At 48.6% G+C, this 138,702-nt stretch overlaps 4 protein-coding genes across 8 annotated transcripts in view; 1 reads left to right on the top strand and 3 right to left on the bottom strand.

The window, feature by feature from the left end:
* Positions 1–13,828, top strand: part of NANS (N-acetylneuraminate synthase) — a 47,537-nt gene extending 33,709 nt beyond the window's left edge. Inside the window, exons 4-7 of the mRNA XM_025359048.1 lie at positions 7,684–7,783; positions 8,957–9,111; positions 11,566–11,832; positions 13,598–13,828. Coding sequence (XP_025214833.1) covers positions 7,684–7,783; positions 8,957–9,111; positions 11,566–11,832; positions 13,598–13,807 — 732 coding nt within the window. The 3' untranslated portion in view covers positions 13,808–13,828. The remainder of the gene's footprint in view (positions 1–7,683; positions 7,784–8,956; positions 9,112–11,565; positions 11,833–13,597) is intronic.
* A 1,091-nt stretch (positions 13,829–14,919) lies between these two features.
* On the bottom strand, positions 14,920–50,510 carry TRIM14 (tripartite motif containing 14). 2 transcript variants are annotated; one of them, XM_025359047.1, is made up of 7 exons: positions 50,097–50,510; positions 40,820–40,915; positions 32,681–32,914; positions 27,688–27,850; positions 24,663–24,755; positions 18,300–18,863; positions 14,920–15,033 (listed from the first exon to the last, which is right to left on the bottom strand). In XM_025359047.1, exons 1-6 carry the CDS (start codon positions 50,301–50,303, stop codon positions 18,328–18,330), a joined length of 1,329 nt encoding a protein of 442 aa, XP_025214832.1. In that variant the 5' UTR covers positions 50,304–50,510; the 3' UTR covers positions 14,920–15,033; positions 18,300–18,327. The 2 variants fall into 2 exon arrangements, with proteins under 2 accessions (XP_025214832.1, XP_025214831.1); XM_025359046.1 differs by lacking the exon at positions 14,920–15,033 and having other exon boundaries at positions 17,679–18,863.
* A 4,353-nt stretch (positions 50,511–54,863) lies between these two features.
* On the bottom strand, positions 54,864–122,461 carry CORO2A (coronin 2A). The gene is made up of 12 exons (XM_025359045.1): positions 122,253–122,461; positions 87,284–87,484; positions 67,989–68,105; positions 65,247–65,396; positions 63,491–63,670; positions 62,635–62,751; positions 61,411–61,515; positions 60,248–60,344; positions 59,061–59,173; positions 58,625–58,715; positions 57,021–57,295; positions 54,864–55,307 (listed from the first exon to the last, which is right to left on the bottom strand). Exons 2-12 carry the CDS (start codon positions 87,482–87,484, stop codon positions 55,176–55,178), a joined length of 1,578 nt encoding a protein of 525 aa, XP_025214830.1. The 5' UTR covers positions 122,253–122,461; the 3' UTR covers positions 54,864–55,175.
* Positions 122,462–128,144: 5,683 nt separating this feature from the next.
* TBC1D2 (TBC1 domain family member 2) overlaps positions 128,145–138,702 on the bottom strand; it is a 62,853-nt gene continuing 52,295 nt past the window's right edge. For 2 of the 4 annotated variants that reach the window (XM_025360375.1, XM_025360371.1), the window contains 5 exons: positions 137,830–138,306; positions 132,445–132,565; positions 130,622–130,807; positions 129,406–129,527; positions 128,145–128,718 (listed from right to left, as the gene is read on the bottom strand). In XM_025360375.1, the coding sequence (XP_025216160.1) occupies positions 128,511–128,718; positions 129,406–129,527; positions 130,622–130,807; positions 132,445–132,565; positions 137,830–138,306 (1,114 nt within the window). In that variant the 3' untranslated portion in view covers positions 128,145–128,510. The remainder of the gene's footprint in view (positions 128,719–129,405; positions 129,528–130,621; positions 130,808–132,444; positions 132,566–137,829; positions 138,307–138,702) is intronic. The other 2 variants (XM_025360373.1, XM_025360374.1) reach the window with 2 other exon arrangements.

The following is a 138,702-nucleotide window of genomic DNA, read 5'->3' as shown; positions in this document are numbered from 1 at the left end:
AAAAAAAAAAAAAAAAAAAAAAGAAATGAAATGAAAACTTAACATTCATACAAAAACCTGTATGTGAGTGTCATTACAACTTTTATTCTTAGTAGCTCAAAACTAGAACAAGCAAAATGTTCTTCAGCGGGCGAATGGTGAAACAAACTGTAGTACATGCGTACCATAGAGTATTACTCAGCAATCAAAAGGAATGAACTATTTTTTCTTTTTTTTTGAGACAGAGTCTCACTCTGTCGCCCAGGCTGGAGTGCAGTGGCACAATCTCGGCTCACTGCAACCTCCGCTGCCCAGGTTCAAGGGATTGTCCTTCCTCAGCCTCCTGAGTAGCAGGGATTACAGGCACACACCACTGCGCCCAGCTAATTTTTGTATTTTTTGTAGAGATGGGGTTTCACCATCTTGGCCAGGCTGGTCTCAAACTCCTGACCCACATCGGCCTCCCAAAGTGCTGGGATTACAGGCGTGAGCCACCATGCCCAGCCAGGAATGAACTATTGATGCGTGCAGCAGCCTGGATGCATCTCAAGGATATGATGCTGAGTGAGAAAGCAGCATACACAGAAGGGTGCATACTGTACGATTCTGCTTCCATAACATTCTGGAAATAACAGAATTATGAGAATGGAGAACAGATGGGGAAGGGGATGTGGTTATAAAGGGGTGACGTGAAGGATCCTTGTAGCAGTGGCATCATGGTACCTTCTGTATGGTGACCGTGGCAGTGGTCACATGAGTCTGTGCATGGGGTAAAATTGCATAGAATTAAATATAGGCATACATAAATGAATACATGTAGAAATGGTGAAATCTGAATAAGATTGGTGGACTTTGTCAACGTCATTCACCCAGTCATGATATTATACTATAGTTTTACAAGACATTACCATTGGGGGAAGAGTATATAGGATCTCTCTGTATTCTTTCTTACAGCTGCAAGTGAATCTACCATTATCTCAAAATTCAGTGTTTAAAATTAAGAAAAGATTCCGCAATTTTATTTTATTTTATTTTATTTTATTTTATTTTATTTTATTTTTTGAGATGGAGTCTCGCTGTCACCCAGGCTGGAGTGCAGTGGCACAATTGTGGCTCACTGTAACCTTCGCCTCCCAGGCTCAAGCAGTTCTCCTGCTTCAGCCTCCCAAGTTGCTGGGACTTCAGGCATGTGCCACCATGCCCAGCTAATTTTTGCATTTTTAGTAGAGACAGGGTTTCACCATGTTGATCAGGCTGGTCTTGAACTCCTGACCTCAGGTGATCTGCCCGCCTCGGCCTCCCAAAGTGCTGGGATTGTAGGTGTGAGCCACCATGCCCAGCTTTAATTTAAAATGTTTATTTATTTCACTCTGTTGGCCAGGCTGGAGCGCAATGGCACGATCTTGGCTCACTGCAACTTCTGCCTCCTGGGTTTAAGAGATTCTTGTGCCTCAGCCTCCTGAGTAGCTGGGATTATAGGTGCCCGCCACCACACCCAACTAATTTTTGTATTTTTAGTAGAGATGGGGTTTTACCATTTGGTCAGGCTGGTCTCAAACTCCCGACCTCAGGTGATCCACCCACCTTGTCCTCCCAAAGTACTGGGATTACAGGCATGAGCCACAATTTTAATTTTTTAAATTTTTAATTCAGTAAATATGAATAAGTAAACCCACATCAAAAAGAAAAAAAGATCTGTAGACTCTTTAGTAACTTTTTTTCATTTTTTGAGACAGAGTCTTGCTCTGTTGCCCAGGCTGGAGAGTAGTGGCACAGTCATAACTCATGGCTCACTGCAGCCTAGACGGCCCAGGCTCAAGCGATCCTCCCACCTCAGTCTCCTTAGTAGCTGGGACTACAGGTCCACACTACCACGACCAGCTGATTTCTACATTTTTTGTAGAGACAGGGTCTCCCTATGTTGCCCAGGTTGGTCTTAAACTCCAGGCCTCAAACAGTCTCCTACCTCGGCCTCCCAAAGTGCTAGGATTACAGGTGTAAGCCACTGCTTCTGGCCTCCTCAGTAATTTTTAAGAATCTAAAGATGAAAACATTTGGGATCCCATGCTGAATGCTGTTTACACATACCCCAGGTGTGTGGTGTGTACCCTGGCTCTATGATGATGGCACGGCTATATGGTACACACCTCAGCTGTATGGTACATACCCCTGACTGTATGATGCACACCCCAGCTCTATGGTACACACCTCTGCTATGTGGCCCATATGTGGGCTATATGGCCCTGTGGCCAAGTGAATGGACCTAGGGTCAGATTTTTAAGTTTGAATATGGCTCTGCCTATCATTTCTGGTATATCCATGTGGAGGTTATTTAACCTCTTTGTGCCTGTTTTCTTCAGTTGTAAAGCGGGCTTCGTAGCAGAACCCATCTGGGAGGGAAAGTGAAGATTAAATGTGATGGTTAATATAAAGCATAGTACACAATCAGTATTGAGTGTTAGTCACAATTAAGGAATGCAACCCGGGCTAAGGGCTGGGACATCTGGGTGCTTGCCCTGACTTTGCCCTTAACTCTCAGTGTGACCTTGGGGAGCCCCTTCCCTGCCTGGGCCTCCATTTCCTTTTCTGTGTGTGACCCAGCTGCCATCCAGCGACTCTCCCTATTCTGATGTCCTGAGTCCGCACAGAACCAGGGAAGATGTCATCAAGGTGACTGGCACCTGGAATGGGGACTTTTCGGCTTCTGTCCACGTTTCCCGGAAACGCAAGCTCCCTGAGCTCCTGGATCCGACCTAGGGGAAAGGTGCCTCCTTGCCCTGTGAGGCTGCCGAGGCGGAGTCACTTATTTAGGCCGTGCCCTGCAGGTGGCATCAGTTGAGAACCTGGAGTGGTTGGGTGATAGGGAGGAGTCAGTCTGGTGTTTGTAGCGGGGCTTCCCTCTTGGTTTTCCTTCCCTCTGCTCCCCAGGCAGCCCATTTGCTTGGTGTCTGGGATGTGTGTTTTAGAGCGAGGCTCTCTGAGCTCAGCTCCTGGTGCTCACACTCTGTGTGGCTTGGGCTCCTCATGTAACCTTGGAGCCACAGTGGCCCCCCATCTGTAAAAACAGGATTGTTAAGATGCTCCTGGGGCTATCTGCAGAATTCAGGGAGTTAAGCCCGTGGGGTGTCAGCACAGGGCCAGGTCTGCACTCACCCAGGGATGGCTGTTCTGTTGCTTAGAACCCTTTGGAGTTTTTCAGCTTCAGCCTATTTGAGCAGGTAGGTTTCTCTGGATGAGGAATGCCATTTGTCCCCAGCTAGTCCCCTGCCTGACCTAGGGCACAGGCAGTGAGGGGAAAGTGCTTTTTTTTTTTTTTTTTTTTTGAGACGGAGTCTCGCTCTGTTGCCCAAGCTGGAGTGCAGTGGCATAATCTCTGCTCACTGTAACCTCCGCTTCCCAGGTTCAAGCAGTTCTCTGCCTCAGCCTCCTGAGTAGCTGGGACTACAGGCGCCCGCCACCACTCCCAGCTAATTTTTGTATTTTTAGTAGAGATGGAGTTTCACCATGTTGGCCAGGGTGGTCTTGAACTCCTGACCTCATGATCCACCCACCTCAGCCTCCCAAAGTGCTGGGATTATAGGCATGAGCCACCGTGCCCCGCAGGAAAGTGCGTTAAGAGCCTTTACAAGAGTTAATTTACCTTGCCGTCTGTCAAACTGTTGGAGGTAGAATGGTTCCTTGTTCTGCATTTACGTAACAAGTGGCTCCCAGTGTTTACCTACCCTAACTTCCTTATAGAAACAGGCATTTATTGAGTGCGTATTTTCTCCACACTGTATGCTGTTCTAGGGCGTTCTCTGTGTGCTGAGGAAAGGTTAAGGTGTGACAGAATTTTATTAAGGCCAAGAAAACTGTCAGGGCTTCTGGTTGAAAGTGGCACCAAGCCTGTGGAACTCAGGTGAAACAGCAGAATGTCTTTAGTCTAAAAGGAAAGTTCTTTTGAGAAGGCAAATGGAAGTCATGACCAAAGAGGTGACTCCTGAGGGACATGCTCCCCTCACACACAGTGGCCATCCCAGCAGAGCCGCCCTTCCCTCCAGCACCTGCCTGTGTCCCAGGCACAGTGCCCTCTGACAGGCCGCTGCCCTGAGGCCAGCCCAGCCTATTTGTGGCTACACCCTTCCCCTGACTCCCTGTTCTCCCCAGCTCATCACCGTGGGCTTTTTTTTTTTTTTTTTAAGACGGAGTCTTACTCTGTCACCCAGGCTGGACTGCAATGGTGTGATCTTGGCTCACTGCAGCCTCCACCTCCCAGGTTCAAGCAATTGTCCTGCCTTAGCCTCCTGAGTAGCTGGGATTACAGACACATGCCATCATGCCGGCCTAATTTTTGTATTTTTAGTAGAAGTGGGGTTTCATCATGTTGGCCAGGCTGGTCTCAAACTCCTGACCTCGTGATCTGCCCGCCACGGCCTCCCAAAGTGCTGGGATTACAGGCATGAGCTACTGTGCCTTGCCTGGGCTTCTTTTTTATCCTGCAGGGTCCAAAAACTGATGGGAAATTGGGGGGACTTTAGAAAAATCTCAGCTCTACTCCTCTCTTTCCTTACCCCTGACTCAGATCAGCGGTTCCCAGAGTGTCCCACAGGACACAGTACAGAAAGGGGGTTCTGTGGGCTCGTGTTGTCCACCCTCATTCATTAATTTAGAATCAATAAAGGGTTTTTTTGGTTTGTTTTTTGTTTTGTCACCCAGGCTGGAGTGCAGTGACACGACCTCAGCTCAGTGCAGCCTCGATCTCCTGGGTTCAAGCAATCCTCCCACTTCAGCCTCCCAAGTAGCTGGGACTGCAGGCACATGCCACACGCCTGGCTAATTTTTATATTTTTTGTAGAAACGGGATTTTGCCATGTTGCCCAGGCTGGTGTCAAACTCCTGGGCTAAAATGATCCTCCTGCCTTGGCCTCCCACAGTGCTGGGATTACAGGCATGAGCCACCGTGCCTGGCCAGAATTTTAAAAGTTCTGAGTCGAGTAAGTTTGGGAAACACTGGGTTTGGAACTCAGCTAAGTTGATTTTCTGGGACCCTCAGAAGGCATTAAGGCAGGGTAGTGTTTCTCCCAAATGAGGCGATCCATGGGATCCATTTCTGCATGTTGAACTCAGCTGGGAGCCAGAGGAGAGTTGTACATGGCTGAGCTCCCTTCAGACTCCCACAGACTTTGTGCTATGGGGCAGGAGGGAGAGAGGAGTGCTGAGGCTGCCGGGCTGCATGGAACCCCAGATAGAGAGGGAACCCGATAGCAGGGTGGGAAGGCTAGGGGAAGTCAAGGAGTCCCTGGAGAGAAAGGGGTCACCAGTTGCTGACCTAGGCACAGCGATACTGTCTTAGGGCTGAAAGAATCTTCCAGAGTTCTCAGATTCCCTTTGCAGGATGGCTCTGAGTGGCAGTTTTCTAAATGGCCACTGGGTGGCGCTGGCTTCCCAAGAGGTGGCAAAAGGAGGCGCCCCTTCCCTTTCCAGCAGGAATTGGCCTTTTTCCTTACCTGAAAATTATAGAATTCCATGCAGATTTTACAGCCTCTGTAGTAAGCTTCTGCAAAGTTTTTTTTTTCTGCACTTGTCCCCTCTCCTTGCCCCTGGTCGCTCTGCCCCTCTCTTAAGGGGGTTCCTGCATCTGTTTATGCCCTGGAGGGCCACACCACACTCCCACAAGGTGAATATTATACAAAAGAAAACTCAGTGGAAGATTCCTTCTTTAAACAGAAAGCAATCTCTTCATCTGCCAAATGGAGTGAGAAGGGTAGGAAAATTAGACTTTATTCAAAAAATATATTTAAAACTGATGTTTTTTCAGTTCTGTCTTAGGGCTAGTTAGCAGTGTTAGGAGACACAAACAGGAAAGAGTGAGGTAGAAAGGTATGGAAGGTACTGGGCATGGTGGCTGAAGCTTATAATCCCAGTGCTGTGGGAGGCCAGCGTGGGACAACTGCTTGAGGCCAGGAGTTTGAGAACAGCCTGGCAACATAGCAAGACCCCATCTCTACAGCGAATTAAAAAAAAAAAAAATTAGGCACATGTGGTGGCACATGCCTGCGGTCCCAGCTACTTGGGAGACGAAGGCAGGAGGATTGCTTGACCCCAGGAGTTTGAGACCAGTTTGGGCAACATAGCAAGACCCTGTCTCTACCAGAAAAGAAAAGAAAAAGATGGAAGGGGAAAGGAGAAGAGTTAAAAATAAAGCAGAGAGGAAGAGTAGTAAGAACAGTGAAGGAAGGGAGGAAAGGGAGGGAGGGAGGAAGGAAGGGAAGGAGGAAGGGGAGGTAGGTCGGTTGGTCGGTCCTAGACCAATCAGAGTTTGCATTTCATTTTAGCAACATCCCTGGGAGAAGGAAAGATTTGTGTGCACGTGATCAAGTGTGAGAAAGTCATTAAGCCCTAATTTATTTCTGAGTCACAGGCATCATTTTAGAACTAAGATATTTGGAACCATTCAGACACTGATTTTTTCGACTTTTGATTTCCAACTTCAATTCAAAACAGAAGGACTCAAGAAAATTTTTGAAGGTGATGCGTATGTTTATTACTCTGTGGTGATGGCAGCAGTAGTATATACTTAAGTCCAAACTCACCAAATTACATACATTATGTGCAGCTTTTAGTATATCAATTATACCTTATTGAAGCTGGAAAGAAATAATAAAAGGTTTTTGAGTTCTTATAATTTGACAGCAACCTGAGATTTTACTCTTATAACTTATGATCCACTGATTCCTTCAGCAAGCATTTGCTGACATTTACCAGTTTCCTGAGTCTTGTTGATGAATACTAGAGAAGGATGTTGAAGAGCCCTAAATAGGTAACCTCAGGCAGTGACGTTATATCTGAAAACGTGACTGAGGTTCACTTTTCTGTGGGCAGCGTGCTTTGAGGCCTGAAAGGGCTCGGGCTGAATGGGCCCTGCCAGCCATGGATCCTTGTATAAAGGCTGGGTGAAAAAATGCTCCATTTTCCCCCTTTCGCCAAGGATTGAAATAGCCCCTTTTCCCACATGTTTGGCCGAGTAGAGGGGAAAGCCTTTGAGGCTATTCACGTTTTCACTGCCTGGTTTTCTGGGTCAGGATTAGGTCATGACTGTTTCTTATTTGTTCATTTGCCCTTGGGCCCCTGGGGCAGGTAGGGTTTGGCCAGGTGAAAGATTCTTTTCCACATTTTTTTTTTTTTTTTTTTGAGACGGAGTCTTGCTCTGTTGCCCAGGCTGGAGTGCAGTGACACGATCTCAGCTCACTGCAACCTCTGCCTCCCAGGTTCAAGCCATTCTCCTGCCTCAGCCTCCTGAGTAGCTGGGATCATAGGCACCCGCCACCACACCCAGCTAATTTTTGTATTTTTAGTAGACACGGGGTTTCACCATGTTGGTCAGGCTAGTCTCAAACTCCTGACCTCAGATGATCCATCCACCTCTACCTCCCAAAGTGCTGGAATTACAGGCGTGAGCCACTGCACTCGGCCCTTTTCCAGATTCTTGTCACCAGCAAAGACCAGCACCAAATGTTGTTTGTTGGACTAATGGATGGGTGGATGAGAATGAATGTTTGCATTTGAATGAAATGACTGAGAACAAATCTTTGCCCGCTTTCAAGTTGTTGAGAGTCCCTCTGCTGCATAAGAGGAGTTTTTCTATTTGCATGTTATTCCTCGCCTGTCATGACAACAGTGTTTTTGAACAATGGTGAAAAGGAGCTCCCTCTTTGATTTTTGTAGATGGCAGTTGAATTCCTGCATGAACTGAATGTTCCATTTTTCAAAGTTGGATCTGGAGACACTAATAATTTTCCTTATCTGGAAAAGACAGCCAAAAAAGGTAAGTGTCTAATTTTTGACATAAAATCCAAGGGAGTCCAAACCTTCATATGTTTACTCCCCTCATGGTGGCCCACTTTGAGGCAGATTTCATGAAGACAAATTTTAGAAGCCTCTTTTCATTTTTTTAAAATAGAGACAGGGTCTCGCTATGTTGGCCAGGTTGGTCTTGAACTCCTGGCCTGAAGCAATCCTCCCATCATGGCCTCCCAAAGTGCGAGGATTACAGGCATGAGCCAGTGTGCCCTGCCAGAAACCTCTTTTCAATGAGCCTGTACTTCCACTTTTTGTATGCTAAGTTGAAAGAAAATAAATTAAGAATATGACAGTTTTTATAAGACATTTAAAAATTTTTTTAAGAATTTATTTATTATTATTATTTTTTTATAGAGACAAGGTCTATGTTGCCCAGGTTGGTCTTGAACTCCTGGATTCAAATGATCCTCCTACTTTGGCCTCCCAAAGAGTTGGGATTATAAGTGTGAGCCACTGCACCTGTCCTAGAAAATTTTTTAATGAAAATGTGTAAGAAGGATATGACAGTATATATAAAACCTAGTATGGTGATGCATACCTGTGGCCCCAGCTACTCTGGAGGCAGAGGTAGGAGGATTGCTTGAGTTTGAGACTGCAGTGGGCCATGATCATGTAAAGTCATTTTACAACATGAACAATGTCATTTGATCATCTTAACACCCCTAGGACTGAAACAGGTCTGATTATGATGCTTGATACTTATTTCATAGGGGAGGTTTTTGAGACTCAGAGACAGACAGTGCTCTGCCCAGGCACAGCTACAAGTGGCAGCTCTGCATCTCACACTCACTCACACTCTTGAATCAGCACTCATTGTACTGTACTGCCATGGTATACAACCTGTTAATCAGATGAGATACTCATTTTCCTCTTGAAAGTGTGAAATTCCTCTGCCTCTTTAATTCAGTTCGTTTTGCTCAAGAACACTGTCGGGGGGGCAGAGGGGAGCCCACCTTCCCTGTGGCCGAGGGCAGGAACCCAACAAGCTCCTCTCTGTTCCCCCACAGTGGCTGGCACAGTGTTTTAAGAGATGTCTGTGGAGTTCAGTTGAATGATGAGACCAGCAGTTGGGATGTGTTGGGGAGAGTCAGAACCTCTAAAGAGAAAGTGCTGATGGTATTGGTGCTGGATTACTCAGGTCGCCCAATGGTGATCTCCAGCGGGATGCAGTCGATGGACACCATGAAGCAAGTCTATCAGATTGTGAAGCCCCTCAACCCCAACTTCTGCTTCTTGCAGTGTACCAGCGCATACCCACTCCAGCCTGAGGACGTCAACCTGCGGGTCATCTCGGTGAGCAGGACGGGGGGGTTCCCTTCTTGGGCCACTTACTATGGGAAAGACGTAGTCTTTTTTATAACCAAAATTCTAACAAACCATGGCATACTTTATAATTTGAACATCCTTTGACAGTCTTGCTGTTACTAAATCAAATTAGAGCTAAACAGTTGAGGAAGCACATACATTCTAAAGAGGGTGACTATAAATGAAATTTTCTTGGCCAGGTGCGGTGGCTCATGCCTGTAATCCCAGCACTTTGGGAGGTTGAGGTGGGCAGATCACCTGAGGTCAGGAGTTCGAGACTAGCCTGGCCAACATGGTGAAACCCCTTCTTACTAAAAATACAAAAACTAGCCAGGCATGCTGGCGCCTGCCCATGGTCCCAGCTACTCAGAAGGCTGAGGCAGGAGAATGGCTTGAATTCAGGAGGCAGAGGTTGCAGTGAGCCAAGATCGCACCAGTGCACTCCAGCCTTGGTGACAAAGTGAGACTGTCTCAGGAAAAAAAAAAAAAAATCTGTCAACAGACATTTGGGATGGTTTTACCTTTTGGCTATTGTGAGTGATGCTGCTGTGAACACTAGCGTACAGATAAATATTCATCTTTTTTCATACTGAGTTATAGGAGGCCTTCTTGAAACTTACGACTTTTTCTGCTTTGTTATTTGCTGGCTCTCTTATTTTCTAATTCTTAGCATCCCTGAGGCTCAAACTAATTACAGTGACAGCCTTGAGGGAAATTACTCTCTCCCAGGATTTTGCCTACACAGTCATTTCCTAGATGGTGAAGTCCAGTCCCAAGTCGGGAAGCCTAAGATCCCACAGCAGCTTGGTGGCAAAGCTGGAACTAGAACCCGGGCATGTCCCCTTAGGCCTCTGTCTCTTACTGTCTCATGCCATCTCTCTCAGTTCCTCCTGTAGCACTGGAAATTTAACTTCATTCAAAAATATGTAATTATCATTAAAACCATTATAGTAACATTAATGGAATTCTGTCTATCCATCCATACATACTTAGAATCCTGATATTGCAGTTGTTTTCCTTTTATATTTTCCTTTCAGCATAGTATTTGATATTGCTTTTCCCATAATATAAGCTTTCTTACATGTTGCTATACAGCCATTAACTTTTAAAAAGTTAGCCTTTTTGAAAACTGACATTGCTCCTTTTAGCTAAACTTTCTTTTTTTACCTACACTTTTTTTCTGTTTCTGCTTCACATATACCTTATCTAAATCATGTTATTTTTAAAGCTTAAAAATGATTTCTGTGAAACATGTAATGTCAAAAGTAAACATCCCCTGCACTCCCATCCCACAGAGATTCCGATAATTAACAGTTTAGTAGACGTGACCCGTTATTTTCCCTTTCAGTGTATCTCTGTCCCCACTCAAGGTGCTGTCATGTCCTCTCTCTTGACACTACACATTGCAGGAGTTATTCTGCCAGCCTATCCCATCTTGGGCCTGCACATAGTACGGCCGTTTGAATTTCCAAACTTAGCAATCCGCACTCCATCACACACCCTTAAGCCTGTTTTTCAAGGCCTTTGCCACCTAACCCTCCTAATCTTTTGTTAAACCCCACCTGAGGCCAGATGATGTGGCTCACGCTGGTAGCACTTTGGGAGGCTGAGGCAGGTGGACTGCTTAAAGCCAGGAGTTCGAGACCAGCCTGGCTAACATGGCGAAACCCCTTCTCTACTAAAAAATACAAAAATTAGCTGGGCGTGGTGGTGGGCGCCTGTAGTCCCAGCTGCTCGGGAGGCTGAAGCAGGAGAATCGCTTGAACCCAGGAGGCAGAGGTTGCAGTGAGCCGAGATCACACCACTGCACTCCAGCCTTGGCAACAGAGCGAGACCCTGTTTCAAAAAGAAATAATAAATAACAATAAAATAATAATACACCCTACCTGAGTCTTTCTACTGTACTCAGCTTTCTGATCACCCTCACCAACAAGACTCACCCATCTTAAAGTGTCTTTTGTTGCATTCAGTGAATTATAGATAATGGATTATTTATCATTTCTGCCAAAGGATTGTTTTGAGATTGGGCTGTGTATATTATTGTTGATGATATTTGTGGCACACTTGCTTTCATCAGCTCAGGCTAATTAAATGTGACAGATGGTTTTTGAATGAGGTTAGACATTAATTTACAGTTCTGTTGTTATTCTCAGTGTATTGTGCAATGTGAAACATTCTTAAAATGCATTCTTTGTAGTAAGAGTAACTGTTGTTTTTAGAGCATTTACAATGTGCTGAGTGCTTCTCATGCATTTACAGCAACACTCAGCAGGTATTATCATCATCCCTAGGAAGGAGAGGCTCAGAGAACCTCAGTATCTTACCCCTGGCTGCACAACTAGTGAGTGGCTAAACCGGGACTCAACCAGATATACTTGACCCTAGAGAAAATGCATAAAGCACCATGATATTTAACGTTATTTTTCTTTTTTCATTTTAAAGGAATATCAGAAGCTCTTTCCTGATATTCCCATAGGTTATTCTGGGCATGAAACAGGCATAGCCATATCTGTGGCCGCAGTGGCTCTGGGGGCCAAGGTGTTGGAACGTCACATAACTTTGGACAAGACCTGGAAGGGGAGTGACCACTCAGCCTCACTGGAGCCTGGAGAACTGGCCGAGCTGGTGCGGTCAGTGCGTCTTGTGGAGCGTGCCCTGGGCTCCCCAACCAAGCAGCTGCTGCCCTGTGAGATGGCCTGCAATGAGAAGGTATGTCCTGCTGGACTCCACTCGGCTCTGCTGCCGTGTGCGGAAACAGGATGGGCTGGCCCGAGAGGGATGGTCAGGGCCAGCACTCCCTGAGCCAGGCTAATTAAATGATGAAGGAATGGGCTGCCACCCCTGTCAGCTTCTTCAGGCTCTTCAGTAATGCGTGTCACTCTGGCTGGTAGCAGCAGCGGGAGAAACATGTTATCTAAAGGGAACTTTAGCGGTTTCTCTGGCCACCTAGGGTCACATTAGAGTCTTCCACTAATTATCTGAAGCCCATGGCCCCAGTAACTCCTAGACTCCAGAATATGTAACAGTGATGAGGCCCTGGAATAAGTCAAGTCTGGGCTCCCTTGGAGCAGGTAAACCCTGAGAAACATTTAGGCGAGGTGTTCCCTGAGGTACCAGAAGAGCCTGTGACATTTCCTAAGCCAGGGTGGCACTGGTGGAAAGGGCAGTGAGTTGTTGCAGAGGTGGGTGGGTGATGATGCAGTTGTTCCTTGTGCAGCACGGACCTTCAGACAGAGGGACTGGTGGGTCTAGAAGCACTGCCTGGCCTGCTGACTGTCACAGCTTCCTGGAAGCCGTGGCCTGGACCTTCTTGCCGTCTGAGTCATAGAGCCAGGCAGGCATCCTGGGACTGCAGGCACGCACACACACCTAACCTGCTGCAGGATGTTGGGGTCAAGGCAAAGACCAAACACCAGGCATGCCTGGTACTGCTGTCATCTTTTATTCTAGTGGGGCCTACCTGCTTCCCCAAATCAAAGATGCATCTATACCAGGAAATTAAAATAAAGTAAAAAGAAATAGTTTCTTTATAGAGGAAACAGGAGAGAATTAGACCAGAAACCAGAGTTAAGTTTTATAACAGCTGAGCACTTAATTTGGCTCTCTGAGCAGACAGTAAAACATAACAGGATGCATGATTATCACTTGACAGACATTTTTTCCTGGCACCACATTCCAAGCAGAATTGATTCCTTGCACTCTCTTGTGGAGGATATAGAGTAATAAAACACGTAATTTATTTGAAAGTATTTATGGAGAAGACAAACATTGGTCATGAGCTTCAGGTAACCTTCATTTCCTCACCTGCCTGTCCTATCTGCCCCTTCCTCGGGGACTCCTTTTCTTGCCATCTGCATAACAGCCACATTCACCATCTTATGAGTCCTTCATATTTCTATTTTACCAAACAAAGTGGCGGTAAGGTGTGCACCCTGAAGAACAGTGCGTCAGGAGTTGAGAATCTCATTCCTACGTTACATCTTGGCTGTCTGCAACCCTGGCCAAGTCACCCACCCTGTATGGGCCTCGGTTTCCCCATGTTTACAATGAGATATTGAGCTGGATGGTGACCAAAGGAATCAGCATTTGCATGTATTAAGAGCATTCTATGTTCCAGGCACATTCTATAATATCACCAATCCTTATAGTCATCTGACAGGATAGTTTCCATTTGACAGAGAAACTAAAACATGGCCTATATCCCACTGACTGGGATTTGAACCTGGCTCCACCTACACAGCCTGAGCCCTTTCCTTCGCACTTTATTGTAAAGGCCACTCCTCTGAGTCTCTGAATTCAATCTACACTGGTTGAATTCCTGCCATGTATGAGATATTCTGAGCAGCGTAGGTGGCAACAGAGTCCCTGCTCCCAAGGTACTGCCTGGGGAGGACTGATCAGGGACCTGGAATGTAAAGTAGTGTACACTAGTTACTTCTGTGAAGCTGGCACTGAATGTTCATTTTGTTCACAGCTGGGCAAGTCTGTGGTGGCCAAAGTGAAAATTCCGGAAGGCACCATTCTAACAATGGACATGCTCACCGTGAAGGTGGGTGAGCCCAAAGGCTATCCTCCTGAAGACATCTTTAATCTAGTAGGCAAGAAGGTCCTGGTCACTGTTGAAGAAGATGATACCATCATGGAAGAATCGGTAGATAATCATGGCAAAAAAATCAAGTCTTAAAATAAAGTGCCATTCTGTGAATTCTCAGTTCCCTTGCTGGTGCTGTCGGATGTGTCTGAGGCGGGGGCAGGAATGGCGGTCTCCAGGGACCTGGCCGTCATCCACCTCCACCCGCTCCTTAGACAGCAGACGTTTCTGGGCTAGGCCCTGTGTCAGCCCACTGGAGAGAGAAAAAGATCCAGTGATGCAGTCTCTGCTTCAAGTTGGCCAGCTTAGAAGAGGGGGTGGTTCCAAACCACGTCCATATCCTTCAGTTGCTGGGTGGCTGCAGAGAGGGGCGAGAGCTGGCTGCGCAGGTCCTTTCCTTTAAGCCTTCAATCTCACTTCCTTACAGCCCTTTACTTCTCCATTGCCTTTATCCCTTTCCTGTCCTTGGCCTCTGTGTCTAGTTGGCATTGTATAGTAGTCCCTCCACATCAGAGAAAGGATTGGTTAAAGGATCTTGTAGGCAGAAAAATGCTGAAGGTTCTCCTCTCAGAGCAGAGAGGGAAATGGCATGTGTTCCTTCTCTGAACAAATACTGAGGGCCATCTGTGTGCCAGGCACTGCTTTAGGCACAGAGGATATAGCCATGAACAGCCCCAATCCCTTCCTCAGGGAACTTTCATTCAGATGGGGGCAGATGCATAAAAATCAATACACTATGCATGTATTGAGAGCATTCTATGTTCTAGGTACATTCTATAATATCACCAATCCTTACAGTCATCTGACAGGATAGTTTCCATTTGACAGAGAAACTAAAACAAGGCCTATACCCCACAGTGATTCCATCACACAATATGTTAGAAGGTGGTATGTAAGCCAGGCATGCTGATGTGAGCCTGTAGTCCCAACTACTTAGGAGGCTGAGGCAGGAGGATCGCTTGAGACCAGGAGTTCAAGCTATAATACGATCTTGGATGGGAACAGGTGGGAGTTGTTTACACGTAAGTGAGAACTTTAGTGAGTTATCTTCAGAAGCAGTGAATGCCCCATCCCTGGAGATAGTTAATCAGGGAGCAGCTGACTACTACCAGAAGGCTGCCTAAGGAATAGGCTATTAGTGAAGGCCCGTCCGGGTCTGGGTGCTAGGGACTTGAAGCAACGTGAACTCCCAGTGAAGACCATGGTTAAAAGGGACATTATTCACATTTTATTAAACCAAATATTAGAAAATTGCTGTCATTTAAAAATATCTGCAAGCAATTTGCCAGATCAATAAAGAAATGTCTACAGATTCAAGTCTGAAAGAGAATAAGGTAAGTGATCAGTAACCCTTACCAACATGGAAACCAAGGAAGCCTCATTCCCATGCTGAGAATATTCTAGTAGCTCTTGCTACTGCCACATGGCAGCTGGGAATACCAGTAGTCTCAGCACTCAGTCGGTACAGCGCACGCTCCCTTGGGAATGCTGATAAATCCTGGCATGATACAGCACTATAGTTTTTTGTTTTGTTTTGTTTTGTTTTTTTGCGACAGAGTTTTGCTCTGTTCCCCCAGGCTGGAGTGCAGTGGCACATTCTCAGCTCACTGCAATCTCCGCCTCCTGGGTTCAAGCAATTCTCTTGCCTCAGCCTCCTGAGTAGCTGGGATTACAGGCACGCACCACCACACCCAGCTAATTTTTGTATAGGACTATAGTTTTTAAGGCAAGTTTATAACCTTTGGCTCATTTGAGCCTCACAGCACTGGTAGATAGTGCCATTATCCCCATTTTATAGATGGCACCGAGAAGTAAAAAGTGACTAGCCCTGGTCACACAATTGATTATGGACTGAAACTGCTGCTTTCTGGCTATCATGGGCCTTGACACAGCTAGTTTGTGACCTTTAAGGTCTAGCTCTGTCTCTGCTGCATGAATCCCAAACTTTTAAACAAGTTCCCCTCTGGGCCATAAGGCCTCATCTCAGACCCCAAGGAAGGCAGTCCAAAGGTAGACTCAAGTGTCGTAGAATCACCGGGCACAAGGAAAGCATCATGGGCAGTAGCTCCATGAGAGGGGCCAGAGCACTAGGCACTGGCCAGAGACCAGCTGCATTCAACCTGAGCAGTAGGGCCTGGTGGCCATGAGCACAGACCTGGAACTCACAGCCTGGGCCCAGACCCCAGCTCCACCACCAGCTGTGCGACCTTGGGCAAGTGACTCTGGGTCTCCATTTTGCCATGTGTAGAATTGGGATAACTTTCTACCCTCTAGGGGTGATGAAAGGATCAGATAAGTTTAGTTGTAAAGCATTAGAACAGTGCATTATAAGCTAGTAAGAGCTGTTATTACTTGGCCCCTGCAGCTGTGGGTCTGGGAAGAGGTCTTGATCCTCAGGGATGGACAGAGATGTTGGGGTCAAGTGTATTCATCTTCACTCTGTCAGGAATGCCTTCTGCCTGTCACAATTCAGTTTGGGCCATCTCCTAGTAGAATTAATTTCCCCTTTTTCTTTTTTTTTTTTTTTTTTTTTTTTTAATTCTTTTTTTTGAGACGGAGTCTCGCTCTGTCACCCAGGCTGGAGTGCAGTGGCCGGATCTCGGCTCACAGGAAGCTCCGCCTCCCGGGTTCACGCCATTCTCCTGCCTTAGCCTCCCGAGTAGCTGGGACTACAGGCGCCCGCCACCTCGCCCGGCTAGTTTTTTGTATTTTTTAGTAGAGACGGGGTTTCACGTGTTAGCCAGGATGGTCTCGATCTCCTGACCTCGTGATCCACCCGTCTCGGCCTCCCAAAGTGCTGGGATTACAGGCTTGAGCCACCGCGCCCGGCCAATTTCCCCTTTTTCTCACGATTCCTGCAGCATAGTGCTTTAAAACTCTGTCCAGCCAGAGTTTTAAAGTCTTTGGTTAGAAGTTAAGGCGTTTGCAAGGTTCTGTCTGCCTGGTGTTCTGCTACATTGTCTTATATCAAAAGTGCCATTTTTAACTCAAAAACTATTGAAAATTGTCAGTTTTATATCGTTCAAACTAATGCACTGAGAGTCTGTTTCAATTACGAGGATTCGGCGGCCTTAGCTTCCCACCAAGCACCTATGAAGATGCTTTAACAGAACATAACTTCAGAACCGTCTAGGGAATTGACAAAACAGGACGCGGAACCTTCAGAACAGAGACACAGGCCCTGGGAAGAGGCCTCCCCCTACCTGCTAGAGGAGCTGGCCTCCCTGTGAGAGCCTACCGTTCTCTATTTCTGTCACTTCGTTCCAGACAGCTGGGTGCTCTTCCCCTTTTTGTCCCAGGACAGTTGGGAAACACCACCCCCTTTGGTTGCTTAGCAACTGTCACCTGCTGATTCCTTCCCAGCATTCCCTGAGAAATGAATAAGTAGGTTGAAAGCTGGGCCTAAGGGCTGGGCCAGGGGACAGGTCAGATGCTTGCTTGGGGGCGGGTGGATGGGGCACACATCTGGCCCCCCCCATATCACCACGGGGTAACTTTACGCAGCTGCTTTCTTTCAGGACCTCAGAGACTCCCCAAATGTACAATGAGATCTGGCTGGGTGACCTGTGACTCAGGGATGGGAACTTGCTGGTTATTAATTCACTGCTTGGGAGGGAAGGGGCTTTCTGAACTTTTCAGGGTGGAGAGAGTATAGGACAAAGCTGCCCTTCCAAAGCCTCCAATTTAGTTGGAAAGATAGGGTCCCAGATTTGTGGCTCTGATAGTGAGATTCTTGTTCCTTGGTTAGACTTCCTGGCGCAGGTAAGCCTGGGGAAGACTAAGACAGGTGAAAAAACTTTTCTGCATGTATGTGCTGGCAGCAAAGAGGTGTGGAGGTGGAGCTATGCGGCATATTTCTGACTGGAGAGTCTCTAAGAAGAGTGGTAGGAGCTAGGTGAGGATAAGTAATTTGGGGCAGACTAGATAAGCCTTGAATGCTAAGGTGAGGCGCTTGTATTTTTTGTTTGTTTTTTCATGGTAACTCCTGGAAGCCTCTTCATAGCTGAGAGGTTAAGTGAAGTTTTAGGAAGATCACTCTAGTTTTAGGGTGGAAGATGAGGACTGGGAGAGGGTTCAGACCAGGAACTGCTAAGAAGCTCTTGCAGCTGTTCTGGAGGGAGCTGTGATGTGGACAAGCTGAAATCGGTGGGGAGGAAGTGGTAGATTCAAGGGACCTCAAGAGACAGAAGAGTCAGGGCTGGATGACTCTCATTCATTCACAAACATTTACTGTGTGCCTACTATGTGCGAGGTTCCTGTGTTGTAGGAGGGAGAAGGTTCCCAGGCTGCGGATGATGTATTCAGCATGCTGAGGGCTTACCTGTGGGGGTATCACTTTGAAGGAACTGGATTAAAGTAGTGTAAGTGATGGTGGGGTGGGGGTGCGGAGGTCTGATGAGAAGGCAGCGGCAGACTTGTTTAGGGCCTGTTTGAAACTAGCCTAGGAGAGGAAACCTTCAAAGCACTGTAGGCGTGATTGGTCGGGGAGAGGTGGGGCAGGGAGTGGGCCCTAAGAAGCAGGCAGTAAGGGGAGCAACCACGCTGATCTAGGTAGATTAGGCGAGAATGGGCAGCTGCGGCGTACCTGGAGGCTGTCACGCCGGTCCTGGCCCCTAGGGCAGCCGGGCGATGCTGATGGCCCCCTCCCAGAGCCGCAGAGCCGGGTAGACCGGCTCCTGGAAGGTGGTGCGGAAGGTGTGCAGGTGGCTCATGCTGCCCGTCACGTCGTAGAAGGCGAGAACGCCGGCCTCGTAGTCCAGGAAGACGCCGAGCCGGTCGAGGTCGTCCCGGGGCCGCAGGCGGCTGCGCTGACCGTCGTGGAAGGCCCAGTACTCGAGGTCGTAGCGCTTGAGGCACCAGGACTGGCGGTTGCAGCCCAGGCGGGCGGCGGCGGAGGCCCCGCGGCGCCGAAGGGAGGCGTAGGCCGCGCCCACCCACCAGCCGGCGCCCGCCTCCTGCACGTCTACCTCCCAGTAGTGGCGGCCGGCGGCGAAGCAGTCGCGAGCCAGCACCTGCCAGAGCGCGTCGAACCGCAGCGCGGGCACGGGCCCCAGGCTGCCCAGCAGGCCGCACCGCACAGTCAGCCGGTCTGCCGACAGGCGCAGGCGCGCGTGCATCGTGTCCGGATCCAGCGTGGGCGTGCGCGCGTCTGCAGAGGGCGAGATAAGGGCCGCACCTGGTGGGCGGGGCCAGAACGGCGCCCCGCCCCCTGGATCCCACCAAAGCACAAAATGCGAAGCGCGGAAATAGCCCGAGGGAGTGAAAGACCCCTTTAAACCGCGACTGCCTCTGGGGCGCGGGCTTGGGGAAAGGGGAGGCAGAGATCACTCCACTGCACATCCCTTATACTGTCTGTATTTTGTGCCGTGAAATTTGTTGCCAATTAATACAAATTTAATTTAAAATAATCCTATCACTGTTAACATTAGGGTGTGTGTACTTCCTATCTTTCCCCTCCCCTTGCTGCTTTATGGGTTTTCTTTCTTTTCTTTTTTTTTGAAACGGAGTCTCGCCCTGTAGCCCAGGCTGGAGTGCAGTGGAGTGATTTCGGCTCACTGCAAGCTCCGCCTCCCAGGTTCAGGCCATTCTCCTGCCTCAGCCTCCCGAGTAGCTGGGACTACAGGCGCCCGCCACCACGCCCAGCTAATTTTTATAGCTTTTCTTAATATTGGTGTCACACCATACATGCGTTAGGTAATCTGCTTTTTAAAATTGATTGATCTACTTGTGAGGCATTTTGACACATCAAATAACAGCCTTTCACAAGAGCATTTTAGTGGAGATTCTAAGATTTGGATGTTTGGACACATAACTTAGTCCTATATTTTTTGGAATAGTCTGTTTAAAAACCTTTTGAAACTACTAATACAATTACATTTTTGTGTATCTGATTGCTTCTGTAGAATATATTCCTAAAACAGGAATTGCTGGATCAATGGGTATGATTGTTTTTAAGGCCTTTGATACCTATTGCAAAACTATCCTCCCCAAAGTTTGTAGTGATTTAAACTCCTATTAACATTTCTCTTTGCATTACATTATGTATGCACACATGAAGTTGTTTTTTTTGGTCTGGATCACAGGGTATGTGGACGTTCAGCTTTCATAAACAATGCTAAACAGTTTTCCATGGACATTTGGGTTGTTTCGGTGTTGCCTATTGTGACTAATGTTGCTGTAACTGTAAATGTGTAACAGAAAGAGACTGAGTAGTTTTCTAAGAAAAAGAGCATTTTCCTTTCTTTTTTTTCTTCTTTTTTTTTGAGACGGAGTCTTGCTCTGTCTCCCAGGCTGGAGTGCAGTGGCGCGATCTCGGCTCACTGCAAGCTCCGCCTCCTGGGTTCACGCCATTCTCCTGCCTCAGCCTCCCACGTAGCTGGGACTACAGGCGCACACCACCACGCCCGGCTAATTTTTTGTATTTTTAGTAGAGACGGGGTTTCACCGTGTTAGCCAGGATGGTCTCAATCTCCTGACCTCGTGATCCACCCATCTCGGCCTCCCAAAGTGCTGGGATTACAGGCGTGAGCCACCGTGCCCAGCCGAAATAGAGCATTTTTCTAAGAGAAAGAAAATGAGTTGTTTTTAAGATTTTCCCCCTTTCTCTCCTGTCTCCCACTTCCTACTTAGCTATTTATTTATTTATTTTTTTTTTAAGACGGAGTTTCACTCTTGTTGCCCAGGCTGGAGTGCAGTGGTGCTATCTCGGCTCACTGTAACCTCCGCCTCCCGGGTTCAAGCGATTCTCCTGCCTCAGGCTCCCTAGTAGCTGGGATTTTAGGCACCTGCCACCATGCCTGGCTAATTTTTGTATTTTTAGTAGAGACGAGGTTTCATCATGTTGGCCAGGCTGGTCTCGATCTCCTGACCTCACGTGATCCGCCTGCCTCAGCCTCCCAAAGTGCTGGGATTACAGGTATGAGCCACTGTGCCCTGCCTCTACTTAGCTCTTTAGAAATGTAATTATAACCATTACCTTCCTTCCCTTCACCAGATACTCCCTACAGGGCAAACTTATCTACCTACTTAGAGGGTCCAGAACCAGAACTTTCTCCCACCAAGAGATTGCCTTAAGAGACAACAGTCAATTTACAACCTAAAGTATGCCTGCGACAGAACTCTTCCACCTGGACAGCATCTCAGGACAACAGCCACATTACAACCTAGTTCTGCCCTCAATGGCATCAGCTCAACCACCTGGTAGAAAAGGCACCAAAATGAGTCATGTAGACCCCCATCTGCTTGCTCCTCCCCTGCATGCCATTCATACAAAGTCCCCATTTAAAACTCTCTGCTTTCTGCCCTAAAAGCGAGGTGGTACCGTTAAGGGCAGGAGGAGCCTGTACCTCTTCCCCTAAGCTAAGCTTTGGAAAAAAACCACTTTCTTTATACCAGACCTCGCTCTTGTTAATTGAACTCTGCAAAGTGTTGAGCAACTGAACCTGTGTTTCGGTCACGTAACATTCTTGTGCAAGTCTTTTGATTCACATATGTATGCATTTCTGTTGGATGTATACCCACGGTGAGAGAAAATGCTGCTCATTATAACCATTTCTATTCGACAATGTTCTAAATGTAGTAGACAGTAACTCAAGGCACAAAAAAAGAAGTGAAAGGCAAGAATAAAGATTGGGGAAATGAAAGATTATTATTCATAGGTGACGTGCTTATTTACAGAAAATCCCAAATAATCTGTAGATAGCTTAGAAGTACTACGTGAATTTATAACAGCCACTCAATATGTCAGTATACAAAAATGGATAAATCTCATGTTGAGTGAAAGAAGCAAAACACAGAAGGGTATAGTCTGAATGATCTACTGAATGTTCAAAAACAGGTAAAACTAACCTATAGTCCTAGAAGTCTGGAGAGTGGATCCCCTTTGGGGATAGTAAACAGGAAGGCACATGAGGAAGACTTCTAGGGAGTGGAAATTTCCATTTCTTGATCTGAAGGTGGTTATAAAATGTTTCCTTTTTAAAAAATCATTGAGCTGCACATTTTTTATTTGTGCACTTTTCTTTATTCTCTTTGTTTTCTTTCTTTCTCTTTCTCTCTCTCTCTCTCTCTTTCTTTCTTTCTTTCTTTCTTTCTTTCTTTCTCTTTCCTTCCTTCCTTCCTTCCTCCCTCCCTCCCTCCCTTCCTTCCTTTGTGACGGAGTCTTGCTCTGTTGCCAGGCTGGAGTGCAGTAGTGCGATATTGGCTCACTACAACCTCCGCCTCCCAGGTTCAAACAATTATCCTGCCTCAGTCTCCTGAGTAGCTAGGACTACAGGTGCATGCCACCATGCCCAGCTAATTTTTGTATTTTTAGTAGAGACGGGGTTTCACCATGTTGGCCAGGATGGTCTTGATCTCAGGAGATCCACCCACCTCAGCCTCCCAAAGTGCTGGGATTACAGGCGTGAGCCACCGTGCCTGGCAGTTTGTGCACTTTTCTTTATGCATGTTATATTTCAACTAAAGTTTACTTGAAAAATTCATGTCCAGTGTAAAAAGAAAATAAAATTTCAGGACTTTCCTAATTTATTATGCCAAGGGGAAAAGGTAAGCCCTGGAAACTAAGTCACATAATGTGGCTGTTTTTCTTCTCTGGTGCATGACCATTACTTCCTGACTTTTGTGTGGAGATGTTATACATTAACCAGACTCCCTACTCTTCATTCAAACCTACACTAAATGGCATTGGAGATAGAGACCCTTTAGATTGTTACCTGTTTTCAATAGGATGTTAACCCGTTAGGGTGTAATCAATAGTAGAGAATCAAATCTTAAGTCAGTATGTTATTTATTTATTTATTTTTGAGACGGGGTCTCACTCTGTCACCCAGGCTGGAGTGCAGCGGTGTGATCTCAGCTCACTGCAACCTCCACCTCCAGGTTCAAGCGATTCTCCTGCCTCAGCCTCCTGAGCAGGTGTGATTATAGGCACCTGCCACCAAGCCCAGCTAATTTTTGTATTTTTAGTAGAAACAGGGTTTTGCCATGTTGTACAGGGTGGTCTGGAACTGCTGACATCAAGTGACCCACCTGCTTTGGGCTCCCAAAGTGCTGGGATTACAGGCGTGAGCCACAGTGCCTGGCCTTTAAATCAGTTTGTTAGCCTTTGTATGGAAAATGTAAATCTACTCAGTGCCTCCGTTTTGATATTCACTGTCCCCCTCCCAACGCCAGGAGCACTGATCAGCATTCCTTGGTTTCCCTCTGGCTCCTGATGGTTACTTTGCACTTGAATAAACTCTGCTAACTGGATACTGAACCTTCTTTAGATTGAGTCTTCTTTAGGTTGATACCCAGTAATTCCACTTTGAGAAATTACTCCTAAAAAAAAATCTAAAAATGAGGTGTGGTCTGTTCATTCTCTCATTCATTAATTCAACAAATGTGTACAAGAATGGATGTTTATTACAGCATTGTTTTAGAAATGAAAATGTAAACATCCAACATTATGAGATTGGCTAAATATGACACATCCATTCAATGCAATGGTCATGCAACCTCTAAAAATAATGATAAAAATTAAAAATTAGCTGGGCATGGTGGCACATGGTGCTCCCACATAGTACCAGCTATGAGGGAGGCTGAGGTGGGAAAATCACTTAAGCCCAAGAGGTCGAGGCTGCAGCGAGCCATAACTGCACCACTGCACTCCAGAGTAAGACTCTGTCACACACATACACACAGTGATAGTATTAGCTGGGCACAGTGGCTCATGTCTGTAATCCCAAAATTTGAGAGGTTGAGGTGGGAGGATCACTTAAGCCCAGGAGTTCAAGACTAGCACGGGCAACATGGGAGACCTCCGTCTCTACAAAAAATTTAAAAGTTAGCCAGGCTTGGTGGCAAACATCCGTGTTCCCAGCTATGTGGGAGGCTGAGGTGGAAGGATCACTAGAGTTCCGGAGGTCGAGGCTGCAGGGAGCCATAGTTGTGCCACCGCACTCCAGCCTGGGTGACAGAGTGAGACCCTGCCTCAAAAAACAAAGTTATGTATTTATTGATATAGAAAATTGTCACATCAGTGTAGGGTGGGAAATTTTAAAAATTGTTCAAGCTATACTGTTAATTAAAAAATTACAAAGAATATCTATAATACGGTCCCATTAAAAAAATCTGCACACATATCTGAAAGAATATATGTTAAAATATTAACAGCGTTCTTTGGGAGGGGCCATTGTTTTTACATATTTGTAATTGCTGATTTTCTACAATAAGCATGCATTACCTGTATAATTTTTTTTTTTTCAATTGAGACAGGGTCTCACTCTGCCACCCAGGCTGGAATGCAGTAGCATGCTCACCGCAACCTCCGCCTCCAGGGCTCAAGTGATCCTCCCACCTCAGCCTCCTAAGTAGCTGGGACTACAGGAGCACATCGCCATGCCCAACTAATTTTTGTATTTTTTGTAGAGACAGAGTTTCCTCATGTTGCCCAGGCTGGTCTCAAACTTCTGGGCTGAAGCTGTCTGCCTGCCTTGGCCTCCCAAAGTGCTGGGATTACAGGTGTGAGCCACCAGGCCTGGCCCTACCTGTACAATTTTTTAAGAGAATAAAAATGTTCATAATATATTAGTAAATGAAAACAGATGACAAAACAGAATGTATAGTATGACACCATGTTTGTAAAATAAAAAGATATATTAAATATATCATTATATGCATATTATATGTGCTAAAGAAAGCTAAAAGGACAAATAATAACAGCAGTTATTCACAGAAGAGGGATTATGAGTAATTTTTTCTTTTCTTTTCTCATTTTTCTACAATGAACATGTATTATTTTACTTGTCTTTAATAATAAACATTTTTTTAAAAAACAAATTCTTAAAAAAAAAAACACAAATTCTAATGAGAAAAAAAGAGGGACCTCCATTTCCATGATCCTTCTCCACCCAACATCCCACCATCTCCACCATCTCCACCCTATCCCCACTCCCGGGGGTCTTACATTTTAGGAAGAGTGATCGCTCTGGTGAGGGGCTGGTTTTCAACAAGGTACCTGGCTTGGTGCTGGAAGGGTCCAAGAGCCGGCAGTTCATGCCTGTAAGGAATTGTTGAGAAATGAGCGCCTGGAGCTCTTGCAAGCAGACAAATAAGACATGCTAAAAATACCACACAACTGGAGATTCGCATAATCTCGCCCAAGAGCCACACAGATTTAAGGGATTTATGTAAATTTACAGGCACAGGAAATCCCCAGGATGAGGAGGCTGGTGTGGGAGAGCCCTAAACAGGAGGAGGAGCTGAGAAGCGAACAACTACTGGATCCAGCACTCAAGGATGGGCGGCGACTCAGGGAAGACGTGCAAATTCCAGGGTAAAGATGGAAAACAAGAAAGTAGAGCTGAGTCCTCAGGAAGGCCTGAGTGCTCAGAAAGAAGGAAGGAGGGGAGGCTATCCCAACAAGCAGGCACAGCAGGGGCACCCAGGGCCCTTGGCACTTGCTGTGCCCTCTGCCTGGACAGCACCCCCCACATCCTTCCCCCCTTGTCCAGGTTGCCTCCTTCTCAGCTGTTGGGGCTGGAGCTCACTCAGCACCTCCCCAGAAGTGCCTTCTGCCCCCATCACTCCCAGCGCTCATCACAGGGGCCTGTAGACAGCGGGGAAGCCCACCTGCAGGCTGTTTAAATCAAGTTTGCCTAAAGCTCCTCCTTACTACATCTTTTAAGTTCGGCCTGAAGATTTTTCTGTACATCGTGAACAATAACAAGTGGAGGCGTAAACAGACCGTAGCCTGCACTTGTGCCAATCACCAAGTTTTGGCCAATCAGATGTAGCCAACTGTTCAAATTATGTTCAAATTAGGCGAACGCCGAGCTGTAAACAATCCAGCTGTTTCTGTACCTCACTTCTGTTTTCTGTACATCGCTTTCCTTTTTCTGTCCCTAAATCTTCCACCACGTGGCTGTGCTGGAGTCTGAGCGCACTGTGGCTCAGAAGGCAGCCGGATTCATGAATCGTTCATTGCTCATTTAAACTCCTTTAAATTTAATTTGGCTGAAGTTGTTCTTTCACCAAGGCAAAAGCCTCTCCCCTCTCCCCCGAACTCTAGAATCATGGGTCCTACTGCCTAGGCGATACCACCACATGGGAGTCCAACTTCTCAAATCTCACAGGTTCAAATACTTCATTCCCTCCAGTCCTAAATGCTCTTTCTCACTTCAGAAAATGACAGTTTCCTTCTGTGAGTTGCCCACGTCAAAATCCTTGGATTCTGATCTCTTTCCTCTCTCCCCTGTGACCCCACGTCCGCTCCCGTTGTCCCCATTGTCTCCATTGCTGCTCCTTCGATATGGCCAGCTCACTCCCATCACGCCTCAGGACCTCCACCCTTGCTTTTCCCTCTGTCTAGAATGCCTCCCCCACATGTAACAGCAGCAGCAATCACAATCGCCAAGGCGTACATGGTGCTTATTACGCCTGAGCGCTACATGTGTAAGAGCTCATTTAATCCTCACAGTGGCCCAGGAAGGCGACTGCATTACGGTCTCCACTTTACAGATGCAGAAACAGAGGCATGGAAAAGGGAGGTGCCGTGTCTAAGATGGCAGGGTTCATTAGGGTTCCATGTGGTAAACCTGGGATAGGAACCCAGGAGGCCGAGCTCCAGAGGCTGTGCCTATGACCACTGTGCTCTCTGGCCCTTCAGAGCCACAGAACCTGCAGAACGAACGCTTCCTTTGGGCCACTTTGAGTGTCCCCTTCTCAGAGGCCTTCCCAACTGCTTATATAAAACAGTTCCTCCTCCTTGTCACTTTCCTGTCTTGCATCCTGCCCTGGTTTATTATTATTATTATTATTTTCGAGACAGAGTCTTGCTCTGTCACCCAGGTTGATTTGCAGTGGCATGATCTCAGCTCTCTGCAACCTCTGCCTCCCGGGTTCAAGCAGTTCTCCTGCCTCAGCTTCCGGAGTAGCTGGGATTACAGGTGCACGCCACCACGCCTGGCTAATTTTTGTATTTGTAGTAGAGATGGGGTTTCACCACGTTGGCCAGGCTGGTCTCGAACTCCTGATCTCATGATCCACCCACCTCGGCCTCCCAAAGTGCTGGGATTACAGGCGTGAGCCACCACACCCAGTCTTTATTATTCTTTATAGCAGTTCCTGTCACCTGACATGTTTGTGTACTGTCTGTCTTCCCCTACAAAGACTGTGAGCACCAAAAGATGACAAGGAGCTTTGTGTTGTGCCCTGCTATGCCTGGCACATAAGAGTGGCTTGATAAATGTTCTGAATGAATCATGACAGCAGAGGTGAATGAATGAATGAATGAATGAATGAATGAATGAATAAATGAATAAATGAATGAACGAACGCATAAATGAATCAAAGAACAGATATTTTTGAGCACATGGTTTCTGCCAGGCCCTGCGGGGACCTCCGAGTTGGACCTAAAGCTGGTTCCTACCCTTCACGTGCTGACCTAAAGCTGGTTCCTACCCTTCACGTGCTTACAAGGGGCAAGGAGGGGTCCATGTGTCCACTTCATGAGCACCCTCCAGCAGGACATGGGCAGGCCCTGGAGCAGGAAGGGAGAGGGGAGATGGCCAAAGGAGGGAGTGAGTCAGGGCTGGGCTGGCAGGAAAGGGCTTCCCAGGTGGGCGCAGCTGTGCCAGTCTGCCTTGAAGGGATGCCAGGCCTCGGCCCCAGCCAGAGGAAGAGGAGGAGGAAGAGTTGGTCATTCCAGCTGGGAACCCAGAGCAAGGCTGAGATGTGGCAGGCTCCCAGGAGCGATCTGAGGGGCAGAAGCAGGGCAGTGTGACTGGAGAAGGGCAGGTCTCGGTCTCAGGAAGGGTTGGAGGTGAAGTGGTGAGGGTGGGTTAGGCACCAGGCCCAGGAGCCCCTGACCGCCCAGCCAAGGGCCTCAGTGTCGGAGAGACAGGATGTAGGGAGATGATCTTTGCGTTTGCCTCTGGGCTAAAGGGCACTAGGGGAGTTAAGGACACAAAGTTGGTCACTCGGCGACTTACTTTCCTTAAGGCGAATGTCCAATGGCGTCTGTAATGTACTCTGCACGGCTTCCACGAGGCCCTTAAAGAAGCTCTTGACGGGCTCAAAGGAGAGGGGCACAGGGTGGCACAGCTCCCCAAGGCTCATCTGCCGCTGCATCTCCTGCTCGGTGGCTGTGTATGCCTGTGTGGGCACACGGGGGTGAGGGTGGCTCTGGGAGATGCAGGCAGCATCCCAGCCTCCTGTGCTGCACCCAGGAACAAACCCACACCACCATGCCCAGGCTCCACCTTGGCCTGGCACCTATGGTCAGCCCAGGCCATGCCCCCAGGAGCAGAGCCCTGGAGAGACCACACAGCATCCCTGAGGTGGGAGCCATGCGGAGGTGTGGTTTCTCAGGGCTGGCACTGGGGAGTCCTCCCTCTCCCTCCCTCCCTCCTTTCCTTCCGTGTTCATTGAGGCCTACTCTGTGCCAGCTATGTGGGCAGAGGGCGGGGTCAGGCTGACATGGGGCCCTTCCCAGAGAGGCTTCAGCCTCACACACTGCACCACGGGTCTGCCTCGGGTACAAAAAGAGTGAGAGGTCAGTCTCCCTGGGGAAGGAGCCCCTGGAGCTTATTCAAAGGTGGAGCAGGAAACCATGTTCTAAGAATGACGCCAAAGACCAGCAAGGTTCAGCTGCAGTGCTGACTGAGGGGGTGTGGCCACTGCAAGGGACATGTGTCCTGTTTTGGGTCTGGACAGCCCCTCTTCAATACCTTCCTGTGGTGTGCGGCTTCACTAAGGAGAAGCTAGAAACCGCCCCCCCAGCTGCCTTTGCACCTGTGCTGTAGGAGTGTGACCAGACGCCTCCAAGCCAAAGCGTGGATTTGGAAATGAGGGTGAAGGTAGTGATGGTGGCATGAGGCGCTCAGGGACAGCAGTGGTGGGGGTTCTGGTCAGTGGTGTGAGTGGTGATGTCTTGCCCAGCAGAGGTGCCATGGGGCCTATACTGGCAACAACCCCTGGACTTCATTCCTGCTGCCCATCTTCCATCCCGACTCTCTGACCCTCCTGGAGATCCTATGGACTACCTCATACTCTTCCATAAACTCCTTTCTTGCTTAAAACCGTTCCAGTGGATTCTCATGTTTGCAGGTAAGAACCATGGCTGCACTTTCTGAAGGGCTGTCCTGGCCAGGAGTTGGAAGGAAGCTGACTGCCTCAGGTGATCAGGCTTGGCTGGCAGTGGCAGTGCTGCCCATCCGAGAAGGGGTGGACAGACGGGGGCCTCAGGAGGGAGGGAGGGTGGCCTAGCACTCAGCTGTTGGGCAGGGGCAGGCCCCACCTGGCAGCATGCTGTACATTGGGAGGAGGCTGTGAGATGGCCTCCAAGCCCCATTCAGCCTAGGAGGCCAGGAGTCTAGAGTCCAACCTCATTTTGGTGGGGAACCAGGCCTAACATCACACCCAGAGAGCTGGAATGGAGCTGGCCGGGGGAGACCGAGCACTAGCAGGAAGTCCAGGGTGGGCAGGGAGCAGCTCCGAGGAGGTGAGAGGGGGCTCAGAGGGCAGATGAGTAGGGTAGGATGAGGGGTCGATAGAGGACACATGGCACCACCTGGTAACCCCAAACTCCAGCGGCTAGCACCAGGCCTGACACACAGGTTCTCAAAACATATGTATGATGGAATAAACAAATGCATGAAACCGAGCACAGCTACATTTTGCCTTTGCAGACTCAGAGAACAGAAACCCCAGCCCTTCATCTCTCAGGCCAGAAACCCAGGCATCATCTCAGGATTCCCCCTACTCATTCTCCAATTCCAATCTCCATTCCTGTGGCATCTCTTGACCTGCCTGTTTCTCCCCATCCCCACTGCCCCTGTCTTGGTCCAGGCCACCATCATCTCTCTCCTGGATATTGTGGCCTCCTCCTGTTTCCTTCCAGTCTCCCATCCTGGCCTCCCCTGTCCATCTTCCACTCTGTCTCTAAAGTGACTTTTCTAAAGCACTAATCTGACCATGTGAACGCTTTCATCCCTCAGTGCAAAACACTCCCCTGGGTTGGGCGTGGGTGACTCACGCCTGTAAACCCAGTACTTTGGGAGGCCAAGGTGGGTGGATCACTTGAGGTCAAGAGTTTGAGACCAGCCTGGCCAACATGGTGAAACCCCATCTCTATTAATAATACAAAAATTAGCCGGGCATGGTGGCACGTGCCTATAGTCCCAGCTCTTCAAGGGGCAGAGGCAGGAGAATCCCTTGAACCTGGGAGGCAAATGTTGCAGTGAGCTGAGATTGAGCCACTGGGCAACAGAGTAAGACCCTGTCTCAAAACAAACAAACAAACATTCCCGTCTCCTATCTCATTACAGGACAAAGTCTGAACTCTATGGCACATAAGGCCTTCATGAACTAACTATGGCCTATGGATCTAGCTGTGTCTCTCAATCCACCCACCCCTCCTCAAGCCAGGCTGCACCTCAACTGGTTCCCCAGCCTGTCAAGCTCTCACATGTACACCGTTCCTGTCTGTCCTCTTTCCATCCTCTCTATATACAGTGTGCTCCTACTCATTGTCCAGCACCCAGCCCTACCATCACCTCTTCCTAGAAGTCCTCCCAGACTGCATCCTTCTCCCAGCTAGAGAGTGTCAGACATTTCTTGGACATAATTTTGCTAGCTTCATATTTACAAAATTGTTTAAGCTGTATTGTAAATAACTGTTTCTGAGCAAGTCTCCCCACCCAACTGTGAGCTCCTAATGTCCTGGCTCAGTACGTATTGATGAATAAACGAATCAACACATAGAAGGTAGGAATGGTGAATGATTAAAATCAGTAGCTTTGGCACAAGAGAATTTGAAAAAAAAAAAGATGACAAAGCCCTGAAACCGTTCTCTGATGTGAGAATAGCATGCTTCCCCATGGAAGGATTCCTTTGTATTCCAAAGCCTTAAAAACGACCATTATTTAAAAAAAGACAATTAAATGTATCACTTTGTGCATCTTGCCCGTCTTAAAGCTCAATACCCATTATGCCTAGGAAAGCACCTCATCCAGAATGTGGCTGAAATAGCTGACAATGAGACACAGGCTGAACCGACTGAGGCCACATAAAGACACAAGAGTGGAAATCCCCAGCTGGGGACTGGCTTGGCTAGTTTTGTTGACTAGCTTATTTGTCTGTCTGATTTTTCCAGCCAGAGCCCATACCAATCTGTGGCTAGAGTCGGTGTCACTTTTAGTCGTACCCTGCCTTGTCCCACAGCCTTTAAAGTGTCTTGCAAAGGTCCTCTAATAAGGCAAGATTTTTCTTTTTTTTTTTTGAGGCGGAGTCTCGCTCTGTCGCCCAGGCTGGAGTGCAGTGGCGCGATCTCGGCTCACTGCAAGCTCTGCCTCCCGGGTTTACGCCATTCTCCTGCCTCAGCCTCCCGAGTAGCTGGGACTACAGGCGCCGCCACCACGCCCGGCTAATTTTTTGTATTTTTAGTAGAGACGGGGTTTCACTGTGTTAGCCAGGATGGTCTTGATCTCCTGACCTCGTGATCCGCCCGTCTCGGCCTCCCAAAGTGCTGGGATTTCAGGTTTGAGCCACCGCGCCCGGCCAAGATTTTTCTTTATAGCGAGAAAAAATGAAGCAAAGAGAAAATTAGACACAAAATGTTTGCCATGAAGCCTTAGTCTGGTTAGTCAAGGCAGATTTGGCTCTGAACTTCCCAAGGCAAAGAAGAGAACAGGAGGAGCTCTATTAGTGGAAAAGCAATTCTAGTGCAGAAGTGACTGCACAGGGATATTGACACCAGACAAGAGTTTCTTCCATGGTTCCCTAAAGACAGGAACACCATCCTCAACAACATGCTTTCCCTAAATGTAGCAATGAGTATAGCAGGGGCTAGTTCTTTTTGTTTTTTTTCTTTGAGAGAGAGTCTCACTCTCACCTGGGCTGGAGTGCAGCGGCGCGATCTCGGCTCACTGCAACCTTTGCCTCCCTGATTCAAGTGATTCTCCCGCCTCAGCCTCACAGGTGCGCGCCACCACACCCAGCTAATTTTTGTATTTTTAGTAGAGGGGGGTTTTGCCATGTTGGTCAGACTGCTCTCAAACTTCTGGCCTCAAGTGATCTGCCACAGGGGCTATTTCTTAGACTCTTCCTCCACAAAGCCCTGTGGCCAAGGACTACCACTGAGCCAGCTGTGACTCAGCTTTTGAAATGTGCTCAGTAACTGCAAGGACACCTGCCTTTTCAGGAGGGGTGTCTCAATTTAAGACTACACAGGCAGGCCAGTCGCAGTGGCTCACACCTGTAATCCCAGCACTTTGAGAGGCCGAGGTGGGTAGATCACCTGAGGTCAGGAGTTCAAGACCAGCCTGACCAACATGGTGAAACCCCGTCTCTACTAAAAACACAAAATTAGCCAGGCATGGTGGCACATGCCTGTAATCCCAGCTACTTGGGAGGCTAGCCAGGAAAATTGCTTGAACCCAGGAGGCGGAGGTTGTGGTGAGCCGAGATTGCACCATTGCACTTTGGCCTGGGCAACAAGAGAGAAACTCCATCTCAAAAAAAAAAAAAAGACTACATAGGCAGAGGGCCAGTCAAGGTGCCTTGTGGGTTTAGAGTCAGACAGACCTAGACAGACAGCCAGACCTGATACCAGCTCTGCCACCTACCAGCTGTGTGAGACCGGGTGAGTTACGTCAATGAGCCTCAATTTTTTGTTTATAAAATGGGTGGGCCCACTTTGCAGAGTTCTGGTGAATATTAGTGCTAAGCTACACAGTGCTCAGAACACAGAGGCCTTTGAAATTGGTGGCTGTTAACATTATTTAATTAGCCCAAGATGTGTATTCTCTTCCTAACAATGTATATTCTCTTGACCACTTGTGTGGGGGCAAGACAGTCTACATGGTGACAAGACAGTATTCCGTGTACTTGCTTAGTGTGTCAATACTGTGCTCAATGCCACAATACCTGAGATGAAGTGTGGGTGGCAGGTGGCCGCTATAAGAGCAGTGACCCCAGCATTACCTGAAGCCTCTGGACAGGATCAGACTCCTGGCTGATACTCCAGACCCTGTTGGAGAGATCGTTCACGACGTCAAGTTGCTCTCTGCAAGAGTCAGCTTGTTCCCCGTACACCTGGAGGGCAAGCTGCGTGTTTTTATCAATGAATTTCTTGGCCAGAGCTTCCTCTTCATCAAGTAGTAATCTGAGTTCAGTGAATTTCCCCTTCAGCCAGGTTTTACTTGATTCTGCATTAACCTGAAAACAGAAAAACCAGTTGCAGATGACATGTCTGCCAACCAGGAAATCCAGAATAATCAACATGAAAAAAATTATAACATCTGAAATGTGAATTCAGCAAAGTGGCCAGATACAAGATCAACTTATAAAAACCAAAGCTTTCCTAAGCACCAGCCATCACCAATAGTAAAATGCACGGAGAAATAAAGATCCTTTTGTAAATGAGAGAAAAAATAGCAAAATTTGTAGAAATAAACCTAATACAAAACCATATTCGTGACTGGGAGGGTTCATTACTATAAAGTCATTGTCTCTAAATTAGTCTATAAATTTGATGAAATTCCAATTAAAATCTTAACATGCTGATTAAAAATTATTAAATCATTAGGAGACACAATAAGCATAAGAAAAGCCAACATTGCTTTAAAAAAATCAATAAAGAGAAACCTGATAACAGGTTATCTGCCGTATCTTATAACAAAATAAATGATAAATCTACAGGATCTAAAACCATGTGGCTCAAGCATAGATAAGAGGTCAAAAGCACAAAATAAAGAGCTTTTAAAAGAACTCAAATTATATATGGAAATGTGTGTATGTATGTGTGGTGTAACAGTGGCATTTTAGAATAAATTTTTGCATTTTTTGTACTAAAAATATAAAAATAAAAACAATTAAAATAATATGAGATTTTCCACAATAAAAGGTTAAGGAAAACAAACAAAAAGAGAAGGTCCAGTTAAACTAAAACACTGTACATAAAGCCCAAAGAATAAATCAATTAGATGAAATACAAAACAATTTTTATTTATTTATTTATTTATTTTTATTTTTTGAGAAGGAGAGTGCAGTGGCGCGATCTTGGCTCACAGCAACCTCTGCCTCCCAGGTTCAAGCGATTCTCCTGCCTCAGCCTCCTGAGTAGCTGGGATTACAAGCACGTACCACCACACATGGGTAATTTTTTATTTTTAGTAGAGACGGAGTTTCACTATGTTGGTCAGGCTGGTCTCGAACTTCTGACCTCAGATGATCCACCTTCCTGACTCCCAAAGTGCTGGGATTACAGGCCTGAGTCACCATGCCCAGCCCAGAAAATAGTTTTTGATCATTAGACTGGGAGACTTTTAAGAGATTGAAATACAGTCTGTAAGGGTATGTGAAGTAGGGCATTTATATAAACTGTGGGTGGTAGGGTCTATTGGTACTTTGCTTTTAGAGGGCAATATGACAATAGGTATCAATTTTTTTTTTTTTTTTTGAGATGATGTTTAGCTCTTGTCACCCATGCTGGAGTGCAATGGCAAGATCTCGGCTCACTGCAACCTCCGCTTCCCGGGTACAAGCGATTCTCCTGCCTCAGCCGTGTAGCTGGGACTGCAGGTGGCCATCACCATGCCCAGCTAATTTTTGTATTTTTAGCAGAGACAGAGAGTCACTGTTGGCCAGGCTGGGTCTTGAACTCCTGACCTCAGGTGATCTGCCTGCCTTGGCCTCCCAACGTGCTGGAATTATAAGCATGAGCCCCTGCACCTGGCCTCAAAGTTTTAAATACATTTATTCTTTCATGCAGCAATTCCTCTTACTTTACTTGTATCCTAGAAAGTGCTTTCACATGTGCATGAAGATCTGTGTTCCAAGATTCTCTGTATATAGCTTCTGCACATAGAGAATAGAGAATAGAATTAGCTGGGTATGGTAGTGGGTGTCTGTAATCTCAGCTACTTGGGAGGCTGAGGCTTGAGAATCACTTGAAACGGGGAGGTGGAGGTTGCAGTGAGCTGAGATCGAGTCACTGCACTCCAGCCTGGGCGACAAAACAAGACTCTGACTCAAAAAAAAAAAAAAAATTGAAAAATGGGCTTCACTAGCAGAAACAGAAACAACAGTAGTAGGGAGTGAATGTTCTAAGAAATAGGGTCAACCACAAACAGCTCACTAGCACTCAAGCATCCTGTTACAAGCACTCAGCTCACAGTCCACCTGCACCCAGGCATCCTGTCTGCAAGCATTCAGCTCAAGCAGCACAACCTTAGGAACCTCTGCCTCCAGCCCCTGCCTCTTTGCAGACAGCCTTCTTTCTGCCATCTGGCCCGTTGCTCCCTCTCAATGAATGGTTTCACACCATCCCCTTAGAGCTGTCCTCTTGGTGGTGAGTGAATTCTCACAAGATGTGGCTGTTTAGAAGTGTGTGGCTCCTCCCCCATCTCTTGCTCTTGCTCTTGCCATGTGAAGTGCCTGCTCTTGCTTCATCTTCACCATGAGTAAAAGCCTCCTGGGGCCTCCTCAGAAGCTGAGCAGATGCCAGCACCATGCTTCCTGTACAGCTGCGGAACTGTGAGCCAATTCAATCACTTTTCTTTATAAATTACCCAGCCTCAGGTATTTCTTTATAGCAATGCAAGAATGGCCTAATACAGAGACTCTCTGCAGGGCCCCAAGGTGGCACAGGGCATCGCATGGTGAGGGGACTGAGCACTCTAACATGCTAGCTCCGGTCTCTCTTCTGCTCCTTATAAAACACTGGCCCCACTCCAATGATAACCCTTTCATCCATTAATCCATGAATGGATTGGTCCATTCATGAAGGCAGAACCCTCATGACCCAATCAAGACTCTTTAAGACCTTTTTATTGGGTGATGAGGTATAAGGTCACCTCTTCAATCGCCTCTCAACATTGCCACACTGGGGATTAAGTTTCAATATGGAGCTTTAGAAGGAACAAACATTTAAACCATGACACCACCTGGGATGGCATGATGGGAGAGGTAATCAGCCTATGAAAGAGGATATAAGAGAAAATCACTTAATGGGTGTCAGCTGGGAATTAATGGCCAAGTCCTTAATTGTTCTCTGGAAGCAACTGGTTGGGCCTGGTCATTGGCTTCTGAACAACAGACTTTGGACCATGTATACATTTTGTTGATTTTAATGGGTTTATAGACCTGTTTTATGGATTAATTTGTAGGCAAATGAATGGAATTTCCCCTAGTATTGCCTCTATGTAAATAAGAACCGAGCCACACAGTTGCCCCAGACCTCTCTGCCACAAAGTACGCCTGCCACAATTCAACAGAAGGCATTGGGATACTTACACACGTTTGTGCTTATTGTAAATGCATCACTTCTAGGATTGTGTCCTGAAGGAAATAAACCACGGTGCCCAAAATAATTACCAAACTGTCTGAAAATTAGGTAACTACCTTAATGAATCACAGGAGATTCATATATGGAATACACAGCCTCTAATACTGACATTGAAAAAGAACTTTTAATGACATAGAAAAGTGTTATGATACTGAACAAAAACAACAAAAATCCATATATAAAAGCAACATATAGTTTTGGTTAATAAGGGAGGAGCTGACATGGAAAATCCCCCTTTCTACTTCAAACACAGAGAAATGCTGATAAAAATGAGCAAATTTTAAAATTATATCACCAAGTGCCAAATAAAACAAACACAGCATTTTGGGAGGCCAAGGTGGGCAGATCACTTGATGTCAGGAGTTCGAGACCAGCCTGGCCAACATAGTGAAACCCCATCTCTACTAAAAATGCAAAAATTAGCCAGGCATGGTGGTGGGCACCGGCAGTCCCAGCAATTCAGGAGGCTGAGGCAGGATAATCGCTTGAACCCAAAAGGCGGAGGTTGCAGTGAGCTGAGATCATGCCACCATGCTCCAGCCTTGGCGACAGTTCGAGACTCCATCTCAAAAAACAAACAAAAACAAAATAAAACAAACAAACAAACAAAGGAAATTCACTGGTGCCAAAACCAAAAAGGAAACACAGTGTGAGTGACCTGGCAGGAGCTGAAGCTAAGCGACCTGGAAGGAGTGGAGCCAGAGGTGCATGCATGCAGATGAAAGCCACACCACAGTGGGGCCTGGCCATCCAGGGGGAGCACAGGGTACCTGGCCACATTCCAGCTAAGAGTGGAAATGAGTGACCTGCATCAAGTCAGATCCACAAAGAGCTGCTCCATCCATCAACTAGGCAACAGAAAAACTCCACCCACTGGCCCAAGGAAAAGAAAAGGAATCTAGTCATCCATCCAGGGTCACAGGTGAAAAGAAAATCACCAGCAAAACAAATAAAACAACAGGTTTGCATTAAGCAGGGCTGTAGTCCAAATTCATGGAAACTCAAAACTGAAAAATAATATGAAAATGAGTCTGGAGCTACTGAAACTCATAGCATCCCCTGAAGATGCTCATGTCACAGTGCTCTGAAGGGGCACACTCACAATCCATGGTGTATTGGACATCTATGGCAAATACCTACTAGAGACAAAATGATAATACATGTGACAAACCACACAAGACAATGAACCACCATGCCTCACCTCCAGATTGGGGATATATTATAATTGTATGTACAATATGATTCAAGCTACATTAAAAACATATGCATATACAGGAAAAAAATCTCAAAATGTGAATAACGGTTGGCCTGAAGTGGCAGGATGCAGGATTATGGATGAATTTTTAAAAATCTGTTTATTTATCAGGAATTGAAATATAAATGTTCACAAGAGCCACGTTGTTAACACTGAAGGAAGTGGGCAGGGTGGAGCTGGGAGATCCCATGCCATGGGAGTAACCATTGCTCAGCTCCATCTGCCCCCACATGACAGTGCAAGCATAGGGTGGCAATACCTTTCTAATTTCCTAAATATAAATTTTTATACAAATATGTCTCAGGTTTAAAATGCTGACTACTAATTCCATTTTTATTACTACCTTATGAAGGCCACTTAGGTATAAGTCTAACAAAACATGCAGAATTTGTATGCTGAAAATTATAAAATGGTGATGAAAGAAAACAAAGATCTAAATAAATGGAAAGATATACTATGTTCATGGATTGGAAGAAAACATAGTAAAAATGTCAATTCTCCCCAAATTGATAAACAGGTTTAACATAATTCCTATCAAAATCCCAACAAACTCTTTTTCTTTTCTTCCTTTCCTCTTCCAGGGTCTTGCTCTGTCACCCAGGCTGGTGTGTAGTGGCATGGTCATAGCTCACTGCAACTTCAACCTACTGGGCTCAAGTGATCCTCCCACCTCAGCCTCCTGAGTAGCTGGGACTACAGGCATGTGCCACTACACCTGGATGATTTTTTAATTTTTTGTAGAGATGGCAAACAAGCAATGAATAGATACTCAACATCACTAACCACCAGGGGAATGCAAATTAAGACCATGATAAGGTATCACTACACACAGGTTATGCAGGTTAAGATAAAAACTTGTGACAATACCAAATGTTGTCAAAGATGCAGAAAAACACTCTTTCATGCATTGCTGATGGGAATGTAAAATGGCACAACTACTCTAGAAAAGCATTTGGCAGTTTCTTAAAAAAAAAAACAGGCAAGTGCCATATGACCCAGCAACAGCACTCCTGGGCATCTAACACAGAGAAATGAAAACTTACGTCCACACAGAAACCTGGACACAACTGTTTAAAGAAGCTTTACTTGTAATAGCCCTAGACTGTACCAGACGGCCTACAATATGTAAATGGTTAAAAAAAAAACCTCTATGGTACATCCATACTACCTGATTAATGGAATATTACTACTCAGCAATACATGGGAATGAACTAGTGGTTGTCACAACAACTTGGGTGGATCCCAAGGGCATTCTGCTGAGTAAAAAATACCTCAAAAAGTCATTTTCCATTTTTTATGATATTTTCAAATGCCACAATTATCAAATTAATAACTGCCAGGGGTTAGGGATTGCCTTGGGGGAAGACAGTGGGTAGGGAAGTGACCATAAAGGTGTAGAAGAAGGTAGATCTTTTTTTTTTTTTTTTTTTTTTTAGATGAAGTCTTGCTCTGTCTTCCAGGCTGGAGTACAGAGGCGTGATCTTGGCTCACTGCAATCTCCACCTCCTGGGTTCAAGTGATCCTCCCACCTCAGCCTTCTGAGTAGCTTGGATTATAGGCAACACCATTCCTGGCTATTTTTTGTATTTTTTTTTTAGTGGAGATGGGGTTTCATCATGTTGGCCAGGCTGGTCTTGAACTCCTGACCTCAAATGATCTGCCTGCCTCAGCCTCCCAAAGTGCTGGGATTATAGGCGTGAGCCACCTTGCTTGGCCTAGAAGAAGGTAGAACTTGGCTGTGATGGAATAGCCTGCATTTTGATTGCAGCGGTAGTTATGCAAATCTATACATGTGATAAGTTGATGTAAAACTATACACACATACCATCCATTTTTTTATTTGGACAGTGTGCTATAGTTATGTAACAAGTAACCCTTGGGGAAAACTAGGTCAAGGTACACAAAACTCTACTATTTTCGCAACTTCCTCTAAATCTATAAAAAGTTAAAAAGTTAGTTGGGGGAAAGGGTCAAGAGAAAGAGAACCATTCCTTAGATTAAGCTGAAACCTACCCCATGCCATCCCTCAGGCCAAGCTTGGACAGCTCTGAATGTGGGAACAAATTTGTAAACTCTCTGAAAATATCATGAGTTTTCTGGGGATTTTTTTTTTTTTTTTTTTTAGCTCATCAGCTATCGTTAATGTTAGTGTATTTTACGTGTGGCCCAAGACAATTCTTCCAGTGTGGCCCAGGGAAACCTTAGACCCTCCACATGGGTCCTAATTCTTTTCTTGGGGGCCCTCAAACCATATCTGCTCAGGCATTTGCAGACAAGGAGCCTGATCTTCAGGCCTGCCCACAGCCCCTCCAACGTGACAGCTTTCACTTTCTAAATCCTTTGGTACTGTTTATCTCCAAGCCCAGAGTTCTGCTCGTGAAGACATGAGGGACACTATTAATGATTAAGCTGGGGCCACAGGTGTGAACCACAAATGTCCTCAGGGTACCGGCAAACTGTCATGAAGACACCTAACAGAGAATGGGTTTTAGGTAAATGTGGGAGCCAATTCTGTGGCCTGGCCTGGTCACAGGAGAAACTGGGTACCAGCTTCTCCCATGGTCAGAGCCACTCCTCCTCTTGCGTGAATCAGTCAGGGGTTCCTTTTTTTTTGATAGGATCTTTCTCTGTTGCTCAGGCTGGAGTGCAGTGACGTGATCCTAGGTCACTATTGCCTCAAGCTTCAGGGCTCAAGTGATCTTCCCACCTCAGCCTCTCAAACAGCTGGGACTGCAGGCGTGCACCACCATGCCTGGCTATTTTATTTTCAGTAGAGATGGGGGTCTCATTATCTTGCCTAGGCTGGTCTCGAACTCCTGGGCTCAAGTGATCCTCCAGCCTCGGCCTCCCAAAGTGCAGAGCAGGGGTTCTTCCAGCTCTCAGTGGGACAGGCCCCAGGAGGGCCTCCCACCCCAGCCCTCACTGCGAGGAGGGAGCAACAGAGGATGCAAGGGGAAGGGACCAGCCCCTGAGGCCTAAAAACACAACTTTGTCACGGTCAAAATGGTTACTTAGAATAACGTCAGTCTCAACTTTCCATTCAAAATCCACAGAGAATCCAAACATCATTATGAAAGGAGAGTGAAGAAAGTACCTATTTGTGGAACAGATCTACACCCTACTTGCTTTCTTTCAGCATGGCAGTGGAATTAAAGAGATACGTGCATATTCCTTAAGCTGTGTTTTGCTTTGTTTAAGGCAATTTGGGATAATGGGCTAGTTACTTCAAGAGAGTGGCAGATGACACTAAGGAGCCAGAGATTTGCCACAAAGCAAAGGAAACCGGAGCTTAGGGACCCTCACTTGCAGGGCCCGATCATGATCTTGCACCTAATTTTGTCTGTAATTTTGTGTTCTTTTTCTAAAGAACCCTGAATTATAGAAGCTCCAGGCCCCACCAAACCCGATCTGCCCCTTTGCAGTTGGTTTTTATTTTTCACTGGCTCCGTACTGGGGGTGCCTTGTGTCTGGGGGGAAATGTGGGTCTTTCCATGGGAATGAGGAAGAAATGTCCACTTGCCTTGAGCTTCTCGGTGGCATCTTCTATCTGGGTTATGTTGTCAACGTGCTGCTGCTTCTTGATTGCCAGCTGCTTTAAACATTCTTGGCTGAGTTTCTGTACAGGAGGGAGTTAGGAAAAAAGTCATAATACTGTCACTTTCCAAATAACAGGCCCCCCGCAGGGGTCACCTCCTCTCACCCTTGTATTCTTTTCCAATGGAGGCATCTGAAGGTGAGGTGACTTGCCCAAAGTCATGTGGCAAGTTAGTGGATGAGCTGGGACTAGGACCTCTCTGATCCTTGGAGGTCCGCATCAGGTATGCCCCAAATCTTGATTTGCACCCCCTCCTCACACTTTACTTTATCTAGGACAAGTCTTGCTTGTGACTTGCTTTCCCAGTCTTTCAAATAGGACTTTAAGGCAAACAGCTTGGGGTCTGGGAAAGAGCATCTACTTATTGAGTATTAACTGAGCACCTATTATGTGCTGGGCCCTGTTCCAGGTGCTGCCCTCATGAAACATACATTCCAGGGAGTCTGTGACCCTCTGGCCCTGGACTACATGAGAGGTCAGTGGGGTTCATGCTTCCTGCTCTTCCCATCTTCCATATCTCTGCTTTTGGAAATTGCTGTTTTCCCCAAAGTCTGTTCTGCACTCCCCTTCCCTAAGGGTGTGATCTCATCTCCATCTTAGCCTTTCTTACAGCTGGCCTTACACTCAGCTGCTGGGCCCAGATCTGGCCGCCCCATTGACTGGGAGCTTCTTGAGGGCAGGCTTGCTTCATTCCCACTCCCCACAGGGACCAGGGGGTGACATAGAAGTGTTTGCTGAATTGAACAGAATTATCAGGGGCTGGTCAGTCATGATGGCTCATGTCCGTAATCCCAACACTTTGGGAGGCTGAGGTAGGAGGATCACTTGAGCCCAAGGAGTTTGAGACCAGCCTGGGCAACACAGTGAGACTCTGCCTCTACTGCAAATAAATAAATAAATAAATAAATAAATAAAATTAGCTGGGCGTGGTGGCATGCACCTGTGGTCCTAGCTACTTGGGAGGATGAGGTCAGGGGTGGGTCACCTGAGCCCAGGGGGCTGCAGTGAGCCAGCTTTTCCCCCAACCAGCCAGGGAACTCTTCCAGGTCAGGGAAGGATCTGATCTATTCCTTGACTCATGGCCCAAAATGTATGCTGAATAGATGTTTGGTGAATGATGGATGGATGAATGAATAATGGGTGAATGGATAGGAAACTGGGTATGTGGACTCAAAATAAGTATTCACAGTGTCAACCTTACATAATGAGATTCAAGAGCTGAGCATGGTGGCTTGCATCTGTAATCCCAGCTACTCAGGAGGCTGAGGTGGGAGGATCACTTAAGTCCAGGAGTTTGAGACCAGCCTGGGCAACATAGCAAGACCCCATCTCTACCAAAAATCAACAAACAAAACAAAACAAAACAAAAAACCTGGCTGGGCATGGTGGAGAATGCCTCAAGTCCCAGCTGCTTGGGAGGATGACATTCACAGGCTACAGAAATGATTAGCAAAGAAATAAATTGATGGTGGCTAGCTTTGTTTAATGAACTATTCAGGCAAAATAGTTAAGAATGAAAAAATAAAATAAATGTAAATGGGATAAAAGTTTATAAATGAACATTTCATAGTTTTAAAAATTGTTTTCAGGCTGGGCACGGTGGCTAACGCCTGTAATCCCAACACTTTGGGAGGCCAAGGTGGGCAGATCACCTGAAGTCAGGAGTTCGAAACCAGTCTGACCAACATGGAGAAACCCCATCTCTACTACAAATACAAAATTAGCCAGGCGTGGTGGTGCATGCCTGTAATCCCAGCTACTCGGGAAGTTGAGGCAAGAGAATCGCTTGAACCCAGGTGGCGGAGGTTGCAGTGAGCCAAGATCGCACCATTGCACTCCAACCAGGGCAACAAGAGTGAAATTCCATCTCAAAAACAAACAAACAAACAAACAAAAATTGTTTTCAGTAACTTAATATCACGTTATGTTAAATTAAGTAATAGGTCATCATAAAATGTCTGAATCATTTATATGGTATAGAAAAGCTAAATATATTTCAATCTGTTAACAAAAAAAATTTAGGAGCCATCTTTCTAGAAATTATGAAATTATTTTCATCTACAAATGCTGGTAGAAAACAGCTAAAAATTACTTACTTCCTAGGTTTTTCACTGGAAATTTGGGTTACTAAGAGTGAAAATTATAGTTAATATATGTGATTAAAACTACTTGATATAAAAGAAACAATTCTATTTACAGAGGGTATAGAGAAAGTCAGATGTGTTTTTGGTAAAGACTGTTGAAAGAGTAATTTTTCTTTTGCATGAGAGAGAACTTTGTGTAGTCAAAATGATAACGGGAAAAGGGAAGTAAATTTTTGTCCTAACATAGAATGCCAAAATAAAAAGGAAGTATAGGACAAAACTGAAGATTTAAGCAAATTCTAGAAGGTCTGTGGAAGATTAATCTCGTAAAAGTCATTTTGTATGTGATCAAATTGGTTAAAATAAGAAGGAAATGGCTGGGTGCAGTGGCTCATGCCTATAAGCCCAGAACTTTGGGAGGCCGAGGCAGACATCACAAGGTCAGGAGTTTGAGACCAGCCTGACCAACATGGATAAATCCCATCTCTACTAAAAATACAAAAATTAGCTAGGTGTGGTGGCACGCGCCTATAATCACAGCTACTCAGGAGACTGAGGCAGGAGAATCACTTGAATCTGGGAGGTGGAGGTTGTAGTGAGCAGAGATCATGCCACTGCACTCCAGCCTGAGTGACAGAGCAAGACTCCATCTCCAAAAAAAAGAAAAAAATCAGAAGGAAATGGCTGGTGCAGTGGCTCATGGCTGTAATCCCACCACTTTGGGAGGCCGAGGCAGGTGGATCACCTGAGGTCAGGAGTTTGAGACCAGCCTGGCCAACATGGTGAAACCCAAAATTCCTTATGAAAGTGCAGTGGCAGTGAGACAGTTCATACCACTGCACTCCAGCCTGGGCAACAGCAGCGAAACTCTATCTCAAAAAAAAAAAAAAAAAAAAAAAAGAAGGAAATTTTTAATAAGTTTTTCTAAAACTTAAGTATTAATATCAAAAGTACACTCATATAAGGCCAGAATCTGGGCTCCTGTGTTGGAACAACCACTGGGTTTTATCAGAGCATTGATCCGCTCTTTAATAGAAAATGGTGAGAGATTATTGAAGGTTTATGGAAATCTTACCTTGTGTAGTCAAAACTGACTGAGATTGGATAATTGATAATATACTAATACATAATTTTTTTCTTTTTTCTTTTTTTTTTTTTTTAGACGGAGTCTCGCTCTGTCGCCCAGGCTGGAGTGCAGTGGCCGGATCTCAGCTCACTGCAAGCTCCGCCTCCCGGGTTTACGCCATTCTCCTGCCTCAGCCTCCTGAGTAGCTGGGACTATAGGCGCCCGCCACTTCGCCCGGCTAGTTTTTTTTTTTTTTGTATTTTTTAGTAGAGATGGGGTTTCACCGTGTTAGCCAGGATGGTCTCGATCTCCTGACCTCGTGATCTGCCCGTCTCGGCCTCCCAAAGTGCTGGGATTACAGGCTTGAACCACCGCGCCCGGCCTTTTTTTCTTTTTTTTGAGGCAGGGTCTCACTTTGTCACCCAAGATGAAGTTCAGTGGTGCAATCTTGGCTCACTGCAGCCTCGACCTCCCAGGCTCAAGCAATCCTCCTGCCTCAACCCCCCAGGTAGCTGGGACTATAGGCACATGCCACCACACCCAACTAATTTTTGTATCTTTTGTAGAGACAGGGTTTCACCATGTTGCTCAGGCTGGTCTTGAACTCCCGAGCTCAAGTGATCTGCCTGCCTTGGCCTCCCAAAGGGCTGGGATTATAGGCATGAACCACTGTGCCTGGCCTAAAAGTAAAACTTGTTTTTCTCCTTTGAATAAAAATGTAATGTAGTATTAATAAGAGACAGTGAAAGATGTATTTGCTTTTGCATAGATGGCAAAGAAAAGGTAACAGGGGAGAGTTTGTCCCCTGCTGTCTTTTGTAGGTCTCTTGATTGAGAACTGAATCTCCTCTATCAGAGTGATTTTTGCTTTTTGAAATCTTTGAATTATCATTTTGGCTAAATCAATTACCATTATTTTGTAGTGACCTGTGATTCTATTTTGATCATGTATTTTAAACCTTTCTTATTTTTATATCAAGTGTTTTAAACCTTTAATATTTGAGATACTTTCCAAAATTAAATTTTAAATTCAAAAATTAAGTCTTTTTGACCCAAGCTAACTTGGGCGTAACCAGAACCCCTGGAAGTCCAAAAGAGACACATTAGGCTTATTTGGGATGTCAAAGTCATATGGGAAATATTGTCAAATAAGAAATGCTGTTGTTTTTTTTTTTTTTTTTTTTTTTTTTTTTTTGAGACGGAGTCTCGCTCTGTCACCCAGGCTGGAGTGCAGTGGCCGGATCTCTGCTCACTGCAAGCTCCGCCTCCCGGGTTTACGCCATTCTCCTGGCTCAGCCTCCCGCGTAGCTGGGACTACAGGCGCTCGCCACCTCGCCTGGCTAGTTTTTTGTACTTTTTAGTAGAGACGGGGTTTCACCGTGTTAGCCAGGATGGTCTCGATCTCCTGACCTCGTGATCCGCCTGTCTCGGCCTCCCAAAGTGCTAGGATTACAGGCTTGAGCCACCGCGCCCGGCCGAAATGCTGTTTCTTTGAGTTATATTTATAAAAGTGTATTACTAATGTGTTCCAAAATTGTATGAGATTCCTAAAAGTCTGATATGTCTTGGTATATGTTATCAGTATATCATTATCATAATTATTATGATAAACTGTTGAATGCCACACAAATAACCAAATATCCTAGTCAATTTCATCTTTGACCGTGGCTATTCTAAGCCTTTTATCATCCATAGACAATTTTTATTTTACTTTCTTTTTAAAAAAAGTCATTTATAATCAGCTACAGTCCAAAATTTGCTTCTTCTTTAAGGATATTTTTGAAAAAAATCCTGACAAGTACTCTTGAATACAGGTTTCTGGTAACTTCAGAGATCATACCACTGGACTAACTAAAAACTTCCAGAACTCTAATAAAAACTTGAGGCATTCATGAAGACTGATAACCCAACATCAAATACAGCAAGAATTATTTACATGGGACTAAACTGATAAGAGGATAAAAGTGATTTTTATGATTTAAAATATTTGAAACATTGCTGATTCTTTTTATATTGTTTTTCAGTAAAGAAAATTTTTTCTTTTGTCACAGCAACTGGATAAAGTATACTTTTGTAAGCAAAATTGAAATATTTGTCTTTCTCTTTATCTGATTTCTCCAAAATTTGCAAACTATTTGTGAGTATTTTATTTTTTATTTTCATTTTTAAAATTATTATTATTATTATTATTTTTTGAGACAGAGTCTTGCTCTGTCACCCAGGCTGGAGTGCAGTGGCACAATCTCGGCTCACTGCAGCCTCTGCCTCCCAGGTTCAAGCAATTCTCTTGCCTCAGCCTCCCAAGTAGCTGGGATTACAGGTACATGCCACCACGCTTAGCTAAGTTTTCTTTTTTTCTTTTTGAGGCAGAGTCTCGCTCTGTTGCCCAGGCTGGAGTGCAGTGGTGCAATCTTGGCTCACTGCAATCTCTGCCTCCTGGGTTCAAGCAATTCTCCTGCTTCAGCCTCCCGAGTAGCTGGGATTACAGGTGCCCACCACCATGCCCAGCTAATTTTTGTATTCTTAGTAGAGATAGGGTTTCATCATATTGGTCATACTGGTCTCAAACTCCTGACCTCGTGCTCCCCCCACCTTGGCCTCCCAAAGTGCTGGGATTACAGGCGTGAGCCACTGCACCCGGCATAATTTTTATATTTTTAGTAAAGACGGGGTTTCACCACATTGGCCAGGCTGATGATCTCCAACTCCTGACCTCAACTGATCTGCCCACCACAGCCTCCCAAAGTGCTAGGATTACAGGCGTGAGCCACCGCACGTGGCTATTGTAATTTTATGACAATATAGTTATTTGCATAAGTTCAATAAGAATATGTTTTCTTTCATAACAGGCCACATTGGAGACTCTGGTAATTTTACCAAGGCTTTTACTGAAATGGTATGTCTTCATATATGACCAGACTGCTTTGAGGAACTGAAGTTGACTTTACAGAGCCATAAAAAGACCCTTGGTGGCCAGGCTTGGTGGCTCAGGCCTGTAATCCCAGAACTTTGGGAGGCTGAGGTAGGTGGATCGCTTGAGTCCAGAAGTTTGAGACCAGCCTGGGGAACATAGTGAGACTCTGCCTCTATTAAAAAATGTTAACAAGAATAAAATAAAATACAATAAAAGGGGGCCCAGCATTTTGGGAGACTGAGGTGGGCAGTTCACTTGACGTTGGGTTATTCAAGACCACCCTGGCCAACATGGTGAAGCCATATCTCTACCAACAAATACAAAAATTAGCCAGGAGTGGTGGTTCACACCTGTAGTCCCAGCTACTCAGGAAGCTGAAGTGGGAGAAACACTTGAACCTGGGAGGCAGAGGCTGCAGTGAGCCAAAATTGCACCACTGCACTCCAGCCTGGGCAACAGAGTGAGACCCTGTCTCAAAAAAAAAAAAAAAAAAAGAAGACTCTTGGAAAGACTGGACTGGCTTGGTACCTTGTCTACACAGTTCCCTTACAAGGTTCCCAACCTTGTGGTAAGTAAAGAATGTCACTTTCTGACAGGTCTAGAAACCTCAAGATATTTTGGAACCTTGAAAAGAGTAGAATTCGCCCAATGTGTGTGGGTATCACAGGCATAGTCTGATGGTAAATCCTTGGTTTGGCTTTTTAGCTGTGAGGCTTTTAAAAGTCGAATCCAGGCCAGGCATAGTGGCTCATGCCTATAATCCCAGCACTTTGGGAGACTGAGGCAGGAGGATCACTTGAGCCCAGGAATTCTAGACCAACCTGGACAACATGGTGAAACCCCATCTCTACAAAAAAAAAAGTACAAGTACAAAAAAAATTAGCCAGGTGTGGTGGTGCATGCCTATAGTCCCAGCTACTTGGGAGGCCGAGGTAGGAGGATCGCTTGAGCCTGGGAGGTGGAGGTTGCAGTGAGCCAAGATCATGCCATTGCACTCTAGTCTGGGTGACAGAGTGAGACCCTGTGTCAAAAAAAAAAAAAAAAAAGTGAAATCCAAAATTCCTTATGAAAGTTCCAATAATGCAAATTACCAGGCCAAGTATACTACTAAAACTTAATTTGCAAGTAAATTTGTCCTATCAAGACTCATTTTTGCTAAAAACAGGGAACTAGAGAGAGAAAAATTACGTTTCAGAAGAAAATCTTAGCACACCTGTTAGTGCTGCACACCTGTTATTCCTGTTATTAGATTCCAGCCCTGGCCATTGTTTTCGAGTTTTTATTATTTTCCTACAATTTGGACTAAATCCTGAATTATTTCCTGGCTACAACAAAGAAGGTTGTAGAAAAAGTTTTAGAAGCCAATTCCTGGATTTTAAAGGCGGCTTGGGATTTTCTTCATGATGTTTTTGTTGACTCACCAGTGGAATAGGTTTGGTGTTGTTCTGCCATAGACATTCTCTTTTTCTATTTATTTATTTATGACAGAGTCTCACTCTGTCACCCAGGCTGGAGTGCAGTGGCATGATCTCGGCTCATTGCAACCTCCATCTCCCGGGTTCAAACAATTCTTATGCCTCAGCCTCCTGAGTAGCTGGGATTACAGACGTGTACCACCACACCTGGCTGATTTTCATATTTTTTAGTAGAGATGAGGTTTCACCATGTTGGCCAGGCTGGTCTCGAACTCCTGGCCTCATGTGATCCTCCTGCCTCAGCCTCCCAAAGTGCTGGGATTACAGGCATGAGCCACTGTGCCCGACTGCTTATGTCATTTTAATGTAAATTCTTGGTAAAGAATTTAGGAACTGCCTCTTCTTTTTTCCTTAAAAACTTATATGTAACTGCTGCTAATCAGAGTGGATAGTCTCGGAAATTTGAATCTATGGTCCCAGTTGGCCATCCTCAGGCTTTAGGCTTGGATAAACTCTGTACTTAATCATATTTTCTAAATCTTATTACTTCAAGTTGACAGTAGGTAGTGGGTAGGGGAATGGACAAATGGATGGGTGAGACTCTTCAGCCAGATCTGTGGAAAGCAGCCTTGTTAGTTCTGAATAGGTTTTTCAAGCAGCCATTATTATAATTACATACGTTAAAAAAAGGAAGGGTCTGGTGGCAGGGACAGGTCTTGAGCCCACGACTCCACTGGATTGTCCCCCATGATCCCCTTTTCACCTTGGAGTTCCAAGGTTGTCACCATGTGGTCGTCTGGAGTCATGCAGTACCGGGGAAAAGCTCAAGATGAGGCCGAGTTCATCACAGAAGACTTCTTAGAGAGGGAAGTGGTAGGATCAACATCTGTCAGACAGGAGGGCCTACCGTGCCCAGGCTTCATGAAACCCAGAGAGAGAGAAGGATTTGAGAGGAGCCACAGAACAAGTCAGCTGGAAAGCTGGAGCAAGAGCCCAAAGTCCCTGGGCACTGTTAGGATTATACCTGGGTGAGGTTCTATGGTGACAATGGCTCTACTGGGGGCATCTGGCTAATGGAGTCCTGGGTTCAAGGCCTGACCCTGCCTCCAGAGCCTTCCTCTTGTGGCCTATAAAAAAGCCGTAATAATAATGGCTCACCCAAGGCTGCCACGAGTAGGAATGGGAGTGTCTGTGTGGCCGGGGAGGGGAGAGGAGGTAGGTAGTGACAGCTGAGGCTGCTCCAAGGGCAATCAGCCGTCCTCAACTCAAGGTTCACAGGCCCTTTCTATTGATTGCAGATTGAGTAAACCCGAGATGTCTGTGTGGCTTTCTTAGCTACATAGGACTGTTGATTAAGAGGGAGAGTTTGCACCTCTGTTAACTGGAAGGCAGACTATCTTCCAGCCCAATGGCAGTGTGGTGGATCGACCATGGTGGACACAGTCAAGGACATCTGGGTACCAGCCTGGGCTCCCAACCTCTCACTCCTAAACCCACCTTTTCTGAAGCTCAACTGATGGCTTTGGCTCGCCTTTGCCCTTCCTTGGGTCTCAGTCTCCCCCTCTGAACTTTCGGTCGACCGCTTAGACGCCCTCTGGGGCACCTTTGGTTTCCAGGTTGTAACCCGCCACTGGCCACGGTCAGGTACCTCCCCTCCTCGGCCGTTATGCCTGGACTGGCTCCCCCAACTCCCGCGCGGCGAACCCCGTCCACACCGTCCCCACCTGCACGTGCACCGCCGCCTCCAGCGCCAGGCCCACCGGGTGGCCACGGTGCGCGCCCAGCACCGGGCAAAGCGCGCACACACAGCGGTGGCAGCGGCGACAGAAGAGCTCAGCTATGCGGTCGCCATGCTCCGGGCAGCGCCAGCCGCATCCCTCGACAAGCTCCGACCCCCCAGAGGTCCGGCTGCTGGCCGCCGCGCCCGCCATTCATCTCCGCCACCTCCGGCTCCCCGGGGCACGGGGCGGGGCTCCCACGGGAAACCGAAACCTCGGCCGTGGGCGGGGCGGTTCCAGGCCGGCCGGCCGGCCGCTGGGAGGATGACAGCCTGCAGGGAGCATCCTCCGACCAGCAGGGTGCTCCCTCTGCCCGCCCAGGCCAGGAGGTGGCCTCAGCAGAAATGGGAGGCTCCTAATAAGCCAGCCGGGAGAGGGTGGGCTTCCTGCTTAATGACGCTGGACCACTAACGCCCAGAAAACTGCAGCCCTGGTGATGGGACCAAAGTTGGCTGGACCTTCCAGGGGTGCTCCTCTCACTTTCCCTTGATCCTCTCTTGCCCTTTTTCCGGGAAAGATAATCATTCCCACAACTATAAGAAACCTAGTCAAGCTCAAATAACGACACAGAGATTCTCCAATTGAGCTTATTTCGGACTGAGCAGAAGGATTGCAATTCGGGAATAAATGTGCCATGGCACCCAAGGGGTAGAGGCGCGGAGTACGCAGGGAGGCAAAGGAAAGTAGAGGCTTTTAAAAGCAGAAGGAGGAGGATTGCATACATTGTTTTAAAATAATAATACTTGATTACAAGAATTAATACGGGGTGGCTTCAATCCGAAAGTTGAACAGGCAGTTGCTGGGCAGATGTCCTCATATCGTGGCTTTTGTGCAATGCTGTGGTTCTTTGTGCAAGGCTGCAGTTTGGTAATTCCTGTTACCAGGCAAATCGTTGGTGAGGGCCCCCCACTTCATGGCCTCCCAGCACCCTTTAGTTATTTTGTTTGAGACAGGGTCTGGCTCTGTTGCCCAGGCTGGAGTGCAGTAGTGCGATCAAAGCTCGCTGCAGCCTCTAACTCCTGGGCTCAAGTGATTTTCCCACCTCATTCTCTGGAGTAGCTAGGACTACAGGAGCACCATTTAGTTTGATTTTGACATAAGTGACTCTGTTTTGGTACTGACAACTTTCACAGACACACCCCCACCCCAAATTCCAGTTGCCCCCAGGCTCAAGTCTCCAATCCCACTTTTAAAGCCCTTGGCTCTTTCTTAAGATCCTTGGTCCCCGCCCTGCCTACGCTCCACCCTTTGATTTTTCAAGACTGGAGGACGTGCAGTTTACCCTGCTTGGAACATTCTTCTTCCCAAATGCCCTTTGCCCTGAGTATTCCAACTTATCCTGCAGATTTCTACCTTACTATCTTTGCCTCCAGGAAACCTTCCCTGCTTCTCCTTCCAGAACAGCCTACATTTCCCCTATCCTGGCCCTCCCCATTCCCCCAGCCATGACTGAAAACTGGAGAGGGCAAAGACTGTCTGTCCTGCCTGTTTTCCAGCTTGGTGTCTGACTCCAACAGTAGATAGTTAATTGGTATTTGTGGAACAAATCAAGACAAGGAAAGCTCCTTGTAGTAAAATGTCTGGCCAGATGTTTATTATTTTGTGACATTATTTCCATCGCACATTCCACATGTATTTATTTTCACTTTTATTTATTATTATTATTTTTCACAAAGGTACAAGGAATTTCAAAAACAACATTAAAACAATCATTCAAACTGTTTCAGGCACGGTTTCAGTTAAAAGCATAGATTTTATTTCTGACTTCCTGTTTCCTTCTCTGATACAATCTCAAGTTTTGTTCCAGGAAGCACAATTACGGTAGCGGTAAGATGGATACCCGCCAAAGCTCATCTCCTAGTGCTGTCCTCATTCTCAGAAAGTTCCTGAGTCAACAGAAAGGGGACGCCCGGGGTATGGAATAAGGAGATGAGGGCATGCTCTGCCAACTGGCTGGGCCCTGAATGCGCTGGGCGAGTTCCACTACCTCAGCTCAAGAACATAAACAAAAACGTAATTTAAAAAACAGATGGTTTAAAAAAATATCTGATAAAAATTACCTATCCCTCTCCCTTGCTGTGAAATAATTTAAATAATTTATTCTAGATGTAAAAATTAAAAAAAAAGTTTGTTCAAAGACACCTGTGTCCTGTTTTTAAGTGTGCAGTCTGGGTCCTTTGGGGTGGAGAGAGCTGGCCAAGGAATGGCGCTGTGCAGAGGCATACCAGGAAGCTCTCTGGATGCAACCCCACCTCTACCGCTTGGCAGTCAGCGACCTTGGCATGATGTTTCTTCACTTCTCTGAGGCTAGGTCTTTGATTCTGAACATGGGGCTTGGAATACCTGCCTAACCTGTGTTAGAATAGCATGTGTCAGTGAGTGGAGGTGGGAGGAGTTTGTAAACTGTGAAGTGCTAGCCACACAGGTGGGAGAGGTAAGCCTATCCTGTAGAGCTCTGCTGCCCTGGCAATGCCTGGGATTTGGCCTTCTGTTCTGGAGCACACTAAGGCAATCTTGGCTGGCGCATCAGACGGGAGTGAGCCCCAGTGACTGAGGAAATGGAGAATAAGACAAGGAACATGAGCATCTGGCCTGTGCAGACAGACAAGCAGAATAAACCATGGCTAAGGAAGGGGCAAACAGGGGCGCTGAACCCCCATTGTGCTGCAGCTGCGGTTCCCAGAGATGTTGAGGGAGGGCTTGGGACAACACTTCTAGACTTTTAAGGAGCCACCAGCCAGGACTTAAGAGATCTGGGTTGAGTCCCAGCTCCTATCTGGAGCTTGCTGTCCTCTTCATCTTGAAATAGGTACACATGCAGTGTTCCATCCTCACTGTACTGCAGATCACCTGTGGAGCGTATATGAACATGCAGGCCCTACTCTGGAGATTCAGCTTCATTTGGTCTGGAATGTGGCCTGGGCATCTGTATTTCCTGCACGCTCCCAAGGGGATTCTAATGTACACAGCTTGGGTTGAAACCTACCAGGCTGGATGGCCTCCTGCAGTCCCCATCTCAGCTCCAGAATCTAATCCCCCTGTGCAATGGAGATCATCTGCCCCTCCTTGGTAAGGATGGACCAATTTCACTTCTAATCATTCCCAGTCTCTTGGTGGACTACTGTATTGACCACTGAACTTTAGAGTAGGGCTCGGAACACAGATTCACTAAGGAGGGACAAATAAAAGCTTTCAGGCTAGAAGGGAACTTTGGGACCATCTGGTCTTACTTCTTTACCTCGTAGAGTCATTTCAGAAGTCCTCCTGGTTAGATGGCCAGAGGCTCTACTGGCATGCCTCCAGGGATGGGGGCCCCCTACCTCCTGGGACACTCTTCTGTTGACTAGGGCTGAAATCTGCCCACATCATCCTGCAGGAGGCAGGCTGTGTACCTGAGGGCCTTGGTGGTGGCAGTCAGCAGTCATGGGCACAGCTCTGAAGTGTGCGTCCCTCCATAAGGGACAGCATCTACCCACATCAGGCTGGTTTCTGGTTGGAAAGGTTGCTTTGGACCTCCTGCCTGTGTTGTAGAACTGGGTTGAATGCCCCTGGCCCCTTGCCAGTGTCTGTTAGTTTCTGCAGCAAACCCAGATCACCCCATAGATAGTTTTCCCTTAGGTCAAGGTTTCAGGTGGCAGATCCTGCAGACAGCAGCTTGTTCCAGGGTACTCCTTGTTCAGATGAAGAAACTGAGACCAGAGAGGGCAGGACTTGCAAGAGGTCACTGAGTAAGCCAGAAGCAACAGATTTCTACTCTGTGGGCTGAGAACTGCATCAGACCCAAAACAACAAAAAGACAGACCCGGAAAAGCAGGATCTCAGCCCAACCCTGCCATGAAACAGATATCACCTGCTTCTCTCTGGGCCTTAGTTTCCCCACCTGTAAAATGAGGAACTTGGGTGAAATCACTAGTTTTCAAACTTCTAAAAAATTTTTTTTACTAGCAGAATTGTTTTTCATATTAGCCCAACATATAAAATAAAAGGGAGCTATTTGGTTGGAACACAGTGTGGGGAAGGGAGACACAGCCTTCCTGCTTAGTCTCCCCCTATTCTCTCTCTCTTTTTTTTGAGATGGAGTCTTGCTCTATCACCTAGGCTGTAGTGCAGTCCACAATCTTGGCTCACTGCAACCTCTGCCTCCCAGGTTCAAGCAATTCTCCTATCTCAGCCTCCTGAGTAGCTGGGATTACAGACACCTGCCATCACGGCTGGCTAAGTTTTATTCTTTCTTTCTTTTTTTTTTTTTTTTTTTTGAGACGGAGTTGCCCAGGTTGGAGTGAAGTGGCATGATCTTGGTTCACTGCAACCTCCGCCTCCCAGGCTCAAGTGGTTCTCCTGCCTCAGCCTCTCAAGTAGCTGGGTTTACAGGCATGCACCACCACGCCCAGCTAATTTTTGTATGAGATGGGGTTTCACCATGTTGGCCAGGCTGGTCTTGAACTCCTGACCTCAGAAGATCCGCCCACCTTGGCCTCCCAAAGTGCTGGGATTACAGGCGTGAGCCACCACGCCTAGCCTAATTCTTGTATTTTCAGTAGAGACGGGGTTTCACCATATTGGCCAGGCTGGTTTCAAACTCCTGACCTCAAGCAATCCGCCTACCTCAGCCTCCCAAAGTGCTGGCATTACAGGCATGAGCCACTGCGTCTGGCCCAGTCTTCCCCTATTCTCTGGACCACAGTTTGAAAATCACAGACAGGTCAACCGAGGTCCTTCCAGCTCTAGTTTTCTACTGTGTTTCTTCCTCTTGAGAAGTTACAGCTCATCATGGACCCTTAATAACAGAATTCAACAGAAGGCATCGTCTGAAAACAAAGTCAATTCAGAAACTGTTGCTGCAAGAAGGCAAATAGAAAAACGGCACCATGTCCCACTGGAATCTCTTTCAGCGATGGAGAGTTTTGTTTTCTGGTAAAAAATATAGAAATAGTGGTTGTTCTTAGGGGGACCTGTGGTTTGGTTCTAAACCTCCCCACGGAGCCGAGTGGTGTCCCTGAGGGTGAGGAGGGCAGAAGTCTCTGCTCAGAGCTGCTCTGAGCCCATCCGCAAGTTTTTGATCTCCAGTTCCAACTGTTTGGCCTGGACCTCTCGCTGGGTCAACAGCTCCCGGAGCCTTCGGATCTCCTCCTGTTGCCGGTAGAACATCTGCAGCAACTGGGGAAGAAAGATTGGAAGGCAGGATCACCAGGGTGTCAGAACACCAGCTGAAAGCTAAACCGCTATCCCTCTGACTCAGAAAGGTGGAGGTGGTTACATTAACATGGCAGAGGGCTGATGAGGCTGTCACTGCATAGATCTTTTACAAACACCTTGTTTTCTTCACCCAGTAAATGAAATTCAAGAAGACTGGCATGTTTCAGATGTATTTTGCCTTCAGAGATCCTCCATGAAATAGAGGAAAGCATGCCTGGCTCTGAAGTCTGGGGATTGGTGTTTATGCCACCACTGAACTGTGTGACCTTGGGCAAGTTATTTACCCACTCTGAGCTTCCATTACTTTCTCCGGGAAATGGGGTCAGAAAACTGCCCTCATCATTATCATAATTGTTGCCGCTGTGCAGAATGGGTGTTAGATGTTGAGTGATGCCCTAAGGGCCTTCGTTATCCCACTGGAACGTTTTGACACCCCTATAAGGGTGGCAGTGCCAGTGTCCCCACTGTACCACTGTGGAAACGGCAGCTTAGAGGCATTCAGTCTCTGGGTCTGAGACCCTAAATTAGTACTCAGCAGAGCCAGGATCAGAATCCATCTGTGAGATGCCGGCCTCTGTGTTCTTAGCCACTTCAGACTGACTTCCAGGGCTGTTGAGAGAATTCAGTCACATGCTATATCAAAGTGCCTACCCCAGGATCTGCCACACAGTAGGCACTTAACAAATGTGAACTTTGAAAGCACAGAAAATCCTATAATGTCAGAACTGGAAAAACTTTGATATCCATCAGGTCAAACCCTCTTCATTTTACAGATGGTTTCCCACCATCTATCTTTCTTTCTTTCTCTCTCTCTCTCTCTCTCTTTCTTTCTTTCTCTTTCTCTCTCTCTCTCTCTCTCTTTCTTTCTTTCTTTCTTTCAGACGGAGTCTCACTCTGTTGCCCAGGCTGGAGTGCAGTGGTGTGATCCTGGCTCACTGCACCCTCTGCCTCCTGGGTTCAAGCGATTCTCCTGCCTCAGCCTCCAGAAGCTGGGATTATAGACACGCACCACCACACCCAGCTAATTTTTGTATTTTTAGTAGAGACAGGGTTTCACCATGTTGGCCAGGCTGGTCTCAAACTTCTGGCCTCAAGAGATCCGTCCACCTTGGCCTCCCAAAGTGCTGGGGTTACAGGTGTGAGCCACTGCACCTGGTCCCCACCATCTTTTTTTTTTTCAATATAGAGTCTTGCTCTGTTGCCCAGGCTGGAGTGCAGTGGCATGATCTTGGCTCACTGCAACCTCTACCTCCTGGTTTCAAGCCATTCTCCTTCCTCAGCCTCCCAAGTAGCTGGGACTACAGGTGCGTGCCACCACACCCGACTAATTGTTGTATTTTTAGTAGAGATAGAGTTTCACTATGTTGGCCAGGCTGGTCTCGAACTCCTGACCTCATGATCTGCCCACCTTGGCCTCCCAAAGTGCTGTGATTACAGGCGTAAGCCCCCATGCCCGGCCTCCCACCATCTTTATCTATGCCCATTATGTTGGCATAAGACGGAGCTCACTGCCTGTTTGTTGAATGAATTAACAAAATGAGTCAAGCAACCAGGCCAGGCCACACAGATGGTTATTGTTCTCATGCCTCATTTTCTCCCTTCTTCTCAGCCTGGATCTGCTGCCCTCCACCCCAGCTGCCCCATGTGAAAGGCCCACCCCGTTCTCCTTCACACCTCGTTTTCTGTCTTTGGTGGGGGGCATTCGAAAACATCAAAGCCATTTGTCAGCCAGGATTTCTTCTCCTCCAGCCTGTGCTCTGCTGCCCATCTTGGCGTCTTCTCCTCCAACAGGGAGGAAGACCTCCAGCCATCTTCTGCAGCCAGCTTTTCTGCCTGGTTCAAGAGCCGGGGTGAGGCTGGGGCCATGGAATGGAAGACAGGTCTCCCTGCAGGCAGTGGGTGGGGTCTCAGCAGCTCAGAGCCAGGCCTAAGTGACACCAGGATTGGGTCTGAAAGGGAAGCAGAGCTGTGTGAGGACTGGGTGCCCATGGGCAGATGGGCATATAGGGCACCAATGACACAGGCAGCATGCAGAGATACTCAGAGCCATGCTGACCCATGCAACAGGTGTGGGAAATACAGCTACATGTGGACAGGCACAAAGCCACAGAGCAGGGCTAACAGATACAAATACCCACATGTGCCACCCTCGAAGTGAAGCTTGTTTTGTAGGAACAGCACGGTGCGTGCACTGGAGCAGCCCCCAAACACTTCAAGCTCACGTGAGACCTTGCCCTTGCTTTGTAAGGACAGTCCCACCCACACTGCACCCCGCCGTCTACCAAGTCCATTAGTTCTCTCACCACCTCCAAGAAGCAGGGGAGGCTGGCATCACGGCTACAGATGAGGAAACTGAGGCCCAGGGAGCAAAACCTACTTAAGGTTATCCAGAACTAGGACGTGGCACTGGTTCCCTGTCCCCCAAGGCAGAGGCTCTTCCGGTACACCAGGAGGCTCACTCAGCCACTGGGGTGGGGGTGAAGGAAGTTTGGGGGGTGGAAGGGAGAGGGAGCGGCTGGGGTGGCTGCTTCCGCTGGGCTGGCCTTCATGTTGGCAGGAGCAGGAGGGGGGCTCAGGACAGGCAGGGCGGGCAGAGGGACCTGGGTGGGGGTTGCTGCCTGGAGGACTTCTTGGGTCAAGAAGAATCGAAAAAGGCCAGGCACGGTGGCTCACGCCTGTAATCCCAACACTTTCTGAGGCAGGTGGAGCACTTGAGGTCAAGAGTTTGAGACCAGCCTGACCAACATGGCGAAACCCCATCTCTACTAAAAATATAAAAAATTAGCTGGGCATGGTGGCACGTGCCTGTAGTCCCAGCTACTCAGGAGGCTGAGGCATAAGAATCACTTGAATGCGGGGGTGGGGGTGGAGGTTGCAATGAGCTGAGATTGTACCACTGCACTCCAACCTGGGCAACAAAGCGAGACTCTGTCTCAAAAAAAAAAAAAAAAAAAGAATTGCACAGCTAGGGGTGGGGAACGGGGATGGGGAGTCTGGCTAAGGTGGTCCAGGCACCCCGCATAGCCTCAGAGTGTAAAGAAGCTTTCCATGGAGCAACGTCCCTTGAGCTGGAGTTTCCTGAGCCCTCAGGTCAAGCCCCCTGACTTTCTGGACCTGTATGTGACCATGCTACCCACTGGGGACTGAAGGTCAAGGGCATGACCTCTGAGGTTATGAGAGAATAAAAATCCAGGCCCAACTCCTCTCAGTTGCGTGGGGCCACTGGGCACTCCACGTTCCTGCCACATTTGTCTGGGCCTCTCCTCTGTCTTCCTCACCTTGATTCATCCCGCTGAGCCACTCCTGGGCCGTCAGGGAGGGCTGGGCCCCTGCTGTTGGAGGGTATATGTCCTCTTGGTAGGATTCCGACTGCAGGAGAAATCCAGACAGTGAGGAGGGTGATAGGGTAGGCTGCTCAGATGGGAAGGGCCCTTAGAGCTGGGAGTCCAGGCTCTCCCCAGCCCCTGCTGAATTGAGGAAACGGAGGCCCAGAGAACAAAGGGACTTGCCCGAGGTCACACAGCAGCTCAAGAACAGAGGTGGGCCAAGACCCAGGATTCCTGACGCCCACTGATGTCACCTTGCTGTGAGAAAGGCCGCTCTGTGGCTGCCCCATGAACGTGGGCTCCATGCTCTGGTACCTGACAGCCCTGGATCTGTCTTCTCCAGGACAGGTTCCCCACCTCCCTCCCACGCGGTCCCTACTGCCCTTACCCGCCGGGGCACAATCATGGAGATGGGCTCGATGAGGCTTTTGGTTGTGATCAGCTTGTAGAAGCGGAAGATCTCACAGGAGGACACGTCAAGTCCTCTCTTTGGCATGACACCTGCAGGCAGTCAGGGAGGGCCAAGAGGTTCTGGCTAGCCTGGGGCCACAGTGAAAGGGCCAAAGCCAGGCTGCACACCTGGACCTGAACAGAGGCCAGCCTCCTCCCAGAAAAGAGCTCAGGGACAAATACCTACACTGGACTGGGCCCTATGTTGGGAAACGGAGTTGAATTAATCAGACTCTTCACCTTCAAAGATTTAAATTATTTTAGCTAAACTATTTTTTCTTTCTGAGACAAAGTCTCACTCTGTTGCCCAGGCTGGAGTCCAGTGGCATGATCATAGCTCACTGCAGCCTCACACTCCTGGGCTCAAGCGATCCTCCTGCCTTAGCCTCCCAAGTAGCTGGGACCACAGGCATGCACCTCAATTTTTTTACTTATCTGTAGAGACAGGAGTCTCACTTTGTTGCCCAGGCTAGCCTCGAATTCCTAGGCTTGAGAGATCCTCCAGCCTCGGCCTCCCAAAGTGCTGGATTAGCTGAACTTTTATAGGCAGTTTGCTCTGCTTAAGGGTCTCCATCTCCATCCCCACAGCTCCTGTGACCCAAATACTCTCAATCAAACTACTCCAGATTCCTTTTGAGTAGGGTTAGCATGGTGCATCTTTCTCCAGTCCTTTACTTTTCATCTAGCCATGTCTTTATGTTTAAAGTGGGTTTCTTGTAGATTACAGAAATATAGCTGGGTTTTTATCCTCAGACACACTTAGAAAGGAGCTGAGGACTGCTTCCTGGAGGCTCTTTTAGGTCAGCCCTTTCCATCTCTGCTCTTGTTGTAACTGCTTAACCTTGACCTAGAACACATCCCTCTCTCGCCTGCTGGGCTCTGCTTCCTCTTTCAGTTCCTCCAATGTTGCCTCCTCTGAGAAGCCTTCCTTGACTTCCTCCTTTGTGCTGCTGCCCACCTCAAGTACAGCCCCCATAAGTCAGAGTGTTGCTATGCTGTCCCTCCTCCCGTCTGACTCATCCCTGTCTCCCCACACCCAGCACTGAAGCCCTGACCCCGATTCTCCTTCCTCGGTCTCCCGAAGTGCTGGGATTACAGGCATGAACTTCAGTGGCCCTCACTCACCGATCCCCTTCTGTGGGTTATAGGAGCGGTACTCAGTCAGGTAGCTCAGGTGAGGCTTGTCGGCGCTCACCTCGTAGTAGCGAATGTTGCCATCTCCCTGAGGGGGAGGAGGAAGGGGAGGGTGAGATTCAGAGCTGGATCTCATTAGCTCATCAGCAACCCAGCCATGCAGCAAAAACCTGGCTTTTTTTTTGATGATCGGCAAACCCATCTCACTCAAGGGAACACCAGGAAACCGGGGGCCCTGTCACCAAGGCGGGAGGGTGATGGGGGGGATCTTCCTCTTATTTTATATTTTGTCTTTTTTTTTTGAGACAGGGTCTCACTTTATTGCCCAGGTTGGAGAGCGGTAGTGCAATCACAGCTCACTGCAACCTCCTGGGCTCAAGCCATCTTCCCGCCTCAGCCTCCCGAGTAGCTGGGACCACAGGTGTGTGCCACCACGCCTGGCTAATTTTTTAGTTTTTCATTTTCGTAGAGATGGGGTCTCACTATGCTGGTCTCACTATGCCCAGGCTGGTCTTAAACTCCTGGGCTCAACTGATTCTCTCACCTTGGCCTCCCAAAGTGCTGGAATTATAGGCATGAGCCACTGTGCTGGGCCCAGGCCCTTACTTTAAAATTCAATCCTCCCCCACCATGACCCAAAGCCCACCCTTGTTCCTCTAAGACAGAAGCTCTGGGAAGACAAGTCCAAATCCCGCTCCTATCTGAGAGCAGCAGCAAAGGTCAGAACTGGGGTGGCCTCAGAGGTCATCCAGAAGGTCTTACCATGGGGGACATTTCTGGTTGTCATAATGACTTGGATGGAGGGGGAGAGATGCTGTTCTTGGCATTGGTGGGCAGGGGCCAGGGCTGCCAGATATGGGATAGTCCTACCCAGTGGAGACCTGTTCTGCCCCCAGTTCAGCAGGTGCCCCTGCTGAGAAACACCAATGGTCCCCCCATATCTGGGCCTGCAGTTGGGAAGGGACAAGCTCAAGGTGTCCAGCCAGAGCCCTGGCTCCAGGTGTTCTTAGGGAGCCAGGAGGGTGGGAGGGGTTCCTTCTCACAGGGGACGAGTGGCCTGCCCATCCCTGCCCCGTGCTCCCAACAGCCCCAGGTTGCTGTCTGTCCCTGTCTCAGGGGTCCAGGCAGTCACCTCCCTCCCGTGCCAAGCCGACCTTCCCCACCACGTAGAGCATGCTGGTGTCTGCGTCATAGAAGGGAAACAGCACGCCCGAGGAGCCGTCCAGGTCCTCCTCCAACAGAGGCACAGAGAGGTCATCCTGCAGGGGAAGGGGAGGCAGGGAAGGCCTGGGTCACTCCTGGGGGCCCTCAGTGGTGCTCCCGGAGATAAGAATTCCTGCCATGGTGCTCTGGGCGAGAGTGTGTGTGTCAGAGAAAAAGTGTGATCTTTTTCTATGTGTGTGCTGGGGGAAGATGTCCCTGGTTCTTGGGTTCCAATGTGTGGGCTACTCTCTGGTGGAGATGACATCTTAAAGGCACTAAAATGCTGCTGCCACCTATTTTGTGAGCTTTCTGCCCTTAACAAATCACCTTTTTTTTTTTTTTTTTGAGACAAGGTCTAACTCTGTCACCCAGGCTGGAGTGCAGTGGTGCGATCACAGCTCACTGCAGCCTCAAACTCTTTGGCTCAAGCGATCCTCTCGCCTCAGTCTCCCAAGTAGCTGGGATTATAGACGTGCACCACTGCACCCAGCTGATTTTCTGCAGAGATGGGGGTCTTGCTGTGTAGCTCAGGCTGGTCTCGAATTCCTGGCCTCAAGCGATCCTCCCACCATGGCCTTCCGAAGTGCAGGGATTACATGCATGTACCACCATGCCTGGCCATAACAAATCACTTTTGACACACCCGATCTCATTCCAATCTTCCCCTACCTGTTTTTTAAAATTTATTTTAATAGATGAAGGAGACTCAGAGAGAAAGTGTGATTTGTCAAGTCTTTGAAACTCCCGTCAAATGCTCCCTCAAAACACTACCGCCAGCTTGGCCCTCACCTCGCCCCGCTCCACCCTCAGCTGTCCTGATGAAATCTCCCCATACCCGTTAGTACCACATTTGCTCCAGGTGCCCCCTCTGCCCAGATGGCCCTCTCCTTCTCCCTTCCTCCTAGTCGTGGTCCCAGACTTAGCTACCTCCCCTCCTCTAGCCCAGGGCATCCCCTGGATCCTGACCCATCTCCCTAGAGTGGCAAGATGCACAGGGTCTGGGTTCGCCCGGGGCTGTCGGCATCTCCCTGCTATTCATCCCCGGATCCCTGGCACCTGGCAGTCTACACTGAATGTGTGAGACATAAATGGGTGTCTGAATGAATGCATGCATGAATGAATGACGCTGGCTCTCAGCTGAGGGGTGATGGTGAGGGATGGGGTGCAGCCCTCACCTGGTCCCACAGGGCCACCTGCCGGTTGTTCCATCGGGATGTGCCCGTGGACATCAGCTTCTTCAGATTCCCCAGAAACAGCACCTTGCTGGCCCGGTGCCCTTTGTAGTTGGCCTCCTGGAGGGACATGTGCAGTTGGTATTGGAGAAACACTGGAGGGGATGTCAGGGGGCAGCTAGGGTTTCTGGCCTCCCTGCTTTGCTTATGCCGCCGCTCTACCTGGAAGGCCTCTCTTTCTCACCCCAGCTCTGCCTGGAGATTCTTCCAGGGGCACCACCTGGATCCCCGTCATCCACATGGAGTCTCTCCCGGCTATCTTTGTTAAGAGTTATTTTTCTGAGCAAGAACAGAAGCAAACTTCTGCCCAGCTCCCTGTTCTTGCTGAAAAAGTATCAGGCACCCCTACAAGGGTGGGCACTGCCACCTGGCCTGTCTTATCTAATCCTCGGAGAGGAAGGACTAACAACCCATTGTTGCAAATGAGAAAACAGAGGTCCAGAGCAGGAAGTGCTTGCCCAAGGCTGCACAGTGGCTAAACAGTGGTGTGCTCGGCTCTCCTGACCCCTGGCCAGGGCTGAGGCACGCCAACAAGCTTTGGAGTCAGACAAGGTTCAGATTCCAGCTCTCCATGGGGGTGAGTCATTTCATCTTTCAAGGGCCTCAGTTTTCACACCTACAAAATGGAAAGGGCATATCCCACCTTCCGGCAATCCCGAGAGGACAGACGGGGATGCTGCCTGTGAAGGCGTGGCCCAGACGCTGACAGCATCACTGTCCTGTTCTCTGAAGCCTCCCCCTGTCCCCACTCTGTCCCTTGCTCCTCTGAGCCTGAGCCAGCCCCTGGCCCAGCACTGACCTGGAGGACGGTGCCTGCTCGGGGGTCGATAACCCGAATCTTGCGGTCTTTGCAGGTGGTGGCCAGCAGGCTGCCGTTGGTGTTGAAGGACATGGAGAGGATCACATCTTGGTGACAACTAATTGTCCTCATGGGGCTTGTGATGACAGACTCCTTTGTATCCAGGTTCCAGATCATCACCTGCATGGCAGAGAGCCAACTCTGAGCACAGGGGCCACCCCGCCCCTGGCCCCCACAGTCACATGCTGGCCAGGATGCAGTGAAATACGGTATCCCCGGGAGGGTGGCGCAGCTGGCAGCCTGGCCAAGAAGCCTCGGTGGGAGGATGATGTGCAGGCTGAAGCTGCTTGTGGCAGGAGGGGGAATCCCAGGGCCAGGCTGTCTAGTGGTAAAAAGAAAACGCCACCTGCCTCTGAGCAACAAAATATCCACGCTGGGAGGACCCCAGGGAACCAGCTAATCCAGGCAGTTTCAGTTATTAGCAACAGTTTGCACCTCCCACACACCAACAGGGCTGTATGTTTAGCTGCACAGGCTGTGCATGCAGAGCTCCAGGGCAATCCATTCCTATAGCCTAGGATGTGATTAGTGCCCCCTGAAGTTGTGTATAGAACAACCAGCACAAACACGTGCAGCAGCTCTGCAGACACCCTGTACAAACAGATGGGAAAGCGCTTCGGATCGGAAGAGTAAGGGCCCAGGTTCCCTCAGTGCTCCCCACAACCACTTTAGTTATTTATTTTTGAGACAGGGTTGCCCAGGCTGCAGTGCAGTGGCATGATCATGGCTCACTGTAGCATCAACCTCCTGGGCTCAAGTGATCCTCCCACCTCAGCCTCCTGAGTAGCTGGGACTACTGGCACATGCTACCACACCTGGCTAATTTTTTCTATTTTTTTGTAGAGACAGGGTCTCACTATGTTGGCTGGTCTCAAACTTTTGGGCTCAAGTGATCCTCCCACCTCAGCCTCTCAAACTGTTGGGAATACAGGTGTGAGCCACCATGTTCGGCCCCCACCTTCCTTTTATCCATCACAGAGGGTCCCGAGGTGCCTCTGTAAATCCCTGCAGTGTCAAAAGGAAAGAACTGAAAGGCCATAGCTATGGTGCCACCAATTCCATTTGTGTACAGATTGGGAAACCGAGGCCTAGAGAAGTCAAGGCACTTTCCCAGGCTATACTGCAGGTCAGAGACTGAGTCGGAAGAGAATCGAGGTCTCCTGTACTGTGGGTCCCAATCTACAGAGCCTACCACCTGCATGCTTGGTTGTCAGTGGAGCAGGGTGAGGGGAGGGCAGTGCCATCCCATCACCTCCAGGCAAACTGTAATGAGTTGAACAGGGTCCCCTGAAAACTCATGTCCACCTAGAACCTCAGAATGTGACCTTATTTGGAAATGGGGTCTTCGCAGCTGAAATTAGTTAAGATGAGATCATAATGGATTAGGTGGGCCCTAGATCCAATGACAGGTGCTCTCCTCTTCCTATAAGGAAGACGGACACACAGAGAGAAGGCCGTGTGAAGACAGAAGCAGAGCCTGGAGTGACACAGCTATGAGCCGAGGATGCCTGGAGCCACCAGAAGCTGGGAGAGGCACAGAAGGATTCTTCCCTAGGGCATCTGGAGGGACCTGGCTCTCCCAAAACCTTGGTTTTCGATTTCTGGTCTCCAGAATTGTGACAGAATAAATTTCTGTGGTATTCCAGTTTGTGGGAATTTGTAGGGGCTACCCCAGAAGAAGAACACCCAGACTCACCTTGTAGTCATAGCCGGCACTGAAGAGGATGTCGGCAGCCGTGGGGTGCCACTCCACCAGGCCCACTCTGCGCGCGTGGCCCACGAGCTCCTTCCTGCAGGCCGTGAGGTTCCTGGTCAGCAGCTGCTTGGGGATACTCCAGATCTTAATCTGGCAGGGGAGACGTGGCCCAAGGGAACATCAGCCAGGGCACCTTGGCACCGTCACCAGCCTAAGCCACAGATCTGGCAGTGACCAGCAGAAGGACCAAGGGAGCTCTCTCCATGGTCACCTCCCACTCAGTGGCTATGGGCACTGAGGGGCAGTGGAGGGGCAGCTGAGGGTCCTCAGAGGGACAGGGGCTTCCCCAAGCTCCTCCAGCCTGAGCAGGGGTCAGCGCTGACCAGGGATGAGTCTAGGCCTCCAAATCTGCCCTTGAGAGATCTTTGTCATCCTGCTGGCCTGACGTGGTGGGCAGGTGGCTGGGTTTCAGGCCTCCTAAGCTAGGATATCCCCCACAGTACAGTATTCTACATGCTTCTTGTCCCAAAGGCCCAGGGTAGGGCCTCAAATGCCAGGATGAAGGGTTTAGGCTGCATCCTCAGGGCACTAGGGAGCCAGCGAGGTCTCTGGAGCAGGGCAGGGACAAACTTCTTGCTTTGCAGGTGCACCCTGGATGGCCTGCAAGAAGAAACTCTGAAGGTCAGGAGGCTGGACTGGATGGGGTCAGAGGCCTGTATTTCATGGTGAGGGCCTGAGGAGAGGCACTGGGACTTCCTTCCAGAGTCATGTTGTCTGAAGATGGAGGGGGCTGCCATGGCGGAGAGTAAGCTCCCTGTCACAGAGGTATACAAATGGAGTACAAGGCGAGCCTGGGATGCTGCTGACTTGACCTTCCTTATTGGTCCTGCAAGGTTCTCTGGCCCCTAGTTGATTTTACGCACTGTTTCCCTTAGAGTTATACAGGTTTTTCAGGTAGACAACTTTGCTTTCAATTCAGCAAATATTTATTTCCTGGTCATCTTGGATTTAAAACCAGGAAGCCAACCCCACGAGAGTAGTGCCAGGTTCCAGATACTTCGGTGTGGTGAGGGCTCTCACCACATAGAACCCCAGGAGGAAGACACACTGTGAACAGGTGTGTTTGGAAGATGCAGGTACCACCCGCAACACTGAAGCAGAGAAGACTCCCCAGTGCTAGAGGAGCAACCGTGCCCTCCAGGCCCTGAACGCAGGGAGGAACACGAATGAATTCACTCCATAAATTCACTGTGGGCATAGCTTCGGGGAGAAAAGCCCCTTCCTTCTTCAGTCCCCCAACAGTTATGTCCTGCCCTGGGGCATCAGGGAAGGGATCGTGGCAGGCAATGAGGCTAGCAAGAGATTTAAGAAAGATCTTGATGGGAGCCTTCAAAGCAGTTCTGAAAAGGCAGGTATTACAAAAGTGGGGACAGTTTCAGATATCTGACATCCTGCCAGAGACCCTGTATTCCCTAGGGACAGGGCCAATTCTCACAGGACCTGACTGTCCCTTTGGTAAAATCACCTCGGCAGACACTGTCCTTTATGTTCCTCAGCATCTGCTATATGGAAACCGACACAAATCCTCTTTGAATTTTCCGCTTTCCTTTCCTGATGAACTGGTCTGCTTCTTTTGATCTAACTGAAGGTTTTGCAATACATTCTATTGCCCATTTTGCCTTGGCTGCCAGGGAGCTCTTAGCTAAGCTAGGAGCTTGGCTGCTGCAACCCTCCTTAGCCATCATTTCTAGTATTTCCTCACTTTCTCCATCTGTGGCTGCTGCTCTTTAAAGATGTGTCATGGCACATTGGAAAGAGAATGGGCTCTGGAATCAGGCCTCAGTCTGAAGTCTGGCTCTGCCTCCCACAGGCTGTGAAACATTAGGCAAGTTGCTGTACCTCTCTGATCCTCAGCTTCTCCATTAGAAAAATGTCCTACCTTGTGGGGTTGCTGGGGAGACTGTGAGACGATGAGTATGGTGACAGTGAGGAATACGGTGGCTCACAATAAATGGTGATAATGACTTTTATCTTTATTTTAATCATCTGATCATATCTGTGATTTTTAATTTTTTAGTAGAGACAGGGTCTCACTATGTTGCCTAGGCTAGTCTCCAACTCCTGGCCTCAAGTGATTCTCTCACCTCAGCCTCCCAAAGTGCTGGGATTACAGGTGTGAGCCACTGAACCTGGCACATCTGTGGTTCTTGTCTTAAGCCATATCCATCATATTTTAAAAGTGGGTACGAAATGAACTATAAATAAGTAACACTGCACATTGTTGGGGTAGGGATGATAACCCTGGTACAGAACACAGGCTCAAAAAAGTGAGTGAGACTGAAGCTGCTGGAATGGTTTTAGTGTCCACATTCATCCAAGGCCCTCACAGCCTTTTACAGCTCGCTTCTTCACTGTGGGATTAAGTGGAACATCTTTTCTGATCACCATAAAAATGCCCCTTGTAGCCTTTTATAGCCCCCCAAAAGGATGGGCTTTCCCATCGGAATATACATTTTCACTGGGCTTTATTAGCTGGGTGGAGCTATTATGCCCATTTTATAGGCGGGGAACTAAGGCCCATAGTCCTACAGCACCTAGAATGTCTCCTCCTCTACCTAACTTAACACCTCCCCACACAGTGACCTCAACTCCGCGATGGAGTCAGGGGCACCAGAGCCAAGAACAGGTACCGTTCCACCCCACCCACCCCAATCCCACTCTTCAGGAGGGGCTGACACTCACTGTGGCGTCTTCAGAACAGGAGGCGATCTCAAAATCATCAAAAGGGTTCCACTTCACGTCCAGAACGTTCCCTCTGTGCCCGCAGACCTTTGGGTAGTGGGGGTCCAACTTCCCTGTCTGCAAGACAGTGCCCAGAAGGGTTGGGGAGGAGGTGGATTCCACATTAGCATCTGGACAGTCACGTAGTCAGTCAGCAACCAGTCAACAGGAACATGTAAGGGACAGAGCTGGGTGTGAATCTAGGCCTTACTTCTTATTCCCTGTGTGATCCGGGGGAGTTGCTTCACTTCTCTGAGCTCTGGTGTCCTCCTCAGTAAAAGGGAGCAATCACAGGTATTTCACAGGCTGGTGTGAGGATCATGGGAGGGAGTAGCTAGCACATGGCAGATGTTCAATAAAAGGGCATTTCCCCTCATACACTGCTGGCGGGCATGTAAAATGGTGCAGCTCTTTTGGAAAATAGTCTGGCAGTTCCTCAAAAGGTTAAAAGGAATTCCCACATGACCCAGCAATTCCACTCCTAGGTCTATCCCCACGGAAAATGAAAAGATAAGTCTACAAGAAACTGGCTCACCTATTCCCAAGGTGGGTGGATCACCTGTGGTCAGGAGTTCGAGACCAGCCTGGCCAACATGGTGAAACCCCGTCTCTACTAAAAACACAAAAAGTAGCGGGGCGTGGTGGCGTGCACCTGTAATCCCAGCTACTCAGGAGGCTGAGGCAGAAGAATCACTTGAACCTGGGAGGCGGAGGTTGCAGTGGGCTGTGATTGCACCATTGCACTCCAGCCTGGGTGACAAGAGTGAAACTATGTCTCAAAAAAAAAAAAAAAAAAGAAAAGAAACTGGTTCACCAATGTTCACAACAGTATTCTTCATAATATCAAAAAGTGGAAACAACCCAAATGCCCATCAAGTGAAGGATGGACATACAAAATGCAGTACATTCACGCAGCGGAATACCACTGTCCCCAAAAAGAGGAACGAAGTCCTGGTCCTTGCTACAGCATGGATGAACCTGGAAAACACTAGAAGAAGAGGCCAGGCACAAAAGGCCACATGTTGTGTGATTCCACTTAGATGATGCTCCAGATGTGGTTTCATTGCCTGAGCACATTAATGCATCCCCCTGGTACCTGGTATCCGGAACCCTAAGTAACGCATATGAAAAATGCAGAACAATACATTCATGGAGACAGAAGGCAGATTCCAGTTGCCTCGGGCTTGGGAGAAGGGGCAATAGGGAGTGACTGCTAATGGGTGAGGGGTGTCTTTTTGGAGTGATGAAATGATTTTGAAATTAGGTAGTAGTGACAGTTTATTCACAGTATATTCATAGCCTTGTGAATATACGAAGATCCACTGAACTATACACTTAAAAATGGTTAATTTTCCAACATGGCAACATGGCATAATCCCGTCTCTACAAAAAATAAAAAAGTTAGGCCTGGCGTGGTGTTTCATGGTTGTAATCCCAGCACTTTGGGAGGCCGAGGTGGGTGGATGGGGAGGCTGAGGCAGAAGAATCACTTGAACCTGGGAGGCAGAGGTTGCGGTGCGCTGAGATCGTGCCACTACACTCCAACCTGGGCAACAGAGTGAGACTCCATCTCAAAAATAAATACATAAATAAAGAGCCAGGCATGGTGTTGCACGCCTGTAGTCCCAGCTACTTGGAGGGCTGAGGTGGGAGGATTGCTTGAGCCTGGGAGGTCGAGGTTGCAGTGAGCTGTGATTGTGCCCCTGCACTCCAGCCTGGGCAGCAGAAGGGGACCCTGTCTTAAACAAAATACAAAAAAACAAAAATGGCGAATTTTCTGGTATGTGAATTCTATCTCAATTACATAGAAGGGTCTTTTCCCTCATTTTCCCCTTTCCTAATGAGAATCCTATATAGACACTGGGAGGGACATACAGGTCCCCCAGCCCATGCCACACAGCCCTGAAGCTATTTCCAACTCCACCAACAGACTTGCATTTCTTGAGGTCATAGAGAAACCACACCAGTTCAGTCACAGAACCTTGGACTGGCAGCGACCAATCCACTCATTTTGCATATCACATTGCATGGCCCTGGCAGAAGAGGGACCAGAACCCAGGCCCTCGGCTTGCCAATGCAGCCCACATCCACCATCTAGTCCCAGGTTCTTAAGCCACCCACCAGAATGCTCCCCCAACCATTTTTATATCTAAGTGAAAGAGACAGCTGAGAAGAAAACTGGCCAACATCCATCCATCCCACAAATATTCCCGAGGTGCCCAGGAGACAGGTACTGTTGGAGGGGCTGATCGCAAGGTGAACACACAATACAGTCCTTGACTTTGCAGAATCAATAGTCTCAGGACTTTTTCTAGCGGGACTTTCAAGAACAGGGTGGACTCAGGGAACACCCAACCTTCTCTTCCTCCATCACCTCCCCATCTGTGTAGAAAACACTGTACTTTTTTTTTTTTTTTTTAAAGAGACAGGGTCTCGCTCTGTTGCCCAGGCTGAGTGCAGTGGTGCAATCATGATTCACTGTAGCCTCGAACTCAGGGTAAAACAATCTTCCCGCCTCACCCTCCCAAGTTCCAAGCTAGAACTACAGGCATGCCACAGAGCTCAGCTAATTTTTAAAATTATTTGTAGAGATGGGGTCTTGCTATGTTGCCCAGGCCGGTCTCAAACTCCTGGGCTCAAACAATCTTCCCACCTTGCCCTCCTAAAGTGTGGGATTACAGGTATGGGCCACCATGCCTGGCCTATACACACATTTTAGCAGCTCTGCAAACAGAGGAGGTGGTCCTGTGCCTCCCTCTGGAAATACTCTGGCTAATCCAGCTCTCTCCCCTTAGGAAAAAGTGATCAGACACTTCCCCCTAGACTGGATCCCCTACTGGAGGGGACACTGCTACAAAGGACATTATTTAACAAATCTGAATAAGAACGGTAGATTAAAGTATTATCACAACATTAAACTTATAGAAGTTGATAATGTACTAGGGTAATGTAAGAGAATATTTGTATTTTTAGGAAACACAGAAGTATTTAGGGATAAAAGGCTAAGATGGATGTAACTTACCCTCAAATGGTTCTGAAAACAAAAAATTATACACACACCTACACATTCAGAGGGAGAAAGAGAATGGAAAAAAGGGAAAGAATGTGGACTTGTGTCCTTCGTTTGTGATGTACATGGAGGCAGGTGAAAATTTTCTTTCTTTCAAGCGGTCTCTGCCTCCTCCACAGCAGGACAGAGGAGAGAGGTATATGCGTCCTGCCCTGTCGTGGCAGGGCGGTACCTGGAGCTAGGGTCTTGGAAGGACACTGCACCTACAGGCCCTGGCCCAGGTCTCCATGGGACCAACGCTTAAGTCATTAACCATTTTTTTTTTCTTTTTTGACATGGAGTCTCATCTTGTTGCTCAGGCTGGGGTGTAGTGGTGCGATCTCAGCTCACTGCAACCTCCACCTCTCAGGTTCAAGCAATTCTCCCTGCCTCAGCCTCCTGAGTAGCCGGGATTACAGGTGCGCGCCACCACGCCCGGCTAATTTTTGTATTTTTTAGTAGAGACGGGGTTTCGCCATGTTGGCCAGGCTGGTCTTGAATTCCTGACCTCAGGTGATCTGCCTGCCTTGGCCTCCCAAAGTGCTGGGATTACAGGCTTGAGCCACTGCGCCCAGCTGCCAGTGACCTCTTGCTTAGCCTCCAGGACATCCTGTACACTGTCCTCAAGGTGAGTTTTCGAAAATTAAAACCTGACTGTGTTGTGCACCTGTTCAAAATTTGCAAGCCTCTTTTTCCTCATCTGTAAAATGTGAATGAATAATAATCTCTTCCTTGCAGGATTGTTGAGAGTTAAATGAGATACTATGCATGAAGAGCCCAACAGTCAGGTGTTACTATAAATGCTCAGCAACAGAAGCTATTATTATATGTATATGTATGTATATTTGTATGTCAAAACTGAGAAAAAAAACTAAAAGGAATGAGCCAAAATGTTAATCATGGTTATATCTAGACGGTGGAATAAATGGCTGGCTTTAATATCGTTGTCTTTTTTTTGGCTATGTAAATTTTGCAATTTAAAAAGGTGTTTACAAACAAAAATACAGATTTTCTGAAAAAATTGGTCCATCCAGGATTAGCCAAAAACTTCTGTTATACAACTGTAGTTCCTGAAGGTCTCTAGAGACCAGGAATGGCGCCCACAGCTGTCTTATCCTGCACCTATGGCAGGCATTGCGAATGGATCCCAGCACCCTCTCTTGGACCTCAGACTTGGGGAAACCCAGCATGGAGCAGGGACTTGCCCAGGGTCACTGCGAAGGTGAGGGGCAGAGCTGGGAAGTGTGAGCCTGGTGCTGTACTTCCTGTGCTCTGGGGGAGCACCAGTGCTCTGTGAGTCCGTGCCCTGGTCTCCTTCCTGCACACAGCCTTTCCTTTCTCTTGGATCATTTCCTGGGTCGAAGGCCAAGAGCAGTACTGTGTCTTTGACTGTGGCGCACTGATTGCTCTCAGGGGCGCACTGATTGCTCTCAGGGCCTTTATCTCTAGACTCTGGCCCAGGGCCATGCCCCAATTTCTGCAGTGAGGTTTCTCAAGAAAAGCCAGAAGAGCTGACTCTCAGGCTGCCCTCGGGCTGACGGGAGGCAAGCTGCCCAGGAGCCTCATTCAGACCCACACCTCCCGCCTCCCACAGACTCCGGGAAGGTGCCTTAGGGTTAGGCGTGGCTCAGAGGGCCTAGCCCTAGACAGCTTCTCTTCCTTCTCAGCCTTCTCTTCCTTCTCAGCTGATGAGGGAAGGTGCTGGATCATACCACCTCACCCCTCCTCTCTGCCCCACCTCTCCTGCCCTGCCCTGGGCTGGCAGATTGCTCTGCTTCTAAAAGGGTTTTACATTGAGGACTACAGGCAGGAGCGGACATTAGCCAGCCTGGTGGGGTATTGACTGAGCTGCTAAAAGCCTGTCAGGGGCATTTATCATCAGGAGGCCATTTCCACCTTCTGCCCATTAGACCAGCACTCAGCCAGAAACAGGCTTCTGATGGATGGGGTGTACAAGCTCTAAATCAGGGGAGACACACCTGCTCCCCTCGCAGACCCCACAGAACCCTGGCTTGGCCTGCTCTGCCTGGAGAGGCACCATCTCCAAGTCTCCAAGGGGCTGCCCTGGGGCAGAGGGGGAAGACAGGACAGAAGGACCCAGGAAGAGCCAGGCAGGTGGGGGACCGGATTGGGGATGCTCTAGGGCAGACCTCCATTGCCAGAAAGGCAGAGGTTGTGAGGCCACTGTCACAACCCTCAGCACTCAAGGGAGCAGCTGTTTCTACAACAGCATCATAGTCACGACCTCATATGAGCATCCCAACAGCTCAGGGTGGAGACTGGGAGACAGGGGTGGCAGGATGGGCAGAGGGAGGACACACAGCATAGCAGAGGTGAAGCGGGCAGGCAGACGCTGGCTTCCAGGGGTGGAATCCCTGCCACATCCCTTACCACGGTGCAGCCTTGGGCAAGTGACCTCAGTTCTCTATGCCTCAGTTTCCTTGTCTACAAAATGACAACAGTAGTAGCACCTCATTCACAGTAAAGCACTGAAGACAGGGCCCGGTACTTGCTAAGCGTACTTGCTCAGTACATTAGCCAGGAGAAGCTTGTCACAGTTCATTACCATTACCCAGTTTCATTGTTGTTCGGTATGTTTCAGGGGCCAGGGGATATACTCCCTGAGGGGGCAAACTGTTCTGCTGGGGGACTCCCATCCTTTCCTACATAGCAGTGTCTGCAGGCATGCCCTCCGTGAATGAACTGGTGGCTTGTTTTCCTACTGGTGAACGCAGGCAGCTGGATCAGACATGTTCCCGTGTCTATAAGAAATAGGTTTTTAAGTGCTTTTTGACTGGGCACAGTGGCTCACGTCTGTCATTTCAGCACTTTGGGAGTCCAAGGCAGATTGCTTGAGGCCAGGAGTTCAGGAGCAGCCTGGGCAACAGGCCCCATCTCTACAAAAATTACAAAAATTAGTCCAGCGTAGGGATGTACACCTGTGGTCCCAACTACTCGGGACGCTGAGGCAGGAGGATCACTTGAGCCTGGGAGATCCAGCCTACAGTGAGCCATGATCATGCCACTGCACTCCAGCCTGGGCAACAGAGTGAGATCTCTCAAAGAAAAAAAAAAAAAAGCTTTTCTTTAGAAACCATAATCTAGGGAGTCATATATGTGCCAGGCCCAGTGCCAGGTGCTTTGCTCATATTATTTGATTTACCTCCCAACCACCCCAGGATGTAGTACAAGAATTCCCCATTTACAAGTGCAGAGGGCTGGGGCTCAGAGAGGTTGACAATCATGTACTAAGGACAGCAGAGCCAGGACTGGGAATGTTTCCTCTTACGGCCTGGTCTGCTCTTGCTGTCCTCACACCATGGTTATCATCAAGGACCCACTCCTTGAGTATGTTCTTTTCCAGGCTGGACAAACTCCTAGAACTGGAAGAGACTTCCAAAACATCAGACTAGCCCACACCCTGTCTTTCTAGAAGGGGAATTTGTGTGGATGGAACATATATGTGCTATGGAAGGCTCTGGTTCCAAATAGTTGGCTAGGACAGGGCGTAGAGGGCTTTGATGAAATAGGCAGAACCTTATCTATAGGCAATGGGGAGTCCTGGAAGGCATCTGAGCATCGGAGTGATGTGGACACACATCAGCTTGAGAAGGGTCAGGTTGGCCTTAGTTTTTTGTTTGTTTGTTTTTTGAGACAGTCTTGCTCTGTCGCTCAGGCTGGAGTGCAATGGTGCGATCTTGGTTCACTGCAACGTCTGCCTCCCAGGTTCAAGTGATTCTCCTGCCTCAGCCTCCCAGGTAGCTGGGACTACAGGCATGTGCCACCACACCTACCTGATTTTTTATTTTTGGTAAAGACCGGGTTTCGCTGTGTTGGCCAGGCTAGTCTCGAATGCCTGACCTCAAGTGATCTCCTGCCTTGGCCTCCCAAAGTGCTGGGATTACGGGTGTGAGCCACTGAGTGTGGCCTGTTTTGTTTTGTTTTTTTTTTCTTTTTCTTAAATAGCGATGGGGTTTCACTATATTGTCCAGGCTAGTCTCACATTCCTGATCTTAAGTGATCTTCCCATCTTGGCCTCCCAAAGTGCCAGGATTACAGGTGTAAGCCACTGTGCTGGCTAAGGCTGGCCTTGAAAAGCATGGCAGTGAAGTGCCTCTCCCAGGCACCTGAAGGCCACGGTGTCCATTACGCCCTGAGGCCCATGTCCCCTCTGGCCTGTCTACTCCCAGCAGGGTTCCAGGGCTGACCCCCAGGGACTCTGCCTGCCCAGGGACTCTGCCTGCCGTTGCTTTCATTCCTCCCCACCCTCCACACCTCACAGCAAAGTCCACCTTCTTCACCCCCTCCCTGGAGTGACTCTGCGGCAGGCTGGGCCCCAGGTTCAGGAGCACAGTCCTGGCCTCTCCCCAGCCTTCCCCTGCTGCCTTTGTTTCCCTGGGTACGGTCCCTGGTTGCCAAGGCTGCAGGTTGCAAAACTCACCTCCAGCCTCCCTCTAACCAGCTCACCCTGGGTCACAACAGGCAAGAGGGAGGGACCCTGCCTGCAGTGTCACTCCCTCTGGGACATCTGAAACTGCCTGGGGCAGCCCAGCCCCTCTGAGAAGGACTTCCTGGACTCTGTGGCAAGGCCAGACCTCTCCCAATCTCAATGCAATATATGTACTTCATTAAATCATTAGCTAGCTTGTCCCTTCCTCATTCTCACATCACTCGCCTACTGATACCTCTCTGTGCCTGGCACGGAATATAATCCTGGTAATGAGTAGAAGCTGATGCAAATCAGCACCAAACCTCAGGAGCCGCAGGTCAGTGAAGTGAGAGCAAGGCCCCAAGGCCACACCCAGGTCTCGGCTCCCATTCGGGTCCTGGACACACTGCACAGGTCCTCTGGGAAGTCATCTTCCTGAGCCTCAGCGACCTCATCTGTGCAATGGGGCAAGATCCCCTATAAATGGGGCTAATGTTCATAAGGCATCAGCATAATCACTCCAAGCCTGGTTACAACACAATAAAGAGCCTCTAAGGCCTGTCTGTGCAGGTAAGTGCTCTGGGATGGCACCTGCACAGTAGTACTGGATGTGGTTACTTAACAAGAAACAGATTGGCCAGGTGTGGTGGCTTATGCTTGTAATCCCAGCACTTTGGGAGGCTGAGGCAGGAGGATCCCTTGAGCCCAAGAGTTTGAGACCAGCCTGGGCAACATAGTGAGACCCCATCTCTACTTATAATAAGAAAAAATAAAAAAGAAACATCAATCAAATGCAAGATGTGGACCCCATCTGGACTTTGAGGCAAACAAACTACAAGCAAAGTGGCATATATGCGGCAACCAGGGACCATTTAACATGAATTAGGAATCAGGTGACACAGGAGTTATTATTAATGTGATCCTGGCATTATGGTTATGTCAGAAAATGTCCCTGGTTTTAGAATTGCATACTGACATGGGGCGGGGGGCAGAGGTTGAAATGACAAAATGTCCAGGATTTGCTTTAAAACACTTCAGGGAACAGGGATGAGTGAAGCAAGAGGGAAAACTCTTGATACTTCTAGAATCTGGGCTGAGGAAAGTTCATCATATTATTTTTATCTACTTTTCTTTTTTTTTTTTTTTTGAGATGGAGTCTCGCTCTGTTGCCCGGGCTGGAGTGCAGTGGCCGGATCTCAGCTCACTGCAAGCTCCGCCTCCCAGGTTTATGCCATTCTCCTGCCTCAGCCTCCCGAGTAGCTGGGACTACAGGCGCCCGCCACCTCGCCCAGCTAGCTTTTTGTATTTTTTAGTAGAGACGAGGTTTCACTGTGTTAGCCAGGATGGTCTCAATCTCCTGACCTCGTGATCCGCCCATCTCAGCCTCCCAAAGTGCTGGGATTACAGGCTTGAGCCACCGCACCCGGCCTATTTTTATCTACTTTTGTGCTTGAGATTTTTCCAGAATTATGAACATGAGCTAGATTAGAGCCTTGCTATTGAAAATGCAATTGTCAAACAAGTAGCATCGGTATCACCTAGGAGGAGGGAAGTCAGATTTAGCAAGTAAAATACAGAATGCCCAGTAAAGTTCAAACTGCAGATAAACAGCTAATTTTTCAGTGTAAGTAGGTCCCATGCAATATTTTACTTACACCAAAAATTTGTGAAAATAGATTGACAGTTTCTTATATGGCTAAACATGCAACTCCCTAATGACTCAGCAACTGCACTCCTGGCCCTTTATGCCAGAGAAATAGAGACTTACTTAAATTCACCCGAAAATATGTACACAAATGTTTGTAACAGCTTAATTTGTAATAGCCCCAAACTCGAAACAACCCACTGGCTTTCAGTGAGTGAATGGTTATGTAAACTGTAGTGCATCCATACCACAGAATACTATCCAGCAATAAGAAAGAACACAGAGGCGGGAGTGGTGGCTCACGCCTGTAATCCTGGCACTTTAGGAGGCTGAAGTGAAAGGATCACTTGAGCTCAGGAGTTTGAGACCAGACTGGACAACATCATGAGATCTCGTCTCTATTGGAAAAAAAAAAAGAGGCCAGGCAAGGTGGTTCATGCCTGTAATCCCAGCTCTTTGGAAGGCTGAGGCAGGCAGATTAACTGAGGTCAAGAGTTCCAGACCAGCCTTGCCAACATGGCAAAAACCCATTTCTACTAAAAATATAAAAAATTACCCAGGTGTGGTGGTGTGTGCCTGTAGTCCCAGTTACTTGGGAGGCTGAGGCAGGAGAATTTCTTGAACCCAGGAGGCGGAGGTTTCAGTGAGCTGATATCATGCCATTGCACTCCAGCCTGGGTGACAGAACGAGACTCTGTCTCAAAAAAATAAATAAAGTAAATAAATAAATACATATAAATTTAAAAAAAGAAAGAGGGAACATACAATTGAGGCCAGGCACAGTGACTCACACCCGTAATTCCTGAAGTCTGGGACGTTGGGGTAGGTGGATCACTTGAGCTCAGGGGTTCAAGACCAACCTGGGCAACATAGCAAAACCTCACCTCTACATAAAAAATATACAAAAATTAGCTGGGTGTGACGGCATGCACCTGTAGTTCCAGCTATTTAGGAAGACTGACACAGGAGGATTGCTTGAGCCCAGGAAGTGGAGGCTTCAGGGTTGCAGTGACATATGATCATGTCACTGCACTCCAGCCTGGGTGAAAGAGCCAGACCTTGTCTCAAAAAAAAAAAAGAAAAAAAAAAGAAACAAACAAACAAACAAAACCCCAAAAAACATGATCAATACTCAATATATGCAACAACCCAACTGAATTGTGAGAGAATTACACTGAGTGAAAAAAGCCAAGCTGAAAAGGTTACATATCATATGATTCCATTTATGTAACATTCCTAAAATGGGAAAAGTATAGAAATGGAGAGCGGGTTCATTGCCATCTGGGGTTAAGGAGGGAATGGTGGTGGAGGGAACAGATCTTTGTGATGAAGGAATGTTCTGTATCTTGACGGTATTGATGCCAATATCACAGCAGTGATATTGTACTGTGTACTGTAGTCTTATAAGATGTTACCACTGGAAGAAACAGGGTAAAGGATACACAGAATTTCACTGTACTATTTCTTGTAACTGCTTGTGAATCTACTATGATGTCAAAATAAAACTTTTAACTAAAAAGAAAAAAGCAAAAATAATTATTTGTTGTTTATCTGAAAGTCAAATTAAACTGGCCATCCTGTATTTTATTGGGCATCTCTGGGAGCTTGTTGGAGATGCAGATTCCCTGGCCCCACTTCAGACTCACTGCGCCAGAACCTGTGTTGTAACACTAAAGTGTGAGAAGTTCTGATCAGTGGCTCCTGGGTGTGTTAGTCCATTTTGCATTGCTATATAGGAACATGTAAGACTGGGTATTTACGAAGAAAAGAGGTTTGTTTGGCTCACAGTTCTGCAGGCGGCAAAAGAAGCCTGGCAAAAGAAGCTTTGCTTCTGGCGAGGACTGCAGGGAGCTTCCAATTATGCAGATGATGAAGGGGGGGATCAGGTGTGCCGCATGGCAAGAGAGGGAGAAAGCAGGCGGCGGGGAGGTGTCCCAGACTCTTTTCAACAGTCAGATCTTAGGTGAACTCATTATCACAAGGAGGGCGCCAAGCCATTCATGAGCTGCCCCCATGACCCAGACACCTCCCATCAGGCCCCACCTCCAACATTGGGGATCACATTTCCACATGCGAACTGGAGGGACAAACGTCCAAACTGTATCACAGCTCCTGCTGGGTCTGGATTCCTAGGAGTCTGTGATGACAGCGATTAACACGTGTCTTTTGAGCTATTTATGATATTTCAAAAAGCCCAAAGAGAATCACACATTTTACCTAGGATCAGGCTGTCCAGGACAAGTGAGTTTCTTTTTTTTTTGAGACAGAGTCTCACACGTTGTCTAGGCTGGATAGAGTGCAGTGGCGCAATCTCGACTCACTGCAACCTCCACCTCCTGGGTTCAAGCAATTCTCTTGCCTCAGCCTCCCAAATAGTTGGGATTACAGGCAGCTGCCACCACGCCCAGCTAATTTTTTGTATTTTTAGTAGAGACAGGGTTTTACCATGTTGGCCAGGGTGGTCTCGAACTCCTGACCTCATGATCTGCCTGCCTCAGACTCCCAAAGTGCTGAGATTACAGGGGTGAGCCACTGCACCTGGTCGACAAGTGAGTTTCAACTCTCCAGTGGCTTCCCACTGGACACAGGATAGAGTCCAGACTCTTGCCTGGGCTTACGGCGCCTTCACAGTCCAGGCCCTACTCCCCAGTCTGACCTCACCTCCTCCCACCACTCTTGCCGACGTGCTGACAATGCACAGACACACCAAACCCATTCCCACTCAGGGCCTTTGCATGCTCTATTTGGTCTGCCAGCATACTCTCCTTCTAGAGCCTCAAGTGGCTCTCTGCTCAAAGGTCACCTTCCCAGGAATGCCTTCCCGGACCATCCTGCCTAAACTAGGTCCCCGCTCCCCACCCACGTCACACTCTATCACGTTTTCTTTATATCAGTTGTTAGTACCCATTTACACTGAGCAGTTCAGGCAAGTTAGAAACAGTGACAGTTCTGAGAGTTTGAGTAATAAAAGTCAGGAAAACCAACTAACCATTGAATTAATTAAGAGTGCAGTTTGTTTGGTGGACATAATCTTTTACAAGCATGCAGAGCTTGGAAGAAACAAGTAGCAACATGAGCCATCTATTGGGGTCCTTCCCATTTTTACCCTTTTATGTCTTTCTACAAATCCCATTTTGCACTTGTGCCTCCCCAGCTTGAAACATTCTCTCTCTCTTTAGGATACAGATCACACGCCTCACCTCAGCATTCAAGTCTCTGCTCAGCTGGCCCCCGTCCACTTCCTCAGGGTACTCCCCATCTTCTCCTTCACAGATTGTTTATTTGTTCTGGCCGGACAGCTGTTCTCTGTATTGCTTCCTGAGCATTCTATATACAGTTGCACCTCCATGCCTTTGCTTGTGCCCTTCCCTTGGCCATTTATGCCCTCCCTATTTATCTGGATGAACAACCATTAGATAATTTGTGGAGTCAATGAAAATTTATGAGCAACAATTATGCACCCAACTACATTAGGAGGTACTAGCAGAAAAACACAAATGACTCTAATTCAAAGTAGTCAGGGCATGGGTCTAAGGAAAAAATAGGCTTGGAATGTCCTAATAAAAGAGAATGCTGTGGGAATTTGAGGGAGGAAGTAAAAGTGTCTATCCATGAATATAGTAAATATTTCCATTTATTGAGGTCATCTTTATTAGTCTTTTAACAACATTCTATCATTTTCCTTCTAGGTGTTGCTTGTTTATTCCTAGGTATCCAATCTTCTTTTATTCTATTGCAAATGTTTAATTATATCATCTAAATATTCCCAGTATGTACAAATGCAATTCATTTTTGTGTTCTAATTCTTGTATGCACTACCTTCCAAATACTCGTATTTTTCTAATAATTTGACTACATGTTCTTCAGAGTTCTATGTAGACAATTATATATGTAAATAATAGCAGTTTTATTTCTTCCTTTTCCATCCCAAACTTTCAACTTGTTTTTCTTTTGCCATCTTTTTTTTCTTTTTTTTTTTTTTTTTTTGAGACGGAATTTTGCTCTGTCCTCCAGGCTTGAGTGCAATGGCGCGATCTCGGGTCACTGCAACCTCCGCCTCCAGGGTTCAAGCAATTCTGCTGCCTCTGGGATTACAGGCATGCACCACCACGCCCGGCTAATTTTTTTATTTTTAGTAGAGACGGGGGTTTCACCATGCTGGCCAGGCTGGTCTCAAACGCCTGAACTCAGGTGATCCATCTGCCTCGGCCTCCCAAAGTGCTGAGATTACACGCATGAGCCGCCGCAGCTGGCCTCTTTTGCTGTTTTTCTTGTCTTTTTTTTTTTTTTGAGATGGAGTCTCGCTCTGCCGCCCAGGCTGGAGTGCAATGGCGCGATCTTGGCTCACTGCAAGCTCCGCCTCCCGGGTTCACGCCATTCTCCTGCCTCAGCCTCCTGAGTAGCTGGGACTACAGGCGCCCGCCACCTCGCCCGGCTAACTTTTTGTATTTTTAGTAGAGACGGGGTTTCACCATGGTCTCGATCTCCTGACCTTGTGATCCGCCCGCCTCGGCCTCCCAAAGTGCTGGGATTACAGGCGTGAGCCACCGGGCCCGGCCATTTTGTCTTTTCTTTAAGGGAAACTGTTATTGCTCAGTGTGTGGTAGTTAAGAGGACTATTCAGGCTTTGTGTTTCTACTTGACTCAGTATTGACAAGTTACATCTTCCTAGTCTTACTGTGCAGGACATGACCTTTTATCTTATTCCTGATTTTATTTTATTTTGTTTATTTATGTTGAGACAGGGTCTCGCTTTGTCACCTAGGCTGGAGTGCAGTGGCACATTCATGGCTCAATGAAGCCTCGAATTCCTGGGTTCCAGGAAGCCTCCTGCCTCAGCCTGCTGAGTAGCTGGGACTACAGACATGCGCCACTATGCCTCGTTAATTTTTGCATTTTTTGTAGAGATGGGGTTTCACTATATTGCTGGTCTCAAACTCCTGGGCTCAAGAGATCTGCCCACCTTGGCCTCTCAAGGTGCTGGGCCCATAGATGTTGGCCACCCTGCCTGGTCTGTAGATGCTTCTAACATTTCTCCTTTATGAATGATATTTGCACTATTTAACAAATAAGTCAAGTTAATAGTATGAATAATGTGATAAACTGACATCATGTGTCCCATGACGTAATGATCTAAAAATGATATAGCACCACTCATGCAATATTCTTGCCAAAAATACATAAATGATTCTAATCACGAGGAAACAATTTGGTAAGTCCAAATTTAGAAACATTCTACTGAACAACTGACCTTTACTCCTGAAAAATGTTAATACCATGAAATAAGGAAGGCTAAGAGATGACTATTAATGCGTGGTCCTGAATTGGATTCTAGATCAGAAAAAAAAGCTACGATAAAGGTCATTACTGGGACAACTGATATAATTTGAATTTGGGTTGTGTATTATAATTAGCATTGTATCAATGTTAAATTTCTAGAATGTGGTTATGTAAGAGAATATTCTCGTTCTTAGAAGATACAGACCGAAGTACAGTATTTGGGGGTAAAGGGTCATCTCTATAACTTTTTCTCTTTTTTTGTTTTTTGAGACAGAGTTTTGCTCTGTCACCCAGACTGGAGTGCAGCGGCGCTATCTCAACTCACTGCAACCTCCACCTCCTGGGCTCAAGCGATTATCCTGCCTCACCCTCCTAAATAGCTGGGATTACAGGCACCCACTACCACACCTGGCTAATTTTTTGTATTTTTAGTAGAGATGGGTTTTCACCATGTTGGCCAGGCTGATGTCGAACTCCTAACTTCAAGTGGTCTGCCTGTCTCAGCCTCCCAAAGTGATGGGATTACAGGTGTGAGCCAGCGCACGTCTGGCCGATAACTTTTTTTTTTTTTTAAAAGAGATGAGGTCTTACTCTGTCACCCAGGCTGGGGTGCAGTGGTGCTTTCATAGCTACTGCAACCTCAAATTCCTGGGCTCAAGCAATTATCCTGCTTCAGCCTCTCAAGTAGCTGGGACTACAGGTGTGTACTACTGTGCCCAGCTAACTAAAAAACAATTTTTTAAGAGATGGGGTCTTGCTATGCTGCGCAGGTTATATGTCTATAACTTCTCTGTTTCCAAACATACACACACACACACACCCCCCGAGAGGCAAAACGTTAAAACCAGTAAACCAGGTGAAGCTTACTCAGGAATTAGTTCAATTTTATTTGCAAATCTTCTGTAGACTTGAAATTGTTTCAAGATAAAAAGGTTTTAAAATGCTGTTTGCTATAGGTTAGTGAAATTCTCTCGGCCGGGCGCGGTGGCTCAAGCCTGTAATCCCAGCACTTTGGGAGGCCGAGACGGGCGGATCACGAGGTCAGGAGATCGAGACCATCCTGGCTAACACGGTGAAACCCTGTCTCTACTAAAAAATACAAAAAACTAGCCAGGCGCGGTGGCGGGCGCCTGTAGTCCCAACTACTCGGGAGGCTGAGGCAGGAGAATGCCGTGAACCCGGGAGGCGGAGCTTGCAGTGAGCTGAGATCCGGCCACTGCACTCCAGCCTCGGCGACAGAGCGAGACTCTGTCTCAAAAAAAAAAAAAAAAAAAGAAATTCTCTCTTATCCCTCATTTGCTAATTTTCTTTTTGTTGCTGCTGAGTTTTTCTCATGCCTGGGTATTGGGCTTTATCAACACTTTTTCTCCATTTATGGACATGATCATATGGTTTTTCCTCTTTCACTTGCTAATATGATGATTTACCTTTATAGGTTTACTAATATTAAACCACCTTTAGTTTCTGGAATAAATCCAACTTGGTCCAAATGTATCTTTTGTTATTTACTGTAATTTGCTAGTTATTTGGCATCCATCTTCATGAGTGAGATTGATCAATATTTTTTTCTTTCTTATTCTGTCCTCCTTGCCTAGTTTTGGTATCAAGGTTGCAGTGGCCTCACAGAATGAGGAAAGAAGTTGTTCATCTTTTTTATTCATGGAAATGTTTGTAAAAGATTTTTCCTTGAAAGTTTTGTAGGATTTGTCTGTAAAACCATCTAGGCCTGGAGTCTTTCTTATGTGTTTGTGTGTGTGTATATGTATATATATATATGTGTGTGTGTATATATGTAAAACATAAGAAACATGCAAAAAGTGTAAAGAATGAAAATTATCAGCTTAACAAATTACTGGAAAATAAATTACCCATATTGCTACCCTCCCAGGCCAAGACATGAACCATTACCAGCACATAGGAGGTCTCCCATGAGATGCTTTCCAATCGAAACCCTCTCCATCCCCCAGGGGTAACTGCTATTCTGTTTTTCACGGTAGTCTCTTCTTTGTTTTCCTTTAAAATTTTACTATGTAATTATGCAACTGTTAAAATATGGTTTAGGGTAAGCTGTTTTTAATTTAAGGTTAATTAAATGATATAGTTTAAAATTTGTTTGGCTGATTTCACTCAACCTTATCTTTCTGACTCAACCATGTTGTTGTATATAACTACACTTTACTCCTTTTCATGGTTTCGTATATTCACTAGTATGGATATGCCATAATTTATTTATGAAATTCTTGGACATACAGGTTTTCCCAGTTTTACAATAATATGAACAATGCTACTCTGCACATTCTCATGCTTTTGTTCTGGTGCACAGAAGCCCCAGTGGTGCACACTGTGTGGTATAAACCTATGGGTGGTATTTCTGGGTCACAGATATATGCATTTTCTTCTTCTTTCCAAAACAGGCGTGCCAGTTTACACTCCCATCAGAAGTGTCTGATAGTTTACACAACTCTGTATACTTGCTGTCATTTACTAGTGTTAGACATTTTTGACAATCTGATGTGTAGTGGTATTGTACTAGTTTACTAATGAGGTTGAGGAGTTTTTCAAACGCTTATTAGGCATTTGGATTTTCTTAGCTATGAAGTGCTGGTTCAGTGTTTTGTGGATTTTTGGCTACATTTTATACATTCAAGAAATGAGTCTTTTGTCATGTTTATTATATACTTTTCCACTCTATAGCTTGCCTTTCCTTTTGCTATTTTCTTTAAGGGAAATTTTTATTGCTCAATTTTTGTTTGTTTGTTTTTGTTTTTGAGATGGAGTCTGGCTCTGTTGCCCAGGCTGGAGTGCAGTGCAGTGGCATGATCTCAGCTCTCTGCAACCTCTGCCTTCTGGATTCAAGCAGCTCTCTGGCCTCAGCCTCCTGAGTAGTTAGGATTACAGGTGCCCGCCACTGTGCATGGCTAATTTTTGTATTTTTAGTAGAGATGGGGTTTCACCATGTTGGCTAGGCTGGTCTCGAACTCCTGACCTCATGATCTGCCAGCCTCGGCCTCCCAGTGTGCTGGGACTAAAGGCATGAGCCACCACGCCTGGCCTATTGCTCAATTTTTAAAGTACTTAAAGGACTATTCCTTTAAAGGACTATTCAGGCTTTCTATTTCTACATGAATCAGTATTGACAAATTGTATTTTTTAAGGAGTTTGCCCATATTGTTAATGTTCTCAAATTTATTGGCATACAGTTGCTTGTATTCATGTCTTATTAGATTTCGAAGTTCTGCTGTGATATTGTTTTTCTCATTCCTGATGCTTTTTGTACCTGTTCTCTTTTATTGTTGGCCAGTCTCTGCAGGGGCTTGTCTATCAACAAACTTTTGGACCTTTTGATCTTCTGTAATGTATCCTTATATTCTCTTCCATGATTTCTGCTTTTTATTATCTCCTTCCTCAAACTTTCTTTGGGTTTATTCTGCTGCTCTTTGACTTTTTTTTTTTTTTTTTTGAGACAGGGTCTCACTCTGTTGCCCAGGCTGGAGTACAGTGTTGTAATCATGGCTCACAACCTCCCTGGGCTCAGGTGATCTCACCTCAGCCTCCTGTGTAGCTGGGACCACAGGCAAATGCCCCCATGCCCAGCTAATTTTTGTATTTTTGTACAGATGGGGTTTCACCATGTTGCCCAGGCTGGTCTCAAACACTTGGGCTCAAGTAATCCCCTGGCCTTGCCCCTTCCAAAGTGCTGGGATTACAGGTGTGAGCCACCGTACCCGGCTCTAACTTCTTAGATGGAATGTTTAGTCATTACTTTTTAGGCTTTCTTCTTTTCTAATATAAGCATTTGTGCTATAGATTTCCCTTGAAGCCCAGCTTTCCCTACATCTCGTAAGTGTTGTGATATATTTCATTTTATCAGTTCCAAGGATTTTTAAATTTTCATTTGGATTTTGTTTTTGGCCTATAAATTATTTAGAAATATGTTTTTAAGTTTCCAAATGAATGGGAATGTAAGATTTATCTTTTGCTATTGATTTCTAACTCAATTGCATTGTGTTCAGGAAACCTGGTCTATGAGATTCTAATCCTGTATAATCTTTTAACTTCTGAAGTCCTCTGGGGGTCTAAGTCTGCTATTTGTTGTTTCAACTGACTCTCACTCATGGTGGTGTACATGTTTTGTGATCTTTGTGAATTCACATTTCCCTGTGTTTAATCTGTGGGGATCATGTCCATGTTGTGGATCCTTTCCTCTGGAGAGGTTTCATGTTGGTTTCTGCTGTGAGCCAGTGGCACTACTAAGCTGGGATCCCTCTAGCCCCTTCAGGTGTTCTGCCTTAAGGTAGAGACTTAGGGTTGGCATCCTGAATGGACTTGCTGTTAGATTGATCTATGTGAAACTGTTGCTTTTTGGGGGTCAAAACCAGTTGAATATCCACAATTTTATATCGTCCAACCTATACTAGCAACTCTTGCCCTCAGGACAAGCCTGTTCTTCCTGCTTGCTTACTGTTTGCCTCTCCTAGCTAGTTTTGACTCAATGTTTGTTTCCCTTTCTTTGGTGGGGAAGGTGGCTTTGGAGACTTTCTCAATTTCCTGTAATCCCAGTAAAGCATTAAAAAATTATATTTTATTCAGGAGGAAATTAATTTGCAGAATTATTTTGTAGAGAAGAGGAGAGGTGCTAGGAGTAGCTAGGCCAACTGCTAGAGGCTAAAATTCAGGACAGATGTATTTTTCCCAGTGAGGATACCAAGGCTCAAAGAGATGAAATGACTTACTCAAGGTCACACAGCTAGTACTGGGCAGGGTTAGGACTTTCTAGAAAGCTAGGTTCTTTCCACTTTCCCTCTGTCCTGCCCTGGCTCCAGAGAGCTGTTTGGGCCTGGGGGTGTCCTTACCTGGTGCAGGGGGATGACGAGGAAGGCCCCTCCACCAGCACACTCAGTCACAACTGCAATGAAGTGGGGGTTCACGGCACAGAAGTGGTTGTCGTGAACGCTGCGGGTAATAGGCACGGAGTCATAGCAGTTCTCCTTGCTGGCTGGTTTGCCAAAGACATGACGGAACTTGGAGCTCCGGTACTGGGGGTGCCATGACATCTGCAAGAGACAAATGGGACAAAGGGTATGAGGCTCCCTGCCCTGATCATGGGACACACAGAGCTCTCGTCTTAAGAGTACATAAGAGGATACAAGCAGGATAGTGGTCAGTTCAACGTGGACAGTGATGCACTGTGAAGGGTGACCAAGTGAAAATACTCTAATTACTGTTATTTCTATAGACCTGGTGAGATAAGACGGGATGATGTATAGCTATCACTGACCTGCTTGCTGATGTGTTAAGGCTTTTCATCCCTTTGAGTGTGAATGTAAAAAGGCAGAAAAACCACAGAGAGAATCCACCACATTGACCCCCATCTGCCATCTCACCAGACAGCTCAGCACCCTCAGCCCAACTAAGTAGGTACCACTGCGCTCTCTGGAGCCAGCCTGTCTGGGTTTCAATCCCAGCTCTGTCTCTTATCAGCTGGATGGCAAGTGACTTCACCTCTGGAGTCTCAGTTTCTCCATCTGTAAAATGAGGTCACAAAAGTATCTGTCTCAGCTAGGCATGGTGGCTCATGCCTGTAATCCCAGAATTTTGGGAGGCCAAAGCAGGAGGATTGTTTGAGCCCAGGAGTTCAAAACTAGCCTGGGCAACACAGTGAGATCCTGTCTCTAAAAAAAATACAAGAGAGAGACTGAAAAAAGTATCTGTCTCATAGCCTTGTCATAAGGATTAAGTTAGATGATGTATTTAGACCCCTTGGCACATGGCAGATACTTGATCAACAGTGGCAATCACAACCACTAGTATCATCTGGGCGTCTTCAGCTTGCTTTGCTCCTCATCCAGCCTTATATTTGTTCACTCAATATTTACCGAGCATCATGTCTAGGCCCTGTGCCAGGTAGCAGGTAGTTTGGAAACAGTAGGCCTGAGCCCAGCCTTTACAGGAGTGAAGAGTCCTCTGGGTGAGGCTACTAGGAGAGTCTGGGCCACTGGGACCCACCGTACTATGTGTAATAACAGAGATTTGCACATGACAGTCAGGGAGGGCTTCTCAGAGGAAGTGACAACTAAGCTGTGACTTGGAGGATGAGTAGGAGTTGGTCACGCAGGCAGGATGAGGGAGAGCTGGGGGAAGGTGTCTTAGGCAGACAGAACAGTTTGGGGAAACCACACATGGTTTAGTAAGATTATCAAAGAGAAATTTAAAAGAAGAAAATACACACACGCGTGCGCGCGCACACCCCCCCCCCCACACACCCCCCATGTATATTGGGTAATGTGAATGAAAAGAATAAAAGACAGGGCAAGGAGAGCCAGATCACGAGTGGCCTGTGAGAGGGTCTAGGCCTCTTCTGTGGCCAACCCCATACCCATAACACCAGGGGGCCTCCTCTTGGCCAGAGGGATCCTTCTGAATACCAAGCCCTGCCCACCCTACCCCCGCCTCATATCACCCTTGATTTATTATTATTTTTGAGGAAGGATCTCACTCTGTCACCCAGGCTGGAGAGCAGTGGTGTGATCACAGCTCACTGCAGCCTCAAACTCCTGACCTCAAGGATCCTCCTGCCTCAGCCGCCCAAGTAGCTAGGACTACAGGTACATGCCACCATACCTGGCTAATTAAAAAAAATTTTTTTTCTTGCCATGTTGCCCAGGCTGGTCTCAACCTCCTGATCTCAAGCAATTCTCCTGTAGCTGCCTCTCAAAGGTTGGGATTAAAGGCGTGAGCTGCTGCCCCTGGCCTCACATCACCCTTTGATGCTCCCCATTCATTGCTGCCCTACAGGATCAAGGCCAAATCCTCTGGCCTGGCATGCAAGACCTCTGGCTGGGGTCTCATTCCATATTCCAAGATTCATTTCTTCTAGCTCTTCTAAATGGCACCTTCCAGCTTCCTCAGCACCTGCTCTTGCATCTCCAGCCCTCTGGCTCTTTGCCCTTCCCTCTCCTGCTGCTTGGCTTGCCTTTCCAATCCCCCTACCTCCTGTTCCCGTCTCCACAAATCCCAATCCACCCCTTCCCTAGCTCCCAAGCCACTTCCTCCAGAGAGTCCTCCTTGATACCCCAAGTAGCAGAGATCTTGCTCTCCTCTGTTCCCTGACAGCCATCTCTCCCCTTGCCCTTAGCCCTTGACACTGTCTAGCCCGATTTGGGGTTCAGGGCCAGTTCTCATTTTCTCTGCTGGCTTGGCGCTTCCTCGGAGAAGGCTCTGCTCCAGGAGTATCCAGCACAGTGTCTACCTCCCTTGGGCCCCCACCTTCCCTACTTGTGGGAAGGCAGGTTTGGCTGGGCCCACACTGGTCAAGACAAAGAATGTACTCACCCCGCCCACACAGCTGACCCATGAGGCTCTTCTCTGCCCTCAGGTCCTCAGCACGAGATTACATTGTGTGACCTCAGGCAGGTCACAGCGATCAGGGCCTGACCCCTGAGGCAAGCCCTTTAGACAGAACCAGGTAGCAGGTCAACCTTGCAGGGGCTTGTGTATCCTGCAAAGCTCAGAAATTCCAACTCTCCTTTTGGGAGCTTTGCCCTAAACAGGGGCTGCTCTTGCCAGAGCTACAGGAAGCTGCACAGAATGTAGGGATGGACTGACTAATTAATGCCCATGTGATTCCAGAAAGGATTTAAGAAGACTCACAGAAATAGAACACAAGATAGAAGGAACTGAAAAAGCTACAAGAGAAAAAATAGGGACACAAGGAAAACGCAGGTAAAAAGAGATCACCTGAAATGCAGGAGGAGTTAAGTTAGGTGTGCTGCCAGGTCCACCACACAGAGGAGGTAGACCTTAGATTTGGGTCTGAGCTTCCTAGTGGCCAATTCAACAAGGAAAACAGAATCAGAAAGGGATTTATTTGATGTCTATAAGATAAAAGCCACAAGTTGCTAAGGAGCAGTACATCTTTTCTCTATAGTGAGTTTTGAGAGAAATGGGTACTGGGGGTCCCCTTGGAAAGGAACAACAAGGACAAATGACCTCCCTAGGGTCTTGGCAACTTGGTGGCAGCGGAGGAGCCGCCTTGGGCCTGGGCTGGGGGTGGGAAAGCGAGGAGCAAATCAGCAGGCTCCACTCCAGGCCCCCCATCCTTGCCTCACCTTGAGCAACGGCTAGGGGTGGTGAGAGTGCACCTGTCTGTGGCAGCTGGTGATGCTCACCAGACATCCCATTGCTCCCCTCATATCCAGGCCCCTTGCAGTCAGGCAGCCATAGCACACATCACTGCCTCCCATGACCCATTAGACAATGGATCATGGGAGGCAGTGATGTGTGTCACTTCCAGGCCAAAGCACATGAAACCTGCCTGTGACCCTCGAGGACTCTCGTCCTTGGCCGAAGGGATGAGAAGGTGCATGTTTCAGGTGATGCGGCCATAAGGTGGTTGGTCCCTCAGGAAGCGTGTGTAGCAGAGCACTTTCTTCTACTGACTTACAGTGCAACAGAGAAATACTTGTAGAGTGAACCGTGAGATAAGGGGTTCTTTGTCACGGAGCACAGCGACCCATCCTGACTCATACAGCCTATGCAAGTCTGGCCCATGGAGATGGCAAGTGGCTGCCTGTGCTTGGAATGGCCACAGAGAAGGAGGCAGGACCCAGATCGTCTCAGGTATCCGAACTCTGAGGGCAGTGGGGAGCTACTGGAGAAATTAAAGCAGGGGAGAGGCTGGGCGTGTTGGCTCACACCTGTAATCCCAGCACTTCGGGAAGGCTGAGGCAAGTGGATCACTTGAGGTCAGGAGTTTGAGACCAGCCTGGCCAACATGGTGAAACCCCGTCTCTACTGAAAATACAAAAATTAGCCAGGTGTGGCAGTGCGTGCCTGTAGTCCCAGCTACTCTGGAGGCTGAGGCAGGAGAATCACTTGAACCTGGGAGGCAGAGGTTGCAGTGAGCACCACTGCACTCCATCCTAGGGAACAGAGTGACACTCTGTCTCAAAAATAATTAATAATAATTATAATAAATAAAGCAGGGGAGATAGAGGAACAGATTTAATTTTCAGATTTTCCTCTGACTACTGAGCAGAGGAAAGGTTAGAGCAGGTGAGAGGCAATGGTCACCTGGGCTGAAGTAGGGCAGTGACGTGGGCAGGATGGTGGGGAGAGGATGTTACTGAAATACCAAGGAGGTGGGATCAACCAAATGTGGTGCCTGAGTGCACGTGGCGGGCCTGGGGTAGTCGCTGAAATCGACACGACCTTACATTAACAACAGCCCTGGCCCCTCTGGACCCTCTGAGCTCTCTCACTCCACAGCCTGTCTGTGCACCTGCAGGGGGTACCTGGGGTCTGGCCCAACTCCTGAGAGCCACTCCCCATCCAGGAGGAGTGAGGAGGCCGTGAAAGGCCTGGGTAACACCTCCCAAGCTCACAGTCACCTCTGTGGCAATAAGAAGTCACGGTTTTTGAGTGCTTACAAACTGCCAGGTGCCATTCCAAATGCTTTCCATGCATGAATAGAGCAAGTGGGTGCTACCTTGCTCCCCGGTTCAGATGTAGATGTTGAGGCCAGTAACCCGGTCACACAGCTAGTGAACAGCAGGCCTAGGGGCTGAACTCAGCTGTCTCAAGCCTGCAACTTTTGAGCCTGCAGCTCCAGGTCCTCACAGACAATACCCATGATGATAATAGCTCTTTCAGACCCATCACAGCCCTGGATCTCACCTCTGCCCCTAAGAGGAACTGTCATGATCACGACCACCCCGACTCTACAGAGAAGGAAAAGGAGGCCCAGGAAGCTAGCTAGACCCCTCTGGAAAGGCGCCCCACTTCCCCGTGGATGAAGTCAGCTGACAGCAAAGGAGCATGAACATCAATGCCCTTCTGCCCAACCCCCAATCCTCTCCCCACCCTAACTCTTAATTTGCACTGCTAAGATTCTTCCAGACCTGCTGCCAGGAAGGGAAATTACACAAGCAGGGGGTGGGGCAGCCGCTAGCAAGGCCAGCTACCTCTCCCTTTGTGTGTGGTATGGAAGTGTACGTGTATGTGCACGGGTGAAGCTTGTGCATGCGTGCTGGCCTGTGTGCGTACTGTGTGTGCACAAGAACTACATTCATCAGGATGTTCATGACTGCCTGTTTCCTCTTGTGGGTGTGCATGCACATGTGCATCCGTTTGGATGTTTAACTGAGGCTGTGTATATACACGTGCATGAGCGCATGCGTGTATCAGTGCATGCATGATTTTAATGATTCAGCAATTCAGAGAACAGGAGTTTCATTTTCCCTACAAGCAGGCACTTGTCCACAAGTAAGAACTGTAGCGGGCCCTTCACCCACAGGCTGGGCCAGAACAGCCTATTCAAGCCAGGTCTATCCCAGGCCACTCGTCCTATCCTGCCCCATTCCATCTGGCTGGGCCCACATCAAAGCCACAGCAGGCCTTCTCAGGTGTGGCACTCTCGGACAGACTGCTGGGGCACAAGGCAGGAGGTGGCATCCATTCTGCTGCTGCAATCCCATGCAGGCTTGGTGGGCCTGATGCCATGGGATTAGGCTCTGAGGCCTGTGAATTCCCCACTCCCAAAAACGATTTAGTCATCTCTGGGTTTTGCATCGCACTGAGTTTATTTCTGTTTTTTTTTTCTTTGAGAAGGACTCTGGCTCTGTTTGCCCAGGCTGGAGTGTGCAGTGGTGCTATCTCGGCTCACTGCAACCTCCGCCTCCTGGGTTCAAGCAATTCTCCTGCCTCAGCCTCCAGAGTAGCTGGGATTACAGGTGCGTACCACTGTGCCCAGCTAATTTTTGTATTTTTAGTCGAGACAAGGTTTTGCCAAGTTGCCCAGGCTGGTCTCAAACTCCTGACCACAGGTGATCCACCCACCTTTGCCTCCCAAAGTGCTGAGATTACAGGCGTGAGCCATTGTGCCCGGCCTTCAGTTTATTTCTTAATGCCTGACAGTGGCTCACAACTCTCCTGAAAGGTAGGTGGGGATTATTTTCCCCATTTGATGATGGGAAAACTGAGGTGCAAGGGAAGTGACTAGACTGAAGTCAAGTTATGATGAGCAGTGCAGGTGGGAAGTAGTCTGAGGACTAGTTCAGAGACACCGCTTCCTGCTATGCAATGTGCTCCTCTGTGACATACATGTGGGGTATGCGTGTGTGTGTGTGTGAGAGAGAGAGAGAGAGAGAGCGAGAGAGAGAGAGAGAGAGAGAGATAGAAAGAGACAGAGACAGAGAGAGTTTCCTGCCTGTTCCAAAGGCCCCTCTTCCTTGCCCAGCCCTAAACTCATTGCAGGACAAGGGTTAGCTGCAAGGTGGCTGAAACTGAACCCAAACTGGGTGTGGTGCAAACCATTATAATAGATTATTCATTAATTATATTGTTTGTGGCTTTAAGGAAAGAATGAAATGACCTGATTTGGTCTTTGAACAGGATGGGTAGGCATTGCTGGCTACCAGTTCCCCTTTGTAAATTTGTGGTTTCACATATAATATTTGAAGTTTTATCTTTTCTCTCTCTTAAAATTTGACTTGTGGGCACAGTGAGCTGCCACCTGTAAGTGCCTGGTGAGAGGGTCTGAACCACCACACTTATGTCATAGCCACAGTTAGGGAAGATTAGAACCACAAGTTACCCAGTTGTTTCAAAAAATCGAAAAGAGGTCACCGTTAATCAGGATAAAGACCGCTCTATGTGAAGGTGCTCTACAAAGGCTGAGAATTTCACACAGTCCACATCTCATTATGGGGGTTCCCTCACCTGGACTCCAATCCCTGACCCACTATTATCCGTCACAGTTCATCTTGATCCTGGCCTTGGTCCCAGACTTGCTGGGAAAGCTCTTTTTTGTCATCCAGAATGCTTATGGGGTCTCTGATCCACCCACTGCGGGAGGGCTATCTGGCTCTGAAGTCAAAGCCCACGGAGGGTAAGGCCACCCTGCTGCCAACCTAGGCATCTGGGTAACCATTTCCCACAGCACCTTCCTTTCTCACCAGGCAGGAAGAAAACAAATACAAGGCTCAGCTACTTCTCCTTTGTAAGGGTTTTATTCACAACTGGCCTCTGTGAATCTGAGGCCAGGCTCTGGTTTAAACCACCACCTCTTGGCACAAGGTGTCTTAACTTTTGCCTCGCACTGGCCAGCAACAAGGTCTGAAGTGATACAGCGGGATCCAGGGTGCTAGGACCTAAGAGTCTTACCCCACAGGGTAATTTTTCCTCCCTCCTTCAAAGCAAGAAGGATCCTTGCCGCTCTCCACAGAAGTAGGGCAACTAACTGTCTTGGTTTGCCTGGGATTGTGGAGGGGTTCCAGGGATGCAGGACTCTTACAGTGCTAAACTGGGGGAAGTCTTACTTAGGCAAACAGGGATAAGTTGGTCACTCTCCCACCACCACCACCACCAAGGTCTGTATGTAACAATTCTTTTTTTTTTTTGAGGTAGGGCCTCACTTTGCTGCCCAGGCTGGAGTGCAGACGTGTGATCACAGCTCACTGCAGCCTCAACCTCCCAGGCTCGCGCAATCCTATGGCTTCAGCCTCCTGAATAGCTATGAACAAGCATGTACCACCATGCTTGGCTAATTTTTTTGTAAAGACAGGGTTTCACTCTGTTGCCAGGATGGTCTTGAATACCTGGCCTCAGGCGATCCTCACACCTCAGCCTCCCAAAGTGCTGGCATTACAGGCATGAGCCACTGTGCCTGGCTTACACATAACAATTCTATTGTAAATCCCTAGCAGCCCTGACTTTGTCAAGTTGCCTGCAAGAGAGGAGACTCTAGAATCTATTTCTTAAAGAGCCCAACATATTGAACCAGAGAATAGAAATTTCAAAGCAGAATAATCCAGGAAGCTTTATAAAGAGAGGTGAGGCCAGGCGCGGTGGCTCAAACCTGTAATCCCAGCACTTTGGGAGGCTGAGACGGGCGGATCACGAGGTCAGGAGATTGAGACCATCCTGGCTAACACAGTGAAACCCCATCTCTACTAAAAAATACAAAAAAACTAGCTGGGCGAGGCGGCGGGCGCCTGTAGTCCCAGCTACTCGGGAGGCTGAGGCAGGAGCATGGCGTAAACCCGGGAGGCGGAGCTTGCAGTGAGCCGAGATCCGGCCACTGCACTCCAGCCTGGGTGACAGAGTGAGACTCCGTCTCAAAAAAAAAAAAAAAAAAAAAAAGGAGAGAGGCGAAGAGGATTTCATTCAATCTCCAATCTTCATCCGATATTGGCTTGGTGCTTATTCTGCGCCAAGCTGTGTCAGGAGCAGGGTTCGGAGGGGTCAGAGATGAATAATTCAGTCACTGCTCTCCACATGTTCATACCTCTTAGGAAAATGGCCAAGAGCAGGAAGAGATGAGATGGTGTAACCTTGAGGGACTGCTAACATGCAGGGCAGGGGCTTGCAACTTTGCACATTAGAATCACTTAAATCAGACTACTGGGTGGGGAACCCAGATGCCAGCACTGCTTAAGCTTCCCATGTGATTCCAGTGCATGTTAGGAGCAAGGATAACAGAAACACATCATGGATGTGATGCAGTAGTTCTCAAAGTGTAGTCCCCAATTAACCATATCACTAGGGAACTTTTTAGAGTTGCAAATTTTCAAGCCTCCTATCCCAGACCTACTGAACCAGGCATTCTGGGGGCGGGGCTCACCGCTCTGCTTTAACCAGCCCCCCAGCTTCAAGTTTGAGACTCAGTGGTGTAATGGATGGGTTGGCAACACCTGAACCCACTGACCAATCTTAGTATCACTAAAAGAGATAACCAGACATTATGTGCTGCTAATATGAAGCAACAGGAAACACTACTTATAAAGTGGCTTTGCCAAAAAATGAAACCCAATATTGACCGAGTCTTTGTATGTAATTACACACACAGAGTGTGGAGAAACATATTCAACAGCCACATAGATGCAATCAGGAAAAAAACACAGGAAATCCTACATGCTAAATTTTCTGGTTTTTAACATTAACTCAAAAAGCATCAAAGACCTAAACAGAAGAGCTAAAACTATAAAAAACCTTAGAAGAAAACAAAGGGCAAAACCTTTACAACATTGGGCTTGGCAATGATTCCCTGGTTATGACACCAGGAACAGGCAACAAAAGAGAAAAAAAATAGACAAATTGTATTCATGGAAATTAACAACTTGTTTGTATTTAACAATTTGTTTGTATTTGTATCACTAGCAACAGAGTGAAAAGGCAACATATGGAATGAGAGAAAATATTTGCAAATCTATCTGATAAAGTGTTACTATTGAGAATATATAAAGAAGTCCAACAACTCAACAACAAGCAAGCAAACAATTTGATTTGAAACAATCTGATTTTGTGCACTGTTGGTAGGTAAAATGGTGCAGTTGCTATGAAAAATAGTATGGCAGTTCATCAAAAATTTAAAAATAGAACGATCATATGATTCAGCGACTCCACTTCTGGGATATACAGCCTTAAAGAAATGAAAGCAGGGTCTGGAAGAGATATTGGCACACTCATGTTGATAGCAGCATTATTCACAATAGCTTAAATGTGGAATCAACCCAAGTGTCCGTCCACAGATGAATGGATCAGTAAAATGTGGTATATTCATACCATGAAATATTGCTCAACCTTCAAAAGGAAGAAAATTCTACTTTGGGAGGATGAGGTGGATCGCTTGGGTTCAGGAGTTCAAGACCAGCCTGGGTGATACAGCAAGACCTCATCTCTACTAGAAAAAAAAAAAAAAAAAATTAGCTGGGCATGGTGGTGCACACCTGTAGTCCCAGCTACTTGGGAGGCCAAGGTGGGAGGACCACTTGAGCTCAGGCGTTAGAGACTGCAGTAAGCTATGATTACACCGCTGCACTCCAGTCTGGGTGATAGAGCAAGATCCTGTTTCAAAAAAAAAAAAAAAAGAAAGAAAGAAAAGAAAAGAAAAAGGAAGAAAATCCTGACACATGCTATAACATGGATGAATTTTGAGGGCATTATGCTAAGTGAAATAAGCCAGTTATAAAAAGACAGTGTATGATTCCACTTATATGAGTTACTTAGAGTAGGCAAAAATCCCAGGGACAGAAAGTAGAATGGTGGCTGCCAAGGGCTGAGGGTAGGGAGGAATGAAAAGTTATTGTTTAATGGATATAGAGCTTCAGTTTTGCAAGATAAAAAGAGTTCTAGAGATGGATGGTGGTGGTGGCTGCACAGCAGTATGAGTGTACTTAATACCACTGAACTGTACACTTAAGAATGATTTAGATGGCAAATACTATGCTATGTGTATTTTAGTACAATGAAATATATATATATTTTAAAATATCTGGTTTCTTTAAAGATGACAAGGAAAAAGGGACAAGGGTCATTATAGTTCAGAAGAGGCTTAAGAGATCAGAGGCATAGCAGGAAGTGCAATGTGCGGATCCTGAGTGGATACAGATTCACACAAACCAACTGCAAAAAGGCATCAGGAAGCAATCAGGGAAAGCTGAGTGGGCACCTGACAGTAGTAAAGAATTGTTGTCATTAGGCGTGGTAATAATACTGTGCTTATATTAGACAAGAGTCTTTATCTTTTAGAGACATATACCTAATATTCAGATGAAATGATATAACATCTGGGATTTATCTTGAAATAACTTGGGGTTGTTGGACAGAGGAGGAGGGAATAAGCGAGTAGAGATGAAACAGGCTGCTGATGGCTACTGAAAGTGGGTGAGGGTACAAGAGGATTCATTTGAATCTTCTCTTTCATTTTGTATGTGTCTTTACATTTCCACTGTAAAACATTTAAGCAAGAAAGAAGCAGGAGAGCACAAAAGTGGCCCAGGCCCTGGAGCTTGACTGTCAGGGTTCTAATCTTGACTCTAAATGGCCCTGTCCAACACAGAACCTCTAGTCCCACAAGGCTTCTGAATTAGAGTTAAAATTAAATAAAGTGTAAAATCCAGCTCCTTAGTCACACTAGCAATATTTCAAGAGCTCAAAAGCCACATGCGCTTAATAAGCACAGATGAAACCATATAAGCAACACCCAATGAACAGTGTAATTAAAGAACCCACCCATCTCTGAACAAAGTTCTGTTGGACAGTGCTGCTCTATCATTTCCTATCTGCCACTCTGGGCAAGTTACTTAATGTGTCTATTTCCTCACCAGGAAAATCAGGCACTACAAATACACATAATAGCTAACACCTATATTGCTGACTAGGTGTTAAGTATGTTCCACATACTAACTCAACCCTCATGCATGTACTGTCGTAGCCCCATTTTTAAGATGAGGAAACAGGGCACAGATAAGTTATATAACTTGCCTAAGATCACATAGTTAGTGGCTGGGCTGGAATCTGAAGCCAGGCTGTTCAGTCACAGGTCCACCACACTCTCTCTCAGGGGTTCCTGGACACTTACATAAGGTGAGACGCACAGCATCCAGAGTGACACTTGGTGCATACTTAGTGTTCAAAAGACGTTGGCTAGTAAGATTGTTGTGGTCCCAATGTGTACAGGACACTGAGATGTGATTTAACACAGAACGGGTACACGCCGGGGGCCCAGCATTTTGGGGATCTAAGTAAAAATCCCAAACCAGAAAGCATAAAGCAGCCTGCCAGGGGCTGAGTGGCTCGTGAGAGTTCCAACCCCTGGTGCAAACCATGATGATGGGGGAACAGACACACAGATGCAGAAGGCTAGCTGACAATTCCTACTGATCAAAAAGAATCCAAGAGAGTGCATTTGTGCATCTCTCTGGGCTGGGCTTTCCCGGGTGGAGGCCAGAAGGCCCCGCCCTGCCCTAGTGCTGAGGGGCCTGGGAGGGGGCGAAGGGGCGGGGGAAGGAGCCCTTTGCTTTTTCTCCATCAGCACAGCCCAGGCAGGGAAGCAGGAGCGCAGCCATCCAGGGACCCTCCTTTGGGGATCGACCATCACCAGTGAGGCAGAAGCTGTCTGTAGCCAGCAAATGCAAACAGTCCTGTCCTCAGGTCTCCGCCTTCCCCACCCCCGCGCCGCCCATCCTTCTGGTCCAGCACAGATGCCTCTCTGCAGGCCCACAGGAAGTACACATTGAGTCAGAGAGCAAACCAAGACAAGGCCTCTTTCTTCCTGATGAGATTAGGCCTGAGGGAGTGCCTCCTTCCCACATCTGACACTGCCCAGAGCCACCTCCTCCTGCCCTGCCTCCTCCCCTGCCCTGCCCCCACAGCCCCCACCTGCTCTCTACCCCTCTCCCAGGCCATGTCAAGGCCTGAGCAGCCTTCTTTCTTGGGGACTCAGGCCTCACATATTCCACCCCCAACTCTGGCCCTGCACTTTCCCTTAAAACCCACCCCGGGTCACCTCTGTCCTCAGAATAAAGTCCTCTGCTGGACTTGGGTTTTGAGGTCCCTACATTCCCCCTGAGTCTCTGACCTCCTTCAAATCTCCCCAGACCTGTTCTCTGAGACAAACTGGTCTGTCTGCTCTCCCCTCAAAGCATCATGGTTTTCAAAAGAGAATGGGAGAAGCAAAAAGAAAATAAAGAAGCATCATTTTCCCAGATAATCCATATTTGCTCACCCCCTCCCTCCACCTAGAACTAAGCCAGCCCAGGTAAGTCGCTGGGTGGCTCTTAGCAGGGCTCTTAGAAAGCCCCTTCCTGTCACCCCACCTTCCTGGCCCAGCTCCAACAGAACCACCTCCAGGGAGCCTTCCCAGCTCTCAGACTGAGCAGTCTCTCCATCCCATGTGGTTCCCTCCTGACATTTGGGGAGGTAGCCAAAGGCAGGGAAAAAGAAGGCACCAGATTCAAGCCCTGGACCCCTATTTGTCTCTACGCCATAGCATTAGAGTATCCTCATATTTTTCTCATAGAATCTAGAAGATTAAATGAGATCATGTACGTAAAAGACCTTGCATGTGTCCGGCACAAAGTAGGAGCTCATCTCATGGAAGCACCCCTCCTCTCCTCCTTTCCTGCCCATTGCGTTTTTTCCTTCTCTTCCTTCCTCCCCCACCAACACACCCATAGGACTGTCAACCCTAGATGGTTCTCCCCTTCTGCTGTGCCCACCTACAGCCCTGTGGGTACCCAGGGGGAGGCCAACCTGACTCCCGGCTTGAGCTTTCACTCACACCAGCAGCTTCTTTCCAATCCCTCCTTGGGGTGCTAGGAGCCAAGGGGCTGGGCCTATCACTGTCATAGCAGGTGTGCTGGTCAGGCTGGAGAATCCTAATTCTTTCATTGTTGTTGTTGTTTTGAAACGGAGTCTCGCTCTGTTGCCAGGCTGGAGTGCAATGGCTTGATCTTGGCTCAATGCAACCTCTGCCTCCGGGGTTCAAGTGATTTTCCTGCCTCAGCCTCCCAAGTAGCTGAGATTATAGGCATGCACCACCATGCCTGGCTAATTTTTGTATTTTTAGTAGAGCAAAGGGGCTTCAACATGTTGGCCAAGCTGATCTTGAACTCCTGACCTCAGGTGATCCACCCACCTTGGCCTTCCAAAGTGCCGAGATTACAGGTGTGAGCCACCGAGCCCAGCCGAGAATCCTAATTCTGACACCAATTCGCTCCATGACCTTGGGCAAATCTCATCCCTTCTCTCGCTTTCTGTTTCTATCCACATAGTAGTAACAGCCTTGCCCTGCCCACCTGTTAGGACAGTCTGTGGAGGGCGCTGCAGCCTGCACACGCCAGACACACGCGGGACCACAAGGGCGACAGAGTTGTCCAGCCGTCAGCTGTCCTGAGAAGGTCTTGTCCTGCCTGGACCTTCTGGAGACAGAGCAGAGCTTCTTTCTGTTTAATCCCCCAAATCAAGCCCTGACCAAAACTCCACACAGGTTTATTGCCCCACAATCTCCTTATCTGGGAGTTTCAAGCAACAAGGGTCACTGGGGATTTTCCAAGACACCTCCAGGAGGCTGAAAATCTGATGGCTCCACTTCCTGCTCACTGTCCACTTTCTGGCACAGAGCTTTCGGACCTGTCTTTGGACAGAGAGGGACACTGAGGCTCAGAGAGGAAGAGCGCCTTGCTTCGGGTCCCAGTCAGCCCGAGGCAGGGCTGAAGCTCGGTAACTCTGGTCCTGGGGTGGGCATCCAACCAGGGGTCCTGCATTCTGTTCTCAGCACGGACCCACAAATCAGCCCTCACTCTGCCTGCCTCAGGGACCTGGGGCCCAGAGTCAGTTCAGCCGACATCATCGGTGCCCATTTTGAGCTTGATGCCATGCTGGGCACTGTAGGGGAGATGTATGGACAGACCCAGACAGTGTCAGTTATGGGGGAGCTCAGAGGATGGGGGAGGCCCCCACGTAATCAGCAAGCCCAATTCAGGATCACCAGGGCTAAAGCCAGCGCTGCAAGTTGCAGCAGGGAGATGGAAATCTGGGGAGTTAGGGAGGGTCCCCGGGAGGATACGACTGAACTGAGTCTTCAAGGTCAAGTAGAGCAAGCCCAGCAAAGGAGGGAAGGGAAGGCACCAGGGTAGAAGGCGCTGTGCTAGGTCATGCCTGTCTGTGGTGTGCGGAGATGGAGCCAGGAGCTTGCTGCGCTGGGGTGGGGAGGCTGGGTCTGAGCAAATGCAGGCCAGTCATGGGGCTGCCGCTAGGAGAGAGGCTGGGGACGCAGTGCTGAGGAGGTGGCACCTGAGACAGAGGGGAGGCATCGAAGTTTGTAACTGGGGGTGTGACATGGTCAGAGCCGAAGTCGACTTAACCCCTGCAATTAGGAAGTTAGGACATTGAGCTTGGGAAACGATTTTCTTTCCCCAACTTTGGGCTGGTATCTAAGGAAGAAATTAGTGGGTTTCATTTTATGTCCAGCTCCAGTAGGCTGGAGGGGTTGCGGAACCCCATGAGGAGGAGGGGCAGAATTCTGAGGCCTTCTGTGCTTGGACTCAGAAGGAAAAGGGTGTGACTGCCCTGTGACAAGAGTCCCCACATACGACTGAGGGCCTGCCTGCTCCTGCAGATACTGGCAGTCCCACACCGCACTTCCGAGCTCAGCCCCACACCCCACTTCTGAGCTTGACCCCGTGCCCCACTTCCAAGCTCAGCCCCACAGTGGGAAGGAGATGGGAAGTTCTCTTCTGCTACTCTCTCTCCTGCTTGTTAACATGGAGATAAATGCCTCTGCTCACCCGTAATCGGTTCCCCAGGCAGAGTCTGCAACAGCTGGCAGGAGAGGATGCCCAGGTACCTCTTCTCTGCCTCCAGCCTCCAGGAGCCCCACCTAAATTGTTTGTTCAGGCTGGGCCTGCAGGCCAGAAAGGCAGGAGGCCAGACTGATTGCCCTTCTCAGATTTCCAGTGCCAGCAGTCTGGGTTTATGAGGATGAAAAGAGTGCAGGAAAGATGTCAGTGCCCCTGCGGGAAAGGCACTTCTGCCCGCAAGACTGGCTGTGAGGACAGGTGGCCCCATCGCATTTACATGTGTTTGCCTGCTGTGTCACAGCAGAGCATCTGAGGGTGCTCAGAGCACCTGGAGAGCTGGAAAAAAACAAACCCAGGCGGTGGCTCACGCTTGTGACCCAGCACTTTAGGAGGCCGAGGTGGGAGGATCGCTTAGGGCCAGGAGTTCCAGACTAGCCTGGGCAACACAGTGATTCTGTCTCTACAAAAAACAAACAAACAAACCAACCCCCATTGTTGGGCCCCACCCTAGAGTTTCTGATTCAGCAGCGTGGGTGAGAGCTGAGAATCTGCACTTCCAACCAAGTTCCCGGTGACTAGGAAGCCTCTGGCCCAGAGGCCACTCTTTGAGAACTACTGCTATACAGCCCAGCTCTGTGATTCACAACTATTGCTCAGTTTACCCCTCACAACCACCTGGGGGTGCGGAGGATTATCTCCACTTTGTGAGTGTGGCCGGGACACTCGGCAGAGCAGCGGCGTCAGTTTTCTGAGGTTATGCGATTAATAAGCAGCAGGAACTCCTGTCCAAACTCCAAGAGCTCCATGAGCACTCAACCACCCCCGAACTTGGTGGCCACTGTGGCTCTGCTCCTTGGCTTTTAAGTCTTCTTCTCAATATATAAATTGCATGCTCTGAGGCCAGCACTCCAGAACCGGGAGTCCCAATCCTCTCCGTCCTCCTTCTCGTGGTGCTCCACAGCTGAAACAAAACCCGCCTATTGTGTCTGCTGTCCCATAACAGCTTCGCAGCCCAGTACACGTGCTTAAGATATAGGCTTCAGAGTCAGAGAAACGTGGATCCAAATCCAGACTCAGTTCCCTTCTCTAAGTCTCGGTACCACATCGCCACGTTGCTATGAGATGAGCAAGGAGCAGAGCATGTAGCCCTTGGTCCGGGTGCAGCAGCTCACGCCTGTAATTCCAGCACTTTGGGAGGCCGAGGCGGGTGGATCACCTGAGGTCGGGAGTTCAAGACTAGCCTGACCAACATGGAGAAACCCCATCTCTACTAAAAACACAAAATGAGCTGGGCATGGTGGCGCATGCCTGTAATCCCAGTTACTTGGGAGGCTGAGGCAGGAGAATCGCTTGAACCTGGGAGGCAGAGGTTGTGGTGAGCCGAGATTGCGTCACTGCACTCCAGCCTGGGCAACAAGAGCGAAACTCTGTCCCCTTACCCCCACCACCCCCCCTCAAAAATAAAAAAAAGAGCGTGTAGCCCTGGCCCATGGTAAAGTTCTCAAGAAATGGCAGCAACCAGTGGGCCAAGGCAAGCATTTGAGTAGCTTTCCTAAACCTCTCTGTGCCTCAGTTTCCTAAGCTGTAAACCGGGGTCCATGATGGATGGCACCTACCTTATCAAGGAATTGTTCATTCATATAAAATGCCTCAGAGCAGTGCTTGACAAGGGCCCAGCCAGGTGTTAGTCTCCTACATGTACGTTCCTGTTTTGTCAAATATATTTCAGTCTGAACATAGGCTCTTCATTGCCACATGTAAACAAAAACATTAAAGAATAGAGTAGGCTACTACTGTGAAGTCAAAATGTAAAAATCTTGGCAGTGATGGTGATATGGTTTGGCTCTGTGTCCCCACCCAAATCTCACCTCGAATTGTAATCCCCTCGTGTGGAGGGAGGGACCTGGTGAGAGGTGATTGAATCATGGGGGCGGTTTCCCCCAGCTCGTTCTCATGTTACTAAGGGAGTTCTCATGAGATCTGATGGTTGAAAAGCGGCAGTTTCCCCTGTGAGTTATCTCTCTCCTGCAGCCCTGTGAAGAAGGTGCCAGCTTCCCCTTCACCTTCCGTCATGATTGTAAGTTTCCTGAGGCTCCCCAGTCATGTGGAACTGTGAGTCAATTAAACCTCTTTCCTTTATAAATTACCCAGTCTCAGGTATGTATGTTGTTATAGCAGTGTGAGAGTGGACTAACATAGATGGCTGCACAATGGGCATGTACATCATGCCATGGAATTTTATACTTAAAAATGGTTAAAATGGTAAACTTTGGTATGTATATATCACCATCATTAAAAAAATAAAGAAAAGAGAAATAATAGCACCTAGGTATCAGCCCACAGCTTTCCTGAACTCCCTGGCAGCTACAGCTCTGCTTCCATGTTGACTTCCTCAGAGCTCCTACTTCTTTTAGCCCCTTCTGACCCTTGACGTTAGAGTTGGTCCCTGATGTGACTTCAAAAGCAGGGGGCGGGGTGCGGGATGGCCCTCCCTGTCTGCTTCCCCTTTCACTCCTGGCTATTCAGGGCCATCTCTGCCAGGGGCCCAGCAGAGGGGCTTGGTAGGGTGAGGAGGCCTTGCTATTTCCCCAGACACCAGGAGCCTCCCTGCTTCAGGACATGCCTGGACGATATTTCCCCAGGCCCCTGGCAGAGTCGTGGCTCTTCCCACCAACCTCCCTCCTCCCGGTGAAGGAAGGGCCCCTTGAGGGACCAGGGCCCCCCTAATTAGCACCAACTCCCACTGGCCTTCAGCGGGGAGCCCTGCTCTGTGCAGAGAGGGCACATAGATATTTCAAGGTCAGTGACCTGGCTGCAGTAGGCTCTGCCCCCTTTTGCTGTGTGATGCTGTGAAAGCCTCTCTCTGGGCTCCAGTGTCTCAACCCATTAAATGGGCAGGAGCATCCCTGCCTGTCGCCCTCCGGAGGCTGTAGGGAGGCTCTGAGGGAGAATGGATGCAGAGGGGCTGGTTTATTTATTACACGACACAATCGCATCGAGAAGCAGCAGCACAGTGGCTACTGACATGGTTGGGAACCCGCCTGCCGGGCTCAGACATCAGCCGTACCACACACCAGCTGGGAGACATTGGGCCGGTTATCTACCTCTCTTGGACTTAGGTTTTCTCATCCATAAAATGAGGATGATAACAATAAATGAGTTAATATCTGTCAAGCACTTAGAACCCAGCCTGGCACATGGTCAACTCAAAGTAAGTATCTGTTAAATAACTAAACTCCAAACAAGTAAATAATGGTAACCTTTATTGAGTACTCACTGTGAGCCAGGCACTGTCCTAAGTTATTTACCTGCACTCATGGATTGAAATGAACATTTAATAAAAATGAATATGGGCTTTGAACAGGGCTTACAGATTAAACTATGAAGCACAAAGTGTTTATGGTCCTTTATTTTTCCTCAAAGTAGCAATATATAAAGATCTACACATTCAGGGGAGGGGTGAGGGGTATCACCTGTGCTGGGAAGCACCAAAACCCTCTGAACCGAATGAAAGCAGAGAAAGCCTTGTGCCCCTTATCAACCCATGAGTGCTGATTTGGAATCTAAAACTCTAATTCTTCAATTTTTAGCCAGACCCACTAACTCTCTCCCAAATAATTTTATTACATCTAGGGGCAAGCACCAAATACAATACCCCAGAATTCTGCTCTTCTTTCTCCAGCACCCCATTTGAAGAGTCTGAGGGTTTTGGCTCGTACCAGTCTAGCGATGGGGAGCTCACCCCTGCTGGGGGAAGACATGCTCAACCGGTGGACTTCCTCGCATCTACTGAACAGAAATCTACCATTTTCCCCACTGCCCTATCTGTTCCTGAAGCCCCGCCAGCCACATCCATTGCTTCTGCCCCATGACAGCCTTCCAGAGATCGAAGACCTCTTGACTCAGGTCCCTGGGATGGCTCCACTCAGGGTTGGGGAGTTTCTTGTGTGACTTGGTTTCCCACGTCCTCCCCATTTTGGTTGCCCATTGCTCCAAGCTGTCCCTGTCTTCCGGGTCATACTCGAACTCTGCAGATGGGGGCTGAGAACTGCTCAGTAGAGCGGGTCCCCAAAAGGATTCCCGATGTCACATCTCAGAAAAACAGCACTAGCCAGATCCCAAGAGATCATGGGGTACAGAAAGAGGAAACGGAGTCAGCATGCCAAAGGCCACCCACACAGGGCAGAAGCAGGAACAAGATCCAGGTCTCCAGCCTCCCAGTCCAAAAGAGTGTGCTAAAACACAGAACAGAGTCCTGTCCTCCTATACCTGGATACAGTACCAAACATTTTTGTTCCTTATCTGTGTTGCTCTAAGTAATAGTGGAAACTCGTCTGTGGAGGGACAAATTCCAAAGATGATTAGGAAAGAAAGGCCTTATAATTGTGAGCTCAGGGCTCAGTGGTCTTATCGAGGCTCTCCTGGACTCACAGCTTTGAAAGGTGAACTGTGTTTCTCCAGAGAGTGCTTTAGGCTGGGAATGATGGCAGACCTTAGGTCTTTTCTGCTAGAAAGGCCCGCAGAGCATCAGCAGCCCCCACAATGCGAGGGGAAAACTGGAGCGCATTCACTCCACCCACATTTTCCAAGTGCCCAGCTGGAGACAGCCCTCGTGCTGGGCTCTGTGGACAGAGGTATTCCCATGGGGTCTGGGAATGGGTAGAAAAATACAGAAATCCTACTCTGCTGGAACAATGCTTGATCACAAACGTGGTGGCGTGTCAGAGGTGGCAGGAGCAAGGAAAAGACCAGGAGGTTAGAGCAATGGGCTCCAAACCTTTTTTTTTTTTTTTTGAGGTGGAGTCTGGCTCCATCACCCAGGCTGGAGTGCAGTGGCACAATCTTGGCTCACTATAACCTCTGCTTCCCAGGTTCAAGTGATTCTCCTGCTTCAGTCTCTTGGGAAACTGGGATTACAGGCATGTGCCACCACACCTGGCAAATATTTTTTGTATTTTTAATAGTGATGGGGTTTCACCATGTTGGCCTGGCTGGTCTCAAATTCCTGACCTCAGGTGATCTCCAAACTTTTTTGATCATTCACCTCTTCTACAAGAAAAAAAACCAAAAAACAAAAAAACAAAAAAACTGAGCTCACACCCCATTATCTTATATGCTATACAAGTAAACATTATCAAACCTCGCAAGACAAAACGTACACTGAGTGAGATTCATCACTAACCAGAGTGACTGTAAATACGTATTTCAAAATGTCCCCTAACATAAACAAACAAACAAACTTGAGCTGACTTCTTGTCAGACTTACTAGCTTGTCACTGTTTTTGTCCTGGGTCTTGTGGCTGATGAAGTGACTGCACTGGAAACCCCAGTGTTAATTCTCTCACTTTTTTTCTCTTTTAAATTTGTTTTTATTAAAAAAAATTTTTTAGAGACAGAGTCTCGCTCTGTCACCTAGGCTGGAGTGCAGTGGTGCCATCATAGCTCGTTGTTGCCTACAACTCCCTTGAGGAGGACTCAAGCAATCCTCCTGCTTCAGCCTCCTGAGTAGCTGGGACGACAGGCATGTGCCACCATGCCCGGCTAATTTTTAAACTTTTTCTTGAGACAGGGGTTTGCTATGTAGCCCAGGCTTGTATCACATTCCTAGCCTCAAGCGATCCTCTTGCTTTGGCCTCCCAAAGTACCAGGATTACAGGCCGGCACTTAACCTCTTCCATTTCCTTGTCTTCACGTACTAGCATTATTAGCATAGTAAGTAAGCACTACTAACAAGTCACAATTTTTCAGTAGGAATCTTTAAAAACCACGTGTCCATTTTGTAAGGGCTAGTTAGCTTAAAGTGGTGAATATAATTTGTAAATCCAATCTGGATTAGTCTGGATTAACTTGGATTAATTAACCAGGTTAATTAATTGGGATAACTTCCAAAAACAGACCAAAGAGTAAGGTCATTACCCTTTCTCAGAGTGTTTCCCCTTCTCTCTGGGGAGTCCTGGACCACATGAGACACGAGGCTGCCTGACACCCCAGCTGGGGAGTGTGTCTCCACCTGGCAAATGTGAGTAAAGCTGAATTTTTTTGTTTTATTTGTTTAGATATTTTTTCCTGCACCCCAATGTCCATCTTGCATAGATCACTTTGGAGGCAATTGGGATAGAAGATGAAGAGAGTCAGAGATAATTTTTAATCTCAAAGGATGGCAGAAATGATCTAGTCTACCCTTCACTTTGCCGGTGAGGAAACAAGAACCTGAGAAGGGATGTGACTTGTCCAAGGTCACCTGGCTGGTCAGTGGCAGATCCTGGCGAGAATGCACATCTCTAGGCTTTGATGCTACAAATGGCTGCTAAAAGTGGCCACAGTCTAGCTCTTTACTGATCCTTTTACTTTACTGTGCCTCTCGGTTGGCTTCACTCTGAAGCCTCATTTTCCTCATCTGTAAAATGGAACGAATCAAACCAGTTCTTGGGCTGCTGTTTGAGTGCCCGTAAAGTCTCGCTGACATCTGTGGGCTGGGAAGAAACCCTTCCCTAGGCTCTGGAAGGTCCTACGTGAGTGGCCGAGATCTGGGACTGCTAGAATATGAGGATTCTGCCTCTGCCTACCAGCCACAATAGTGACTCTGCAGGACGCCGAGCCCCTGCTGCCCAGCATTGTGCTGGCCTGGGCCTGGCGTGTTGGTGGGCAGCTGTGGACATGGGTCCTGGGTCTCATGAAGCAATGACCTGCAATCCTGCTCCTATCTCTCATCCTCCCCATCTTCCAGGTCCTTCCTGCCTCCTCCAGGCTGTCCTCATCTCAGATCCCACCTCTCTAAAGCTGAGACCCCACTTGGGCTACTGGTAGGTGGCAGCATCCTCTATTCCAAAACCTTCAATAGCTTCTCAGCTGGGGATTCAAAGCCAAGGTGTGGCCCAGGAGTATATCAAGAAGGGATGTGAGGCAAGCGGGGAAGGGGAAGTGGCAGGGACGAGGGCAGGAGGGAGGTGAGCAGTCGGTCGGGCGCAGACACTCAGGAGGTGCATTTTCAACAGAGAACTTAAAAATAGGCCAGGCACGGTGGCACTTGTCTGTAATCCCAGCACTTTGGGAGGTCGAGGCGAGTGGATCACAAGGTCAGGAGTTGGAGACCAGCCTGATCAACATGGTGAAACCCCGTCTCTACTAAACATACAAAAATTAGCCAGGTGTGGTGGTGGGCGCCCATAATCCCAGCTACTCAAGAGACTAAGGCAGGAGAATTGTTTGAACCCAGGAGGCAGAGGTTGCAGTGAGCTGAGATCACGCCACGGCACTCCAGCCTAGGTGACAGAGTGAGACTCCATCTCAAACAAAACAAAACAAAACAAACAAACAAAAAACTGCCTCAAAGTCTGACATTTTATGATCATAATGTGCCTGCAATTCTAAACAATGTTAGAGCCAAAACACTCCTCCCTGACAGGGCAGGCTGCACCTACCTCCCTGCCCTTGGCATCTGGCAAATACCTTATGCTTTGCCTCTTATACTGAGCCAAACCAAACCCTATGTTCATTGCATCCCACATAGGCCTAGTAAGTTTTCTCCTCTCCAGTCCTTGGGTTACATCGTTTCCTTTGCCAGTAACGCCCTATCCACCACTCTGTATGACCAGCTGCTACAAGGCTCAGCTTAGAGAAATGCTCCTTCTTCCAGGAAGTCCCCCTGCAAGCATTCCCATCCATCCCCTCGGAGGCCATGGCTCCCCTCACATCATGTTTTCACCTCCAAAGGAAAACTCAAGAAAGGAACCCACAACACAGAAAACCATACAAGGAGAGTCACTTCTGAGCTGTGTGACCTCAGACAAGTCCCATGGCCTCTTGGAGCCTCAGTTTCACCTCCTTAAAAGAACCATCTCATCTCCAAATACCCTCCTTTCCTTGACCTGCACCATCCCTTCTTTTGACCACACAGTGAACTAACTCTGTCACTGGGTGAAAATGCTCCACCTGCTTCCAAATTCACTAATTCAAGCACCCCTCCTGACCGCACCCTCCCCACCTCCAGCCTCCTGTCACCTGCCAGATGTGACCAGCCCTTTGCCAGTGTCCCCTCTGATGGATCCGTAAACACAGGTTCAGGCCCGAGGAGAGGGCCCTGGAAGCCGCAACCAGAGACCCCTCTCCAGGATGACACAATGCATCAAGCAATGCCCCGACTCCACCACCACGCTCAGCAACAGCTTTGCTGAATGTTCAGCTCCAGGGATGGTGTGGGGGCCATGTGATTCCCATGGGCATACTGTGGAAGCCCATTTCTTGTCCTCAATAACCTGGGACATCAGCTCACTCTTATCAACACCCTAAAGTGCTTCACCCCACTGACTTTTTTGCACATCATCTGGCAAACCCCAGCACTGGGTGAACCAGGATATCCAAGCTCAGCTGGGAGGAAAACAGTGGACAATAACCAGCCCTGGGCAGAAGGCCCCAGTGCGGTGAAGGCTGCTCCCATGTTGCTTGTGTCCCCCAGCACGACTCCCTCTGCAAGTCAGGCCATGAGAAGGGCACTGCCGGAAAAGCCAGAACCCACGGGCACCCATGTGGCCTCCCTTTTCTTGTATCCAATGCCAATCCATCACTAATCCCAGCCTCCTGTCCCACCTTCAAATTATCTCTCTCTCTTGTTTTTTTTTTTTTTTAGAGATGAGGTCTCACTATGTTGCCAGGCTGGTCTGGAACGCCTGGCTTCAAGAAATCCTCATGCCTCCGTCTCCCAAAGTGCTAGGATTATAGGCGTGAGCCACAGTGCCTGGCTCCAAACATCTGTTAAACTTGGTCATTTAGTCTCTGCCACCAACCATCTTGCCCTTGATCTTTTCGAAATACATAAATGTGAGCAGACCATTCGGCGGCCATTTGTTCTACTTCCCCAGCCTCACCTTGCCCAGGGATCTGAGCTGCACATGGTGCTTTCAGTTCCTCAAAGGCCTGTTTCCTCCAGCCGGAGAACTTTTGCAAGGCTGTTTCTCCTGTGCAGCATGCCTCCCTCCCCACCCTCACCTGGTCACCCCCTTCTCATCTTTCAGATCTCAGCTCAACGTCCTTTCCTTAGAACATCCCAACCATCCCCTCGCAGGCCACGGCTCCCCTCACATCATGTTTTCATCTCCAAAGGAAAACTCAAGAAAGGAACCCACAACACAGAAAACCATAAAGGAGAGTCACTTCTGAGCTGTGTTACCTCAGAAAAGTCCTATGGCCTCTCTGAGCCTCAGTTTCACCTCCTTAAAAGAGCCATCTCATCTCCAAATACCCTCCTTTCCTTGACCTGCACCATCTGTGCCCTGGACTGCAGCCGTCTGCGGTGACCCTGGACTCAGCACATTCTCTACTCTGCACGCCCTTCACTCCTCTCTCCTCCTCCAGGTTCTGTGGGACTCTACGATTACTGTCCATCTCCCGTTTGGTCGGCGAGCCCTCAAAGATGGACCTGTGTCTGTTTTGCTGTGCTCGGTATCTCTAATGCTTTACATACAGAGAGTAATCAATTGTGAACAAAGGTCCTAGTCAAAAAATTACATTGAAAGATAACTTTTTAGGGAACGAATGAATGGGTCAGTCTGGGCGAGGCTCCAGGATGATCTGTGTGGGGCAGATATCTCGACAGCCTTTCTCCAGGGCAGGCCACACAGGCCGAGCCACTCCTGGAATGGTTTCAACAAGGATGAGGCTAGTGACCCTGCCAGCAAGCTCTCAAAGCTCCTTCCTGTTCATTATCTCCCCAGCCCTCCTCCACACTCCCCACCCCCATTACTCAGAGTACCAGGTTTTTAATGACCAGGCCACTGGAACATTTCTGAGCTGGCAGTGTGGAGATTCTGTTCTTCCCAAGGGCCAGGACCCAGGAACCTTTTCTTTGTGGGGTTGGATGAGGAAAAATAAGTGGAATCTAATTAGACCAGGTTCAAAACCCAGCTTTGCCTCTTGCTGGCTCTGTGACCTCGCAAATTTACTCAACCTCTCTGGGCTCCTGCCTCCTTATTTGTAAAAAGAGGACAAGACTATCTAGCTACAATGCGATGGTGAAGATGCAATGAGTGAATACACACTAAGAGTCTCACTGGGGGCCTGCCACGTGTCACATGATTCCAAGACAGTTTTTTACATTTTAACATCTCTGAAACTGGGATGCAACTTACAATAATAGTTTTTGTTGCTTTTTCTTTCTTAATGGATTATAAAATAAGGGTACATCTCACAATAGATAAGCCCTGCTTTGAATGAAATACCACAGTAGCTTAGATTCTTTACTTCCCTTGCAAAGAGGCTGGAACGCCTGTGAGATAGGACCAAAGACCAAGAACAACAAATCGTTAAGGGACAAGGGTCTGTTGAGGCCTAGCATTCACCCTGGATCTCCAAAGCTTCATGGAATTTGAAGGCTCAGGCCCTTCCCTGGCCTGGCGCCCCTGTGGATCTGTCTCAGCTGTCCTAGTCTTGCTCAGAAAGTGGCCCAAACTTCAGCAGGACCCTCACCTCTGCCTCTGACCCTCTGTTGCTACTGATGTGGTAGGTTCCACAGTGTGCTTGCAGCCACCCAAAACCCCAAGTCTTTGTCCCAAGAAAAGAGTCCTAGCTCCCACCTTCAGAAACCCCCACAGACGTCTCCTCCAGTGTGACTCCATCAAGCCATCCCTGGACTCTGCTCCCAACTGTTCCGAAGGCCAGCACTGGGGATGTCATCCAGGCCTCACCAAAGTCCTTATGCTGTGAGTGCTGCCTTCATCCCTGCAGCCTGGTGATGTCAGACCGGCCTGATCATTTTATTATCTAAATATCATTATAACTTATATTGCATACATAGTTGGCCCTCTGTATCTGTGGGTCCTGCATCTGTAGATTCAATCAACCTCAGATGGAAAATATGTGAAAAAATTAAAAATAACAATACAACAATTAAAAAATACAAATTTAAAAATACAGTATAACGGGCCAGATGTGGTAGCTTACACCTGTTATCCCAGTATTTTGGGAGGCCGAAGCAGGCAGATTACTTGAGATTAAGAGTTCGAGACCAGCCTGGCCAACATAGCGAAACCCCATCTCTACTAAAAATGCAAAAAATTAGCTGGGCATGGCGGTACATGCCTGTGATTCCAGCTACTTAGGAGACTGAGGCACAAGAATCGCTTGAACCCGGGAGGCAGAGTTTGCAGTGAGCCGAGATTGTGCCACTACATTTCAGCCGGGGTGACAGAGCATAAAAATATGTATATACAGTACAACAACTAGTTACATAGCATTTACATTGTGTTAGGCATTGTAAGTGATCTATAGATGACTTAAAGTATACAGGAGGGTGTGTGTAGGTTACATGCAAATGCTACATCATTTTATATCAGGGATTTTAATATCCACAGATTTTGATATCCTTGGGTGTCCTGGAAGCTGAATATTTAGGAATAACTGTACACATATCACCAAAATCTTTAAAGAAATAAATTATCTATCATGTATAACATTATTTTATTTTATTTTAATTGAGGCAATGTCTTACTTTGTTGCCCAGGCTGGTCTCAAACTCCTGGCTTCCCAAAGTGCTGGGATTACCGGGAGGAGTCACCATGCCCAGCCAAAACATTTTAAATGTAGAAAAGACTAAAGAAAACAAAATTCTACCACCTAGTGATAATTAGCTTGATGTCTCTCTGTCTGAATATTTTGCTATGTCTGCACGCTGGGGAAAGATTCTTTTCTCATATTCAAACCCAAACAGGCTCATTCCACACGTACTACTCTTTCTCTTACCATGACATGGTGGCCCTCTCTCTAAACAGATTGGTTCCTTCATGGCGGCCCCACGGTGCTCCAGTCCTCTATCCCTACCCCTGGCAGGTCCCAGGCCTCTACAGGGATGTAATGCTTTGGGTCTGACGTTGTTCCTCCTCATCCTCAGAATGTGGCTGTGATCTGTGATGCGGTCATGGCTGCCTTCAGGGACCCCACCAAACAAAGCCGCACCCAGGCACAGAAATACTCCAGAACTCTTAAATCAAGGGATGTATGTTTAATGGCGGTTGCCTGTCTCTGTCCAATTTGATTGTAGCCCTTTCAAAACCAACCGGAAGTTCTCCCAGCTCCAGATGCTGGCCTGGTATTTTCCTAACCCCTAGGGGCCCCAGAAATCACAATAAATAATGAATAGGTAGGTGCCTGGCATTTTGTAGTTCCTAAAGTGCCTCCTTACTTTTATCCAATTTATAGCCTTACAACAAGCCTATAAATTAGGCAGAGCAGGTATTTATTATCCCCATTTTATAAATGAAGAAACTGACACTTGAAGAAGTCAAGTGACTGACCCAGTATCTTCCCTTATTTTTCTACCCTCATAGTCTGGCCATCTCCAAATCCCACTAACAACCCAGCTCAGGCATCAGCTCCTCTAGGGAGGCTTCCCCGACCCCCCACTTCCACCCTAGGCTGGGTTAGGTGCCCCTCCTGGAGGCCCCACAGCTCCTGGGCTTCCCTATGATAACCGTAGTGCTCCTGCCAGGCTATGGGCCCTCGCAGCTGTGATGGGTCTAGCTCGTCTACACTCACACTCCCCAAGCATTAGAAAAACATCAATAGATGGTTGCTGGGGTGAAGATCATTTCAATGACTAAGGCAGGAATTATTCTCCTCCTTTCACAGATGAGGACACTGAGTCATAAAGAAGGGTGAAGACTTGCCTAAGGAGCATGTCAGTAGCGGGGTCACCTCTCCTTCCTTAGAGGCCTGGGTTCTTTTGCTGCACTGTATCCCTTGTTGTCTGCGATCTTAGACTCCAAACCATTGCTGGAGGCTAGTTTCTGATGTCTCGGGCAGCTCTACCTGGTCAGCCAGGTGTGAAAGGGAGGTTGGCAGGAGGGAGGCTCTGTCTGCAGTGGGCTCAATTCTCCAGCCTGGGCCAACACCCTGGTGTAGCCTTAGGAACAGCCACAGGAGTTGCCCAGTTATTGAGCACGCCATGGACCACACCCTGTGCAAGAACTTCCCTTGCACTTCTTACTTCATCCTGTGGCTGGGGCCATTATGATGCCATTCTGCAGGTGAGCCAGGAAAGACCCTGGCCTAAGGCCACTCAGTGTCTGAGATGGGGCTAGAAGCCAGGGCTGCATCACTGGCAGCAGGCAGCCCCAGGAGTTTGCTGGCACCAGAGCCAGAAATAAATGCACAGTCAGAGTACAGGAGACAACTCTCAGGGGGCCTGCAATGTGGGCAAAGCCCCAAACTCACCTCCCACCCAGGGCTGGCTGGAGGGACAAGACTCTTGGGCCCAGGGAACACACGCTTGCCCTGGTAGTCCCCTGCACTGCCTGTGGGCAGGGACATGCCATTTGTCAGACCCCTGCAAACTCCAGGCTCAAGGCCAGGCTAGAAGCAGCTGTCATATCAACCCTGCACAAATGCTCAGCTCCCAATTTCTTATTTGAATGAGACTTCACATATCTGCTCCTGACTGGCTGACAGATGCTGAGCAAGGCCCCATCTCTCGTTGGGCCTCACTTTACCTATCTGTGAAATGATGCCATGAGTGGGGTGGCTGGGTGGGGAGGGGCTAGGTTTGGGGGATGGTATCTTAATGGAACCCACCAACTCTGACATTCCCAGGATTGACTACAGGCAGCAGGGGATGGTGATTAAGACCCTGGATGCTGGAGGCAGATGACATGGATTGAATGTATGATCCTGGGCTAGCTACCCAACTTCCCTGGGCCTCAGTGTTCTCATCTATAAAATGGGAATGATAGTAGAAAAAAGACAGAAAGTAAATGTTTATATTCATTATGTGGGATGAGAAGAGGAGAAGATATGGTAATTTATTTTGTCTGTTTTCCTGCCTTTTTCTAAAAGTCTCCATTATCAAGTGTTTATACTTTTAAAAATGTATTTTCTTTGTAAATTAACTTTATGAGATATCATTTACACACAATATATCCATTTTAAAATGGGAGAAATAATAAGTAACAGTATCTACCATATAGGTTGTTATGGGGATTGGGTTAATGTACATAAAATATCAGATGGTGGTAAGAAGTGCTAATAAGTGTTTGTTAAATAAATAAGCCCAGGGCCAGCCTGGCTTCCTCCTCATCCTCCTCCTGCTCACCTGGCCTGGACCCCAACCTCTCTTCTAGCACTGAGTTCACTGCCCAGGTCCCACCGCAGCACTCCAGACCTGGACTATTTCTACAGCCGTCTCTCTGCACCTGTCTTCGTCCACTGCTGCTGCTACAACAAAATACCATAAATTGGGTGCTTTGGCCAGGCGTGGTGGCTCATGTCTGTAATCCCAGCACTTTGGGAGGCCGAGTAGGGCGGATCACGAGGTCAGGAGATCGAGACCATCCTGGCTAACACTGTGAAACTCCGTCTCTACTAAAAATACAAAAACAAAATTAGCCGGGTGTGGTGGTGAGCGCCTGTAGCCCAGCTACTGGGGAGGTTGAGGCGGGAGAATGGCCTGAACCTGGGAGGTGGAGCTTGCAGTGAGCTGAGATCCTGCCACTGCACTCCAGCCGGGGTGACAGAGCGAGACTCTATCTCAAAAAAAAAAAAAAAAAGAGCCAGTCATGATGGCGGACGCCTGTAATCCCAGCTACTCAGGAGGGTGAGACAGGAGAATCGCTTGAACCTGGGAGACAGTGGTTGCAGTGAGCAGAGATCATGCCACTGCACTGCAGCCTAGGCGGCTGGGCGAGACTCCATCTCAAAAAAAAAAAAAAAAAAAAATTGGGTGCTTTATTAACAACAGAAATGTATTTGTCACAGTTCTGGAGGATGGAAGTCCAAGACTAAGGCAGCAGATTTGGAGTCTGGTGAGGGCCCACTTCCTGGGTCATAGAACGCCGCCTTCTTATTGTGTCTTCATGTGGTGGAACGGGTGAGGGTCTCTCTGGGGCCTCTTTCATAACAACACCAATCCCATTATGAGGGCTCTGCCTTCCTGACCTGATTCCCTCCCAAAAGCCCCACCTCCTAATACCGTCACCTTATGGGGTAAGATTTCAACATATGAGCTTTGGAGGAACATAAATATTCAGACCATGGCAATCTCACAGGAATCACACCAATATTCAAATCTGGCCATGTTCCTACCCAATTCAAAAGCCTTCCATGGCTCCCCGCTGACCCTGGCTGAAAGTCCTAGATTCTCCATGAGACACAGTTTCAATAAGCCACGTAACTTTTCTGTATCTTTGTTTTCTTAACTGGAAAAGAGGAATAAAAAGAGTAGCTCCCTCATACACTCACAGGATTCCATCGTGAGCATGGTGGGGTACACAGTCTAGCCCAGAGCCTGCCTGTTCCTCTCTTCCTCTTCTCTTACCATCAGTCTGTTCCAGCTCGTGCTTTTCTGAACACGCCAGGCATGGTCCTGCCTCAGGGCTTTTGCCCCAGCTGTTTCCTGCACCTGAATGGCTGTTTCCCCAGAAATGAGCCTGACTCACCCCTCTCTTCCTTCAAGCCTTTGCCTAAAAATCACCTTCTCAATGAGGCCCCCAGCCCACCCTCGTTAAAACTGCACGCCTCTTCCCATCACCCTCGCATACCCTAACCCCTCCTATATTTGCTCCATCTCATTTATCACCTATTTTATTTATCACCTATTCATCTATTTTACTTACTGTTTTTCATCTGCCTTTCCCCGCATCTGATTGTAAGTTCTTTGGGGGAAGATCTTTCTGGTCTATTTTGTTTAATGTTAGCACCTTCCCCCTTTCCCCAGCACTTAGAAAATACCTAGTACAGGTTGGGTGTGGTGGCTTACGCCTGTTATACCAACACTTTGGGAGGCCAGGATGGTCGGATCACTTGAGGTCAGGAGTTCGAGTCCAGCCTGGCCAACATGGCAAAGCACCGTCTCTACTGAAAATACAAAAATTAGCTGGCATGGTGGCACGCACCTGTAATCCCAGCTACTCAGGAGGCTGAGGCATGAGAATCACTTGAACCCAGGAGGCAGAGGCAGAGATTGCCGTGAGCTGAGATCATGCCACTGCACTTCAGCCTGGGCAACAAAGCGAGACTCTGTCTCAAAAAAAAAAAACCAACAACAAAAAACCTAGTACAATGTAGGTGTTTAATAAATACTAGCTGAATGACCAAACAAACGAATGAACATAAACACTTAGGACAAAATTAGGCTAGTGGTAAATACTCAACGAATGTTAGCTATTATTATTACTATTAGTGATTCTTCAAAGTGAGGCTCTCATGTCCCTCCTCCTTGACTTCTCCAAGCTCATAATCACACCTTCCTTGTCCCCACCACACCCTGCCAATCTCTCAATTATAGTAAGGAGCACACCACTCTTTAAATACCTGTATATCTTTTTCTATTTAGGCTGAACCAAATGAAATTGCCATTTCTTGTAAGTCAAAACAAGTCACATACTGGCCATTTCATGTGGTTTAACCTAGTAAGTTTCCCATAGCAGCCTGCAGACCCCCAGGAGGCACAGTTTGCCCACAGAAGCAAAGTCACCTACTCCTGCCCCTTCAGACCAGGTGTGATTGCAAAGCACGTCCAATCTGTTCTGAAGGAGGCAAGGCACGGATTATAGACTTACAATACAAGAAGATTCTGCTCAATTATTTTCTGGACCTCCTGAGATTTAATAGAGAAGATAAAAACACACCAACTTCTAAAACAATCCAGCTTCTGGTCATTTTGAAATAGCAGAGATTTAAGGCTGAAACCCCTCAGTGGGGAGCTAGCTGCCTGCGTCTAAGGAGATTCAATTAACGAATCTCCTTCCAATCTCGGCTTGGCTACTGAGATTTGTTCACTCTAAGAGGTTGGCTGTCAGAGCTCAAACAAATTCAGCAACTGCTGAGTCTACCCCCATTTCACAGATGGGGAAAGTGAGGTCCAGAGAGGGGAACGGATTGGCCCAAGGTAGGGCAGAGGAACACTTCATCCTGGAATCTATGTCTGCTGACTTTCGTCTCATGGTCTTTCTTCTGGATTAAACTGTTTCTATGCTGGCCAGACTCTGGTACTGTAAGCTTCAGTGCCACTATTTTTTTAAGTTGTATTTGTCAAATGAAATGTTTACTGAACACTTCTTCACTAGACGGCAACTTCTTTCTTTATTTTTTTGAGATGTTGTTTCGGTCTGTCGCCCAGGCTGGAGTGCAGTGGTGCAATCACGGTTCACTGCAACCTCTGCCTCCTGGGTTCAAGTGATTCTCCTGCCTCAGCCTCCCGAGTAGCTGGGATTACAGGCATGTGCCACCATACCTGGCTAATTTTTATATTTTCAGTAGAGACAGGGTTTCATCATGTTGCCCAGGGTGGTCTCGAACTCCTGACCTCAGGTGATCCGCCCACCTTGGCCTCCTAAACTGCTGGGATTACAGGTGTGAGCCACTGCACCCGGCCAGAAGACAACTTCTTACAAATAACAGCACTATACATATGTCTCTCTCTATAGTTACTTCCTTAGGATAAAGCCCTCAAAGTAGCTGGCTAAAGGCAAAGGGCAAGTAGGGTCATTTTCATGACAACAGGCTACCAGATTGCTCTGCAAAATTAAATGCCACAGGCGAATCCCTACAGCCTTGCCAGCGCAGAGTTTCATCCTTGTATTTTTATTTTTCCTAATTTTACAGGAATAAATACAGCCTCCTTTCATTTATTAAATGTTATGTGTTTTCTGGGGGAAAAAAAGGCACTCCAATCTTGGAATCAGGATCCCTGGGCTCGGTTGCTGGTTTGCTGTGTGACCTTTGCCCAGTCACATCCCCTCTGGGGACAGGGGATGCCTATCTGTAAAATGAGGGGGTTGAATGAGATGATGTCTTAAGGCTCCTTTCAGCTTAGACATTCCATAATTCCATGGTGCACTTAAAAACTATTAGCAATTAAAGTCATAGCATGACTTTTTAATAACCCGAATCTGCCATGCTCCTAAATCAGGCCAAAAAGGCTTGAACTAGGCAAGCAGGAAAACAGGGCCCAGATTATACATGTGTCGAGATGACAGGAGACCCAGGTAGCACTTAAGCCTGTGCGTCGGAGCTGGGCTCATGGGCCAGCACATATACTTTGCCTGCTTTTACGAGGGGATAATAACACTCATTTGTGGTCCGGCTCCCAGTCCTGTGCAGCTCCACCACGGCCGCAGGGCAAGGTCATAGGCACTACTTCAGCCCTAGAATTCCACAGACTTTCAGTCCGAGGTAGCTCACCCCAGGTTCTGCTTGCATACCTGTGATGACAAAGAGCTCACGACCTGTCCAGGGGTCTCCTGCCCTCTTTTGGCTGTAAGAAAGTCCCTGGGTGTGGGGCAGGTCATGAAGGGGACAAGAAAGTCCAGAAGGCTGAGAAGTGATTCTTAGAAACCACTCCCTCAAACAGGGCAGGCATCAGGCAGGTGGAGAGGAGGCCACATGGGGCAGGAAAGGCCTGCAGAGGGGCTCCGGCTCTCCTCACTCCAGACCTCTCAGAAGGTCCCCAGGAGGGGCAGGAAGCTCGAGAGACATATTCCAGTTCTGAGGCACATTCCAGTTTTGAGGCACAGGTGGGTTCTAAACAAGCCCCAGGAAAGCGGAGGTCCCACAGTCTGCTCTGGGGCAGACACCTCAGCTCCCTCTTCTTGCCTTGGCTCCCTGGGCTTTGATGGGAGAAACTGCTGGGGCTGGAGGTGAGCATACTTAAGGGACCTGATCACTGCTCCAGGGTGAGGGAGGAAGGGTCAGAGGTTGTTTGTGTGTTCAGAGCAGGACCAGCAGGAGAGGCAGTGACTGGGTAGCAGATTCCAGCCTGGTTTACAACTAATGAGATCCCCATCACAAGGAGTGTGCAAGGGGGCAGCAAGACCTTCCAGAGGGGATCTTACAGAGGGGCTGGGCCAGATGCCATAGGTCTTCTTTACCTAGGGAGCCTGGACCACAGTCCCTCAGACCTGTGCTCTGTCCCATCCCTTAATGCCACGCAGACACAGCCCCTTGTCATTGTTACCCCTCTGAGGTCCAGGCGTGGCCGCCAGTCAACCCTTGTCACACCAGCTAGTGTGTGTCACACCTTATCACACACTAGCTCTGGGACACACAGCTAGGCACCAGTACCTGGCCCGGGTGGGGAAGGGGAAGGAGCTGTCCTGTACCACTCTGTAAATCGAGATGCCTACGTGGGGCTGGTCCAGGCAGTCGTGCCGCCAGGAGTCCAGCCACCTCCAACCTAGGGCTCCTCCAGCCCCAGACGAGTAAACCCTCTTGGTGGGCCGGCTGATGCCCCACCTGCACGCCCAGGCCGGCTTGGCGGGGACCCGGGGATACCCCCCACCCCACCGTTTCCTGTACCAGGAAGCTGAGGCCCAGCAGGTAACGCAGCCAAGAGGGGGAGGGTCCCGACAAGAGTCCCATGGAGCACCCGGGCCACAGCAGGGGCCTGTCGGGACCGGCTGGCCGCGCCCAGAGTGAGCTTCCCTCACCGCGGGCTGGAGGGGTGGGAGGTGCAGACAGTACTCATGCGGGCAGCGAGCCGTCGGGAGCCCAGACCTCGGGGCGGCCCCTCCCAACAACCCCGAGAGAAGGGGGCCACCAATGAGCCCGCTATCCTGACGGGGAAACTGAGGCCTGAAGAGGAGCAGTGCTTTGTGCAAGGTCACGCAAAGGGGCTGAAAGCCAGGTCCCCCGCGCGCCGAGCCCCGCATCCCTCCCTCTCCGAGAGCTGAAGCCGCAGGGGGCTCAGTGCGCACGTCCCGCCCGACGTCCCCATCGCGCAGACCGGGAAGGCACGGCCGGCGGCGCGGGGCCGCCCTACCTTGATGACGGCCGCGCAGGTGGTGGTGGTGGTGGTGGCGGCGGCGGCGTCCAGCTCCGGCTCCGCGCTCCTCGCCGCCCGCCGACTCCCGGCGCCCAGAGCCGCCGCCGCCTCCCTCTGCAGCCCGGCGGGCGGGGCTGGAAGGCGGGGCGGGGGCCCGGCCAAAGGTCCGCCCTCTCGCCCGCCCCGCGGGTCCGCCCTGGCCACCCTTTTCCGCCCCCACGACCCCAACCGCGCTCCTGGCTTCCCGGGGCGGGTCTCGGGGCGCGCACACGTGCTGGGAGCAGGCGCGCACACGTCGCAGTGATTGGGGCGGGTTGCTGGCCACCAGGCGGAGGCTGGGGACAAGCAGAGCCGCCAGCCCCACGTCCCGCCGTGCCCTCTTTGCGTGGTGTGGGGTGAGGAACCTGACCTCCGGGAGCCTCAGTTTCCCCCGTGATGAAATGGAGACAATAACCGCGTCGGCCTCTTAAGGCTGTTTTAGCCCTGGATGTGACAATCCCGGACAGGTACAGTGCGCGCGCAGAGCCGGACCGGGGAAGCGCTCCTTTCCCCGAGCAGTTACAGCTGTTACCGAGGCTTCCCAGTCCGCAGGGAGGAGAGGAGCCGGGAGCGCCGCTGGGAGCAGAGGAGGACGCCCTTCCTTCTCTCGGGACCAGCGGGGGCGCTGCTGCCCAGCCTAGCCGGCTGGGGAGCCCTGAGGGCACTAGACAATGGGGAGGCCCTACCTTTGGGTACCACCCCTACCGAACACTACTGAGCCACGCACTGCTCTAAGCGCCTTCTGTGCATTACCTCCATTCACTGTCACACAGGCCTATGAGGTTGATACCATTACTCACCTATTTAACACAAAAGAAAGCTGCGGCACACAGAGGTTAAGTACCTAGGTTAAGATCACACGGCTAGTCATGCGACCCCAGGCAGTATGGCTCCCAGGGCTGCTAAGCTCACAGCCACTCTACCACACCACGTCTCCGAAGAGCTCTTGGTTTTGTTGAGTAAAGACCGTTATCTTGAGGGCCTTGAACTGCTCCGTGGCACATAGTAGGCACTCAATATATAGCTGTGGAGTGGATAACAGAGTACACTATTACTACTTTACATATCTGTATCATTTCTTCTAAGCCTAGCAACCCCTTTATTTAGCCACTATTATTACCTCCATTTTACAGATAAGAAAATTGAGGCTTGGAGTGGCAAGGTACTTGGGGAGCTCTTGATTCTCTCCTTAGAATGTGACTCAGCTTTCATAGTCCACTGCACCACTCCCCTGCCAAGAGATGGACGGGCTCCCTGCCTACCACCTGAAGCCCAGTGTGCAGTATGGTCCTGAAAACCCTCAGCCTACAGCTCTGATTCAGGCCTTCTGGAGTCGGACTGCCCAGCAGGCAGACTGAACGCATGCTTCTGGTGTTAGCATGCAAGAGTTGGGTATCTAAACTTTCAAAGAAGCATATGGATGGCTGGGCGCGGTGGCTCATGCCTGTAATCCCAGCATTTTGGGAGGCCAAGGCAGGTGGACTGCTTGAGATCAGGAGTTCAAGACCAGCCTGGCCACCATGGTGAAAACCTATCTCTAGTAAAAATACAAAAATCAGCCGGGTGTGGTGGCATGCGCCTGTATTTCCAGCTACTCGGGAGGCTGAGGCAGGAGAATAACTTGAACCTAGGAGGTGGAGGTTGCAGTGAGCCGAGATTCAGGATTGCACACATGGGGAACCTGACGCCACAGTGGGCACGACCTATCCAGGATCCCCTAGCTAGAAAACCACATAGCACGTCTGGTTCCAAAGTTGGGCCCATCTGCTAGCACCTTCTATTAGGCCTTAGTGTGGATTGGGATGGGCCAGGAAACCTCCCTCTTCCTCCTTCCCAGTGCACCCACATGGCTGGCTTTTTTTTTTTGGAGACGGAGTCTCACTCTGTTGCCCACCCTGGAGAGCAGTGGCGTTATCTCTGCTCACTGCAAGCTCCGCCTCCTGGATTCACACCATTCTCCTGCCTCAGACTCCTGAGTAGCTGGGACTACAGGCGCCCGCCACAACGCCCGGCTAATTTTTTGTATTTTTAATAGAGATGGGGTTTCACCGTGTTAGCCAGGATGGTCTTGATCTCCTGACCTCGTGATCTGCCTGCCTCAGCTTCCCAAAGTGCTGGGATTACAGGCGTGAGCCACCGCGCCCAATGGCCGGCTTTGTTATTAATCTTCCATGTGTAGGTAAACATCTTGTGTAGGACTAGAACATATGTGTGTGTGGTGGGGGTGGGGGACAAGTTCTCCATCTATATGCCCCACGTGGAACTTTCTGTACGATATGGCCCCATGTCCATGAGGGAGGGGGTTGAGAAAGAATGAGGAGACAGTGCCTGGGGGCTGGCGCTCTGTGTTTGGAGGATAGCAGCCTTGAACATGGGCAATCTCTGGAAGTGAGTACCTCTTCTGTTGGGGAATGTTGGGAGGGGGGCCTTCCACCTCCTTTGACCAAGTCCCTTTATTCTTAGGGATGTTGCCCCAGGGAGGTTCCCTGGGTTACTCCCTTTTCCTCTCCTATAGAGCAGGTCGGCCCACAGCTTGCTGGGGGCCTAAGGCCTGGGGAAGGCATGCTTTGAGCTTGAGGTCCTGTCCTCTAGGGTGGGAAGGTGGGGCTGAGAGGGATCGGATCCTGCAGCCCTGGAAGGCAGCAGCCCCGGGGGAAGGGGACGACAGCTGTGGTGCGGGCCAGGAACCTGACACCAGGAGTGGGCCCCAAACACCCTCCAGAAAGAGCAGGGAAGGGCAGGCAGGTGCCCCAGGGGCAGTAGCAGCAGGCACAGATGCTCTGGGGTGGGCCCACTGGTCCCTGCTCAGCCTCCCTGCCATGTGGATATCACGCTTCCCTTGTCTCTGATGAAGGGGAGAAATAGTGCTACAATCCCAGCTTGAGGCAACCATGAGGAAATTCTTCCTCTAATTTTCCTTGGCCTAGAACTATCTACTGAGGGTATACCCAGGAGGCCACAGGCCAGGCATGCCCCTTCCCTGGGTTCTTGGGGAAGGTGTTCTAGGTTCCAGAGGTGGGGTAAACCAGGGGGAGTCCTCCCTGGCTTTGCAGTAAGGGCTCTAGGCTGGAGCACGGCTCCATTGGTGGCTGTGTGACTTTGGATACATTAGCTAATGTCTCTGAGCCCTGTCTACTCATTGGTAACCTGAGCTTGGCCTGGGTGAGTTGACGCTGTAGGACAGGCAGTTCTCAATCCCAGCTCCCTGTCAGGGCCTGAGGAGGCAGTTAGTCCTCACTGTCCTGTGTCCCCAACCCTTCTGTGTATGAGAAATGCCTGGGCCCCACCACAGGCTCCAGGCATAGGAACCTAGCACCAACATTTTAAAAAAGCTACTCAGGTGATTTGTATATGTGTGTGTGTGTGTGTGTGTGTGTGTGTGTGTGTGTGTGTGTGACGGAGTTTTGCTCCTGTTGCCAAGCTGCAGTGCAATGGCACGATCTCGGCTCACCACAACCGCCGCCTCCCAGGTTCAAGCATTCTCCTGCCTCAGCCTCCCAACTAGCTGGGATTACAGGCGCCCACCACCACGCCCAGCTAATTTTTTATATTTTTAGTAGAGACAGGGTTTCACCATGTTGGCTAGGCTGGGCTTGAACTCCTGGCCTCAAGTGATCCACCTGCCTTGGCCTCGCAAAGTGCTGGGATTACAAGCGTGAGCTATGGTGACCGCTACTCAGGTGATTCTAAGGTGCAGCCAGGTTACATAGTGTTGGGTCAAATGCAAAGTACCACCCACCCCTCTCCCCAGGAGGGCAGGGAAAGAGCGTAGCACCCAGCTCTGAGCAGAGCTTCTCCTCTGCCTGGGGTTGGGGGGATGTGGGGAGATGGAGGAGAGAGGAAGAGAAGCGGAGAGGAGGAAGAGAGGGAAGAAGAAAAGGGGGGAAGAGGGGAGAAAGGAGGAAGAAGGGAAGGAGAGGAGAATGGGGAAGGAGGAAAAGGGGGATGAGGGAGGAAGGAGGGGGAAGGAAGGGGAGGAAGGAAGGGGAAGGAAGGGGAGGAAGGACGGGAAAGGAAAGAGGGAAGGAAGAGGCGAGGGGAGGGGCAGGGGAGGGGAGGGAAAAAGGTAGAGGTGGGCTGCCATTTATCCAGTAGCCCCTGTGCCCATTGCCTGATTCTTTTTTGATTGCTGTTGCTGAATAGGGAATGTGAATTCCAAGGCTAAAGGCAGAGGGACCCCCTGGGCCAGAGCTCCCCGGCAGCTGGGGCTTTTGCAGGCCTCAGGGCCCCACAGGTGGTGTTTCCTTCATAAGAGGGCTGCTCAGCCCGGGCGCGGTGACTCACGCTTGTAATCCCTGCACTTTGGGAGGCTGAGGTGGGAAGATCACGAGGTCAGGAAATTGAGACCATCTTGGCTAACATGGTGAAATCCTGTCTCTATTAAAAATACAAAAATTAGCTGGGCGTGGGGGCGCATGCCTGTAATCCCAGCTATTTGGGAGGCTGAGGCAGGAGAATCGCTTGAACCACAGAGGCGGAGGTTGCAGTGAGTTGAGATTGCACCACTGCACTCCAGCCTGGTGGCAGAGGGAGGCTCCGTCTAAAAAAAAAAAAAAAAAAAAAAAAAAAAATTGGGCTGCTCGTTCCCATCGGTGGCACTTTCCTCTGTGCCAGGCTCCAGGCTCTGCACCAGTTTACCTGCTTTAGCCCTCCTAGGAGCCTCATGGGGCTGGACCTCTCATCATCCCGACGACCAACCTAGGGGCACAGTATCCAGCCTGTGCAGGGTGCAGCTGGGCCCCTCGGCCGCCCTCAAGCCACCAGCACACTTCATCAACAGTTTGGTGGTGAAAGGGCCTCAGCAGATGAAAGAAGTTGAGCAAGAATGAGAAAGGCAGTCAAGCCACAGTGCAGGGTATTCACAGAAAAGCGGGCCCTGGGGCCAGCCAGGAGCCCATGTGGACAGGGAGGAGAGGAACCCTGAGCGTCTCCTCCCCGAGGCTGCACAGGCGGTGCAGTGTAGGGAACTGGCAGCCTGGTGCACCAACCCCTCAAATTCACACCTGTGGGTGACGGTAGGGCTAGGGACCAGCCAGGGCCATCACGGGGCCTGTCCATGGTCCCCAGTGATGGGGAAAGCTTCCTCCCCAGCCCAGATGGGAGCCTCAGATCACAGCCAGGAGGTCCCAGGACAGCGTCCCCTAATCCTGGGTGGTTTTCCAGAGAGGAGGCTTCCTTGTGAGAACCCCCCCAAGCCCAGTCCTTCATACCAAAGACAGCCAACTCAAGGCTAGGCCAGCACAGACAGAGGTTTTGCTGAGAAATGAGTTGCCAAAGTCACTGGTATGGCCTTCACCCCCTGCCTCAGGTGGGGACAGACTGAAGCCTCTATTTGCTGAGGAGGGACCTGGAGGAGCCTGACCCTGCACTGGGGCCACAGTGGGTGCTGTGACGAGCCAGCCCTGGCTTGCGCTGCAGCAGTCTCCACTTGCCACCTTCTCCTACCCTCCCAACCACCCATTTTTCAGAGGAGAGGTGACCCTCCGTGCCCCAGCCTGTGAAGTGGGCAGTGGGAGGTCACAAATGGGGCACCTGACCCAGGGCTCTCTGCCCAACCCCCACACCAAGTTCCTGGTGGTGCAGCACACGGGGTTTCCCTGGGATCCCCCCAAAATGGACTGTGAGCAGAAAGGAGGAAACAGGATTCAGTACATGGAGAGCATCCTGGATGCAGACCCAGGCAGCACTGAAAAGAAGCTGCTACCCAGAAAGCCGAAACTCTAACATCTCAGGGAACCAGGCAGGGGCTGGCCCTACAGATGCTCACAGAAATAGCAGCCAGAGATGCCCTAGGCTGGAAGGCTGGTGGTGGCACAACCTGGCACCGTGGGCCCATCCAGGAACAATTGGTAACTGAGAACTGTTTAAGTCCCAAAGCTTATGAATGATTTCCACCATTTACATTGTTTCATATTGATATAACCTAGAGAATGTTCCAGGTTACTCTATAGAGGCAGTGCTCTTGCTTGTTTACATGCCAAAGTGCTTGTGGAAGAGGTGACAAAAGGGTGGCACCGCTGGGTAAGTGCATGCCTATGAAGAAGTAGCCCAACCAATGGCTTTGCAGCACACAATGTCCCAGTGGGGAAACTGAGGGCCAGAGAGGGGAAGGGACGTGTCCAGGATCACATGGTGATGGGACACCCAGGGCTGGGCCACTGGTTCGTGCCCAACCTCCACGGGTGAGGAAGGCTTTGGGGAGGGGAGGTGGCCAAGTCAGGCCTCCCCCTCCACCTCGTCCTCACTGGCGCAGCCCTCGGACATGGCTCTGCGCTGGGATGTCCTCCTCTCCATGTACTCGGCCTTAAGCTGCTCCAGCTCCCGTAGCTCAGCCTCCAGCCGCTCCCGGTGGACCATGCGCAGCTGCTGCAGCTGTTTCATGCGGAAGGGGTTCATGTCGTTGAAGGCGATGTTCATCAGCTTCCTGGGAGGAGGGCACAATCAGCCCAGAGCACGTCACCCCACCTGGCTGGCATTTACCCACCTGGCTGGCGTTTACCAGGCTCTCCCAGACAGACATCCCCACATTCCTTCTGCCCTTGTGACTGAGCCCTGGCCCCTGCCCTCAGGAGGAAACAATGAATAAGATGATTTCCACCCACAGAGATATATACTGAGGCAGGAGGAAGATCAGAAGAAAGACACCTAACCTAGCAGGGACGGGCTGGTCATGGAGGGCTTCTTGGAGGAGGTGACATGTGAGCTGAGTTTTAAAGAATGAATAAAAGGTGACCAGGCAAAGAAGATAGTAGTGGTGGAAGTGGCAAGGAGGCATTCTAAGTAGAAGAAACTGCAAGGGCAAAAGCCCGGAGGTGAGGTTGTCCTAGGAACTCGTATAATTCTGTTTTCCAGGAACACTGGCCTGGAAAGTGGATGTTCAGGGTAGGGGAAGGTGGGGAAAAAATGAAACTCCATGGAGGCCTCAAATGCCATATATTAAGGGGGCAGACAGATCACTCAGACAGTCAGACTTCCCCGAAGATTTCTAAGCTATTAATAGGAGCATCAGCGTCACTTACCAATTTCTACTTGCAAACATCAGCCTGCCCTCTGCTATGTGTCCTGGGGGTAGGTGAGTGGTGGGAGTGGCAGGGGGGTGGGGGGTCCTCACCGGCTGTTGGAGATGGTCTTGGTGAAGAAGCGCAGGTACTGGTAGATTTCCAGGCCATTGTGTAGCCTCAAGATCTCCTTCTCATTGTACTTGAAAACGGCCAAGGCATAGCGAAACACCACCTGGGGGTAGAGTGGGGGCTCAGGTGGGGCATGGGAGGCCAGGCAGGTCATCCCTGGAGGGAGGGAACCTGATAGACCCAGGCAGTATGGAAGACCCTGGACTGGCTGCAGAAGTTGAGGCCTGGAGGCACAATGTGCCGGGGAGGGCTCCAGGGGGCTGGGGGAGACTGAATACCCTCAGGGGGCACACAGCTTGAAATCTGGGGATTTGGACAGAGTCCTGGCTCTAGCCTGTCTTGTCTCATGACTGTGGGTGAGGCATGCCCCTGTGGAATCTCATGGAGTTAATCTGTATCTTTACATGGAGCTTTGGCAGGAACCAAACAAAACAATAGGCCAGACGCGGTGGTTCACGCCAGTAATCCCAGCACTTTGGGAGGCCAAGTCAGGCAGATCACCTGAGGTCAGGAGTTCGAGAGCAGCCTGGCCAACATGGTGAAACCCTGTCTCTACTAAAAATACAAAAATTAGCCAGGATTGGTGGCGTATGCCTGTAATCCCAGGTACTCCGGAGGTTGAGGCAGGAGAATTGCTTGAACCTGGGAGGCGGAAGTTGCAGTGAGTGGAGATCATGCCACTGCACTACAGCCTAGGTGACAGAGCAAGGCTCCGTCTCAAAAAAAAAAAAAAAAAAAAAAATCTCTGGGTGCTTTGTAAACTGAGGTGTAAACTAGGGCTGAGTTGGGGGACCTGCCCAGGGTCTCCAGGCAAGGTCAGGACAGAGCTGGGTCCAGACCTGAGCTCTGGTCTCTTAATCCAAGGCTTAGTCCAAACAAGAGGAAGAAAAGGAGGGCCCAGGTGACTGGGGGGGGGGGGGAGCAAGGACAGCATAGGGATGTGCCTCTCTGATCATGCTCACACCTCATCTCCACGGAAAGGAAATCCCCCAACTTTAGGACATATCTTCAGAGGCAGAACCACTACTTCTTCTCATACATGCAAAGCACTTTACAGTTGACAAAGCCATGCTCTCAGGAGACGTTCCCAACAGCCCTGACAAGTAAGCGTTGTCTTCCCATTCTCCAGGGGCAAAGTCAAGACCCAGATGGGTGAAGGGACTTGCTCAGGGGCCCCATCCCCTGGCAGCACCCTACCTTGGTCCCCTCGTACAGGAAGGCATCCCAGACCCGAAGGAGGATGTTGCTAATGAGACTGTCTGCAAAGACCACGAGGAACCAGTTGAAGGTGATGAGGGAGAGATCCACGTGGTGCTGCCCCAGGTGGGCCATCAGCCTGGGCAGCTTCTCCGAGAGCAGGTCCTGGAGCACCCGCTGGTCCACCTGGAAGCCAGAGAGACAGCCTGTCATCTGCAGCCCCAGGATAAGGCTGCCTCCCTCCCTGCCCAGCCTTCCTACCCAGTCAGTCCACACACAGTCCTGAAGCTGCTCTGGGCAAGTTCTTTCCTGCTCCTCAGGGAGCCAGAGCCCAATCTAGCTGGGAGTCAGGTACGGCATCATATCACTCCGCTGCTCCTGACATAGGCCAGAGTCCTCTGGACCAGGGCACTGGGCTCTGCAGTGGAGCCGTGTGGGCTGGCACGTTCTCAGCCCCCTCACCCATCTGAATCCCTTGAGCCAAGCAGGAGCTCAGGGACCAGCTGATCCTCCTGGCAGTTCAGACACACTGGTCTCATGCCCACAGGCCTTGGCAAAATGGAAACTTTGTCTCTAGGCTTGTATCAGCTGACATCCACAGCCCCTTCTCTATACCCAATTTGTGCCTGACACCTAAGATGCTAGACGGATGTATGGTCCAGGGACAGGTGTGTGTGTGGGAGGGCATAATGTCCTGCCTCACCAGACACCAAGGAGTCTTCTCAAAGCAGGGTGCTCCTGGCCACAGTGGCCAGTGACCTCTCCTTGTGGCCACTGTCATGCCTCTGTCCTTGTTTCACTGGATGGGTTAACCACTTTCAGCTCTGGCTCCTTCCCTGGCTCCAAGACATGGTTCTTTCGTGGTTTTCCTCCTCCCTCTGTGATGACCCCATTTTATTCCCCTTGCTCTTCCTTCCTGGAACTGCTGGTTGCTCAGTGCTCTCCCCTTGCTTACGTCCTCTTCCAGGCATTAGCGTCAGCTGTGGCGAATAGCCAGTAGCTCCCATCCTCCCTCACCCAGAACCTTGGGTCATCTACGGAGGCCAAGTGTCCAGTTCAAAACCTAAGGTAACTCCCTGAGTCTGAGATGCCACTGACCTACTGAAGGATTTACGGATGAACTGATACAATGCCAGAAATTTACTTCGAGATAAAGCAGGAGGAGTGGATGGGAGTTCAGAAGAAATAACACTGGCTCCCTGGGTTGATAACTGAAGCCAGGTGATAGACATATGGAGGTTCATTATACTATTCCCTCTATTGTATTGAATGTGGGAAATTTTTCATAATAAAATATGAATAAAAGGGTCATAGAACACACATCAATTTCAGAGATGTTAAGATGTAAAAATTAAATATGTACATTTCCTAGCCTGCCTTGCAACTAGGACAGCCATTAAATAGTTCTGACCAGTAAACTGCAAGTAGAAGTTGCTGGGTCAGGGAGCCAGGTCCTGGTGCTCACCTTCTGCTCCTCCTGGCCTAGGCCATGGCCACAGTGCTGGAGGTGATGCGGCCATTTTGTGACCAGGAGGCGATGGATGTGAGGATGAAGGCCACATGCCAGAGATGGCAGAGCAGGGAGCTAGGAGCCTGAACCCAGTGGTTCTGCCTGGTCATTTACTATCTGAGAAAAATAATCCCCCACTGAAGCTGTTGTTAGGTTGGGCTTCTCTTCCATGCAGCCAAATGCACTCCCACAGTACAGAGGGAGAAAAGGAAGCCTGACAGATTCCCAACTTTCCTGAGAGCCACAGGCTTCTAGGAACAGCTCTGGGGCACTGCCCTGCATGGCTGCCAAGTCCCCTCCCCGCCCCACTCACCTGGGATGCCGTCAGTGTGTTGGAGTAGTAATCAGTGGGCATGATGGTCTCCACAATGGCCACCAGGCACCAGAAGGCGCTCTCCTCTTCCTCTAGGACCAGCAGAGCGATGGCCGCCAGCCTGGAGTGGTAGGAAAGGAGGCCTGGATTGATTACAGAAGTCGTGGCCCTGCCAGGCAGCATGTGGCAGAGGTGGCTTCCTGGGTTCCAGGGGGAAAGTCCTTCCATGTGAGCACCAGTGCAACCCCACTCCCTAACCAGACTGGTGCTCCTGGCACCTGGGGTGAGACAAACGCTCTTCGGGGGAGGATGACCGGCATTTTCCAGAGCAATGGGGATCACTTCAGAGCAGGGGCTCTGGAGTCAGGCTGCTTGGGTAAATCCTGATCTTGCGGCTTCCTGGGTGACCTGGGACAAGTTACGGAACCCCTCTAAGCCTGTCTCATAATAATCACAGGACTGTTTTGAGGATGCACAGAGCTCATTCAGTGCCCCACACGGTGCCTGCCACACAGTGAGCTCTTTATAAATGTGAGCTATCCGCACCTTAATATTCACAGGCTTTGAGACCTCGGCAAGCACGCTAACCTCTCTGGACCTCGGTTTCATGATCTGAGATTAGATATTTATTGTTAGCGAGATTAACAATATCTATCCCCCCAGGGCCATGAGGCGTCTTGAGACAGACCTACCGTGCCTCGCTCACTGCCTGGCATTTACCAGGTGCTCAATGCACATAACTTTTTTTCTCCTTTATTTCCCCTGCCCACCAAGTTAGCATAAGGCTCTAATGAAATCATGGGTAAGAAACAAACAAAAACCCACAGGGCTGAGCAGGGAAGTCTTCCTGGGATAAGCACTGTTTTCTCTACTTCTCCCATCTTCCCTGGCAGCTCCCATCCCGGGCCAGTCCAAGAAGACGTTTTCCAAAAAATGTCTTTCCAGGGACTACTGGTCTCCCAAGATGCGAGGTGAACACAAGGTTCTATATTCAAAGATATCTGGGGAATCCTGCACATTCTAGCCCCTGGAGGGTTATGATGTACACAGTCTTAGTAAAGCCTCTGAGAAGTCCTGTGGTAACAAAATCCTGTGGCTGATTCTAACCCAGCGTCACCCAGGGGGTCCACAGAACCCCTGTTGTCCATAGCACCCATGGGGGCTGAGTAGAATGAATGTTCCTCAGAGGACCCTGGGGAGATGTCGCTTTAGAAAGCCTCTGACTCTACGGTCATAACGAGCATTTAAGGAACACATTCCGTCATCCATATACTCATGCTTCTTTGGGTTCTCTCTAGATTAGATCATGACCTCCACCTTCTTTTGAGGCTCACAACTCTTAGAAACATGGTTGAATCCTAAAAGAAAAAAGAAATATCCCTTCTCTTTCCCCAGTAGAGTGGGAAGGAATTTCTCCCAACTATGGTTCAAATATTTGTATAAAACCTTCCTGAGTTGAAGCTGAGTGGATGAAGAGAACATTCACAGGTCTCCTGGGAAATAGGAGGCTCTGTTCTCTCAGAGCTGGTGGGGAGGGACCTCCACAGGTCACTGAGTTCAAGGATAGCAAACATGGCATACACTGGCCTCTATTCTCTTTGTCTGTGCCCAGGGCAGACATAACTAACTGATCATGGCAGCATTCCCTTTGCCTAAGCCCATGGTAGACATAAATAATTGATCACAGTACTCTTTCCCACTGAGTCTGAAGGCTGCCTCAGAAACTCTCTCAAGACAGGGCTCCAGGCAGCTGCTTCCTACTGGTTGTTTCTGGTCTAGACAAACTCCTTATTGCAGTGGTTGAAAAACCAAGACCCAGAAAGCAGAAGTTACCTGCTCAACATTATATAGTCAGTTGGCGGCAGAGTGGAAATAGAACCCAGGGCTCCCAAAGTCTACTCCAGTGCTCTCTCCACTCTATCCTACCCTGTTCCCCCTGAGCCTCAGGATGGCCTCAGTCTAGGGGTTAGCTGCCAGCATTGGTTTGGACTTCAGCACATGTTAAAAAGTCAGTTATCTGAGGCTGGTGGCTAGGATTTACTAACTGCTCAGGGGTATGGCTGAATTCGAACCTAAGGGCATTCAGGGCCCAGGTAGGCTTGCAAAGAAAGGAGTGTGTCGATGGGGGAAAAACAAACTACTTTTAAAGCACTGTACTTATTTTCACAGGGAAATGGGTTTAAAACGTTTGCTCTAAATTAGCATTAGCTCATCACGGTGGTCTCCATCACTATCTAAACAAGCTGGATTTGTTGCCTTAGAGGCAGGGTCTGTCATCTTGAGACATCAAACATGTAGTTCTTTTTCTTTTCTTTTTTTGAGACAGAGACTCACTCTGTTGCCCAGGCTGGAGTCCAGCTGCATGATCATGGCTCACTGCAACCTCTGCTTCCTTATCACCTCAGCCTCCCAAGTGGCTAGAACTACAGGCATGTGCCACCACGCCTGGCTAGGTTTTTTGTTTTTTGTTTTTTTTTGACAGGGCTTTGCCATGTGGCCAAGGCTGTCTCAAACTCCTGGGCTCAAGGGATCCACCCACCTCAGCCTCTCAAAGTGCTAGAATTACAGGCGTGAGCCACAGCACCCGGCCCACACATGCAGTTCTAATGGCTACCACTAGATGGCAAAGAAGACATGTGTCAGGGACCTGCAGGCTTGGGCTTAGAGCCTTCAAACGAATACCTTGCACATGCCACATTTGAACAGGCTTTCTATTATGAAATGGAGTCTTGCTCTGTCGCCAGGCTGGAGTGCAGTGGTGCGATCTCGGCTCACTGCAACCTCTGCCTCCCTGGTTCAAGTGATTCCCCTGCCTCAGCCTCCTGAGTAGCTGGGACTACAGGCACCCGCCACCAAGCCCAGCTATTTGTTCTATTTTTAGTAGAGACGAGGTTTCACCATGTTGGCCAGAATGGTCTCAATCTTTTGACCTCATGATCTGCCCACCTCAGCCTCCCAAAGTTCTGGGATTACAGGCATGAGCCACTGCGCCTGGCCTATTATGTTTACATGAACACCAATTATCTGTACTTGCATATCAAATTTAAGTAAAAATACCATTCAGAGAAAGATATTTTAGAAAACCCATCTGGGGACCTTCCGCCTCTCTTGGTCTCAGTTGTCCCTTCTGCGCCCCTCTGTGGCCTGTGTGCTGCCTCCTTCTACACAGGGAGAAGGTTCTCGCCTTCTACGAGGCTTATCTCAAGTGCCCGTCCTGCTATAGGATTTTTCTCTGCCCCTTCAGCACAGGTTGAACTTCAAAAGCAGGTCTCAAGAAGTTTACATCTACATAAGAGAAAGGTTTCTGTGGGGCCTCAGCACAGCCTCTGACTACTGCTATTTGGAGAGAGGGCAGGTTGTAGAAAGGACTGGGTTTGCGGGCTGGGGGCAGCCAGGGCCCAGGGTAAGCAGTTGGCTGGGCCAGCATTTGTGGTGAGGCAATGGGCGGGTTCCTCGGCCTCTCAGACCCTCTCATGTTTCATCTGGGCATGGGGGCACCAGTGAAGGTTTCTGTGAGGATTAAATGCCATCAGGTGTTAAACACCTGGCATCCAAGAGGCCCCCATTATGCATTACTTCCTACCTGGCCTTTGTGTGAAGTGCAAAAATTATTATTCATTCTGATCTCATAGCTTCCAGCTCCCTTCACAGCTATTCTTACAAGAGGCTTTGCAGGTTTTGTTTCTCCTGGATTTTAACATGTTCAAACAAATGAGGAGTACAGGGGCTTTTGTCAGACTGTTGAATGAATGAAATTTCTACAGACCTGCCCTGTGGCAGGCATTTAGCGTGGCATGAAATCTGAACATATTTTCCAAGGAGGCTTTGACTGAGAGGCATTACTGTTGGAGTTTAACTCTTAATTCTCAGGAATTGTACATATACATGCTCAATGTCACCCAATTTTAGGCTGGAAATAGAGTATGAAAAATATCTACCTTTGGAAACCACTCAAATTTGAGTAAGGACACTGAATGTTGATTCTGTGTTAAATAAATGTCACGCGCCACCTATTCTGAAAAAAGAGCAGTATGGCTTATGTAAATTTTGCTTAGGTATATGTGTGTTTAAAGTAAATTGAGTCAAAACTTGCTTTGGGAAAATATCTGCAACTATGCAGCTTCTACTGAAATAGCTGGGGCTGGAGTAGGGGGATGACAGTCCCTCAACAGTCTTGGAGGGGAGACAGCCCTGTGAACCAGGTGACCTCATCCCCTATCCCCAGTCCCTCCCTCCATCCCCACCAATTGGACCAGAAGTGGAAATTATTCCTGACTGGGCCAATCAGATTCTTTCTTTGGGGAATTTAGGCCTGGAACACAAGGGGTGGGGTGAGAAGACTCACTGAAAGGCCCAAGACTCAGGGGCTGAGGTCTCCATTCTGACAGCCTTGATGGTCCCTAAATGTCCAAAGAATGAATGGACAGAGGCTGGTCTGCTGAGAGAGAAGGAAGCAGACACACATAATGAAGAGAGGCCAGAGGCCATGCAGCTGCAGAAGGCAGCAGAGCAGTACCTTGGTGCTATATGAGCTTAGGGGATGGCATCCCAGGACTGTGGCACGAAGGCTGCCCCCTGGGGTTGTGCAGGGCTGTGGCCCTGCTGCAGAGAGCAGCTGCCTTGACTTCCAATGACCATCTGGTCCTCAGCTCTGTTTTCTTTTCCTGGCTTCTGTGAAACCCCCTTGTAACATTTAGAAAGTCCCTTTTCCCAGGGTCTTCTGCATGGGTTTCACTGAAAGCAAATGATTCCTGACCCAGAAAGTCCTGCCATGTGGGTGGGGCCATACCCTGTAGATTCCAGCAGGTCAAGGTTTGAGATGCCATGTGAGTTGTACCTCCCCAAGCACAAATCAAAGGAGAGAGCAGGGACAAGGGGCCTGGAGCTCTGAGCTCTGGCCCATCTCTATCTTAAACATGTCCTCTCACCAGCCTGTGGTGGGGAACCTGGGCTCATGTCTCCAGGTTCTTGGGAGGCTCCAAAGAGAGAGAGAGCAGTGCTCTAAAACAGCAGTCCCCAACCTTTTTGGCACTAGGGACCAGTTTCATGAAAGACAATTTTTCCATGGACTGGGGTCGGGGAGGGGTGGTTTTGAAACTGCTCCACCTCAGATCATCAGGCATTAGATTCTCATAAGGAACACGTAACCTAGATCCCTTGCATGCAGAGTTCACAATAGGGTTCATGCTCCTGTGAGAATCTCATGCTGCCGCTGATCTGACAGGAGGCAGAGCTCAGGTGGCAATGCTGTCTCGCCCACCGCTCACCTCCTGCTGTGTGGCCCCATTAACAGGCCACAGATGGCTATCGGTCCATGGTCTGAGGGTTGGGGACCTGTGCTCCAAAAGGTAAAGGTCACACCTTCACTGGGCTTTGGTGGCTCACCTGTTCAGGCCTTGGCAGTAGCCGATGGTGGGGTTCTGCCAGGAGAAGGCCAGAAGCACCCGACGGAGCTTGTCGGGGAAGCTGGAGGTGGGGCAGGTGAAGTGCTTGTTGTTGGGGAAGGTCCGGTTCAGGTCCAGCTCAATCTGGCGGGCAGCAGGGTGCTCACGGGCCCGGCCCCGGCTCAGCAGTTCCTGGTAGCAGCCTGGAGTGTGCAGGTGCTGGACACGGAGGTGGACCAGCCACCTCCAGACACGAGGCCGGTGTTCACGGGGCACTCCTGCCCGCAGTAGCTGCTTGAGTTCAGCTGAGGGCACAAGCTCGCCCAGGGCAGCCCAGCGCTCCCGCAGCGGCCGATCCACAGCCTCGAGGCCCAGCAGGTGGTGGGAGCGCACCTCCAGTGCCTGGATCTTGGCCAGCAGCTTCAGGTCTTCGACCTCATAGTCGGGCACCGTCAGGAAGCCGTACTCATCATACTTACTGCCAGCAAAAGTCCATGTTAGCAAAACCTTGCAGAGCCCTTCCCTAGATAAGGAGTGGTGGGGACAGGGAGGACCCCAGGCCAGGTTCCTGCCCTGCCTTCACTGAGGGTTAACCACACAGCAGGTCACTTCAGTTCTCCCAACCTCAGGTTGCGAATCTGTATAATGGGTATAGGAATCCCTGCTCTGCCACCTGAAGACCCAGTGAGATCCTCTGTTGTAAGATGCTGGGGGCCTAGGCCGGGCGCGGTGGCTCAAGCCTGTAATCCCAGCACTTTGGGAGGCCGAGACGGGCGGATCACAAGGTCAGGAGATCGAGACCATCCTGGCTAACACGGTGAAACCCCGTCACTACTAAAAAATACAAAAAAAAAAAAAAAAAAAAAAAAAAAAA

This window comes from Theropithecus gelada, chromosome 15 (genome assembly GCF_003255815.1).
Source record: "Theropithecus gelada isolate Dixy chromosome 15, Tgel_1.0, whole genome shotgun sequence".
In the NCBI taxonomy this organism is placed as follows: Eukaryota; Metazoa; Chordata; class Mammalia; order Primates; family Cercopithecidae; genus Theropithecus; species Theropithecus gelada.
Note: the sequence above shows the minus strand (reverse complement) of the source record. Positions and strands in the feature narration are given on the sequence as shown.

Excerpts from the sequence above, each read along its gene's own strand:
- TRIM14 (XM_025359047.1), bottom strand. The coding sequence starts at position 50,303 with ATGGCGGGCGCGGCGGCCAGCAGCCGGACCTCTGGGGGGTCGGAGCTT. Across the intron at positions 32,915-40,819 it reads ATGCCACCGAGAAGCTCAAG|GTTAATGCAGAATCAAGTAA; the intron begins GCAAGTGGACAT and ends TTCTGTTTTCAG. Across the intron at positions 18,864-24,662 it reads GCGATCACTCTTCCTAAAAT|ACGCGCGCACGCCCACGCTG; the intron begins GTAAGACCCCCG and ends CGCCCTCTGCAG.
- CORO2A (XM_025359045.1), bottom strand. The coding sequence starts at position 87,484 with ATGTCATGGCACCCCCAGTACCGGAGCTCCAAGTTCCGTCATGTCTTT. Across the intron at positions 68,106-87,283 it reads TCGTCATCCCCCTGCACCAG|ACAGGGAAGTTGGACCCCCA; the intron begins GTAAGGACACCC and ends ACTGTCTTGCAG. Across the intron at positions 62,752-63,490 it reads GAGCAGGCACCGTCCTCCAG|GAGGCCAACTACAAAGGGCA; the intron begins GTCAGTGCTGGG and ends ATGTCCCTCCAG.